The sequence below is a fragment of the Enhydra lutris genome, unplaced genomic scaffold, assembly GCF_002288905.1.
Source record: "Enhydra lutris kenyoni isolate GAN:26980312 unplaced genomic scaffold, ASM228890v2 scaffoldscaffold51, whole genome shotgun sequence".
NCBI classification, from domain to species: Eukaryota; Metazoa; Chordata; class Mammalia; order Carnivora; family Mustelidae; genus Enhydra; species Enhydra lutris.
The window spans coordinates 13,002,498-13,142,458 of record NW_019154135.1 but is presented as its reverse complement, the minus strand read 5'-3'; the positions used below and the strand labels follow the sequence as shown (position 1 = coordinate 13,142,458).

At 58.1% G+C, this 139,961-nt stretch overlaps 1 protein-coding gene across 1 annotated transcript; it reads left to right on the top strand.

The window, feature by feature from the left end:
- Positions 1-42,509: 42,509 nt before the first annotated feature.
- LOC111157054 (adenylate cyclase 1) lies at positions 42,510-126,305 on the top strand. Its single transcript, XM_022518267.1, has 20 exons — positions 42,510-43,166; positions 57,852-58,001; positions 76,326-76,444; positions 80,399-80,510; positions 89,922-90,049; positions 93,973-94,131; positions 96,126-96,267; positions 97,267-97,422; positions 106,930-107,124; positions 107,253-107,350; positions 108,130-108,214; positions 108,987-109,076; positions 109,585-109,841; positions 110,100-110,226; positions 115,950-116,066; positions 116,546-116,692; positions 117,195-117,293; positions 122,446-122,560; positions 123,761-123,885; positions 125,967-126,305. The coding sequence occupies exons 1-20, from the start codon at positions 42,510-42,512 to the stop codon at positions 126,303-126,305; spliced, it is 3,417 nt and encodes a 1,138-aa protein (XP_022373975.1).
- The last annotated feature ends 13,656 nt before the right edge of the window (positions 126,306-139,961 follow it).

Genomic DNA, 139,961 nt, shown 5'->3' with positions numbered 1-139,961 from the left:
CGTTCTAGAATCTTCTTCCACATCATGGCAGGAAAGTCTGGCTGCTGGAGGCAGGGGGAGCCCAAGGCGGTCCTCGTTAAGTCCCTCACCCGCCCACCCAGCTGCAGAGGGGTTCCAGGGTCAACCCCCTCCCCAGGGCACTGTTTGGTCTCCTTGCAGGGTGCTTGAGTGCTGTCCCCTGGCGCTGTCCGTCCTCCAGCCGACCTCCATCCCTCCTGCCGTCCCCCACGCTGCTCCTTCCACGACAGATCCTAGTGTGGTCACCCAGGCAGAATGCAGTCAGCCGCCAGCGTTCTCCCCGCACCCGCCGCGCCTCTGCTCCCCACCCCGACCTCGCTGTGTGGGCGGACATCTGGGCAGCCCCAGTGTGTGTGGTTGGTGATGGCCGCTGCCCAAGACGCCGTGAGTTATTTCCCTGCCATGGCTTCCCGGAAATTTACCTGCAGAGCTCCAAGAGTTTGATCTGCCTTTTCTCGATTGGTAGTAAATACAGAACTTCCTTATGTTGGGGTCCGTTATCAAAGGAGCGAGACTGATACAAATTGAAAGTAAGGCATTTATTTTTATGCGAGGCATCAGAAGTCAGACTGACTGGCCTGGGCCGCCTCCGAAGAGGGCGACCCCGTCCCATCTCACAGGCTGGTTTTATAGGGCATAACCGCAGACCCAAGGTACGTGGCTTCTGTTGTTAAGGCGTTTACTCCCGGAATCAACACCCGGAACTACGGGCGTGTTTATTCCCGGAATGAAGTCCGTGGATGTAAACAATATGGCTACCTAGGCAATATGGAGTCGCTCTGGCTAAGCAGGCCCTCATAGTTAAACAGGTTTTAACATTAAATTGGCCCTAACACTTAAATCAAATCAGACTGTGTGAACATGTATGGACCTTCATTAACATCCCAGAGACCTTCTAGGATGGTGGGAGCTGCCAAGGTAAATAAGACGTGGTTACTGGGGCTCCTGGGTGGCTCAGTGGGTTAAGCCTCTGCCTTCGGCTCAGGTCATGATCCCAGGGTCCTGGGATGGAGCCCCGCACGGGGCTCTCTGCTCAGTGGGGAGCCTGCTTCCTCCTCTCTCTGCCTGCCTCTCTGCCTACTTGTGATCTCTGTCTGTCAAATAAATAAATAAATAAAATCTTAAAAAAAAAAAAAAAAGACACGGTTACTGACCTCAGGAGAGCAGCCATCAGGCTGCCTGCTGGTGACCCAGTGACTGGTAAGTGTAAGTCCTAAGCCAAAGGCATCAGGGACAGGCAGTGCCCGGGGCCAGGGTGACTGGAACATGTCCACATGCAGGAGATGAGGACAGCGGGCTCTGCGCCAACGGACCTCCTGAGGTTCTCGGGGGTTCCCAGGACATCTTGGGACTAGGTCTGGATGAGCCACGGGACAGAAGGTACATTCGGAAAATGCACATATCCTTCCAGTTTTAAGAATAGAAAATAAAGGGAAAAAGTCTAAGGAATAACATTTAAATTGTCCATAATACTTCTACCGAGAGATAACCACAGTTACCAGTGTTGTGTGTTTCCTGCTTTTTAAAATTTTATGTCAGGTGCAGAATTCTCGCATATTAGAGCCTGCTCTAAAGCAGAACTTTATTGACTGCGCGGTATGTGTGGCTGGTGTGCCTCCGTGCCTTTGCACACCTGTCTGTTGTTGGGCATTGACACTGTTGAGTTTTATCATTACAACCCACACTTGTGAGAACTTCCTCCTGCAGGAGAGTTTCCCTGCACTTTCGCTGTCTCCCCGGCTAGACTCCCCCAGGTGGGGTCACCCCTCAAAGCTTACAGTCCTGGCAAAGCTCTTTTCCATACGGCACCGGCTGCCTGCAAGGGAAGTTCCAAGTTCCTCCTCCAAACAGGCGAGGAGGACTCTTCTCAGTGTCACCGCCATGTTGAACATCGGCACCTGCGCGTGAGTGCGTGCACATGTGGAAGCATGTGGGCTCCTGCGTGCGAGTGTGTGTGTATGAATGTGTGTGCATGTAGGAAAGCATGTGCATGGGTGAGAGTGTGCACAAGTGTGTGCATGAGAGTGTGTGGCTGATGGTGTGACAGGCGTGGGAACACACATGTATGTGCACGCATGTGCTTGCACATGAGTAAGTGCACGAGTGTGTGCATGTGTGAGTGTGCAAGTGAGCATGCATGTGACCACATGTAGGTGTGTGCGCTGTGCATGTGAGTGTGCACGGGCAGGTGTGTGCATGCATGTGTGTGAGAGCATGCATGGATGGGTGTGTGCATGTATGTGCGTGTGAACGTGCATGGGTGGGTGTGCGCGTGCGCGTGCGAGCGTGCATGGGCGGGTGTGTGTGAGCGTGTACATGAGCCTAGGAGTGAGGAAAGATGAATTGCAGAAAAGCATGGATGACCCCGCCCTGCAGAGACCCCACTGCCGGGCTGTCCTGTGGTTCTGTCCGCCGGCTGGTCATACTGAGTCACAGGACACCAATGCCACCGACCTAAGGTTAGGACTTGGATCACTCCATCTCCTACCACTGCACTGTCCTTGCTGCTCCCGGATTTTGGTAGAAATAGCGGAGTTTAGAATCGTGCTAGTGATCCGATCTCAATGGCTAAACCTGCCCGGCGTGTGCTTTGCCTTCCTCCTCCCCCGCGTCTCTGGACTCAGCTCTGCTCTTCTGTCCCCTTCGCAGGGTGTCGGTTGGTAACGTGACAGCCTTTTCTGTGATGAGTTGAGTGCCGCGTGCATTATTTCTAATAGGTCATGACATTTAAAAGCCAGGAAGCAAGTCCTTGTAGATCAACGTGGTCAAGCAGATGTGCACTTTAAAATGCTCTCTGTTCCCGTGGCAGAGAAAAGCAGGACCTGGAAGGCGAGAGTAAGAAGAACCGAAACACAGCACGTCGTATCTCTGTCGACAAGAAGAGAGGACGGTGGGGCTTCTAGTGGCTGCTGAATCCACGGGTCCCTGGGGTCCAGTCTGGCAGGAGCCGCGCTGGCTGGGGCTCAGCCTCCCTCTGATCGTGGGTAAGAAGGGGCTGCGCCAAGCTCCCAGGGCCTGTGTCGGGGGCGTGGCACCGCCTGTCCACTGGGGCCATGTTGTTACCAGAAGTCGTGGCCCGTGGGGACGGAGGGACCGGCTGGAGGCCAGAACCACTAGATCCCCACTTGGGCTGGTGGAGGGGCCGAGGGCAGAAGGAGAGACAGAGAACAACACCCACCCTCGCCACCTATGCCTGAAAACCCAAATTCCAAACCATGTGAAGGGACCAGGCGTCACAAGTGGCACCAAGAGCTTTAAAATACAGGCCTCGCGGGTGTCTGGTGGCCAGGTGGGCTCCCGCTCCTCGCCCTCCACTGGGTTGTGCAAAATCAGGCCAGGCTGCAGGCCTCGCTGTGTACTCCGTTCTTTCCAGTGGCGACACTCAGGAACATGTTAGGGCTCAACTGTGCCCCCCAGGACTCGTATGTGGAAGCCCCAGGCCCCTGGACCTCAGAGTGTGACTGTGTTTGGAAATGGGGTCAGTGACTGAGATAAAATGAGGTCACTGGGGTGGGCTGTCCTCCCACAGGACGGGTGTCCTCACGGGGACATCAGGACACAGACCTGCACAGAGGACAGCCACGTGAGGACACAGGAGGAGATGGGGCTGGAAGAGGCCTTGGGAGAGCAGCCCTGTCTGGTCTGGACCTCGGGTGTCCACCTCTAGGAGTGAGGAGTGAAGGTCTGGGATCGAGCTCAAGTCTGGGGCTGTTGCTGCGGCCTCGATGACTGCTGTGGTCCGGACGTCACCCCTGGAGACTTGGCTGGTGTTGGAAGCAGAGCGGTGTGCTTCCTGCACTTGCCATGCACACATCCCAAGAGCCTGCCTGCCCCACCCGCCCCAGGAACCGGGGGAGGGAGCCTAGGACGCGTGGGGACACCGCCAGGGACAGCCCAGAACCTTGGGTTCTTGCTTTCTCTTCTTGGCTTTTCTTCTGTTGCTGCAGCATATTTTCAAGTAACTTCCAAGAAAGGTGCAAACCCAGATGCTTCTGGAAGCTTCTGTGTGTCTGGCAGGCCCTCGGCGTGGCTCCTGCCTGGGTGCAGAGCTCAGGCTGGGCCAGCCTGGGAGTCTGGAATTTCCGGCGACCCCTCGGACCCTGCTGGGTTCTGTTCCCTCTGAGGGCGACCTGCTGGTTTTCCGTGAAAGCTCCTAGAATCCTGCCTTTATCCTCGGCATCCTCCCAGTCTAACAAGGGGCCGGCTTGGTGGGCCCATTGCCATCAGTGCCGTCACCTCCTGGTGGCCTCCGGGACTGCAGCTTCTCCGTGTTACTTCAGGGGCGGACCCAAAACCCCTTCCCGTCCAGCTGCCCTGTCTGGCTTCAGCCTCAACTGCTTTCTGTGCTGTGGCTCTCAGCCCCGTTTTTCCCCGAAGCGTTAATGTCATTAGTCAGTATGGTTTCTGAAAGGTCGCTCTCGCTCTCCGAGTGTCCCTTTCTTGTGGTATCTGAGTTTTGCGTTTGCTCCGTCTTCTTCAATAGCTCTGAAAATCCAAACTCAGAGACTCAGGAAAGAGCCTTCTGTGCAGAGCCGTCGACATTCTTCCGAGGTGGGCGTGGGTGGGCTCTCTCGGCTTTGCCCTCGTGCTCTGGGCTCCCCCCGGGTTGCCTCCTGGGCTCAGAGTGGCCTCTTTCGGGCCCTGATGGTGTGGGCCCACCTCCCAGAAGCCCTGGAGCTCCTGCCAGTCCACTGTTTGGGGTGGAGCCCTCTGGGTTCTGCCTCTTGGTGAGTGGCTTGTGCAGGCCCATCCTGCCAGAGTGACCGGGTGACAGGAAGGGGAGACGTTGAGGGGCCTGACTGCACACCAGAGGTGGCACTGGGGCTGGTGCTGGGTTTCTGCCACCCCACACCCGGTCTCACTATTTGTGCTGACCTTGAGCTCAGTCTGCCAACTTTGACCTTAGTGCACTGACCTTGACCTCAGTGCACCAAACTTGTCCTCGCACACTGATCTTGACCTTAGTTCATGTACCTTGAGCTCAGCGCACTGGCCTTGAGCTCAGCACCCTTGGGCGGACCTCCAGGGTCTCCTGCCTGTGACTTCCCTCGCTTTGTTCCCACGTCCACACACATCTGACTCCCTGCCTCTGGTCACCCACTCGCCTGGGCACACATTTTCTTCCTTCTGTGCGCTGTGCGTGTGTTCTTTTCTGTGCTTTTAAGGGGCCATTCAGCGTGGTCTCTGCAGGGGTGAAGCGAAGACAAGATCAGCTTTTACTGCCTCAAGCTTAGGTGACAAGAAGATGTCTTGTCGGGGTCTTAATTTTCATTTCTTGGCTGGCTTTTCCTCCGAGATGTCCTAGTCACTTGTCTTCTCTTGGGACATGACTCTCTGCATCCTTGACAATAATCTGGCCTTCGTGTTTTTTTGACTTATCCGAGCTCTTTGTAGACAAGAAGTTGCTCACTGCTATTATATCTGCCCACAGAGCGCCTCGGGAATGTGAAGGAGAGGAAAGCCACAGCGAAAACTGCATCCTGACCAGTTCCCGCCTTATTTGTGCCTCACCTGGGATCCCAAAGCCGTTCACGGCTCCCCTTGAACTTAACCCAAACGTCTCCCGCACACCATTTCGAGCCCCCCCAACGCCGCCGCCTCCTCTGCAGAGTAGGAGGGAAGCCGGTGGATCCCGGGGAGTCTGGGTTGCCAAGGGACAACGTCACATGCTCCCCGTAATTACCTGTGACTTGAGAACTTGTTTTTACATTTCTCAGAACCTGGTGGTACCAATCTGGCTCAAGAAAAAGCCACTTGACAGCATTCCGTCTGAGTGCATACGGCCTAATCAAAGAAATAAGCTATTTGTGCTCCAAACTGAGGTTTGAAAGCTGTTCTGAGTCCTTCACCGGCTCCCTACGAGCCCGCAGAGTCACGCCCAGGAAGCCAAACGGCTGAAAATACGCAGAGGTCACCACGCCGCGATGGTCGGCTGTCTGCCCTAGGAGTCCACTCCGTGTTGCCGTCCCGTCAAGCGGGTTTGTCCCACCCCCTCCCCGAGTTCCCAGGCGGCTCCAGAGAGGTGCCCCTGCCAGCTTGGGCGTCCACGACAAAGCCCCACGCATGCGCGGCTTAAACAACGCACAATCACTCCCCAGCCCTGGAGGCTGGACGTCCCCAATCCACGCGCGGCAGGGTCGGTCCCCCCCCAAGCCTCTCCAGGGCGTGCAGACGGCGTCTCCTCCCCGGGTCCTCACAGGGTCGACCCTGCATGTGTGTCTATGTCCTTATGTCCTTTTCTGAAGAGGACCCCAGTCACACTGGAGTAAAGCCCACCGTAGGGACCACGCTTCATCTCAATCACCTCTTTAAGACCCTTCTCCAAGTACAGAGCTGTTCTGCGGTCCTGGGGTTTGGGAGTGGACACAGTCCAGCCCACAGGGACTTGTGTGCTACATGTACGCCCTATAAGTCTACAGATATTTGGAAAGAGTCCCTAAAGGAGTGATGTAAAGGACATAGGAGATCCGAGTCCCTGGCCAAGAGCTAGTGGTCACCAGGGCAAGGGCTGCAGCTGGGGTCAGCTCATGGTCCAGGAGCCAGGCCTGTGGCATCTGGGAACAAGGTCCCCCCGCCCCCCGTAGTGCTTGGCATCACTCTTTCCCAATGATAAATGGTCATGGTGGCAGCAGTGCCCTTTGAACCAGATTTCCCCAGTCTCCCCTAAAACAGCAGCAAGCTGGTGACCACAGAGGACGATGCCATTGACCCATGAAATTTTATAACTGGACGGTCTGGAGAGGGCTCAGGACTTAAAGCCAGCTTGAGGTAGGAGGTGACCCGAAGCGTTGGTCCACACGCTTACACGGAGCAGGCCCTCCCGTGTACCCCGCTCACCCCTCCGGCTCCCCGAAGCCTCACACGTCTGGTCTGTCTGCATCGTGGGGAACTCTTACTGCCTTGGCCACAGTGAGCCTCAGAACATGACCGCGCTCAGGAAGGAATTCTGGCCTCGACTCCCCGTCATCTTGCTGTGTGACCTCGGGGGAGTCCCCTCCAGCGTCAGACCTGGTGTTCCCATCTGGAAAATGGGATGTTGGGCTCGGAGAGCTTTTGGGTTTCCTGTGTCAGGAGAGAGGTGTTTGCACCAGCCTCTGTGTCCTCCGTCTGTCCTTCCCACCCACATCCCTGCCCCTCCCCAGCACACAGAAGCAGGGCTAGGGGTGATGCTGGGCCTCGCCACAGGGAGTTCCTGTGGGTCCCCTTCCTTCAGGAGGTTGGCACTTGCCTCAAGGGCCAAAACTTGGAAATCACTGAGCAAACTCCTCTGGAATGAATGGCTTGACTTCCTTTCCAATGTCAATTAGTGGGAAGGGAATACTTTTCTTATGCATCTAAAACTTGGTTTAGAAGGGTCTGTCTACTCAACCTGCAAACAGGAAACCCTGATTTCTCCTAGCAAAGCAGTGCTCTGTACCTCACAGGACGAGAGCGGGATCGCTGGGTCATGTGACTGTTCCACTGCTGACTTTTGGAGGACCCTCCATACTGTTTCCCACGGTGGCTGCACCAGCTTGCATTCCCACCGAGAGGACACGAGGCGTCCCCTTTCTCCACATTTTTGCCAGCACGAGTCTTGTGACTTCTTAGAGACTAGCCGCTCTGACAGGTGTGAGGAGACGTTGGATTGCAGGTTTTGACTGGCATTTCCCTGATGTCGAGCGTCTTTTCATGAGTCTGTTGGCTGTCTGGATGTCTTCTTTGGAAGAAATGTCTTTTTAGGTACTTTGCGCATTTTTAGGTGGGTTTTTGGTTTGTTTGTTTGCTATTGAATTATATAATTTCCTTATATATTCTGGATATTGTCCCCTTATTAGATGTACAGTTTGCACATATTCTCTCGCTTCCGCAGGCTGCCTGTACGTTCTGTCCCCTCCGCTGTGCGGCAGCTTTTCCGCGTGATGTCGTCCCACTTCTTTATTTTTGCTTTCGCTGCCTTTGCTTTTGGTGTCGGAGCCAAGAAATCATGGCTGAGACTGATGGCGAGCAGTTTTTCCTGATACGTCCTTCTAGGAGTTTTTTGGTTTCAGGTTTCACAGTCAAGTCTCTAATCCATTTTGAACTGATTTTGTGTGTAATGCACCCCCGTGTCTGTTGTAGCGTCCTCCACAATTGCCAAGTTAGGGAAACAGCCCGAGTGTCCGTGGACGGATGGCTGGGTAAGGAAATGTGATCTGCAGAGTAAATGTGGTAGAAGATACACGTATGATGGGATGTATTTGTCCGTAAAAAGAAGGAACTAGTGCCATTCGCATCATCGTGGATGAACCTGGGGGCATTATGCTGAGTGCAATAACCAGACAGAGAAGGGTAAACCCTGCATGGTGTCACTCAGGTGAACTCTAAGCACAATGGCGGAGCGCACAGAAGCAGAGTGTAACTGTGGTTGCCTGGGCATGGGGACGGTGGGGCTGGGAGGGCGCCGGCCAAGGAAACTGACCTCCAGGCACAAGGTAAGCGTAGGGAGCGACGCTGCTGCCCGGCGGCCACGGCTAGCCACACTCGCCACATACTGGAAGTGGCGGACAGAATCCATCCGAGACGTTTGCACGGAAAGAAAAGAAAAGGTAACTATGAGAGGTGATGTGTTAATTATTTCTGTGTGTGCGTCTATTAAATCGTCACGGTGCACACTTTACATACATGACAATTTTGTCAAAAGCACCTCAATAAAGCTGGGAAAAAACAGCAAAGTCAACAGACACTCAGACTTCGTTACTTCTAGTTATTTAGGTACGTCTTCCTGTCTTCTCAGGGTTACTTCTGCGTCGATTGCCTCTCTGTGGTGGACAGACTCTGTAAGGGCACATGACGTGCATTCCTTTATTACTGTATTTTTTCCCGAGAGGTGATTGTTAAGCTTTTGTGAGCACACGACTGATTATGCTCTTAAAACACCTTAGGTCACTTTCTTGCTTGGGAATTGTCCTCGGCCTTTCCCTGCTAAGACGGGTGACTTTAATCTTGGTGGGTCATCCAGGAATTGGTCTCCATTGGCCCTAACTTCTTGCCCTCTGCTACCATCCTTGTTTTCTTCTCCAGGTATACATTCATTCCAGCCCCATGAAGCTCTGACTGATGATAACATCCAGCCTTGACCCCCCACTCAAGGGCTAATTGCCCAAGTACAGTCTAAGTTGAATATTAAGGAGATGTTTACGAGTGTCACATGGCGAGGGGTACCTTTATGTCAGAGGGCTAGGCTATGATGCCCAGTTTTTTTGTCAAACGAATGTTGCTATGAAGGTATGTTTTAGAGGTGGTTTTAACACATACATCATGCACTCTGACCTTGAGTAAAGCAACTAACCATCTGCACTGTGGGTGGGCCTTGTCTGGTCAGGTGAAGGTGCTCAGAGTACAGACTGAGGTTCCCGCAGAAGAAGTCCTGCCTGAGGTTCCAGCTTGCTGACCTGCTCTGCAGACTCTGGTGGCCCCACCATCGCCTGAGCCAGTTCCTTAAAATCTCTCTCTTGCTGCCAACATCCTGTTAGTTCAGCTTCTCTGGAGAACCCTGACAGATACATCAGGGGGAGATCAACTGAGCTGAAACACAGAGAAAAAGATGAAGGAAGGAAGAGGCAGAACTGTTGGACAGCGTCAGATGTGTGATGTGTGTGGACCTGGAATATCAAGAACAAAGAATTCCATAGCTAGAAGGAGAAGTAAGTGATTTCTAAGACACAGCTGAGGGAACACATGGCCAGCAGCCATGTCACAGCGGAACGTTATGTTAGGAGGGACGCTCCAGGTAGAAGGGAAGTCACGTAGATCAGACACCTCCTCGTGGTGACGGGACAGCTGCTGGACAGGGTGCGTCCGAAGGAGGGACACAGCTTTTGTTGGTCTTGCCCTTAGTTTATCTAAGCATAATTGTTTTCCAAATGAATAGCAACAAAGTATAGGGTGACTAAGTGAAGGAAATGATAGCAAGGCGAAGGGACAATTTGGGGACAGACAGCACCTCTGTGCGCATGGAGTGGTAAGGTATCACTTCGAAGGTGAACTAGGATTAGTTAAAACTATACAGTGTAATCTCTAAGGCGACAACTAATATTCTAAAAAGAAGTATATGTGCTAAGAAAATATAATACCCAGTCATATAAAACGCTCAATCAAAACCACAAAAACCACCAAAAGAGGGGGAAAAAAAGCAAATAAGCAAATAATATAAATAGAAGACTGCCGCAAAGATAGTAGCCGTCCATGCAACCATATCACTAATCACTTTGACTGAGATAATTAAAAGACCAATTCACAGAGCGAACTGCCAGAGCCCAGCTGTATGTTGTCTTCAAGAAACCCGTATTAAATGTAGATATTTAGGTAGATTTTAAGAAAGGCACGGAGAAAGAACTGCCATGCTGCTTATCAGAGACTAATCAAAAGAAAGCTAGAGGAACTGTATTAATTTCAGGCAATATTGACTTCAGAACATGAAGGAGGTTCAGGGATGAAAAGCACCATGAGGATAAAAGGGCTGATTCTCCCAGGAGCCAAGGTAGCACTAAACACATAGGCACCTGTGAAAAGTACACCAAAACACAGAAGGCAAATAGAACTGCGTGGAGAGGCGCACACACCTACACCTGCAGTTGGAGACTCAATTCCCTTTGTCAGTAGGTGATGCGGCAGGTAGAGCAAGGTGCGTTCAGGGCAGACGACCTGTAGAACAGTAGTGATCACCTGGGTCCGAGGGACACCGTGGAGCTCTCCCCGCAGCAGCAGAACTTGCCGTGCATTCCCCGCCGCAGACCATGTTCTGGGCCACGCAACACGCCTCAGCTGATTTAAGAGAATAGAAATCGTACAGAGGATGTGCTCAGACGATGGGGGAATTAAACTTGGCGTGAATAGCAGGACGATGGATGGAAAATCCCCAAATATATGTAGAGTTAGGAACACACTTCTAAATAATCCATAAGTCAAAGAAGACTCCAGAGAAACTGCAGAATATTTCAAACCAAATGAAAACGAAAATTATGAAAATTTGCTGGGAGCAGCACGAACATTGCTTCCTACGACATTTTTCATACAGAAGAGAAGCCTTAAATGAATAATCTGGGCTACGAGAACCAAACTCAAGAACCTACGAAAGACAAAATAAACTGAGAGCAAGCAGACGGAAGGAGGTGGAAAAGACAAGAACAGAAAATCAGTGAAATTAAAACTACAAAGCAACAGGAAGACACCCCTCACACACACACTCACACTTGCACACCCCCATGTACACTTCACAACCACATACACACGTGCACACCCACGTGCACACCCACACCCACACATGCACATGTCCCACAACCACATACACACTTGCACACCCACGCACACACCCACAGCCACACACCCTGCACTAACACACGCACCCACACCCATAACTATATACACTCACGCACACACACATGCACACACCCTCAGCCACATGCATGCACGTGTATACCCCACAACCACATACACACTTGTACACCCACACACACACCCACACACACATGTGCACGCATATGCACCCCCACAACCACATGCACACATGCGTGCACACACGTGCACAACCACACCCACACACGCGCACGTGTACACACCCATACCGCACTACACCGACATGCATATACCCACACCCTGCACCGCTCCCCACACAGGTGCACACAACCCACACCACTCCGCACGCCGCCCTCCCACTGCTTCCCCCGGGCGTCCCTGCCTCAGTGCCCCTGGCTGAGCCTTGCCTGGGTCAGGTGCTCACCAGGGGACGGGCAGGCGAGCTTCTTGGCAGCCGCCTGTGGTTATGGTCCGGCCGCATTCTGAAGGGAAGGGTTTTTTGTCTGCTGGGCAGGTGGGGTGGGGGCTTCATTGTTCTGGCTGAGCCGTGGCTTCCAGAGGAAGGAGTGGGTGTAACTCTTGTTTCCAACAGAGACAAATTAGGGCCGCTTTCGTTCTCTTCTCCCTCTCGGAGAGTTATTATGGACTCATGGATTTTTTTTACAGACGGCACGTGTCTGAGTCAACCAGTCATTTTTCTTGCTGTCTCCTGGTCTTCCCCACTCGGCTCGGTGGGAGCCCCGCAAAGCTTACTTCTGCATCCTTACTCCTCACTTGGGGTTGGTCACGTCCCACACTTTTGGGGAGCAAATCTCAAGGCTGCGTTTATTCCAATTAGACGTGATCCATGTTCAAGGCTGTTATGGTAGCATTTTCGGCCCAGGTTCAGCCCAGGGCTGACCATTTATTCCAACCTGGAGGTTCATCATTTCCCATGATGTGCTAAAATATGTCCCCTCGCTTCAGCAGGCGGCGAGCGAAAGCACGCACAGCGGCACCGCGCTGGCTTGTCTAGCGAGCATCCGGCCTGCTCCTCATAGCCTCAGGGGGGACACTTTGGCTCCAGCCATCACGTCACCTTCCAGGCAGGAATGCATGGCTGACTTCTGCTCGCCTCTCAGTGCTCTTCAGGGAGGGGGGGAGTTTAGAAAAAGGCAGTGAACCATTTGATTTTTAATTGTTTTGGAAAAAATTATATATATACGTCATATTATATATATATAATTTTCAAAACCCTTCTGAAATATTCTGAAGGAAAAAATAGAGAAGGGAAAAGCTCTGCACATACATCTCAGGGAACCGTATGACTGTCAAATCTTTTATTCATTTTTCCTAAATTGGAGACCTCAAGAATAATTTATGACGTTTGTCAACAGGTCCTGCTTAAGGAAAGATTTAACTACTGTTTTATGTCCCTCTCAGGGACATCCTGCCTCTAGGGCATACGTGGTCAGCTGAGAAGTAGAATCAGGGAGCACAAGCTCTGGACAGTCGTTACCCCGGGGCCCCTGACAATCAGGAACCAGGAAGGAAGTTTTGGAAGGTTCCGGCACTCCTGCACACATCCTAGGGCTTTAGTGAAACCAGGGCTTATGGAGAATGTGCAGATCTCAGAAAAGACATGACCACTTTTTTGAGTAAAATCTGGGAAAAAGTAACAGACCATAAAGATTTTACCTAATAGCGGCCGTGTCTACACGGAGCATTAGAGCCACGGTCACCGCGGGCCAGGTGCGTCTGTAAGGACAGGAAGCTCGGCTCCCCACCCACAAACTAGGAAATATGCTCCGTGCACGGTGGATTGTATCCGCAGAAGGACGGGGTTTCCGGACCCGGAGGGCATGGCGCTCACGAGATGAGCTGTCACCAAAGGACAGATCCCGCATGGTTCCACTCCGCGAGGCCCCTGCTTTCAAACCCATAGACACAGAGAGTAGGGTTGAGTGAGGCGAGCGAGCTGCTGGGCTCTGCTGCACACGGCCATGCCCGCGGTCAGCACTACGTCGGTTGAGAGGCACGTGGAGTGCTCTTATCACCATAAAAATGAAAATCGGAAACGAGAGAAAGACGAAAGTCCTTCCAGGCCTGATTCCAAGGCTGGGGTGCTCCGCCCGTCCTGTCGCTTGGGGGGTGGAGGGGGCCCTGCCTGTGTGTCTACCCGGGTGCCTGTGCCCCTGAGATCAAAGAACACTGCCAGGGATGTACCTAGACTCAAATTATTTGTGGCTTATCTGACACGAATTGCAAATGTCTGTTTCGTTCCTTCTCAATTACATCTCCACGATGACTCGCTCTCCTTGTCAGTGCTTTGAGGTTGTGGAACTCCTTTCAGCTACATCGCGCCTTCCACGCCCGGGGTCGTGCACCTGCAGCAGGGCAACAAGCTCCTGGCTTCCTTCCCGCGCCCTTGCACTGACGAGAAAACATGCTCAGCATCATCACTGGGAGTGGGTCTCCCGCCCGCGTCCTGGCCTCACGCGGGCAGGGGTTGCCCCAGGATGGGTTCCTGCGGGTGCACACCCCCCCCTCCACGGAGTAACTCCCTTCCCCGTTTTTCAGGATTACATTGCATCTCCTGTTCCATAATGTTTATTTTTTATTATTTTTTAAGATTTTACTTACTTATTTGAGAAAGAGAACACGAGTGAGCGAGCCCATGAGTGGCGGGGGAGGGGCAGAGAGAGAAGCAGACTCCCCACTGAGCTGGGAGACCGATGCGGGGCTCCATCCCAGGACCCTGAGACCACGACCTGAACCGAAGGCAGATGCTTAACCACCGAGCCACCCAGGCGCCCCTCAATGACTTCTTAACGTGCTGCTCATGGAAACGCACAGAGAGTGAGCCCTACAGTCATTTTTACCTCCTTCCCTTCAGCCCTGCGCTGATGCTCCAAGCGTCCCGGGTGGGAGGGGTGTTTAGTGACATTCACGCACAAGGAAAGAATCATCAAAGGGGTGAGATCCATTTCAAACGGATTCAAATTCAATAATGATCCATTTCAAGTCAGAATTTCCTTTTCTGCTCATAATTAATGTTGTTTCTTCAAAGAGCAGCCTTGACACTTAGAGGAATAAATATTTCTTCCATTATTTCTCTAATGTATTCAGCGCGTTCCTTTAAGCGGCGGAGCGTTTCAGTAGCGCTCTTGGTGTTTCTGTCGATTTGCATAATCCCGTTGCCAACGGGATATTGAAAATGGCGCTAGAAATAAGTAGGCCTCACTCAGTAAATTATTTATAAAATCTACATGAATTTTGGGGCCTTTCTCCAAATGAAAGTATGATCTCGGGGCCTCAAATAAAGGGAACGTGTTTTCGACGGCACCGAGAGAACCCGCCATTTCGAATGTGAGACGGGAACATGACGTGCCTACAAAGGTCACCAAGGTCCCTTCGTCGCTTGGTCGGAAGAGCACCATGGAGTGACGATGACTTGGATGTCAGCGGGAATCCCCACAGATGCCCTCCGAGCAGGATCCCACGGAATCCAGGAGGCAGGGCTGCCACGTCCCTCCAGCAGCCATCCATGCGCAGACACCTGTCTTTCGCACCTTTATGCGAATTCCCACCAAACTTCTATCGGTATTGTCTTCACTGAAAGCAGGACATTTTCCCCCATTCACTCCCAGCTCAACGAAACAATCTGCAGAAACTCACGGTGATGACTCGGGTCCCCTCTGGGAAAGAGTTTACTCACAACAGCCTTTTAAGCAAGGCTTTTTTGGGAGAAAAGTCTTGCACGAGCAAAGGGGAGCTATTTCCTCATCGTGCTTGTGTCCGTGGCTGGTGTGAACAGCGAGCCGGGGCGACCGGCGGCGCTCTCTGTGATGGTTCATGGAGCGTCATGCTTTCGCCATTGCTGGAGCTTTTGTCTCAGTGCCTGAGACTCTGCCTCGAGGTGGGACTCGGAAGACACTCGGGCAGCGGCGGCCGGGCCGGGCGGTCACCGGGGCAGGAAGACCAACGGCGCCACCCAGCGGAAGGCAGTTCAATGTCTGCTCTGGACGTTTGGTCTTCATGTGAATTTCTGTTAAGAAAAAACCCAAAAGTTACTTTCTGACTTTAGTTGCTACTGGTGGAGGAGCTCGTACACGTCTTGACTTAGATGCCGGCCAACGGCGGCTTAGGTCTGGCTCGTCACCGTTTCCACATGGGGTGGGCCACTGTGTCCTGAACGGAGAGGCTTCCAAGGACTTTTTTCCTGCTTAGTAAGTGTCCGCTGCTCGACAGTCTTGTCACGGTACTTACACTGGCATTCTGGAGCCTGGGGCTCTAATACACATGCTCAATACGGACAACAGCACACGAGAATGGAAAAGACCGCGTGGGTCATCGCACACTGCCTGGGACCGGGGTCCAGAGCAGCCCCAGGTTTGGGACTGGCTCCAGGACAGGGCCGGTGAGGATGGCCAGGGCAGGAGCCTCCAGCAGCAGCGACCTGCTTGCTTCCAGATGTGGGTCCTGGGGGTGCGGGGCAGCTCAGAGCGTGTGGGCTGCTCTGAAGTTGGCTCTCGTGGGAGGCCGTCACATGTTTGTGGCTTGGGACTTGGGCCGTACCACAGCCTTCCTCCTGGAGGCTCTAATTGCAGAGTACCCGTCGTGGGTTGAGAGAATGGACTATGGGACAATTCGGGTGTCCTGAGAAAGACAGTACGGGGGGTGGGGTGGGACGTAGCCACGGCATAAGGGCTGTATCTTCTATCCACACCCCAAGTTGGGGTTCTCTGGCATAAGTGGGTTATGACACTTCCCCTCACTATTGTGAGATAAACATGAAGTTTAACAGCGAGGTGGGCCGTGCTTCAGATCCCTGGTCTTGTCAGACACGATGGACGGCTCAGTGTCCCAGGTTGGAAGGAGGACCTTCCCGGGCCTGCAGTGGCTGAGGCCACAGAGCCGGACTTGGGGTCTCCTTTCCCGGACTACACACCCTTGAGGGCTGCTGTGTTCGTAGTTGGGCCACCAGGACTCCTCTGGACCGTCTGTGCCCAGGGCGCTCTGCCGCTCCATCCAAGGACGCCGTGTGGCAGGTGCACGCCACAGTTCCAGCAAAACGATCAGACCGCAGACGGGAAGGGCGGAAACAACAGCTTCGCGGCAAATCTGTAAATGAGAAGTTTTGCTTCCCCAGGAACACCCGTCAGAGAGCGGTGAGGAAAGGCATCCAGTGGGGTAGATTAACAAGATTAATGAGAGCTGTCCTGGCCCCCGCCGCCTCCCAGAACACGTCGGAGGAGACAGAGCCCAGGGCAGGTTCCCCAACAAGCAGGTAGAATATTGCTGTTGTGATGGCTCGCTCCAAACTAATCTGCGTCTTTAAGGCATAGCCAACTTTTTCAATGTCTTTAAAGGATTTGGGAATGAATGAAGCTCTTGAGAGAAAAGCCTGAAGACCCAGGGAAGACAGACATGGGGGCTATCAAAGCTTCTGAAAGGAATCAGGATCAGGAGCTCCCGTCCTGGAAGACGGTGCCACCAGATTAAACTTACAGAAGAAGGCGTCAGCACAGGTGTAGGCTCGCCGAGCAGAGGAAGACCCAGGAAACAGGCCTGGTCGGAGACTCCGAGATCCAGTTTCCAAGGAAGGACTCGTTAATGAGCGTTCTCAGAAAAAGTGGGTAGCAGCCTTGAGAGGGAGCATCCTGGATCCGCACCTTCTATCACCGAAATTAGATTCCGCTAAATTTAGAATAAAGAAGTACATGGAAAAGTATGATTTTAAAAACTAGCAGAAAGCATAAAATTATATCATTGTGGAAGATGGTTTCCTCAGCACCAAAGCAGTGGGAGAAATCATGGAGGACAAGTTACATTTTTAACGTGAAAATGTTAAACTCTCATTATCATTAGAAAGATCTGAAGTCAGATGGAGGAAAGCTGATTGTGGGTCTCTGCAGGGTGAGATAATCATCATCATTTGCGGGGTCTGGGGGGCTGTGAACACGGTGATGGACAGAAAGCTCTAGGTGTAGACACTAGCAGAGCTCCTGGTCACGGCCACGTTCGGGCTCTGTGGCCCGTGGAGCCGTCCCCAACTTGTTTGTGGGAAACACCGTGACTCTGTAAAAGAACAGGGCAAGGACTTGAAGGGAAGAAATTGTCCTTTCCCGGGTAATCCTTCTGTTTGAATTCTTTGGTCCCGTAAGAGGGAAGTACACACAGTAAACAGCCGTCTGATAAATGGGTCCCCTGCTTTAGGGTTTCTTAATGGACAAATGAGAGCTTCTTTGAATCTTTCAAGCCGGTTCGAGCATCCCATAGAGGTGGGGGAAGGACACAGGTGGTGCTCAATGCTGGCCTGATGCCAGGGCACCGCCGGACTGCTGTCCGTTCCTGCAAACCAGCGGAAACAAAGGGCGGAGGGCTGCAGCCCAGGGAGCCCCGGGAGCAGGGACTGTCATCCCCACCCTGGAGGACGCTGTCTGGTGGGCACCGCAACCAAGAACTAACTGAATTCTTTGGAGGAGAATTCATCCTCCCCATAAAAACCAGGGAGAGACGCCCGCCTCCCAATCCCCAGAGCTTCTACTTCACAAAACTTGCAACTGTAGTTCTTTCTCTGCCCTTAGAAATGCGTGGAAATCCGTTCGCCAGCACAATCAGCTTCTTGACAACGTCACAAACCAGGGGTGTCCTTCTCAAGGACCCGGTGCAACCTCTGTGGGATGGAAACACCCAAGAGAGACCGCACCCCCACTGCCCCACAGTGTCCGCGCCGTGCGATCTCCGTGTTGCTCTCTCCGTCCGGTCATGACAACAGGAGGCGTTTACTCTTCTCCTTCTAAGACCAGCCAGTGCAGGGGCCCCCACCGGAGCACGGTTCTGTGTGTCTTGAGGACGCACGTGGAATGGGGGACATCTGCAGACCTCTCAGGGGTGGACTTTCTTTCCGGCTCCTCGATCCCTAGCGGGCTCCTGGGGTGCACATCACATTCTTGTTACTGATTCTTCAAAAATAAAGCATTTTCCTTACTGCCTCTGAGAGCAGGTTTTCTGTGCTGGGAGAAGCTTTGGTGTCCCTGAGCCATGAGCTGTGTGGGCGGCGGGCACCACGAGCCTTCGCCAGGGACCAAACCCTCCCCAAATGAAGCGCCTACCACCCTTCTGTTGGGCTGTCATGCAAATTAAATATAGTGTGCAAAATCCAGGAGTTCCGACTGCCTTGTGCTCCCGTCCCCCCACCAGGCGGGGAAAGGAGGAGGCTCCAGGTGGATGTGGGGCCCAGTCCTGCAGCGATGGAGGGAAAACCTCCCATCCACCCACCACCAGAGGCTTGCCAGCAGGGAAGAGACTCCATCCCCTTTTCTGTTTTCGGGAACATCTGCTGGGAAAAGTGGCCATGGAGTGCAGGCATGGTGCGCTCAGGGTGGGGAGAGGTGTGGGTAGACAGGTGATAGCTCCTTGGGCACGTACTTTCAGGGGTTAGCCCAGGGGGTCCTGTGCCTCTCTCTGCATCCTTACATCAGTGTGAGGCTGGTCCACCCTCATTGGTCCAGAGGGGCCTGCAGGACATGCGCCGTATTTAAGAGAAGTGAGAGTATATGTAAGTCAGGTGTCTGCAAGACGCCAGGCTGGGAGGGAGAGGGAGTGTCCTGCTGACAGCGCTTGGTTCCTTCTCTTGTGGGGGGGTAGGGAGGCGTCCCTTCGCCTGGCAGACCCACCTCCTCCGGGAAGACCTCCACCCTTGGGATAGAGGGGCTGAAGCGACCCGTCTCCTGGGGTCTCCCCAAGGAGAGGCCTCCAAGGGGTTGGGCCCCTTCCCCCTCCCACAGCCTCACAGAGCCCCCTGCTCGCAGGAGGAACACAACACTTTTCATCAAATTGGGTTGAGCCCAGCAGAGTTTTAACTCGTTCCCCAGGAACCGCGTTCTGCCTCTTGGGTCCCGGAGAGATCTATTTTTAGTGACTATTTTAGTTTTGTTTTCTAAGGTGAATGAATGTGGCAAAGGCCCACTGGGGTCTCTCCAATCACAATGCTCCTGCAGTCAGAACTGGCCCTGCTGTCTGGGGGGGCTGGCAGCTCCTTCTGCTGCGGCCCCCCTCCCTCCGCCGGGGGAAGCGGATGCCTGGCAGACAGGATTCTCCGACCGCAGAGGGGGTCCCGCATTTCTGGTTCGACCTGACATGACCTCCCCGAGTTGGCACAGACCCCACAGGTTAGGGGCGAGGCCCCTAGGCCGGATGGCAGCCAGCCATGGGGGCCCCACCTTTGCCCGCTGGCTATGAATTCAGGGCTCCCACAACCCCTGCCCAGGCTTGGTGATTTGCTGAAACAACTCACAGAACTTGGAAGACACCATACTTGTGATCGCAGCTTTGCCACGAAGGCCACGGAGGGGCAGCGGGAGGGTGGGGAGCCCACACAGCGATGTCGGGGAGGGTCCCGCGAATGGGAGCCACTGTCGGGGACATGTGTGTCCTCACCAAGCCCCGAGCTCCCAGCCTCTTCCGTGTGGGTGGTCTGAGGCTCAAAGCGCTGTCCTTGGTGCCCTCTGGCCAGGGCCTGGCCCTTCCCACCAGCAGTGCCATCCATGGGGCACCTCATTCCTGTGACAAAGGAAATTCCCGGGGTGCCTGAAGCTCGGGGTGCCTGAAGCTCGGTGCGCCCCCACCCCGGGACAGAGACCAGGGGCAGCCTTCACTTACTTTACAGGCTGGAGAGAGAGGCGAGGTATAAACGAATCCCACACGTACTTGATTCCCTCCCCTGACCCCCCTTCCCTCCCGCTTCCTTGCTCCGCGGGGCTCTTGGGCGGCCACTGGTTTAATTCAGCATCAGAGGAAACCGAACGAGTTCAATGGCCCGGATGTGAGAGAAGTTTCCAGCAGTGTGAGAGAGGTACGCCATCTGCTCCGTGCCCACACATGAGGCGATAGTGGCCTGCCTCAGTGGTATGGGCTGGACTGTGCACCCCTAGTCCACGTGGTGAGGCCCTGACCCCAGGATCTCGGCCGGGCCTGTATCTGGACACTGGATTCTCACTGAGAGGTGATCAAGGTCAAGGAGGCCACCAGGATGGACCCTGCTGTTCTCTGGCTGCGGTCCTATAAGAAGAGGGACCAGGAAGGACACAGACACACATGGAGGGACGACCCCGTGAGGCCCGGCGAGGAGACGGCCGTTTGCATGACCAGGAGGGGCCTTGGGGGGACCGGCCCTGCCGCACCTGTATCGGGGGCATCCAGCCTCCAGACCGGGGACAGTGGAGGTGTGTTGTCCCCCAGCTGTGGGACTCCTTCAGGGCAGCCTGGGGGACAACAGAGTGCCAGGCTGCTGGGTGCTGGCATGGGGCCTCTGCCTCCAGGGGGCCGTGGTGCGCGGTCGTCAGCTGGGGCAGCCACGGACCGGGCTTTCTTGTGGCTCTGGAGGCTGGACGTCCCAGACCAGCTGCTGGCTGGTCGGCTGCCTGGCAATGGCCTCTTTGTGGCCCACCATGGGGGCCCCACTTTCATGACCTCTTCTAACGCAGACCAGCTCCCACACCATCTCCTGGGGGTTAGGGTTAACTGCATGAATGACCACAAGGACCCTGTGTGAGCCCGAATCTGGTGTTCGCGGGGCCCAGCGTGGCTGACCCCTGCTTCAGGCGGCATGTCCGGTACCGGCCGAGCCCTGAGCACCGGAGGAGCCTCAGTCCTTGCTACGCACCAGCTGCTGGTCTAAGTGCTGGTCTCTGTCCCCTGCAGGCCCCCTATCCGCCCGCGATGTGGCCGTGGGGGCTGAGCTGTGCTTGGCAGGATGTTAGGTCAAATCCAGACCCGGGAGCAACTGATTTGGAGTCCATGGTGGGACAGGCACAGTTCTCCTTCCTGGGGCTGCCAGGACCAAGGAAAACAGATTTGGAAGCAATAGACGTGTGTCCCCTCGCTGTCTGGGGGGCCACAGATCCAGGTGTCCCTGTGTCCTCATAAGGACGCCCGTCTGGACTGGGGACTTTCCTAAGTGCAGGACGGCCTTGTCTCCAGGTCCTGAAGGAAGTACGCCTGTTTCGGGGTACGGCCCCGCTCTGAGGTTTGAGCGGGACATGAGTGTGCGGCGACGCCGGCCGACGGATGCGCGGGACGCCTTTCCTTCCGCCATTGTCCTTGGGCTCCCCCGCCGTTTACCTCCACACTGAAGGGGCTCTGAGTTCGGTTCTTGCCTTTACGATCCGGTTTTTGCGAGCGTCCCTCTCTTCCCTCCAAGGGACCTTCCTGTTCTTTTCCTCGTCTGTCCTTCTGTCTCCTAGCCTAACTCCTCCAGGAGCCCTGCCCCGGTGCTCGGGGCGGTGAGATTCCTGGGAAGGGCGAGCAGAGGACCGCAGGCCCCGGGAGGGCGGGTCTGCAAGGCCAGCCTGGCCTGGTGAAGCCACGTCTGGGAAGAGTCCAGGCGGCCACGGCCAGGAAACGGGAGGTGCTGGTGAAGGAGTTACAGGAGCAGACCACAGCGTGTGGCTCCCATGTCCCACCCAGAACAGCAGGGGGCCTGTGCCGGCTGCTGCACCGGGTACGAGGCCTGTCCCCCGGCCCTGGTGGGTGGCCCCCAGCTGCGACCCTCCCCAGCTGAGACACCTACAGGCTCAGCTGCCCTGCTGCCCTCTCTGTGCGCACAAATCCCGGCCCCAGAGTCCACTCTGGGCCTCCCAGCCTACGGCAGGGTCTGGCCACGATAGTGTCTTGGGAGGGGGTTGCCGTGAGGATCAAAGCCGGGCATTGCCAGATATGAACCCCCCGCCCCGCAGGTTGTCTCCCAGGGCAGCTCGAGGGGAGGCAGGTAGATTTTGAGTGGGGGGCCAGGGAGTGAGGCGAGATCCCCCCTCATTAGCTGAGGCGGGCTGGGGGTCCCCCGATCAGCTCCGCGTGGGAAGGAAGCCCGCCTCTACTTCCTCTGTGTGCCGCGGCTTTGCAGTTCCGAGGCGGGTCGTGGCCGGAATCAGACCCCATGCGGGCAGGTGGTCTCGGAGCAGGAGCCCCGCGGGAAGTGGGTGCTGGTACCGGGTGGCGACGTGAAAAACCACACACTTAATTGCTCCAGAAAGTGCTGCGATCGTCAGATCTATATTTGGATTGGAAGGGCTTATTGGCAAAATATTGGAGCAGATGCCGGAGGGAGCGGCTTAACGGGGGGGAAGGCGCCCGCTCAGTCTCCAGACTTTCTGAGTTCAGCACAATTTAATTTTTATGAAATATAACATCTCTTAAAAGGTCGAGAGCTACAATATAAGCCATTTGTAGTTGTTAGAACGGTGTTTTTCTTTTCAAGATAATTTAAAGTGATCTGTAAGGACTGGAGAGGATGGCAGTTTCAGGGAGCCTCGGGAAGGACGCGCTGCCACCGCCATGTCCGCCCCATGATTTAATTTGCCCTTCACACTAAGCCCCCCCAAATTGAATAATGGTCTTGCTCCTTTCAAAATAAACCAGGCATCACAGAGAGCCAGTGAAGAAAATTGATTCTATCATGTCTAATGAGGACAAAGCATTGCACTTGAAATCCATAGGATTCTCAAGGCCCATTTGCAAACATCTTCCCAGGATGTGCAGTGAATGTCAGCAGGCCAGCCTGCCTTCTTCTCCAGGAGCCGTCTCAGGGCTGGCCCCTTCGCTTCCTGATACCCAGCCGGCTGCCGTCGGACACAGAGGGACTCCTGACAGACTGAAATCTGGTTTCTCTGCTGGGCGGAGCGAGGATAGGCAAGGAGAAGCCACGCAGCCCGTCAGCGAGCTTGCAGAGGGACGTGTTTGCTCTGGGCTGATGGGTCCTGCCCGGCCCTGCATCACGTGAGAAGCAGAGAGCCTGGATCAGAGGCCCCAGACGTCACAGAGCCGCCTGGACGGCGTGTGGCTGGGCCCAGCTCCACGTGTCTGAATCAGCCGGTCTGGGAGCGGTGTTTCTGGTAGGTTCCCCGATGATGCTGATGCTGCTGGCCTGGGAACCACGTCGGAGAGCCACAGCTCTCGATAAACACGATGACGCTTCCCGTTCAAATACAGCAACACGCACGATGAGCCCAGAGATGCAGTCTGGAGCTGGGACACTCCGGGAGGGCGGAGAGAAGAAAGTCATTGCTCTCTCCTGACACCACGGTCCTGACACAGAACGGGGCCAGGACCCGTGACCCTGTGAGAACGAGCTGCCCTCAGCGGGCAGAGCTGCCCGCTCTGCCGCTCAAAGGTTGATGAAACAAGCCAAGATGAGGTTTCCAACTTCAAAGAAACCCCAACATAAACACACATGCTTTTCTTAGTGTACCGACTTCTTCAAAGATTTCATTTATTTATTTGAGAGAGACCGGGAGTGTGTACAGCGAGAGAAGTAGCAGGAGGACCAGAGCTGAGCCTGGAGCCCGAGGTGGGGCTCAATCCCACGAGCCTGGGACCATAACCTGAGCTGAGGTCCAGTAGGACACTTAACCGACTGAGCCACCCACATGTCCCTTTAGTGACTTTCCATGCTGGTCTCGCATCCCGTGACCTTACTGAACCCAGTCCCTGGTTCTAGGAATTCTTCCCATAGATTCCTTGGGTTTTCCACGTAGTCTTGTCGTCTGCAGAGAAGGACACCCTCATCCCTGCGTTCGATGTCTGTGCTGTCTCCTTCCTCTCTCACCATATGGCCCCAGAGCAGCATTGCCTCGTAGAGAGCGAGCGGGGGGACTCGGGTCTCCAGCTTGCTTCCAGCTCAGGGGAAAGCGCTCCTGGTTCCCCTGTGAACTACAGTTTAGGTTTTTGTAAGTCCTGGTTATCAAGTCGAGAACTTTTCCTGCTATTCCTAGTTTTTTGAGTTTTTTATTTTTTTACTTTTTTTTTTCAGTTTTGAGTTTCTTGAGAGTTTTTTTCTTTTTTTAACGATTTTATTTATTTATTTGGCAGAGAGAGAGAGAGAGAGATCACAATTAGGCAGAGAGGCAGGCAGAGAGAGAGGAGGAAGCAGGCTCCCCACTGAGCAGAGAGCCTGATGTGGGACTCGATCCCAGGACCCTGAGATCATGACCTGAGCCGAAGGCTGAGGCTTAACCCACTGAGCCACCCAGGCACCCGAGACTTGTTTCTGAATTTTGAAAGTTGTTACTTTCAACCACTTTCAAAGTGGTTACCTCGGCTGCTCCTTTGAGTACGACCCGCCCCCGGAAGCCGGACTGAGCCCCACTCGGTCAGGGTGTGCACCTTTAAGAACAGAAAAAACACTCACTGCTCTTGGGGACTTGTGTCTGCTTCTGGTTTGTCATAGGTTTTGCATCTACGCCCATGACGAGAGCTGGTTTATGTCCTTGTCTCTGGGTGAGTGCTCGTCTGACCGTTATCAGGGAGGTTCTGGCTGTGCGGAGGAACCGGGCAGAGCGCGCTCTACTCGCTCTTCAAAGCCCACACCCATTGTCGTGTCCTCGGGCTCCCAACCGTCACGTCCTCGCAAGCAGTGGTTCCCCATAAGGATGCCCCCCCTTTCGACGCTGAGCCCTTCCCCCAGCACAGACCTAGCCCCAAGACTTCGAGGCAAGTAGACAAGATTTGGACCATATAGGACAGCAAATACGCGCTCCATCACAGCCTGGAAAGCGGCTGGGCCCGGACTGGAACCCGAACACGACACTGGGCCCTGTGTCCGGTCCAGGGAAGGCAGAGAGGCCATGCTGGGGGCCGAGGGCTTGGTCATCAGGTCACCCTGAGCGGGGATGGGTGAAGTGGACCTTCCCAGCAGAGAAGGTACCCGACACTCACCCGCTGAGGCCGGGCTGGACTCGCTCGTTGTCAGGGGTCCCAGGGAGTGGGGCTGTCACAGGTGCAGGGGACCCTCTCCACCCCTGCGGCTCCGGCCCTAGAAGGGGGCTGCGGGGGCCGCTGGGCCAAGCGCAGGAGGACGCCGGCCGGCTCTCGGGGTGCTGCCTTCTGGGTTCTTCCGGGAACCTCGACAGGACTGCAGAAGCTGTTTGGGGCCCGCTCTAGGGACAGCAGCCCTCTTGGTTGAAGCCTCCAGGGACAGTTCCCGAGCAGACTCGTGCGGGGCCACATACTGTGCCCTGAGTGGTTTTCCCTTTGTGGTGGGAACAATGTAACTTCTGCACAAGGTCCTGCCTCAGTCAGGCGGGCGTCACTATTCCTGTGTTTGGCGGCCGTGAGAGAGGAGCAGAGGGTCTGGATGACGGACCCAGTCGGGGCGTCGGAGCCGGAAGGTCGGAACCGCAACTCTCGTCTGGGTCGTAACCAAGAGGTTCAGACCGGCACCAGCTCTGGCGCTCCCGGACCGCTGGCTCTAAGTGACAATTCCCGACGTCCAAGCTTCTCCGGGATTCCTTGGTGCAGCCTGGGGTGAGAGCCCGCGGGGCTATGTGGTGCAGAGGTTAGTGCGTCACCCCTGAGGCCCCCATCACTGCCCTTCCTCAGTCTCTGTGGTGTGTGGGACACAGCCCGGAGCCTCAGCTAGGGCAACAGCGAGGTGAACACAGTGGAACCCTTTACCGTGACCTCATATGTCGCCCCCTCGAGGGGCCCGGAGGGGTGGTCAACACAGTTCTTGCTCTCGGGGACGTGGACGCTGCTCCAGCCTGCGAACAACTTCCTAACACACGAGAGGGGGAGGGGCGGGGGTGGCACAGTGGTTTGAGCAACTCTTGGTTTCATCTCAGGTCACGATTCGGGGTCCTGGGATCGAGTCCCATGCCGGGCTCGCGCTCAGCTGGGGGTCTGCTTGACAGTCTCCCGCTGCCTCTGCGCCTCCCCACCTGCACTCGCTGTCTCTCTTTCTCTCTCTCAAATAAATAAATAAATAAATAAATATTAAAAAATGTGAATTTCATGGTACGTGAACCATATCTCAAAAGAGGAAACACAACGTAAAATGAAAAGGAAACTAGCCAGAAATTATTTGCCACGTTGACCACAGAGTCCTTGTCCTCAGTATCCATGAAGGACTATTGACATCCGTTTTTTTAAACAACGTGGAAACCTCAACAAAGGACACGAGGAGACAGCCTCACGTGAGGTGAAGCAGAAATTTCAAAGGTAGGATGGAGATGGAGAGATTCTGTTTCCCCAGAAAAGGAAAAGGAGATACACATCATTGATTCGTTCTCATAGTTCCCTGTATTTTTTATTTTTTACATCTTCTGCTGTGTGAGTTAGTTTGCTATTTTAGAATGTGGAAAATGAATCTTTTAAGATGTGCCGTGCCATTAACTCTGGCCTTGGGGGCCGAGGCGGGAGCCGGCCGAAGCGGCAGCTGCAGGGGGAGGGGCGTGCGACCGCCCGCTTCTGGAGGACACCTGCTTGCCAGGTGCTCTCTGCAGGTGGCTGCGTGGTCACCCTCATGCCCGGGGGGCTCGGTGGGGGAAGCTGAGGCCCCACGCTCACAGACGTGACTCACCTTGGCCACGCGGCCACGTCTGTGTGGGAGAGTGGATCACTATTCCTGTCCGCCCAGACATGGAGACTCCTGTCGTCTGCTACCCCCTGAATTGGCCGTCCCAGGGGCCTCGGGGCTTTGGGGAGGGGCAGGTGCCCGGGCAGGTGCAGGACTGCGTCAGGCAGAGGGAACCTGCCCTTCACGGCGGGGGAGAACGTGCAGTCCCTCACAGGAGCGAAGGCAAGGACAGATCAGACATCGCATCATGGGGAGGCAGTGGCCATGGGTCCAGGAGAGCCCAGGCAGCCCCGGGGATCGGTTCCCCTCACAACTGGGTGGGGGTGCTGAGCCACAGAGAGGTGACCGCTGGAACACCCAATTCCAGGTCGGGGCTGGGACAGAACCGTGGCAATCATCCGAGTCCCAGCAAGGACTGGATTATTAAGGGGCTGTGTGGCGGGGTGGGGGGGCGCTCTGGGGAATGAGGGCACAAGAGGGGGGTATGGCTTCTGGAGCGTCCTGCTCCTGACGCTGGCCGGGCCCCTGTGTGTGCACGCGTGTGCATGTGCATTTGTGCTTGGGTGTGCATGCATTACGGGGCATCCTTGGGTGTGTATGGGTACTTGTGTGAACACGCGTGTCTCCGCACCTGTGAGTGCACGTGTGCGCGAGTGAGTGTGCACATGCCTGTGCGTGCACGTGTGTGTACAGTCGCACGTACTTGAGGATGTGTGTATCCCTGGGCTGGTGTGTGTGCCTGCCAGAGATGCACCTGGGCTGGGGTGTCCCTGCAGGTGTGCACACATGAACCCGTCATAATGGGAGTGCCTGCTGCGCGCGTTGCCGCCGATACTCGCTGGGAGCCCGGGTCTCTCCCTGTGCACGTACCGGGTTCTCCCCCTGTGCCGGCTTCTGCCCAGTTCCCTAAATCAGGAAGGGGCCCCGATTGCTGCTGTGGGACCGCGGGCAAACCCCCCAACCTCGTGTCCTCTCCTGTCCTCACTCGGGGATCGCGGGGAGGACGGCACGAGGTGGGGCTCGGAATCCATCCACCGTTCTACGTTCACCGTAGAAAGCGTGACTCTGTGTGTTTGTGTGTGTGTGTGCGTGTGCGCCCGTGCGTGCAGGGAGCTGTATCCTTCGTACAGGGAATGTAGCTGCATGCCCAGAGTCGCCCCGAAGGCACACTTCTGACCTTTACTTTCCCCACTGAGCACGAGTTCACGAGAGCCCGTCGGGCCATTAACAGCTGCCCGGCCGTGCGTGTACGGAGAGCCTCCTGTTCCTGTTGTAGGAAGGTCTGACCTAGAAACTGGGAGGCCGTGCGCCTCCTCCCGCGCCTCCTCCAGAAGCCCTCCAGGCGAGGAAGCGGGTATGGGCAACACGGAGATCCTTGCTCTGGCTCCCGCCCCGCTGTGCCGGGTGCCGTGGGGTCAGCTGGGTTCGCTGTGCCCTGGCGGCCACGCTGCGTGCGGGTCAGTGGACAGGAAGTGCGCGACCCTGCGAGACCGCGAGGCTTCTGTCGCCGTGTGGTTAAATGTAGAACACACCGTGCCTGGCAGGCGCGATGCTTTTTTTAAAAAAAATTTTTAAAAAGATTTTATTTATTTATTTGACAGACAGAGATCACAAGTCGGCACAGAGGCAGGCAGAGAGAGGAGGAAGCAGACTCCCTGCTGAGCAGAGAGCCCGATGCGGGGCTCGATCCAGACACTGAGATCATGACCTGAGCAAAGGCAGAGGCTTTAACCCACTGAACACCCCAGGCGCCCCGGCATGCACGATGCTTAATGTCTGCTCCTGTCCAGACCATAGCAAATGCATATTTTAAGGATGGAAAATAGTTTTCCAACGGTGTACAGTTCCATCCTTTCATTTCATAGGCTGGTTGAGGAGGGAGAGAAGCCCAGGGTCCTCGGGCAGAAAGACACATTTGCAGGCAACTCTGGGAAATTTGTTAAAAGTGCTGTCTCGAGCCCCAGCCCAGACCTACTAAACCAGAAAGTGGGCTGGCGGGGGGCAGCCCTCCAGGGCACGCGGTGTAGGCCGGGTTTCTCAGCCACTGGACGACAGCTCGGGAGTGGGGGTGAAACTCCCGCTTGTCCCCATTCGGCAACGTGCACACACACACACACAAGCACATACACGTGCGCACACGTACTTGAAGGCTCTCTGTATGACCTCAGATAACGGCACTGAGCAGGTCATCTGTGAATGAGGGATAGCTTGAACTTTGCTGCCCCTTGGTCCCGCCACCCCCAAAACTTGTAAAATAGATTTGTTTTGTCTGTTTCTCACGGAGCAGGGAGCCCGATATGGGGCTCGATCCCAGGACCCTGGCATCAGGACCTGAGCCGAAGGCAGACGCTTCACGGACTGAGCCCCCCAGGCGCCCCATGATTTTCTCGCTGCTTTGTAGTGGGCTGCTGGGTCCTGAGCTACCTTTCCTGGGGCTGGGTGTTGGGGTCGTTTCCAGGGTCCTGTCATGGCCTTCTGCACCTGGCTTTTGGTGTGCCCGTGCAAGACCCCGTAGGCTTGCAAACCCCAGAGAGTGAGTTCCAGGCGACCCAGCACACGGACATTTACATTGACAAGGTGACATCAAATCGTTTCCCTGAGAGGCTTGGCTCCGTGGACCCTCCTGCTTGGGTGCCGCTCCGCAGCGCTCAGGTTTTTCCCACCCGCGGAGGTGCATGGGCTTTTCGCCACGACCTCCATGGGCGTCTCCCTTGGGACTAAGGAGCTGGAGTGTCTTTTCCTTTACGTTTATTTGCCAATTACAGTTCCTCGCCCTTTGAACATTTGCCCGTCTGCTCCCCATTTTCAGAGTATGGGTCGTTGGTCTTTCCAAGAGTCGAGAGTCCTGTGGGTAAGTTGGCGAGAATTCAGTCTGAGATGTGTAGGTGGTGCACGCCTTTCCCCGGCTCGTGGCTTGATGAGCAGAAACTTTGCATTGTAATGCCATCAGATTCACTCAGCCAGCATCTTGCTGAGTCCTTGCTGAAACCATCCTTTCCGGCCCCAAAGTCAAAATGCCTCTCATCGATGTTCTTTATTTTTTTTTAAGATTTTATTTATTTATTTGAGACAGAGAGAGACAGCAAGAGAGGCAGAGGGAGAGGGGGAAGCAGACTCCCTGCTGAGCAGAGAGCCTATGCGGGGCTCGATCCCAGGACCCCGGGACCATGACCTGAGCCGAAGGCAGAGGCTTCACCAACTGAGCCCCCAGGTGCCCTCATCAGCTCTTTATAAAGGTCTAAGCATTGCGTCTCGTGTTCATTTTTGTTCTAAGGAGACTGAGATTTGGGGTGCCATAGACAGCCCCAGAACCTATTTTTCATGTCCTAGCTACTGAATATCTGAGTTATTAATACAGAATGTGTTAGTTACTGAATATCTACCATTTTCCTAGGGGTCCGTCACCTGCCTTTGTCGCATGACCGGCCTCCATAGTCACATGGGTGTGTTTCTAGGTCGCCCTGTTCTGTCCCATGCCTATTGCCCCTTCTTCAGCAGCAGCATCCTAGCTCCCCGCCGTGCTCTGCCCTCACACGAGTTTAGAATCAGCTCGCCGATTTATTTTTAAAAACTCTTTGGGGCTTTCGATGCCATTGTGATAGGTTTATAGGCTAATTTGGGGAGAATGGACACTGGGTATTGGGTTTTCTCAGCCATGCACGTAGAATCTCTCTTTCCATTCTTTGGGTTCTCAGAAATTCCCCTAAAGTTTCAAAATGTTTCCTCACGTGACTCATGCCTCTTTTGTTAGACTTCTTCCTTTTTGATTTTTGCTTCTATTGTAAATGGGATCATTTGGAAACTTCCGTCTCTCTGTTTCAGAGACGAGTAAATACACTGTTACATTTTTAGGTTGACCATTTACCCAGTTGTATTGTTTGTTACAGGCTGATCACTTCCAATAATTTAGGTCTAGAAATTACCGCATTTTCTTTGCGGAGTATCATGTACCACTCAAAGAAGGACAGTCTGGTCCCTTACAATTTTCCTGTGCTCTAACTCTTTGTTTTTCAGAATTGTTTTTCTATTCATTACCCTTTGCAAGAACCTCCAGTAAATCCTGAATATAAGCTATGAGATAGCATTCCCGATTTTCTTTATCTTCCCCCACCCCCAAGATTCTCTCCATTTTTTCATTAGATACAGGGAGAGAGAGAGAGAGAGAGAGAGAGAGGCAGAGGGAGAAGGAGGCTCCCCGCTGAGCAGGGAGTCCAAGGAGGGACTCGATCCCAGAACCCTGGGATCACGATCTGAGCCGAAGGCAAACAGCCAACCATCTGAGCCACCCAGGGGCCCAGCATTCCTGATTTTCAAAGAAAGTGTTTCTAAGATTTTATCCTAAGGAATAACGGTTTCTGAACATTTTTGCTAGGCACACACTACCGGGTTAGGACGTTTCCTCCCATTTGTGTTTAATTAGGTTGATCATGAATGTGGGATGAATTTTATCCAAGGCTTTTGCTGTTTCAATGAAGATGATCATACGGTTTTCCCCTTATTAATCTGTTTATTTGGAGAATGATATTTGCAGATTTTGCTCACGCTGGCAGGCAGAAGAGCCCACAAAAGAAACTGGTGTGTCCTCATTGTGGTCTGGAAGCCTGTGTGAGTCGGAGGTGGGGGGCGCTCACCGCCATGTCCGTGGCCTCCTGTCCCCCCAGCTACCGACCCAGCCCTTCCAGTGGCTCTAACGTGACCGAAGCTTCTGTTTCCTGGGGAGACATCTGTAGGTCACATCTTTCCAGGACCGGTTTGGTGTGCTTTCGAATCTATTGGCACAGGTTTACTCCTGGTGACGTCTTCATTTTCTCTGAGCTGAGGTTTCTCTGAGTAAGGCCTTTTCTACATTCCCGAAGCCCCCCTTGAAGGCCGTGTGTCTCTGCAGAGGACTCCCCACGTTTAGCGGTCTTTTCAAAGAACCCACTTGGCTTTGTTGAGGTCTCAAGATCGAATACTTGTTTTCTAATTCATTTTAGACTTTATTTTTTACTAACCCCGTCCTCGTGTTAATATAGAACAAATATTTGAATTTGTTCTATAGTTCTTTATTAAAAAAAAAAAAAGATTTCTTTATCTTGGGTGGGGGAGGGTAGGGAGAGAGAGAATCCAAAGCCGACTCCACGTTGAGCACAGAGCCTGACGCAGGGATCGATCTTGTGACCCGGGATCAAGACCTGAGCTGAACTGAGATCGGAGGCTTGACCACCTGAGCCCCAGGTACCCTATGCTTTCATTCTGTATCCAGACTCTCAAGTGTGGTTCTCAGCTTTTTATTTTCAACCTCAGTTTTCCATTAAATGCCGCACCCACTGTACCTCTGAGGGGTCGATAGGCAGTAGTTTTTATTATTTATGTATTTATTTTTATTGTTTTTAAAGATTTTTTATTTATTTGACAGACAAAGTGACAGCGAGAAAGGGAACACAAGAAGGGGCAGACGGAAAGGGAGAAGCAGGCTCCCTGCTGAGCAGAGAGCCCGATGCGGGGCTCGATCCGGGACCCTGAGATCATGACCTGAGCCGAAGGCAGACGCTTAACGGCTGAGCCGCCCAGGTGCCCCTGTATTTATTGTTATTTTAAGTATTTTAGTTGTTTCTGTTATTTCGTTTTGAGTCGTGAGATACTCAGACATACGGGGATCTTAACAACATTCTTCTATTTACGTCTGTTCTCATTTTCCTGGGGCCGGACGACCGGTCTGGGATTGTTGAGGTTTCTTCCGTGTTGGACTTTTGCCGACGCTGCATGTGTGCCCAGAAGCACGTGTAAGGGATCAAACTGGCAGGTTCACGGTGTTGTTCAACTCTCCTTTGTCTTTGCAGACTGCCCTTCCGTGTCATCGCTTCTAGTGGAAACAGGTGCATTACATCACCCGCCCTGACGATCTGCTTCTCAATTTCTCCTGGCAGTTCCGTCAACTCCTAACTCAGATTCCTACCCCCTTTCTGTGGGTAAGTTTAGGGGGATTTTATCGTGTGGACTGAATGCTCGTATCCCTGCCCCAAACATCTGCAGCAAGCCGGAGTCAGGAGGTGGGGCCCCCTCGGTGGGTCAGTGCCCTGGCAGGAGGAGCCCCTGAGAGCCTGTGTCACCTGCTGCCCCCAGGGAGGGGATGGCAGCATGGAAGGGGTCCTCAACAGACCCCATATCTGCTGGCACCCTGCTCGGGGGCTGCGGCGTGCGGGTCGGCGAGGATCAGCTTCTGCCTTCTCGATGGGGGTCCGAGCTGAGCCCGCCCGGACCCGGATCTCCCCAGGGAGTCGAAGCGGCCGTCCCCGTGTGTGGGCATGTCCAGCCTTTGTGGGGCTTGTCCTATTGAAGGTCGTATCCGTGGGGCTTCTCGGCATCGTCCTCCGACAGGTCTGCTCCCGGTCCCCCTCTGTCCGCTGTCGGGGGCCCATGCTTGTGTCCGGTCCCCCTAAGATTCAAGAGCTCGGCTGCTTGTGAACTCTGTCACTTTGTGGCGACACCTCCGCGTCCTCGTAAAACGATGCGCAGCCGGCTAGTGCTCCGTGTGCGATCCTCACGGAGTCTCAGGTCCTCAGGCCCCAAGTCCATGCTTGTGTCTCCTGCTGCGTCGGACTCAGTCGTGGGCTTCCTTCTGTCATTCGTGAGGACGCAGGCCGGCTTGGGTCCCTCTGAGGACACCCAGGGCCGCCCGAGAAGCTAGCCCCCCAGGAGCCTCCCTCCCGTGTCCCTTCCCGACTGCCAGCGTCAAACATGCAGAAAAGCGGAGGGAGGTCTTCCCTGATGGAAGCCATTCAGGGAAAGCCGCAGGCGCCACGTTCCAAGCACGTGGCATCCACAGCCCGGGATCGGGACACGCCTTTACCGTGTCACCCTCCGTGAGGAAGGGCAGGCCGGCGGGCACTTACTAAGGGCCCGGTGTCATCGGAGGCCAGCTGTCCCCATAGCCACCCCTCGCAGTGCCCTCGGGATCTCCCGCGGACTGTGAACATCGAGGACCCAGCAGGGCTTCTGTGTCGCAATTGATCCTGGTGCCTGTTATTCCGGAACAATCCCCAAGCCTTCCCGTACAAAAGAAGGGCTTTATTTCCCCTCACACAGAATTTCCCCGAAGGGGGTGGCCCAGGGCTGGCTCCAGCGCCCGCATGGAGCCCCCCCCACCCCGGGAGTCCTGGCTGGACGTCCTCTCTCTTCCAGCCGCAGGAGGGAAGCCGGGGACATGGAGGACGGCTCTCAGGGCCGGCCATAGCAGTCGGGTGCCTGTCTTCACAGCGGGGAGCGGTCAGCAGGGACATCTCCTTTTTTCAGATGATCCTGTCGAGGCCAGATGTAAGGCGGTGGCAGAGCACTCCCCTGCGCAGGGGGAGGGCTTGCTCTGGAAAGGTCCACGGCAGAACCGAACCCATGCGTTGTACCAGGCCAGACCCTGAGCTCTGTGGGCTTTTGCCGTGTGAACTGTGCCCCTGCCCTGGGAACCGCTACCCAAATCAAGGTGTGCCGGGCGGCACGGCACACTTCCGGCGCAGGTGCTCATGCCAGGGGCTGGGGACGGCATGCCGTTACCCTTGTTGCCCCCAGAGCCATGTTCGGGAGATGTGATGCACACCTGTGCCCGCATCCTGATGTGACCCCCCCCCCACCCTGGGGACAGTGGTGTCTCCTTGGGGCTTTGATCCCCACCCATGATGACTTCTTGGCATCCCAAGTCCCTCCTTGGGGACTTCAGTTCAAGCCTGGTGGCGAAGTGGTTATTCCTGCTCGCGGAGGCACAAGGAGTGAAGCCGGTGGGAGATCACATGACCGTCGGGGGGAGAAGGAAGGCTCACCTGCGTCTCGTCCGACAACCTCTCACCCGATGAAAGGTGCATCGACCAGAACCACCCCCCCCACTCTCCAGGAGCAGCGCTCTATAACGTGTACCTGGAAACGCCAGCACTGGGCTGCTTTCCTCTCTGTTTGCAGCTCGTCTTGACCTCAAAATAATATTCTTACAGTCATACGTGTGTTTGCCTACGCTTTGCCGGAGCCAGGGTCCCTCCCTGCACGTTGATTTTTTCACTGGTCTCACGACAAACCTGCAGCGTTCTAGACTTCGATTGGATCTCCTCGTATTAAACTACATTTTTCTGATTATAAAAATTTGTCGTAGTGCTTTTGTAAACCAGGTACTCGAAGAGAAGGAGGGAAAACATCCACGTTCTCTCTCACCAGAGGCACATGGCTTCACACGCTGTTGCCGTCCGGGGAGCCTTGCCGCACCGTTCCTGGGTCTGCAGCATGTTGGCGAGGGCGGGTCTCCTTGTTGGGCGCCAAGGACCCGGCTGATTCAGTGACCCGCCCTGACTCAGTGGCCCTGCACCCTCGAAACACTGGACCCTTAACGTTGTGAGACTCGATGCACCTTAATCTGTGAGCATCTGCCCGGTCCCGGTGCTTGGAGGTGAGCCCTGGGGCCCCAGGAGTGGGACTTGTATAATGTGAGTAAGAAACGGTCTCTGTGCTCAGGAGCTCACAAGGGAGGGACATGGATGAAGCCAAGGAATTGTCCCTCGAGACCCTACCAGTGTCCTGGGCTGCTGTGGAAAAGTGTGGCTGTTCAACAACGCAAGTCCCTTCTCCCACCACCTGGCGGCCAGAGGTCCCGGTCCCTCCCCACCCTGGCCTCTTTTGAGCTGCTGGTGGCCCCAGGTTTGTGGCAGGGTAGCTGCAGCCTCTGTCCCCTCCCCTCAGAGCTGCTTCCCTTTGCGTCCTCTGCTCCTCCTCCAAGGACCCCGGTCCCGACTTGGGGCCCGCCCTGAATGCAGGATGCCGGCATCTCGGGCCCTTAACTACTTTCACCTACAAAGACCTTATTTCAAGTAATTACGTTCTGGGGCTCCAGGCAAACATGAGTTCTGGGAGATCCCACTCACCCACACTGCAAAGATGGACATTTCTGCAACACCCCTTTACCTCAGGGTGGACGCAGGGTCTCGGGTTGGGGCTCCGGGTACAGTGACTGCCCCAGGGTGAGCGCGCAGCCCTGGCAGGGCCGGAAGGCTCTTGGCCGAGACCCCAAGTGCATGTGCGGAGGGCACCTTCCCATTCAGGTGTTGACCCCGAGCAGGAGGCTGGAGCCGCTGGGCTGTCTTCTCGGGCACGTGGACAGAGCTGACCTGGAATGACCCAGGGCATGGGGGGCACTTCCCCCTGCTGTGTCGCTCCGGCTGCAACACAAAACACAACTTGGGCCAGCACCTGTCACAGACGTGGGTGAAGGAGCCCCGTGGCTCTGGTTTCCAACCCTCCGGCTGCTGCAAAGGGCAGAACTCTGGGAGACAGGGGAGGTTTGATTCCTGGCCATGCAGGGATGTCCAGGAACAGTTAAAAAATCACCAGGAGGGCTGGGGGCAGCAGGCAGGGGTGCAGGGCAAGGGTACTGGGCAAGTGTGCTGGGCAGGGGTGCTGGGTGGAGGTGCAGGACGGGGGTGCAGGGCAGGGGTGCTGGCCTGCCCAGCCTTGCCTAGAGTGCCCTCATGCTAACCGGTGCCAGCAGGTGTCCTGGTCAAGTCACTGCCAGGCTGTGTGAAACCGAGGTCAGTGGGGTCTTGCCCAGGGCATCTCCCGAGTGGGTGGGACACAGCAGCTTTCCTGAAAGTTCTCCCGAGGACGCCTCTGCTGTGGAAACAGGCTCGGGAAAGCTCCGAGGCAGAAGGAAGCCCCTTTCTTTTTAGAGCGAGGAATGGATAAGACCCTCCCTTCCTCTACGTTTTAGGGAAATGGAGCAGGCGACTGGGTGGCGGGAGGGAGGGCCGTCCCCCGTCCTAGCAGGAAACCGCGGGCCTGGATGGAGGACTGCCTGCACCAGTGCCGGGGCGGGAGGAGGCTCTGTGCCGGGGTCCTTGCGCCCGGAAGCGCCCTGGCCCGGGGCGATGGAGGGTACCGGGCAGCGGGGGTAATGGGGAGCGGCTGACCCCCGCCCCAGGGCGGCTCTGCCCCCCGCCCCGGCCCCGCCCCCGCCCTGCGCGCCCGCCGGCCGCTGTCGGTGTTGGTGCCCAGCACCCTCCCCGCGCGGGAGCCGCAGAGCGCACCGCACCCCTGCGTCGGTTTTGGTTTTCCACCCCTGCGTCGGTTTTGGTTTTCCTGCGAATCCCAGATGGCCTTCTCAGCCTCTGGCTCCTATATTTAACCTATTTAATGAGATTTCTTTTCCAGTAATTCCTGAAACTGGTAATCTCTAATTGGGTCAAATTCTCTACCCACAAGCCAGCGATGCTATTTTTAGCGCAAATCCTCCTGCTGAAGCTTCCCTGCCTTTCGGCCGCAGCTGTCAGAGCCGACTCTGCACTGGGCTCCCCTAGCAGGCCTTATTCTCAGTGTCTGCTGAGGAGCCTGGCCGCCTGCCTCCGGCCTCCCCACCTTCAGCCCGGACCCCCACCCCCCCAAGACCACGTACACAAGTCCACTTAAGGCTCTCGCCTGGTCTTGTGCCACTATAAATAGCCCAGTCTGGAGGCTTTGGGCAAGGCCAAGGCTCCCCGTTCCCTGGCCTTTTGTTCCTGCCTGGCACGGTCCCCCAGGAGAGCGAGCACTATGGCATTGTTTCGTGAACCGCAAGCACCCTGAATGTCCCCAGGGACCACGTTAACCGGCATTAAATGGAATTCATAGAGAATCCTGTCCTTGTCCTCATTCAGCCAGGGGACCCCACTCCGTTCAGGGGCACGCCACCCTGTCTCCAGGGTTAGGCCCTCGTCCTCGCTGACTGCCCCGTCCCCTCTAGGCTTTGGTCCAGGAACAGAGCGGGCTTTCCAGTCCAGTCCCCCGGCCCACTGGGCGCTAGTAGGACCACAGCGTTCTTCTTGAGAGAGCAGCAGGGACGCGGTTCTACGCCAGCCAGCAGGCGGCCTCGGGTGATGCTCAGGGCTGGACCGACTCCCCGACTCCACCTGCCCAGCACCTTCCAGCACTCTTGCTCCAACAGCCAAGGCTCGCTGTCCCTCGAAGCCATACTCAGACGTCAAGGCACACGTGGCAAATATTGGCACCCTTTGCGGAGTCCTTTGTCATGCTCAGGATAACCAGGGACAAGCGAAAACCCATCCGGGCCCCGGAGCCTGGCAAGGACAGAGCCACTGCCTGACGAGGGCACATGTCCCCGCACGTCCCCCATCCGGCAGAGGGTCCTCTCCTTCTCGGAAAATGCCTGCCTGGAATGCCCCGTCTTTTGGATTTAGTAGAAAGCCGTCATGGTTTAGAAGAACCACTGGGGATAAGCTACTTTTGGCCTCTTGAGGGAGGTATGGTTACACCCGGAGGAAGACTCTTCCTTAGAAGCCCCCGAGTGCAGCGGGTGGGCTCGGATGAGGGGTGTGGCCACCTGAGAGCAGTCATGGTCACGCTGGCCTTGCTCTGGGGGTTGTTAGACCCCTCCACTGCGCCCATGGAGAGTGGCCACTGTCCTTGGGGTCACCAAGAACCTTCCACCTGCCCCTGCTGACCTCCACCACAGCCTTGCCCTGGGCTCCTTGGTCTCTCCTGCCCGGCCATGGCCAGCATCTGCTCCTTTGAGGCTACTCTCCCAGTGGCGGGGGAGGGAGGAGGACACAGACCTTGCAGGACCCCGAGCTCTGGGGAGAAGAGCTCAGGACCTGCGGCTCTGTGTCTGGGTCTCCAGAGCTCAGGGTTCCATTTCTGCCCACTGCCTCCAAGAGGACACCTTTCTGGGGGCTTGGGTGCCCCTCTGTGCCCCCTCAGAGGGCGCGCCTTTCTGTGGGAGCACTGGGCACGGTTTTGAACACATATTTATCGGTGGGATTCCTGGGCTGGCCCCAGCCTGGAGGCCGGCCCCTCCCACTGCCCAGGGGTCCTGCTCCTCTCGGGCCGAATCCTGGTGACAACGAGCTTGCCAGCGCGCCCATCGTGCAAACCTCCTCCTGCCAGCCAGGTGTCCCCGCAGACCAGGTATGCGGTCCGGTGTTACCCGGAGCTTGTTGCTCTGGGCTGGCCTGAGACCTTGGCACTGAGGCGAGGATGCCAAGTCTCTGGGGACCCCGAGCCCGGGGCCAGGCGCAGGAAGGTGGCAGAGCTGGCGTGAAGCCCCAGTTGGTCTTCCTGGCCATCAAGGTGTGGGATAGCAAGGTGTGAAGGATCAGATGTGTGGGCCCTGTCCTGCCGCTTCGGCTGTGTGGCTCAGGGATCACCACCCACCCATCCAGCTCCGGCCCCTGGTTTGACACACTCACCCTCTGTTTTGGCCACCTGGGCCATGCGCCCCAGCGGCCTCAGCCAGACTGGTCAGTGTCCCGCTGTAGGGGGAGGGTGTGACCACTTATTGCCCAGTGTGGCCCTCAGTCAGCCATCCCAGCCTCCAGCGAGGTAAGCAGACGTGGCCTCCAACTTTTGGGTTAAGGGAGCTGAGCTGGAGTCCTGTCCCATTCTCGCCGGAGGAATCCTGAACCGACCCCTGCGGCCGTTTCCACTACTTGTCTACACTGCACATCCCCTTGCCCCCAACAACCAGCCCAGCAGGACGTATCCAAGAGAGGCATTTGTGGGGCAAATGCTGCACCTAGCCATCCAGCCGCCAGGGGAGAGGAGGAGGCTGAGCCCCCCACAGGGGTTCTCCTCACGCCCTTTGATTCCTGGAGACAGCTTGCATTTCCACAGGGTTTCCAACAGACCCACAGGGGAAATTCCATCCCAAACACAAAGTGGGCGCCAGTGAGGAATACTCGTCTGGAAGCTGTGTCTCTGGCAGAAGTCCCAGGAGCTCGGTGAGTGTCCCCAGGCGGAACCTGGATTACGGCGACTTCCCCAGCTGTTGTGGCCTGCTGTGTCCAGAGGGCCTGACTCACCCAGCTCACCGGGTTAGCGTGACGCTTGCCTGGTCCTGTGTGCACAGAACATGCACAGCAGCGGTTGTCCTTGTGCCTACGGTAACCTTGTGGGCCGGGAGCCATGACAGCCCCTGTTTGTGGAGGAGACGAGGCCCAGAGAGGGTGAGCAGCCTGCCCCAAGTCACACAGCCGGGAGGGGTGGCATGCGTCTGCGCTCTTAGCTGGGACACTGCGCGACGCTGGACTGTGCTCCACGCTGGGCCCCCGCCACACCGTGCCACACCCCCAATCCAGGGCATTTCATGTTCTTGGAAGGACAAGGCTTCAGCAGCTGGGAGCCTCGAATACAGAGACGGAGATTTGCGACCCACAAAAAGTCCAAAAAGTCCGAGGGAGGCCTGGCGCTGTTACTACTTAAGGAGGCCTGCACTCCTGTCTCAGACGAGGTGCCTGCGATTCTTGGTGGTGTCCTCCCGGGCCAGCAGGACACACAGTGACCATGATGTTCCCCTCCCTCTGTTCACCTCCCACTTGGAGGGGCTGCTTCCAGGAAGGGCAGAATTTCCCATCTGGGTCTGCGCTCTGCGTGGCGCCTTTGCTCCTGATCAATATTGACGTTCCATAACAGGCAATGTTCTTCAGGGTGGACCCTAGGCCCGAGCGCTAGCTGGCCAGGGCCCCCTCCCGAGGCGCCGGAGCCCCAGCGTGGACAACACATACATTCTCATAGCTGTGGAGGCCGGAAGGCTAGGATCGTGGGGTCACAGGGCTGAGATCCCTGGGCAGGGGGGCGCTGGGGGAGGAGCCTCCTGCCTTCCTATAACTCCGTGGCTCACGGGCTGACCCGTCTTCAGGCTTGCTCTCCTCCCAATGTCCCCTTTGTATAAGGACACTGGTTATACTGCATTAGGGCCCACTCTAGTCTAGGGTGCTCAGCTTAATGATGTCCGTGTGACCTTAGTCCCACAGCTGGTCACATTCCGAGGTACTGGGGGTCAGGATTGCAGCATATGAATTTTGGGGGGACATGGTTTAAGATGACACTCACGAGACCATGGGGCATGTGCACGGTTTCTCAGACGGCTTGCCCGTTATCCTTGGATGCAACCCCCTGCTAGTGGCCTTGTCCTTTCAACCCAGCAGACGGGGGCAGAGAAGGTGAAGGAGACAGCAGCCCCCCACTCTGCCCCACGGCGGTGCAGTGGGAAGCTCTGGCGCCTCCCATCTCGGTGAGAGAGGTGGGTGCTGATCCCTCCCAGTGAATGTGCTAGTGGGCTGGGAGGGTGCTGTCGCCTAGTGACCTTGACCCCAGGGTACTTTTTCATCCCTTCATTCCCAGGTGGCTTGCCCGATTTTTGGACAGTACTCAGCTTTCCTTTCTTAGTACCACTAGGACATAAAAATACCTATTTAACAAGAGAGTCTACACGTGGTCCTTGATGCTTGAAGGATCATGCAGACTTGCTACCACTGGGGACAGGTGGGGGACAAGGTGAGGGAGATGGGACCTCGGGGATGTCAGTCAAAAACAGAGGTGGGGCAGGTAACTTCCAGTTCCCCCTTGGCCCAAGGGGCTGTCAGTTCTAAGAGGGGATGGGAACAAGTTACCAGGTGACCAGACAGAGCGCCAGGTCCTGGGGGCACTGGGAACTGGTGGTCAGGAAGCCAGGAAGCCTTCACAGAGGAGGTGCCCTGCATGGGGAGGCCTGTCCAGGAGGGGGGACCAGGTGGCCACCAAGAGTGCGCTGATGTGAGCTGTTGGGGATGGAACAGTGAGAGCTCCTGGCCAGGGTGGCCGTGAGGTGCCACTTCTGATGGGTGACACGTCGTGTCTTGTACAAAAATGACCACTTCCTGTGGCCTAATACCCAGTTCCCCATCTTCTAGACCTTGAGCCCATATAACAGCACATGGCCAATGGCTCTCACCTGGGAGCCTAGTTGAAAACCCCACAGTGCCTGAAAAACAGATCCATGCCTGCCACACCAACTAAATCCTGGTGTCTGGAGGCCACCTGGAAAGGACCTCCTGCAGAGGGGCTAGGCTCCTGGTCTCTGCTGTCTGTGATTTTGTGGGAGCCCCAGGTCCCGCTCCCTGTGTATGGAGGGGTGAGCAAGAAGCGGCGTGGGCTCCGGGAGGAGTCGGCGGTTTTGCCCAGAGTCCTTACCTCTCTGTAAGCCTCCCAGGGCGAGCTGTTTACCTCTCCTGGTGTGTCTGGGGGGACAGAGGCACGCCCCCAGGGTCCCCTGTGAGCGCCAAAGAAGGCAATGCGGTTGAAGTGAGGCTCAAAGCCCCTTCCCGAGCACAAGCCGCGGGATAGGAGGCGCTGGGTGGGGCCCAGGCACGCGTGGACACCACCGCACATATAGTTGTCCCCTGCCAGAAGCATACAGCCCGCTCTCACTTGGGTTTCCAGTCCCCCCCAGGGCAAACTGCAGTGTCCCTTCTCTCTGTGCTTCCCACCCCATCCCTGCACCCAGAGCCGCGCCCCCTGGCAGGACTCTGGCCTGACTCTGTGTCTGTACCGCCGGGAGGCGCGGTACCACGCCACGCGCCCCCGTGTTCGCTCGCGGGGTAGCAGGACCAGGGCGCTGGGTCCCCCGCGGCGGCGCCGGGGGGTGGGAGGGCGAGCTGCAGGCCCCGGGGTCCCACCGCGGGCTCCTCTAGAGTCGAGGGGTGTCACCCGCTCGGCAGAATGGAGCCCCCCGCCCCACCCCAGGGCATAGCTCAGGATTCGTGCGTTTCCCACGCCCCGAGAGACGGCTCCGCGGGCCGCGCCGCGCACCGGCGGGGAAACTGAGGCTCGGGGCGCGGAGGGCGCCGGGGTCACGCGGCCCCTCGGCTCGGCGCTCGGCGGGGCCGGCGCAGCTGGGCCGCGGGAGGACCGCGGCCGGGCGGGCGAGCGGCGCACTGCGCAGGCGCGGCGGCGGGAGGGGACGCGCTCGGGGCGCGCGCGCGGGGCAGCCGGCGCCCCGAGTCTGCCCGCCGCGCCCCGCGCCTCCCGCCCGCGCCCGCCCGCCCCGGCGCCCCGGCCGCCGCCGCATGGCGCTGAGATGGCGGGGGCGCCGCGCGGCCGAGGCGGAGGCGGCGGCGGAGGCGGAGGCGGCGGCGGCGCGGGCGAGCCCGGGGGCGCCGAGCGGGCGGCGGGGCCGGGCGGCCGGCGCGGGCTGCGGCCGTGCGGCGAGGAGTTCGCGTGCCCCGAGCTGGAGGCGCTGTTCCGCGGCTACACGCTGCGGCTGGAGCAGGCGGCCACGCTGAAGGCGCTGGCCGTGCTCAGCGGGCTGGCGGGCGCGCTGGCGCTGGCGGAGCTGCTGGGCGCGCCGGGGCCCGCGGCCGGCCTGGCCAGGGGCTCGCACCCCGCGCACTGCGTGCTCTTCCTGGCGCTGCTCGTGGTCACCAACGTGCGCTCGCTGCAGGCGTCGCAGCTGCAGCAGGTCGGCCAGCTGGCGCTGCTGTTCAGCCTCACCTTCGCGCTGCTCTGCTGCCCCTTCGCGCTCGGCGGGCCCGCGGGCACCCACGCCGGCGCGGCTTCGGGGACGGCGGCCGCCGACCACGGCGTCTGGCAGCTCCTTTTGGTCACCTTCGTGTCCTATGCCCTGCTGCCCGTGCGCAGCCTGCTGGCCGTCGGCTTCGGGCTCGTGGTGGCCGCCTCGCATTTGCTGGTTACGGCCACCTTGGTGCCCGCCAAGCGCCCGCGTCTCTGGAGGACGGTAAGTGCCGCTGCGCGCCCTCCGTCGGGTCTGGGATACACACCTGCCCGAGAGGGACCGGGAACACCAGGGGAGCGGGGCGCGCATATACGGATTGGGCGGGTGGGGAAACTGAGGCCGCGAGTGTCGGGGGCGTTCAAGGTCACTCGGGAGTCGAGGACGCGGTGGGGGCTACTAGGGCTGGGCTCTTTTCCGAGTCGCCATCCACAAAGCTCCCCTGGGTGTGGGCCGTGGAGAGGGGAGCGTGGAGAGGGCAAGGATTGGCCCAAGGTCAGGCAGCTGGTGAGCGGCCAAGCCCGGCCAGAGCCCTGGCTGGCGCTCTTTGGCTGCACACATCCCAGAAGAGGGACGGAAAGTGGGCGCGGGATGGGCCCCTGGCGGGCAGGGCTCCTGCTGGCTGTGCACGGCTCTGGGCTCCTCTCCAGTGTGCCTGGACCTCGTGCGGGGCTGGCAGAGTCTCTCTCCCAGCCTGCGGCACCCTGGGGAGGTTGGGAGGGGACGGGGACTTGGGTTTCCTCCAGTCTCCCTGGCGCCCGTTGTGGGCCCGTTTCTGGTCTAGAAAGACAGGTTTGCCAAGGTCGAACAGGGCTCCAGTCCTTGCCACCGCCGCCCTGCCGGGGTCTGAGCAAGGCTGGGAGCGTCGGAACTTTGCCACTGCCTTCCAGGAGGGCCAGCGAGACGGTAGCGGGGGACAAGGACGTTGCCTGCTCCCCACGGGCTCCTCCCCAGCCGGAGACCCAGGAGACTGGAGGCAGGCGTCCTTGCTGTGCGGGGCTCTCCCAGCCTGACCCAGCAGTGAAACCCACCCCACAGAGCAGGGCTTGGAAGGCCCTGAAGGAGGGTTTTGTTTCCGCCTCTGGCAGCATTTTGGCAGGAGGAGGGGGAATCCGATGTGGTGGGCGAGCCCATCTAGGGAGAGAATGTGGCAGATGGAGGAGGTGGGGGAGATGGGGGAGATGGGGTGAGCAGGGGGGGCTGCACGGAACAGGCTCTGGGAAGAAGAAGGGGGTGCGGGGAATCCGACTGTGGCCTGGGGGGACCGAGGGCCCCCCCACGAGGACCCAGGGAGGTGCTCTCAGACGGAGATGTCAGGGATGCCCATGGTCAGAGGGATCATGGATGCACAGGGTAGACACTGGAAGTGTATTTTGGGGTCCAGAGAGGCCAGCACATGCTGGGGGCTAAGAGGGGAGGAGGAAGGAATGGGGGAAGGGGCCTGGAGGTGGGGAGAAGAGAGGGACACCGCCAGAAACAGAGGTGAGGCGGAGAAAAAGGAGGAGGGTAGAGGGCTCCCTGCACCCAGGGAGGGGAGGGGGGGGCTCCGTTCTGGGTGGTTCCCAGCAGGCCCCTGGCTTGTGGCCTTGCCTGCCGTCTGTCCTTAGGAGGTGCTGTTTGACCCTCCCCCTACAACCTTCCCTTCTGTTATGTGTTTGGCCCCCATGGTGTGGGGTCCCCCAGCCGGACCACCTCCCCACCAGACCAGAGGGAGGCCCTGCGGCCAGGTCAGCTCCGGGTGGGGAGGGGAGGTCTGAGATCTGGCGTATGAGGGGTTCGGCTGGTTCAACGAAAGGCAGTGCTATTGTCTTTTTCCGAAACAATTTTGTGTAGTTTCTGGTCATCCCTTCTAGAGAACTGAGGGAGAGGAAATGGTCTGTAAAGGTCTTGGGCCCAGGGAGCTCTGCTCCAGGATAAGATGAGCCCCTGTACTCCCGGGGGGCAGGGAGCCCGTCCTGTAAGCCTGGATTCTTAGGAAGCAGGCGTCTGGCGTTTGCTGCTGTTGGCTCCCTGCGCGACACACACCCTTCCCACCCAGGGCCTCAGTTTCTCTACTGCAGAGCTGGCATGCAGGTGGAAAGCCTGTGGGAAAAGCCCTTATTCAGTGTCCTGTCACCTCCAAGTTGCTTTGGCTTCCAGAACGTTCCTGTTCAGATCCACACGTTGCTACTGGTGGCGGCAATGTGGACAGACGGATGGGGTGGGTGCTGACAAACACGGTGAGGGGCCTGTGTGCTGCCCTGGGGCCAGAGTCCACCATGGGCCTGGAGGCCGGTGGGGAAGGTGGGAGGCTCACGTACCCAGCGGGGCCTCCGCTGCCCGCTGCCCCACGGCCTCCGGCTGCCCTGCAGTGCGGTCACGTGCCTAGAGCCCCATGTTACTTGGGAGTTTGTTTGGGGCAGGACGAGAGGTGGAGGCCCGGAAGGACAGGGCGACGGATGATTGGAGCAGTCTGTGCAGGGCGGTTGCCTTTGCTGGACCTTCTGGGCGGAGTGTCTGTGCCGTGGGAGGGAGAGAGCTGCTCTTGCTCGGGGCACTGAGGCCGGGGGGGGTCACCCGGGGTCGGGGGTGTCTCAGAGCCTCTGCCCCTCCACAGGGAGGCTCTGGGAGGTTCCCGCAGCCATCCTGCCCCGCCCTGGTAGGCCGCGTGCTTTGGGGACCCTGTGGCACCAGGCTGGCCCAGGCCAGCAGGCTGAGAGCACCCAGGAGGTTGGTGGCCACACGGCTGGGATTTAGATGCTGCTCGGCTGCCCTTCCCCGGGAGGCGGCGGGACCTGCTGGCTCACGCCGGGCCCGTGCTGCTGCTCTCAGCCAGGGCACAAGGAGTTTGGGGAGACAGTCTCATTGCCCCCCAGCCCAGTGCCCAGGAGGAGCTGCGTAAATATTGACCAGGCTGGGACCTTCTTCCCGCCCGCTCCCTCCTGCCCACGGTTGTATGTCCATGCAAAGCACAGAAACTCGTTCTTATTTAACTGAACAATACGTCAGAACCAAAGACATCATGTTGGGGAACCCTTGAAGTCTGGTCAGGGACAGTGGGGCGGCAAGCCAGGCTGGGCTGGGCTGGAGACCTGGGGTGGGGTAGGGGGACATGGGGGCAGTGAGGAGGAGGAAAGGGGGGAGATGCCATATGTGTGACCCCTGCTCCCCAGTGGTGGCACTGGGGGACTTGAAGAGCATGGCTTGAGGAGGGAGTGACTGTGCTTGGGGACCTGGGACAGAGGGGGGTTGCTGGCAGTGGTAGCGGACAGAGTTGTGCATGCCAAGGTCATGGCCTTGGAGTGGTGGTGGGGGCAGCGGGGTATGTCTGGAGAGGAGCAGCGGGCTCAGGTGCCCCCAGAGGAGACCCCCGCGGCCCTGCCCCTCACAGCAGTGGGTGTGCACATCCGCCAGCTCCAGCTTCCTTCCTCCTGGGTGCCCCCCCCCCCAACGGCCCCAAATGCCCACTTCTTGGCCAGGGTGGGGCAAGATTGCTGTATCTTCCCGGGCTCATCCAGGGCCACTGCTGTGGGCAGAATGGCTGCCTGTCAATGGAAGGGGCATATATTTCCAACACACCCCCCCCCCCACTTCTAAGCCCCAGGCAGGGAAACAGAAAGCACCATCGGGCAAGTGGGTGTCGCAGGAGTCCCCTGTGCCCCTCCGGGTCGTCTGAGCTCTGGGGAGAGCTCGAGTGCTGCTGGCAGGTGGAGCGATGTCACCGCCCTCAGAGCCCAGGTACACAGGCAGCCAGGCCGCTCACAGCGCGGCGCCCCCGGGTGTGGGTTGTCTGCTTCCCACCTGGGTTGTGCCCACTCCCGGCGCTCGGGCTCCTCCTCCTCAGAGTCGCCAGCCAGACCTAAGCCCCGCCCCTCCGGCCCCGCCCCCGCCCCACCCAGCACACCCCCCCGCTGGCTCCTCCCCCTGGCTCCTCTAAGTCCCCCAGCACCGCCTCCCCTGACTCTTCCCCCCACAGGCCGCGCCCCTGCTCCCCTTTCTTCCTGACGGGACCCTTACCCAGCAGGACCCCTCCTTCAGCTGGACTCCGCCCCTGCTGGACCCCTTCTCGGGGGCCTCCTGCCCTTCCTGCCCTCCACCAGGCGGCCAGGCCCTTTACCCAGGCTGGACGCTCTTCCCCGCTGGTACCTCCCACCTCCTCCCCCATCTTGGCTGGGTCCTGTGGCTTTGTTTGCTCACCTGCTGGTGCATCCACCTGCCTCAGATGACCCTGGTGCTGCTAGGTGGAGGCTGGAAAGGGGAGGGAGACAGGTGGGACCTCCTGGCTCACCCTGGGGCCCTGTGAAGGCGAGGAGGGGGTTTCTCTGCCTTGGTTGGCAGTGACCCCAAAGACAGCCTCCGTGGCCTAGGCTGGACCCCCCTTCCCCAGGCCTCTGGTCGATGGGCAGGGCTCAGTTCTTTCCACCTCAGGCTTTCTGTTCCTCTGCTACTCCCTGAGCAGCAGGTGGTGGTGGGTGTCCCTTCCAGGCCTCCAGGTCTGTGTCCAGTGGGCACTCTGCTGGGACACCCGATTCCCACCCCTACATCTGCCCGGTCGGTCCCTCGGTTCCCTCCCCATAACCTGGTCTGTTTCCCTGGAGAGTCGGGTTAGCCTCCCTCCGAGCAGCTGGCCCTAACTTGAGGAAGTCCCTGGAATGGGTCAGGACAGGGCAGAGGAATTGGGCTGATGGGAAATGGGGTCTGGACACGGGGACACGTCCCGGCTTCAGGTGAGGGCTGGCACCTGCTCAGGGCAGAGTCCTGGGGACTGTTGTCTGGTGCCCCCCAAGACCCAGGGACTGCGTGTGGGCTGGAGTCTGGCCCCACTGGTGGACCTGGTGGGGGCGTCTTCTCTGGACAACGCTGTGATCCACACTTGGAGGTTAGGCCCCGGGCTAGGGGTTGGGCGCCTGGTGGAAATGAGACCCCCTGCACTCCAGGAATTTACTGTCTGTGGGGGACACTGGTGGACACCTGGGACTGCAGTCTGTGCCGGGCCGGGGGGAGTCCGTGTGACCTCCGGAGGCGTGTGAAGGGGATAGAGCAGATGGAGGACTCCGGGTGGCTTCCTGAGGCCGGTGTGCTCCTGCCAAGACCCTGGACAGAGGAGGCCTGGGGCTCAGCCAGGGAGGTGGGCGTGCAGGAAAGGGTAGGTGTGGGGCACATGGAGTGTTTCTGTTTCTTTGGAAAACAGCGCCGGGCCCTGTAAGCCTTGTCAGCAGATGGTCTGCTCAGGTTTCTGTTTGGGGGCCCCCTGGGATGCAGTGGGGAGCAGGGGTCCATGAGTGGACGTGGGTGCTGCTGCCTGGCTCAGACTGGAGTGGTGTCCTTGGGGAGGTGTCTGTTTGCCACGGTCCCTCCCGCTGTGAGAGCTGTCCACCTGCCCTTCCCGGGAGCCAAGGCTTCTTGGGCGATGTCCTTCCTTTTCCTGTGCCCTCTCTGAGGTCGGGAGGGCCAGGGTCAGCTCCCGGGTGGACGGACAATCTGGGCTGTGTTTCTGCAGTCTCAGAGCCCGGAAATGTCCTCATCGCGTCTCCAGACTCCGGTGGGGTGGTGGGCTCGTGTGGAGGGTCGGTGGAGCCCCTGACTGTGGGACCTTGGGTGGGGTACTTGCCCCATGCCTGTGTTTCTTCTGGGGGCTCTGTGGCTTTGTGGGAGCAGGTACCTTTTCAGGCGCCATCCTGTCCCTTGGGCATGGGGCCAGTGCTTGGCATGAGCCTTTGGTGACCCATGAGTTTTGTGACTCCCTGAACCTGTATTTGGTATTTGGTCTTGGTCGGAGGTTGGAAGAGACGGCCGGGACGCGGGTGGCGGGCATCCTGTCTGGATGGAGACAGACCCTGTGTCTCCCGGCTACAGGTGCCTGGGTCCCACTCAGTAGTGCAGGTCACGGGCGGCCCCTCGTACGGCGCGTGTACACGCGTGTGCACATGGTCAGACACGCGAACCGCCATGTGCACCTACAAACACAGTCATGCACACAGGCTTCATGCACATATCCTTACGCCCGTCCACTTTGACACACAAACGCGCCCACTTGCACACCCACAGGCCGTGCTGGTGCACACCGCACGTCACCCCTGTGTGTTAGCATTACCACGTTCTCATGTGATGAGTATGTGCGTGGGGCCCTCCTGTCCATGACCTTGGGTGGCATCAGAGACCACCCAGGTAGTGAGTGAGGCTCGGCTTCCCCAGGTGGGGGGGTCGGGCAAGTGGTCTAGAACATGGAGAGAGTGACAGGGCCAGGCCCCCTGGCCAGCCTGGGTCCCTGCCCCAGAGGCTCCCGTCCTGGGCCCCCCAACCCCCCGATGCATGGGGCAAGGGCTGGGGCAGGCTGTCCCTTATTGCCATGCCTGGGTCCTCCCTGGACCCACCCCTTTTCCCTAGACCCTGGACCCTCTGCTTCTGGGCTGGGGGCATCAGGGTCTGCTTTGATCTTTGTGGTGCTGGGGTCCAGGCTGCCTCCAGACCTCCTGGGAGGAAGGCACCCAGCCGATGAGGGGGGCTTCCTGCTTCCCAGCTCAGTCGGCGCGGGCCCTCTGTGTGTGCACACGCGGTGTGTGTACGTGTGTGTACGTGTGTGTATGATCAAGCACGTGTAATGCGCATGCACCTTGGTGGCACGTGTATGTGTTCACACACACGTGTGCATGTGCATGTGTGGTAGTGTTCTGAGACCTGCAGGGTCGGGATATGTGGGTTTGAGGCTGCTTACTCTCCCCGCTGCATCCGGGACCCACCTTGCCCCAGCTCAGCTTTGTGGCGGGTCTGTGGGCCTAGAGCTTGGGAGCAGGGACAGCAGCAGGGCCGTTGGCAGTCTAGGTGTGGAGTTAGGGGGCCTCCCCTTGGTGGGGGATAGGGCTGGGAGGGGAGCCTCACCAGGTAGGAGCGGCCCACGGTGACCATGTGAGCGATGTGGCTGTGACAGGCCCACGGGGTCCTCATCAAGCTGCTGAGGAATCCCAGGGAAGTGACCTGGGTGGGGGGACAGGACGCCCAGGGAGGGACCCAGGTGCGGGCGGATGGACGCTGATGTGGGGGACCCGGGTGTGGCAGGATGGGACGCCCACGGGAGGACCCCGGCACTCCCGGCACTCCTCTGCCACCCGGTGCTGACCTGTCCTCGGGAGGCGCTCCCCGTGCGCAGGCTTCCTGGCCCCTCTGCCCGTGTGAATGTGCGCTCTTCGGGGCGGGGGCCTTGTGCTGTGCTGGCATCTGGGTGAGGGCGTCCGCTCTGGAAGGTTCTGCAGCCCTGGCCACGGAGACCCCGCTCCATGGCCTTCTGCGGGGCTGTCAGTGTGTGCTTCTCCAGGGGTCTTTGCCTGGTTTTCCGTGGGAGGGAAGCACTCCCGTGAACGCCTTGCCTTCAGGAGGCGGAGGGATCTGGAATCCTCGCTCGCAGACCCGAGCCCAGCTGCACAAAGGACCAGATGTGGAGCGCGTTCCGGGATCATCCATTTGGCCTGAGGGCTTCAAAATATCTCCAATTCTTATGTTGCCGCAGATCTCCACTTAACAGACATCAGTGCGTCCTCCGTGATCCGACGGTGCCCTGGGGGGCCATGGGCGGGGCTCATTTCCACAGTCCAGCGTGTTCAAGCCTCAGACCTGGGCCGTGGCAGGAGAGCCCCTCTGTGGCTAGAGCAAGTGGGCGTCCAAAGGTACAGGAGGATGTCAGAGCATCCCAGGGCTGTGGCCAGGAGGTTGGGGACACAGAGGCCCAGCAGTACCGTGGTGTGGATGGGCTGTGTCTGAGCAGGCGGTGAGCCGGGGCTGGGGTGCCGGAAGGCCCTCACGCCAGGAGCCGTGCTGGTAAAGCCATCAGGGGTCACAGAGGAGATGCCACTGTGATCTTGCTGTGGCCCCCGGGAATCTGCGGCAGCCACAGCCCAGACGGTCCTCAGCTTCAGGGGGTGGGACCCAGGCAGGACCTCACAAGAGCCCATCAGAATTGTTTTTTTACAAAAAGAGGCGGTTCTTTTTTTTTTTTTTTTAAAGATTTTATTTATTTATTTGACAGAGAGAGACAGCAAGAGAGGGAACACAAGCAGGGCAGTGGGAGAGGGAGAAGCAGGCTCCCCGCTGAGCAGAGAGCCCATTGTGGGGCTCGATCCCGGGACCTGGGATCACGACCTGAGCTAAAGGCAGAGGCTTTAACTCACTGAGCCACCCAGGTTGCCCCTTGTTTTGTTTTTATTATGGAAACTTCCAACACACGCCCCAGTAGAGTAGCGAGGTTAACAGAGTGCTTTCCTGGGGGTGGGCAGCAGCGTGGACACCTGTCCGTGTCCTTCCCCTCCTCCTGAGGATGCGAATCTCAGGACACTTTCATTAGTTGGGCCACAGAGACACTCCCAAGCAATGATGTGAGCTTAGAAACACACTCTGAGCGATGTGGGAGAGCCGGCTGGGAGCGCGGGGAGGCAGGACCCCATCGAGCCCCTCCGCGTGCAGAGGGGTGAGAGGGACCCCACCGACCAGACGCACGAGACCTTGCGTGGCAGGGGGCCGTGTGTTGATTTAATAAATGGGATGCTCTGTGTGGGGTGGGGGCCCTGCGGTGCGGGCAGAGCTCCCCACTCTTTGTCCTGGGGACGAGCTGCCCCGAGTGAGGTTGAGCCCACCCGCCTGCCTGTGCCGCCCGCAGGAGAGGCTGTCACCCTGTGCTGGGCAGTGGTGGGCGGCAGCTTGAAACTGGAGTGAGTTCAGGGGAGAGGTTTGAGCGCTAACTAGGGGGGATCTTGGGGCACAGAGAGGAAGGCACCTGTCCCTGCACAGCTCCAGGCTGCTGGACAAGACATGGCTCCTGCATGAGCTCAGAGAGCCTGGGCTGGGGGGCCGGGGAGGTCTCGCGGGGACGCCGGACGATGAAGTGCAGGCCAGTATTCAGAATTCCTCGTGTGCATCACGTGCTCACGTGACTGGGGCTCCCAGCCCTGCCAGAGAACTTGGCCAGGAGCTGGCATCTGACCCCGGCTCTGGCGTGGGGGCGGCGGGTGAGGCCTCCGGAGGGCAGCTCTGTGCGCTCCTGAGTGATGGCGGAGGCTCTGCTCTGCTGGCCGACTGTGGGGGTGTGAAGGACAGGGTCGGGGGTGCACCTGCCAGGATCGCTGCCCCACACCCTGAGAGCGACGAAGCAGCGCAAATGCTAGGAGTGCCACGGAAAGATCGCGGGTGCAGGGCACACTGTGGGCTGCCGTGTCCTGCGGCGATCGAAGCCATGCTTCTGGTGCCATCCCTGACCGGCAGCGCAGGTGCCCGGGAAGCCCCAGCCGGGCTGCTCGGGGCAGGAACCCCAGACACAAGGCAAGGTGGTCTCCTGCTTTCCCACCTTGGTTTTCGGGTGGTGGCCCTCAACCTCTTGGCTGGGTCTAGCTCTGGGGTCATGGCAGGAGTGGAATCATTTCCATGTGCCAGACCCAGTCCTGTTCAGTTTTCATCCCCCTCAGGCTCCACTCAGAGCTCATGTCCCCTGACATGGTCATTGTCTGCATGGGAGGGGTCTGCCTGCCATGGTGGACGTCGGGAGAGTTCATGCTGGTCGATGACTGGGGTCCCAGGCACACGTTGGCTTCTCCCGTCTCTGCACCGGCCCTCCCGATCATTTGAGGGACCCGGGTGCCCACTGCGGGGTGGGGCTGGGCTGCTCACCTGGGGGCAGAGGGCTGATGAGCCTGTTTGGCCGTGCACACCTGTCTCCAGGTGAGCCCGTCCTCCCCTGCGCAGTGCCTGTCTCCCTGGCAGTCTGCCCAGGTCCACAAGGCAGGGGTCTACTTTGACTCATTCCTGCCCCTCCTGGCAACACAGGAGGGACCCTGAGCAGCTACCCCCGCTGCATGTGCCTCCTGCAGCCCATGTGCCCCGCTGATGATCCAAGGCTGTGCCTCTTGGTCAGCGTGCAGTGGAGCTGACGGGAGCAGGACTTCCTGCTGAGGCAGTGGAAGACCATGCTTTCCGGTCCCATGGTCCCCGTGCTCTGCAGTCAGGTGGGAGGAGGACAAAAGACACTGAAATGCTGTGGGTTGCTTTTCTGCCACAAGCAGGCACCCGGGTTGACAGCTTCTAGAGGCTTGGTCATTCACAGTGATGTTGGTTCCCTGACCAGAGTCGCTTGCCCATGAGCCACGGCCATTACTGCTTCAGACATGTCCTGGGTAGTTCCCAGAGGGGTCAATGTGATGCCTGTAGAGCAAGCTGGCCTGAACAGCCAGGAGCTTACAGAGGCCCAAAGCCCAGCTCATGTTGTGTTTGAGTGGATGGATGAATGGGTGTATGTACGTATCGATGGATGGATAGATGGGTGCATGGGTGGATGGGGGGGGTGGATGCATGGGTGGATGGGGGGGTGGGTAGGTGGATGCACGGATGATAGATAGATGGATGCATGGATGGATGGATGGATGGATGATGGTTGGATGGATGGATGGGGGGTGGGTAGATGGATGCATGGATGGATAGATTGGTGCACGGATGGATGGATGGATGGATGGGTGCGTGGGAATGGGATTTGGATAGATGGATGGATGGATGGACGGACAGATAGATGGATGCATGGATGGATGCATGAATAGATGGATGATAGAATGGATGGATGGATGATGGGTGCATGGATGGATGGATGGATAGGTGGGTGGGTGGATGGATGGATGACTTGGATAGATGGGTGGTTAGATCAGTTGTTGGAAGTCTAGATGGATGATATGGATGGATGGATAGTTGCATGGATGGGTGCATGAAAGATGGATGGATGGAAGGAAGGATGATGTGGATAGGTGGGTGCATGGATGGATGGATGGGTGGGTGGGTGGGAGGAGGATGGATGGGTGGGTGGGTGGGTGGATGCTTTGGTGTGTGGAGTTCTTCCTGGGGTGTCCTTCACAGCCCATCTAGGAAGGGTGGGGTGCAGGCAAAATTGAGAGTCTCCTCTGTTGTGTAGGCCTGCAGGGGGGCTGAGAGGGAGGGCCTGGGAAGGACAAGGACCTGCCCCCTCCCCCAGTGCTGATTACTGATCGCAGGGCAGTGAGATCTGGTCCACACATGCACGTGTCTGCGTGCCATGTCCTCATGCCACCGGTGGCTCCCCCTAGGCTCAGCCTGCTCAAGAAGGCATGTCATTTCCCATGTCAGGCTGCATCGAGGACTTGCCTCTGTGTGCCTCTGAGGGTCATGGGAAAGCTGGGGTCACTGCCCACCCATCTGACCCCAGATGTGGGGACTGGAAAACGTCTCGCAGGGTCCCATCCAGACAGCCCGGAGCAGGTGGCAGTGCAGATCTCCCCTTGTCAGCAGCATGGCCAGGCCCGGCCTCTCGCTACCCGTGTGCCCTTAGTTATTCACTCAACAAACATCAGGGTGCCGGGTTCACGAGAGGCTCCATCCTAGGCTTGGGGGACCGTCGGCAGGCCCGACAGGCCAAGACCCTCTCAAGGGGCAGACAGGGGGCCGGGAAGGTGGTAGGTGAGTGAACCCTCGTGTGTTGGAAGCTGGTAACAGCTGTTGCAAACAACAGCAGGAAGGAATACAGAACTGGCTCCTGGGAATCTCTGTGATGCACAAGGGCTCAGAGTCTGCTGCTCTGAGGTCATGTCTGAGCTGAGCCCCTGCAGGCTGGGCATGAACCAGCATGGTGGGAAGAGGGCCCCTGCCCAGGGAGAGGCTCTGAGCAAGGCAGACCAGGCCAGGAGCACATGAGGAGGACAGGAGGGCTAGGGCCCACGGTGCTAGAGGCCGGGTGTGTGGGGCAGGTACATGGGGGCCAGGTGCGTGGGGTGGGTACGTGGAGGCCAAGTCTGTGGGATAGGTGCATGGAGGCCAGGTGTATGGGGCTGCAGCGTGTGCACTGGCCCCTTCAGCCTGGGGCTGGCCCCACTTAAGCACTGGTGTGTCTGTGGAGTGGATGCTGGTGGGAGTGGCAAGGACCAGTTCTTGGCCCAAAGCCATGGGGTCATGCGGCTACATGCCATGGACTCTGGAGGTGTTGGCTGGGGCCTTGCTTCCCGGAACCTCCCTCCTCTCCTCCCACACTCCTCCCCAGAGGAGTGCTGAGCAACCAAGACAGGAGCGCAGTGCGTAAAGGACAAAGAGGGGCCTGGCGTTCCCGGGGGGCAGCATTCCAGGGTGTGACCTGGTGTCCTGAGTCAGGTGTGGGGTCAGGAGCAGTGCGGGTCATAGCCCTCACGTGGCCAGGGAGCAATGAGGAGGGGCTGGGCCTGGCAGCCCTGAGACCCCCAGAGTTAACAGCTGGAACAGGTGGGGGCCGGGGTGGGCTAGCTTTCCTCAGAGAGGAGGGAGTCTGGCATGGGACGAGGGGTGTCTTAGGGCACGCACCTCCAAAGGCCGAGCTTGGGGCCCCAGTTTCCCTGGGTGGATCATCATGGTGGGAGGAAAGGGAAGAAGTGATATGGGTGTGTGTAGAGAAGTGACCCGGTCTGCCCTCACTCTCCTGGCCACTTCTCCCTTGACCACACGGTCTGCCCGGTGGCCTGTGTCCTATCTCTGCCCCACCTCCCTGGGGACTCCACATTTCCGCAGTCGCACTCCTGGCTGGCTGAGGACTTCCTCTCTGGAAAAGGGGTGTTTGCTGGCTGGGGAGGCAGGGCTGGTGGCCTCTGGCCCCGTGTGGCGCTGTCCGCGGTGCTGACCCCTCCGCCTGGAGGCTGGGTGCGCCTGGTCTGGAGGGCGTCCCAGGACGGTTGGTGCCGGGTCCCAGGGGGTGTCCTGTGTCTCTCTGGTTTCCTTGCCTTCCAAAGGTTCCTTCGAGGCCAGGCGGGGGCACGCAGAGCCAGACCAATCACGTGTTGACCGGGAAGAGCCGTGTGCTCTGTGCGGCGATGCAGGACTGTTTGGATGTTTGGAAAAGTGCCTGTGATGGTGCTTGTGGGCGTCTTAACCACGTGCAGTGTGCGTTTAAATATTGACTCTGCAGAGCTGCCGTCCATCCTTCCATGCGCTCTGGGCATCCTGCTGCCTGCGACGAGCGGCTTCGTGAACAGTGTGCACCGATGACCCGTCCGCAGACAGAGCCGATGGCCTGAGGGGACACTGCCTTGGTCACTGGGACACGGCATGGGCCCCGGGACGGCCACGCCGACCCCTGCCCCCACCACCCTGGGCCTGCTGAGGGGCTGGTACGGGCACCGCAGAAGCAGGTCCCCCCAGTCCGGCACCTGCTTCAGGCGAGGAGTGCTCCCACGAGGGTGGAACAGCGGGTTTAGAGGGACACAGGAGGATGGCTGGGTCACACGGAGACGGTCAGGTCACAGGAAGGGGAGCTGGTCACATGGGGGAGACGGGCTCACTATGGTTATAGGACTCGGGCAACTCCTGGAGCCTCACAGGGGCAGCAGTTTTCCGACTGTGCGGTGTGGGCCGGACGCTGTCCTGGTGGTACGTTCCTGCGTCCTTTGAGACATGAGCTCAGCAGGCATACGTGAGCCTGGGGTCCCCGGCGTGCTGGCAGACTCTCCTGTGTTTTGGGGGAGGACAGTTCTGTGCGAGGCCCTGGGGATTCGTGTCCCTGGCTTTCTCCTGTCCTTGTCACCTTTTTGAACAGCTCTGCTGTTTGCAGCCGCGTGGCCCTGTGTGTCCCTCCTGCGGGACATGTCACCGAGGCTGTCACACTCCCCATTCCTCTGTGCCAGTCTGCCTGCTGAGTCTGTGTCCCCCGCCTGCTCCCGGCTCCAGCCTCTGGCCTCACCAGGTGCTGAGGTTTCTGCATCCATGTGGCCTGGTGGTCTGCCCTCCTTTGTCCTGCTGCTTGTCCCAGGCGGGTCCCTCTGGCCAGAGACCGCTGCCCACCTGTTTCTGTGTTTGTTTCATCCCACGTAATCGTGTGCAAGTGACAGTACCTGGTGGAGAGCAGCGGGGACACCCGGACCCCGCAGGAAGTGTGTGCGTCCTATCAGATGTCGAAATCTGTGTTCTTTGTGGAGACTGAGGGCAGTGGCTGGTGCGATGCTCATACACACGGCAGCCCCTTGGGGAAGTGGGTGCGGAGCCTGGGTCGGTGCCATGGCCCTACTGGTCCTGGGCCCAAGACTGGTGGGACAGACCAGCAGAGGAGGCTGGGTGGGGATGTGGGGTCTGATCCTCCCTGGGTCTGCCACGACCTGCGGCGTGGCCGTCGTGGGCTTCCGGGTGGTCCGCACTGGCCGAGAGGTAAAGTTGCTGAAAGCCGACATCCTGCCGGGCCCCCTTCCTGGTCCAGCAGGTGCGAGCCTCCGAGTCTGGGCTGTGGCCGGTGCCCCAGGTGGGTCTTGCTCGCTGCCCCTTCCTTGACTCTCATCCTTGGAAGGGAGCGGGCGTCCAGGGGTGTGGGCCGAGCAGGGGGCTCCGGATGCTGGGTTCCCTGGGTGGTCCCTCATCCTGATGGCTCCCTTCGTGCTCCCGTGTGATGTGGTCCTTTCTTTTGCTTCTGATCTGCTTCCCTACACTTCCCCATTTGCGAGCATCAGATCTCTCCTGGCGTCATGTTTTCTCGGGTGCTGTCCCGGGACGGCTGTCACGTGCAGCCCAGCCCAGCGGCGTGAGTGGCAGACGTCTGTCCCTCTCAGGCCTGGAGCCTGGACGTGTGGAATCCCAGAGTGTCCTCTCTGGGTCCTCCCAGGCTCGCTCCTGTGTACACGGCTGTGTCCTGGTCCCTTCGTGTTAGGAGGACACCAGTCACACGGGCCTCCCCAGTGACCTTGTTTTAACATAATGACCCCTTGGAAGACCTTATGTCCAAATGCAGCCACGCTCTGGGGTGCTGGGGGGACGCTCCCCACATGCTGTTCCACTCTGGGACCGCAGGAAGCGGCCATGCACCGTGGGTCCTGCCAGCACACCCGCCACCCTAGGCTGCATGGTCGTCACACGGGAGGCTCGGTGGAGGGTGTGGGAGCCGCTGCCTAGCTAGCGCCCCACGTGCACGGTGCCCTTGTTCTCTTTCAGCTCGGTGCCAATGCCCTACTCTTCCTCAGTGTGAACATGTACGGGGTGTTTGTGCGGGTCCTGGCCGAACGCTCCCAAAGGAAAGCCTTCCTGCAAGCCCGGAACTGCATTGAGGACCGGCTCAGGCTGGAGGATGAGAACGAGAAGCAGGTCAGTGCGGTGGGGCTGTGGGCTGCAGGGACGCTGGGCGTGGGGGCGTGGGGTGGGGAGCGTGGGGAGGGGAGCAGGGATGGGGGAGGGAGCACGGGGGGAGCATGGGTTGGGGGGAGGTGCATGGGGGGTGAGCAGGGGGGAGGGAGAACAGGGGGAGCACAGGTCAGGGAGGAGGGGAGTGGGGAGCACGGGGTGGGAAGCACAGGGTGGGGAGAGGGGCACGGACCTGGGGGCACGGGGCTGGGTGGGGGGCGTGGAGGGTAGTGCGGGCGTGGGGTGCGGGGTAGGGAGCACAAGGTGGGAGCACAGAACACAGGGTGAGGATGGTTGGGGCTTCAGGCCCAGGCTGGCCCCTTGGCAAGTCTGGGGAGACCAGGCAGCTACAGTGGGGCCCTTAGATGTGGAGATGGAGGGTCTGCCACCCTGTGAGGCCCCCCAGCCTCAGTTTCCCCACGGGTGAGACAAGTGTGCTCCAGTGACGCTGTAGGGCTGGGAGGTCAGGGAGCATTGCAGAGCTTGCCGTGGGGGGTTGTTGCCCCAGAGGGGGAGGAGCTGTTTGAGAGTAGGGACTGGGGGGGTGTTCTGCTTGTGGGGCGGGTGTTGGGGTGGAATTCTGGTGGAATCAGCTTCTGCAGAGCTGGGAGGTGGGGGCGATGAGGCAGGTCCTGGCTGGCCCTGGCGCAGGTGTGCCGAGCCCTGACCTGCTGGCCAGAGTGACCCACCAGGAGGCAAAGCCTGCAGTGACCCTGAGGGTGTCCCTGTGCTTGTGGTCGTCGTGGCAACCCTGCAGCAGCAGCTGGGTCGTTAAGCTGGGGCACACCTGCCCGGCTCCTACCACAGCCTTGCTGGGGCAGCAGGACCACCCCCAGTGGAAAGGATGAGCGGGACCACCCCCTACCTCCCAGAGCGACTGTCAGCCGTGTGTCCCCGGACTTGTCCATGTCAGCATTGTCTCCTGGTCTGCTGCTGTCCTGGGCCCCCAGGATGGTCTGGGAACTCCAGTCAAGGCCCATGACCGGGGGAGGGGGTTTCTAGGTTCTGCTTTATCGGAGTGTCGGTGGCCGAGCCTGGTGTCCGTGGGGGCGGCAGATGGGCTTGCTGGGTACGCACAAGCCCGCTGGGCTGCAGGTGCCGGGCGTGGAGTATGGGCTGCACGTTTAAACGCACACACGTGTGTTTATTTATAGACACCGTAACAATACCTAGTGTTGACAGCGAGGGTGTGTGATGGTGTAGAAGCACACGGTGTGTGTTCAGAGCGTGTGTGTGTCAGTGGATGGACTTGACTGTGGGAGTTACGTATCTGTGTGTACATGTATGTGCACACGTGTGATGTTCACGCGTGTGCATGTATTGGAGGCACACATGCGGATCGGTGTGCATTTGTATATGCCTGTACATATGTGTGTATGTGTGTGGCATGGGTGCAAATGTACGTGTCTGTGTGTTCGCATCCACACGTGTGGGTTTGCGTTCGTGTGGACTCTGGTTGCCGAGGCGTCTGTACGTGTGTGTGTGTGTGTGTGTGTGTGCGTGCGGACGTGGGAATCTGTATGTATGCATGTGTGGGTGTGCATATGTGTGCACATGTGTGCAAATATGTGCAAGGCATAGACTCTTGTGTACTATGTGGGTGTTGGTGTAAGCGTGTGCACGTGTGTACATACACGTGTGCAGGTGTGTGTAGACGTGTGCGTATAAACATGTGGACATGTGCGTGTGTGGGTGTGTGCTCATAACTGTGTATAAGTGTGTGGAAGTGTGCACGCACGTGTGTTGCTGTGTCTAAGCTTGTACGTGTGCATGCACGCACACGTGTGTGTGACTGTGAGTCCTTGGGGGCTGTGCCCCGAGCATTTCTGCTGGGGCATCACTCCCACCGATGGAGAGGCTCTTTACCGGTTCTGAGACGCTCGAGCGTGGTGTTGTCATCACCCCTTTAGCGCCTCCCCGACGTCCTGGAAGAAGCCCAATTTGGGGCCACCCCCGTGTGTTTCTGAATCTCCCTTTGCTGTCCCTCCTGGCTCTTGTCTCCTGTGCGCTTCCTTTCCAGTGTCCTTCCTTGCTGGGTGTGTGTCTGTTTTCATCTCTTCTCTTACGTGGACGACCTGTCCCCCAGACTGCGTAAGGTTCCGGCCCTAACGCGTCTCCCGGGGCTGCGTGCGCCTCCAGACCCGGGCTTGGCCGCATCTGACGCTCTGGCGATGGCTGCAGTGTGGACCACGCCTGCGTGCACGGACTCCCAGCCTGTGTCCTGCACGCACCCTGGCCCCGGGAGCCAGTGGTCACGCGCGCTCCTGCCATCACGGGGCAGCGGTACGGGCCCAGCACGCGTGCTCTGCGTGTGCCGTTGCACGTGGGTTCCGAGCAGCTCCACCCAGCAGGGCGCCCGGACGCGCAGCAGCTCTGGGCTGCGGTTCTTAAGCAGGAAGTCTGCTCCGCGGTGAGCGTCCCCCAGTCCTGCCAGCCTGGGCAGTGCTCCGTGTCCTCCAAGTTTGGTCTTTGAGCATCTTTTCCCACGTCGTCGTCATGCTGGCGTCTGGATAATGGTATTTTCGGCCTTTTCCACCGACGGGCCCACCGGTGCTTCAGCTGTAGCTCGAGGCGGCTGCTCTGTCTTCCGTGCGTGCGTGCGTGTGACTGTGCTCTCGGCCGTGACATTTAGCCCCACGTGTTAGAAACGTTATCTGCACGAGCATCGTGGCTCACGGAGGCTGGGTGTACCCTCGGTTATGTTGCTGAGGGAGCAAATAGGACGTTGCTTCTCTCCCTGGGCCTGGGGTGTATTTTCCAAATCACACCTGCTCTGTTTTATCTCTTTGTTACCCCCCATGGCGCCCGCCAGTCCATGGGTGGGGAGCGGACACGGGCCCTGTGGTCGGGTTCTGGGGCGCGGACTGGCGATGCCCGCCCCGCACTGCTAGGACCGTGCCTCCCGGCCGCTGGGTCATGCGGACGGCCGCTTGTCCGCGTGCTTTTGTGCTTCTCCGTGGCGCGTGCGTTTGTATCCCTCCCGGTCCGTGCTCTCGCTGTCCCCGTGGCTGCGAACGAGCCGCTCACTGTGGAGAGGCTGGGCTTCTTCAGGAGGGATCCCCGTGTCCCCAGCTCTGTTTCTGTGGCCTCGCTTTGCTGTGTGTAAGAACGTACTTGTTCCTAGTTCCAGACCTACCTGTTATTGCTTTTGGTGGTTTCATCTGGTGCTTCAGGAACAGGAGGGTGAGTGCTGACGGGTCCCTTCCGTGTGTCCCTGGCCATCTCAAGACTGGGTGAGTCAGGACCGTGACCTGCATGCCTTTCCTGTTGGAGCCTGGGGCTTGGGTCTGTCACACGGCGGCGGCCCTCTGGGCAGCTCCGTCCCCTCTCCTTGGGGTCGCTCCCGGCCCCTGGCTGGCCCGGCTGATTTCAGCTCCCAAAGCCCAGTCTCTGGGACGGTCCAGCAAGCAGGCCCAGGGCAGCAGGAGGCGGCCACGGCGGCTTGGGTTACAGGTGAGAGACATGCGACCGTACAGCCTGCTCAGAGTCGGTGCGTGTTTTCACGTTGTGACTCAGTTAGCGAAGAACCCAATTTCATAGCTGCTTTTAGGGCCTTTTCTAGACCCTGGGCCGGAAAGAGGGCACACCTGATGTGTGAGGGGATATTAGCAGATGTACCCCGATTCCAGGAGGGGGTGCTGGGGCCACACCCCGATTCTGAGGACGGGTTCGGAGGATATGCCCCAGTTCTGGGGGGGAGTCCCGGGGGGACGCACCCTGATTCTGGGACAGGGTCCTGGGGGACAGGCTTTGGTTCTGGGAAGGGGTGTCGGCTGGGATGTCCAGCTCTGGAATGACCACTGTGTGGGGGCAGGTGAGCCCACTGGCTTCTGCAGGTGGCAGCAGACGCTGGGGCGGGGGGCGTCTAGGAACGGGGTCTCGGGTGACGTGAGCCAGGGGAGGAGCGTAAGCAGAAGCTGACGCTGGTGTGCGTGGTACGTGGTGGTCACGGGGGGCCTTCATGTGTGGCCTCAGCTGTGAGGACCCGGGAGACAAGGGAAGGGGCAGGGAGGTGTGTGCACACGGCCGCATGTGGGAGCTCCGATGGGTCCTCGCAGGAAGGAAAAGGGCTCAGGCCGAGGTGAGAACTTGGAGGCAGGGGCGGGCGCCGTGAGCGTGCACCGAGCAGGGCCGGGGAGGCTTCCCGGAGCAGGACACGCGGCACGTCAGAGCACAACCAGGTGCTCCCTCCTCCCCAGGGCTGTGTCTGCAGGACTGACCTGGCTTGGGTGACAGCGGGCTTGCAGGAGGGGAGAGAGGGAGGAGAGAGCAGGGCCCGCGCTGAGGTGCAAACCCCTGGTGTTAGAACCTGTCTGTCCCAGCGGCGGGTCCGGACACCGTGGGATGCACGGCTCTGCTCCAGAATCGGGCTGGACGGCTCTCATCTATGATTTGCAGATCTGATGCCAACAGGTTCTCCACGTTGGTCTGTTCTGCTTTGGGGCGGGTCGTAGGGTGTTCGGTGCCACCTGGGAGGAGCTGCTAGTCGCTCCCCTCTCCCCACATTGTCATTTAGAACTGACAGCCTAGTGTCTGCGGAGACAGATCTAGAGGACGGTACAGCTGGTTTGCTTGCAGGACCTGAGTGAGTTTTCCTGCCGTGACGGCAGAGCCGCGGGGTCTGGGCGAGGGTGGGCAGGGCTGTCTGCGCACCGGACGCCTACTCTACTTCTAGAAGCGTCTCTGCCGTACGTTGAGAAGCTCCCTGAGTTGCCAGTGTCCCCAAGGCTGACTTCTCTGGGAGGGACTTGGTGTGTGGAGACCACTCCTCCCACAAATCAGTGTGGACACGGGCCGCTACGGCCCCTGCGCAGGGTCGTGGCCGAGCACAGGGGGGTGTGTGATCCACAATGTTCTTCCCGCCCGAGTTCACACCCTGATGCTTCTGTGTTGTGGTCTGGTCTGTAAGGAGTTTATTCCACTTTCCAATCTGGGGCTGGCTTAGAGTTTCTGACTCGGGAGTGACAGAGTAGCCCATGGCAGCGTAGGCACAGTAGAGGCCCAGGGCTCCCAGACCAGCCATGGCCCCCCTTCTCAGCCCCGGGTGTCCTGAGCAACTCTAGGCTTGGCTTACGGATGCCTGAGGTCAAATCCTCCGAGAGGACCTGGAGGGTCTTTTCACAGGGGTCTTTCACTTTGAGAACAAAAATGTCCAACGTTGGGTCTTTGAAACAGAAAAGCCTTAGAGCAACCGATTGGGAAGAAAGAACAGGCACCCAGAGGTCTCGGGGATGGGCAACGTGGCTGTAGACCGAGCTGGGCTAAAAACAGATACGAGGGAAACACTCAGGAGGCGTTGGCAGCAGAATATTTGAGAACTTAGACGAGAGGCGCCCATTCCCACAAGGTGTCCACTCCTGAAACTGATCCGAGAAGCAAACGAAGGGTTTGGAAAGCCGTGACCGCTAACTTGTCGCCTTGGTGCTCACAGTCACCTCCGGGTCGGGGGTTCCCCCGTGAGCCACGTGGGCATCCAGGGAGGACGCCCTCCCCACCCCCATTGTCCTGGGGATGCGTGTGCAGGGTAATCCTCCAGAGTCGCCAACATGCACACACGGGCAGTGGCCCCTGCTCCCAGGGCCGTGTTTGTGGGTGCCCTTTGCCTCCTGGTGCCGAGCGGGGAGCGGGTTTTGTCTGGACCCCTTGGCACACTGAGACGCCGTGTTTGGAGCTCTACGAGGGCCGCAATGACCGGGTTGTCGTCCCCACAGTTCCCGGACTCCACGGAAGCAGATCAGCCACAGGCCACAGGCCACAGCGATCAGCCCCACACCCCAGCAGCACCCTGGGCTCAGGCCGGCACTGGCCCTTCTGACTTGTGCTGTGGGGCGCGGCCGGCACGGGACACCCTCCGTCCCTCCTCCCGCACAGAGCCAGCTCTGGAGAGCAGGGCCTGCCCAGCATCCCTTCGACCGTGCGTGCGGGGTGCTTGCGGTGGGTGGTCCCTCGGGAACAGGGGGTCCTCCCTCCTTCCCCCCGGACACTTCATTTTTGCCTGCATATGAGGTAGGTGCCTCCCGCTGGGTTCTTAAAGCCCGTTGCGTGGCCTTTTCTCTGGGCTCGGGCGCAGAGACACATGTTGCTTTCTCTTCCTCTCAGGACGCTAGTCCTGTCAGACTAGGATCCCACCCTTTGGCCTCTTTAAACCTTAGTTGCCTCCCGAAAGCCCCTTCTGCAAATACAGTCATGTTGGGGATTAGGACTTCAACCCAGGAATGCTGAGGGGACACCCTTCAGTCCGTGGCACCTGCCAAGTTCACGCAGAAGCCAGGTACATGGTGGGAAGGTGAGGAGAGGCTGGCCTTACGAACTGGCTGGGTCATGGTCAAGAGGCCCCCTGGTGCCCAGGGCTGGGTGGGCCCCTGGCCTTGGGACTCCCTACGTGGCCTCTTTCCTGGGTGCCACGGGAAATAGAACCGAGCAGTTGGAGGCGGAGAAGCAGGCCCAGGCCGATGGAGGAGGCCTCCGCATCTGGGCTTGTGGGGTTATAAGTTCGAGAGCTGAAGCAGTTATGGGATTCCCCTGTGGGCTGACATCCACAGCTCCACACATCTGAATGCATGGCCCATGGCAGGCTCTGGAGACACTGGGCTGCTGGAAGGCTGGTGCCAGCCTTCACTTGGCAAGACTTGATGTAACTGTGCGTGGGACACAGGTCCTGCCAGTCTCTGCAGGGTGAGCCACGGGGAGGATGGGGGGGCATCCATGGGATGTATAGTGTGGAGAAGGAGCAGGGCATCATTTGGCTGGGGCACTGAAGGATGTGTAGGAGTTTTCCAGGTAGAGGCTGGGAAGTGGGTGTTCAGGCAGCCAGATGGGGGGGGGTCACCAGTGTTGTATATGACACAGGGCAGCAGGTGGTGACTGCAGCTCTGTGTTCCTTTGGCTTGGAGGGGGTCATGATGGGGCTGGAATGGCTGCTCTGTTGAGACCACTTGGGGGTCTCAGCATGTTCCTGGCTCCGCACTGGGGTCTAACCTTGAGCTCCAAGGCTGTCACAGCTGGAGAGCATGGGGATGGGGTGAGAGGCCTCTGAAGGTCACCCCGGAGCTCCTCGGTGACCTCCTCCCCTGACACTCCCCACCCCAGCCAGGACGCCTGTCTGACAGGACCCCGACACGAGCTCAGCCTCATGCCCCGAGCACAGGGGCCTCCACTCCCCGGGCCCTCCTGTTCTTCAGACACCGATCAGTCGTGATTCCAGAACACGGTCTGGCTGTTTACAAAGTCCATTCCCGCTTTGTCATCGTAACAAGGAAAATGGGCGTGTTTGATTGCCCCCTGTGTGAGGACACATGTCAGGGATCTGGGATGGGTTTTCCAGGGGGTCTGTCAATTCCTGGAGCCCCCAAGAAATACAGTTGTTACTTATTTTTTAAATTAAGAAGAAATAAGCGTTATTGATCTATAGTTTACACACTGTCAATTCAGTTTAAAGGCCGAAAGTACCGCACGAGTTTCTCATATTTACGGTCATCCTCACAATGATCTAACTGTGGAATGTTTTCGTCGTCTGGGAAGAAACTCGTGCCATTTGGCAGTGACTCCCCGCTGCCCTCCCAGACTGGGCCACACCCTGGTCGTGTTGTGTCTCCGTGGACTTTCTTGTTCCGGGCTCTCTGTAGGAACGGGGTCATGTGGTCCACGTGTGGCCTCTGGCCTGTGGCTTCCCTCCCTGAGCACAGGGTCTGGGGACGTGTCCACATTGCAGCCTGTGAGCCAGAGCTGCGTGGATGTCCGGTCATCCCCACTCGGTGCCTGTCCCTGACAGAGCTCCCGAGAACACTCCCGTGTGAGTGTCGGATGACAGCGGTTTTCGTTTCCCTCGGGTGGATGGCCTGGAGTGGAGTCACGGGCCACGTGGGGACTGGCGAGCATTTTGCACCAGCAAGGTATGAGGGTTTCCATTCCCACCAGCAAGGTATGAGGGTTTTCTCCACACCTAGATTCGTCGTTTTCCCTCGATGGAGCCTCTTAGTTGGCGCTCATTACAGGTGCACGTGGGGCTGTGAGCCACAACACGGAGGCATCCCGTGTCCCCTCCATCTCGCTTCCCCAGCAGCAGGGGACTGAGCAGGGGCGGCCAAGACACAGAGCACGCCAGCACCGCATGGACCCCCACGCCTCCGCCCCGCTGCCAGCTTGGAGCCATTGTTCGTGTCCGTAAATGTGTCATCTCGGAAGTGGACCCGCGTGGAGTCTTGCGGCGTGCAGACTCTCGGGGTTGGCGTCTTCCACAGTCTGCCGAGGGTCGATCAGGTTCTTGCTGTCCGCGGCTCACCCCCTTTGCTTGCCAGCCGTGCTCCATGGTGTGGATGGGCCTCCGTTGGCCTGACCGCTCACCTGTTGGAGGACATCTCGGTGGTTTCCAGTTTGCGGCGATCGTGAGCAAAGTTGCTGTGAATCTTCCCGCAGTTTTTTCTGTGAATGCAAGTCTTCAGTGCTCCGGTGTGAACGTCTGGGGGTACAGTTGCTGGGCCGGGTGGTGGTCACGTGTTCAGTTCACTGAGAAATCGTGAAGCTGCTTTCCAAAACATTTGGATGAGGCTTCACTCCCAACAGCAAAGCATGAGGGATCCCGTTTCTTGCACCCTCACCCGTGGGGGCTGGTGTCACCAGTGGCTGTTGTAACACTTCTGATAGGTGTGCACCGAAGCATCAGGGCGACTTGAATTTGCATTTCCATGGTGGCTGTGTCACTGAACATCTTTTCATGGGGTTATTTGCTGTCTCTGTGTCTTCTTTGGAGAAATGTCTGTTGATGTCTTTTGGCCATTTTCTAACGGGATCGATCTATGTATCGTCTGACTGTCTATGATCTACCTGTTTGTCTTCCTATTATCAATATGTCTGTCTGTCTATCATATGTATCACCTGTCTTTCTACAATCATCATCATGTAGCTCTCATTATGGAGCGGTGAGGGTTCTTTATGTATTATAGATACTAGTTCTTTGGCATGTATGTGGTTTGCAAACGTTTCCTCCCGGTCAGTAGCTTGTGGTTTCATCCTCTTAACGAGGTTTTTTGCAGAGCAAATGGTTTTGATTTTGATGAAGTCGGATTTGTCAATTTGCCCTCTTATGAATCCTGCTTTTGGTGTCAAGTCTAAAACTCTGTGGCCCTAGATCCCAAAGATTTCTCTTACGTGTTTTCTAAAAGTTTTATAGTTTATGTTGAAATATATACTCTGAGTTGATGTTCACATCATGTGTGAAGTTTAGATCCAGGCTCTTTTTGTTTTTTTTTTTTTTTGGTCTTTGGGTGTCCATTTGCTCCAATGCCATCTGTTGAAAATGCTATATGTCCTCCATTGCCAGTTTTATTGAGATGTAACGGACATAAAACATCATCTAGGTTTAAAGCACGCCACATGATGATTTGGTATATGTATGTGTTGGGAGGTGATCGCCACAATAAGCTTAGCTAGCCTCCTTCAGCTCACATTTATACCCTGCCCCCCTGATGGGACCATTTAAGATTTACTCTTCCAGGTTTTCAGTATGGTTAGCTACAATCACATGCTGTACATCACATCTCCAGAACTGACTTATTTTATAATTGGAAGTTCAGACCTTTTGATCCCCGCCACGTCCATTTTGCCTCCCACACCCTGAACCTCCGGCAACCACCAATCTCTTCTTTGTATCTGTGAGTTCAGTTTTTAAAGATTCTGCATGTAAGGGAGACTCTACTGTATTTGTCTTTCTCTGTCTTACTTCGCTTTGTGTAATACCCCATAGGTCCATCCATGTTGTCACAAACGACAGAATTGCCTTCTTTTTTACGACTGAATACTAGTCCATTGTATGTATGTCCCGTACTTGTTTTCATCCATCCGGGGACACTTGGGTTGTTTCCACGTCTGGGCTGTTGCAGGTCAATGCTGGGTTGTATCATAGTTCTGTCTGCCTCCACTGAATTGCTTTTGTACCTTTGTCAAAAATCCATCAGGTGCCTTTGTGTGAGTCTTTCCAAGGCCTCTGCTCTGTCCCCTTGCTTTGTGTGTTTCTCCTTCCACACAGTCTTGGTGATTTTGGCGATATAATCTCAAAATCTAGTAGAGTGATTCCTCCCACTTTGTTGTTCTGTTTCAAAATGATTTTAGTTATGATTGTTTCTTTGCTTTTCTGTATAAGTTTTAGAATAATCTGGCCTTTGTCTACTAAAATCTTTGCAGGGATTTTGATAGGATTTGTGATAAGCCTGTTCTATCAATTTGGCGAATCTTGACATCTTTACCATTTTGAGTCTCCCAGTCCATGGACATAGTATGCCTCCCCATTTATTTGGATCTTCTTTAGGTTCTTTAACCATTGTTTTGTAGTTCTCAGCATGCAAGTTCTATACATGTTTTGATATATTTACCCCTATCAATTCCATTTTTTGAGTAATTGCCAATGATAAATTGTATTTTTGGTATCAGTGTCCGTGTGGTCATTCTTAGTGTATGGAAATACAACTGACTTTTGTATGTTGATCTTATATCCTGCAACCTTCTGAGCTTTTGTTTCTGTTTTTGTTTTTCAATATTGTTTTGTTTTGGCATGGTTGTGCAGAGTCCTTCATATTTCTTACGTGGATCATCATATTATCTGCAAATATTTAGAGTATTATTTCTTTCTTTCCAGTATGTGTGCCTTTCATTTCCTTTTTTTACCTTATTTCACTGACTGTACTTTCCAGTGCTATATGTTGAATAAAGGTGGGAAAAGCAGACATCCTTGGGTTACTCCTGGTTAAAAAAAAAAAAAAAAAGTTTAGTGTTTCAACATTAAGTGTGATATAATTTGTAGGCTTTTTCTTGATGTTCTTTATTAAGATGAGGAAGTTACCCCCTCTTTCTATTTTTCTGAGAATTTCATTAGGAATTGATGTTAAATTTTGTCAAGTTCTTTTTCTGAATCAATTGTTGTGTGATTAAAAAAACCTTTTTATTTAAATATATGTTATACTTGCAGTGTAATTACAACGTGCAACGATGTTACATTAGCTTCAGGTGTAGAACATCGTGACTTGACAAGTTTCTAGTTATGCTAGCTATGCTCACCACAAGTGTAGATATGTGTTTTTTATTCTCTATCCTGTTGATATGGTGTAACATTGATTGATATTTCCATATTGAACTCACATTGTATCCCCTGATTAAACTTGGGTCAGGTGTTATTATGTATTGCTGATATGCTAATATTGTGTTAAGGGTGTTTTCATCTGTATTATTCAGGGATATTGGTCTGTAGTTTTCTTTTTATTTTAATCCAATTTTAGTGTTAGATAATATTAACTTTATATAATGAATTGGGTTGTGTTCTCTTGGCGTAATGTGGTATCATAGTCAGTAAAACCATCTGGATCTAGAGATTTTTTAATCTGATTTTTTAAATTAAGAATTCAGTTTACTTAATAGATTACAGAGCTATTCAAATATTTTATTTATAGTATTTATTTCTTATTGGATGAGTGGTAGTGGGTTATGCTTTTTGAGAAGTTTGTCCATTTCTTTGAAATTGTCAGATTTATATGTGAAGAGTTGCTGCTATTCCGTTTATCCTTTTGGTGTCTGTAGGGTCTGTAGTGATAGAATTTTTTCCTGATTTTGTGTATTTGTGTCACGTCTGCTCTCTCTCTTTCTCTCTCACTGGTTTTGTTAGAGGTTTGTATATTTTATTGATATATTTAAAATATCACATTTTTGTTTCATTGATTTTTTTTCCTGTTTTCAGTTTCACTGATTTCTTCTTGTGTTTACTATGCTATTCCTTCCTCTAATTTTCATTTATTTTGTTCTTCTTTTCCTGTTTTCTTTAGATGGAAACTTAGATTATTTATTTGATAATTTTCTCTTTTTAAATGCGAGCCTATAGTCTCCAAAATTTCCCATTCAGAGCTGCATGCCACAGATACTGGTGTGTTGTATTTTCACTTTCATTCAGTTCTGTGTATTTTTAAAAATTTGCTTTGGGATATCCTTTCGGCTCCTGGATTGCTTAGAATTATTTTGTTTAATTTCTCAATATTTGGGTTTTTTAAAATATGCTAAAGTTTGTGTCATGATCCAGGCAGGATATGGCTTGTCTTGGTGTGTGTTCTGGGGGTGCTTGAAAAGAATGTGTATTCTGCACTTCTTGGGTGAGGTGTTTTATAACTGTTGATTATATACTGTTGTATGATGGTCCTCCTGAGTGCTTTTGTATTATTGGTGGTCTCTGTCCAGCTTTTATATCGCTTTATTTCCCTCAGAAGCCCTCAGCTAACATTGCAGATTTGTCTCTTTCTTCTTTCAGTCCTATCAGGTTTTGGTTCCCGTATTTCACAGCTATGCTGTTTAGTGCATGCATATTTAGGATTGCTGTGTTTGGGTGGACTGACTTTTATCATGTGTAATGTCCCTATCTGACTTCCAGTATTTTTCCTTGAAGTCTAGTTTATCTGATAATAATACAGACACTTCTTTTATCTTCTGATTAATGTTTGTGTGATATTTTTTTTCCATCCTTTTCCGTTGAGCCCGACTATTTTATATGTGAGTTTCCTGGCAACTCTGTAAAGTTGGGTCGTGCTTTCTTAATCTGGTCTGCCAGTGTCTGTCTTCTGTGTGTTTAGAACATTTATTTTTCACGTGATTATTATGTTAGAGCAGAAGTGTTCCATTTTATGTTTTGTTTTCTGTTTTCTTCTCTGTTTCTTTTCCCTGCTTTCCTGTGAGTTACTTGAATATTTTTTTTAGAACTCAGTTTTGATTTATCATCGTGTCCTTGAGCGTGTGTCTTCCTCAATGCGGCTCGAGGTTTTCCACTATGCGCATAAGATCACATTCTACTGTCGTTGCCATCTTACCAGATAAAGCACAGAAAGTCCACCTTCCCGTCCTTCAACCTCATCTGTGGGAAACCATCTTAAGTCTTTCTTCTGCACACATTTAGAGCCACATCAGGCAGTGGTGTAATCCTTCCTTCAACCAGCACATAAAGGAGAAGGGAAATATATTGTACTCATGCATATTTTTGCTCGTACCCTGTTATTTCTTCCTCCCTGATTCCCAGAGATGCTTCCTGTTCTCCTTTTCTTTCTGTTTGAAGGACTTCCTTCAGCCATTCTTTTGGGGCAGGTCTGCTGGTGACAAATCCTCATAGCTTCCCTTGTCTGAGTTCGTCTTGATTTCTTTCATTCCTGAAGGGCTCTGGGTGGACCGTTCTTTTCTCTCAGCACTGGAAAAACATGCCACTTTCTCATGGCCTCCATGATTTCTGATGAGAAATCTGCTTTAATTCAAACTACCTTTCCTCTGAGGGAGAGGCATTGTTACTCTCTCATTGCTATGAAGGCTACTCTGTTGTCTTTCTTTTTCTTTTTCTTTCCTTTTTTTTTTTAAACATTTATTTATTTGACAGACAGATCACAAGTAGGCAGAGAGGGAGGGAGAGAGAGAGAGAGAGAGAGAGAGGAGGAGGCAGGCTCCCTGCTGAGCAGAGAGCCCAATGTGGGGCTCAATCCCAGGACCCTGGGATCATGACCTGAGCCGAAGGCAGAGGCTTTAACCCACTAAGCCACCCAAGTGCCCCTGGTGTCTTATTTTTCTGATGTTTGGTTATGTTGTGTCCTGGTATGGACTTCTTTGGTTTGTCTCTGTTGGGGTCTTCCCAGTTTCCCAAGTGTGGACATTTATGTCTTTGGTCAAATTTGTGGACTTTTCATCCATTATTTCTCTGAATATTTTTACAGCCATTTTCTTTCTCATCTTCGGTGATTCCGTTGACATGAATGTTGGATCTTCTCTTAGAGTCCCATGGGTCGCTGTGTTTTTGGGATTTTTTCTCCCAGGCTTTCCTCTATTCTCTGCCACCTGTCGAGCTTTTTATTTCATTATTTTTTTCGGTTCTAAAATTTCCATTTGATTCTCTTTTGTATCTTCCATCTCTTTGCTGGAGTTTCTTTTTTTCCCCCTCTTTTTCAAGTGTGTTTGTGGCTGCTCATCGAGTTACTCTTGCAATAGCCGCTTTAAAGTCTTGTTAGTGACTCTGATTATTGTGTTCGTCCCGGTGTCACTGCCTGTTGATTATCTTTATTCATTTGCTGAGACCATTCTGGTTCTGAGACGCCGAGGGGTTTTCGATAGGAACCAGGACTTTTGGGGTATAATGAGGGAGACTCTGGGTCCTGTCTGGACCTCCTGTTTTGGGCTGGTTTTCTGTGACTCCTTCACTTGGCACGGGAAGGGGGCACCACCTGCAGGTGTGGTGGAGAGTCTGGGCTCCACACCGGGCCTCTGCTGGGGCTCGTGGTGGTTCCTCCTTACTGCCACGCTGGAGGGGTCTGGCTCCTGCCTGGGAGGGAAGAGCAGGAGAGCCCTTGTTCTCCCCTGGCTGGAGCAGCCAGGCTGTGTGTGCTACTATCCAGAAAGGCCAGGCTGCTGGTGCCCTGGTGTGCGTGTTGGCTCCTCCCAGCGGAGGAGTGTGGTGGTGTGCAGGAGTGTCAGTGGCTTGTCTGGAGTGGGACATTATCTAGAGTATTCCTCTCAGGAGGCTGCCCCTCTCCTGGCCTTTCGGCCAGAGAGAGCTGGGTTTGAGGGGAGGCACCAGCTTGGTGCCTGCTGGTGTTTCTGGGTATTTCTGGGCTGCCCTGTCTCCAGCTCCCAATCTGGGGGACAAGGCAAACAGATTGCTTAGGGTCTCACCTCTGGGCTGCTCCTCCGTCCCCACGTCTGCGCCTCCTCCCCTCTGCCTTCCAGAGTCTTCTTGTGACTTTCACATGTAACACCTTGGACTTGAGTGCACATAGCGGGAGGAGGAAGGCAACGTCTCCCAGAAGCAGAGTCCTCCCAGCTATGACTCAAATATAGAATTTTTTTTAGGAATCATACATTTATTTTAAGCTCCGTTTTGATAGTCAAGTGTCGTCAGGTTCCCAGGATGCTGGGGTGCTTTGTATGATCGACGGATACTTTGTAGGTCCATCTTCATAAACCTGCCCTTTGGATTTCTGGCTTTGTGTTTTATTGTGCCGGTTAGAAGGCATCCGTGTTGTGCCCCCTGATGGTGTGCCCGCAGTGCTCATTCCTGCCTGGGGCTTTAGGGCTAGGTTCGAGATTGGGTGTGGATGGCAGGTAACGTCTTTATGATGTCAGAGAATGACTCTGCCCCAGGTTTCGCTGTTTTTCATCGAGGATGGGCGCTTGATCTTGCCAGATGGCGCTTTGCTCCCAATGGGAACGTGGCGTGCCTTTACTCCCGGTTGTGCGTGCCGGCTTTAGGCACCGTCCCTAATCTTGTGCACGGAGCTGATGCTGAGCCTCTGGCCAGAAGGACAGCCTGCCCTTAGGGGTTTCATATGACAAAGGCTTATGCAGGCAAGAGCGCTCTTTCCCCCTCATATACAGGTTCCCGGGAGTCCCTTTATGGTTGATGTGGCAGAGATGATCTGTGTGACCCCGACAGCCCAGTCTCCATCTGTGAATTGGTCTGCCGTTGTCAGCTCGCGCCCCTCATCCTCGGGAATCAAGATGGTAGGTAGAGAGCCGGACATCGTGACTGTCCCAGCAACAGAGGGAGAAAAGAAAGAACAGGCTCTCTTTAAGGAGCATTCCAGTAGCTCTCACGTGACCTTTCTCACATGGTCCATCTCATGGGCCACCTCTAGCTATGAGGGGAGCCTGGACCATGAAGTGTTTATTTTAGGTCACCAAGCCCCAGATGAGAGGAAGGGGATAGATGGTCGTGCTAGAGGTGGAGAAGGGATCTGAGGACAGTGGCCAGCTCTGCCTTCGCCTCTCTCCCAGCCCCTGATGCCACTGCCCAGCACGTTGCCCTCCCTTCTGCCCACTCTGCCTTTTCAGGCCCTCCTTCCCTCCTGGCACAGCCCTTGGTCTGTAGCTGTCTCTGTTTCCCTGTTCTAACTCCAGATCGTGCAGGACAGCTGAGGTGCTGGACAGACCAGGTCCCAGAGCTGTGTCCTCAGCCGGGATCCCCGGAGAGAGAGCGGTTCCAGAGCGTTAGGAGAATGGGGTGTGTGTGTGATAGACGCGGGGGAAGCAGCCTCCCTTGTTAGATCTGATACACCATTTTTATAGAAGCTGATGAGGGATTTCAGTGCCAAACCCTGGACAGCGGGACTCGGAGGTTTGGCAGGCACGATGGGGAGTGGGGCCCCGCAGTGCCGTGACCCCTTCTCAGACAACACCTGCCTGTCTCCCCGTCTCATGGGTTGGATTTCAGATAGCGCTGGACTGACCCAAAAAGGCAGAGCTGGGATGCGAGGCCAGGCCGCCGTCCTTTTCCCCAGGGACCCTCCATGCAGGGCACTCCCTCAGGGGTAGGTGCCACCCCCCAAGCCCCTAAACGTGGCTCGGTGGCCTAGGTTGCCCGGGGTGTGGGGCTCCAAGATACCGGTCCTTCCCAGGAAAGAGTGTGAAGCTGTGTGTTCTTTGGGCCCTTCGTGGGTGGCCTTCTGTAAGGTCCAGCTCTACCTGTGTCCCCACCTTGTGCCTCACAGCATTTCCAGAAGCTTCCAAGTGTGTGCGCATTGCTGATGCTGCTCTGGGCCTCTCCACGTGGCAGCGTGTGTGAGCCCTGCCCGAGCTCCCTCCACCTCTGGGCACGGCCAGCCACCCGCAGGCTGTCTCAGTCTCGGCCCCCAGACCCCCCGGCTAAGGAGGGGCTTGGCGTCCACCTGCCAGACCCCAGTCACCCACCAGCTCCCACACCCTCTGTAGAGGCTTTTTAGCCCCCGGGGCTGTCCTCACATGCTCAGCCTGGACACGTCCACGTCTGGAGTCTGTGTGCTCGGCCAGGACCTGAGGCCTCTCCCTACAGCTGACCTGATGTCCAGAGTGGCCATAGGCCATTGCACTATTGTGAGGTCCCTCCTCTGCATCGGAGTCTATCCCTTTGGCAGCCGTGTGGGTGGACCTCAGGGTGCAGCAAGGCCTTGCTCCGGGCACAGGCTCTGGGCCCGAGACCAGGGCCGGCCTCCCCTGACCCACGCTTGGCTCCAGCCACATCTTGCGGTGCTGGGCCCGGCCTTCCCCCTCAGCAGCTTAGGTGGAAACACGGTCCCTGCGGAAGCTTCTCAAGTGTGTGGGGTATGTTGTCGCAGGCCCATCAAGGGCTCTGTGGAATCCGGAGCCCGCACACCCCGTCCCAGGCCTCTGTGGCCATTTCCCAGAGGACTGCTGGGCTCTGGGTGACTACTGTCGCTGCCGCCACTCCCACCGTCCTCCTGAGGTCGTCGCAGGGGATTGTGGCTGTTCCGGGCTGAGACGTGGCCTCACGGAAAGGATCTGTGGTCCCGCAGGGTCACTGGCTGCGTGCTCTGGGCTGGGAGATGCCAGGTGCCTGAGGGCTCTGCTGGAGTTCCTCTGGGAACGGAACCGGCTGCCGCTGAGGGCCTGGGGCCAGAGCAGAGCTGAGCTGCAGGGATGAAGCGAGGGAAGGAGGGAGGGGCTTCTCTTGCCCTGTCTCTGCCTGTGTTTGCTGTTCTAAGCTGGCTGTCCTCCCTAATTCTACAGGGGATCGCAATGCCGATTTTTCTCCCTTTGTTTTCTGAAGCAGGGTGGGAAGGGGTGTGAGAGGGACCGAGGGAGGGGCCTTTGATGCAGGTGCGGCCGGCTGGTCAAGGGCTGGGGGGTTGAGGTCAGGCAAGGATCCCTGGGAGGAAGAGAGGCAGAGTCTGCATGAGGAAACCGGGTCCTCAGAAGAACGATGGAGTCTCCGGGGCAGCCGCGCTCCTCTGGAAAAGCCTAGATGTTTATTCCACTCTCTGCGGGGGAAGAAAATCTGACCCCCATAGAGAACGAAGAAACGAGAAGACAAGACCAGGGGGAAATGCAGTGTTGTCTGTCTGTCTCTGTGAGATCATGGGAGCCTGTCGGTCCTGGGGAATGGTTTTTTGCAGCCCATCTTGACGTCCATCTCAGCGCTGTGTTGGGCAGTGGGGTGGCGAGTGAGGCCGGGCCATCCTGTGTTTCCTGTCAGCCCTGCACAGGGCAGCTGGGGCACATGGGTCGGGGGCAATGGAGGAGGGTTGCCACAGTGGCCTGGGTGCTCCGGTGGAGATGCGGGCCCCTTCCCAGTGCTCTGGGAGCGAGTCACCTGGGTAATGACAGGCCAGACCTGGGCACAACCCGCCGGGGCTTGGGGACCAGGCAGGATCTGCAGGACCAGACTGCGCGCTGGCGCACGGGGGGAGGTGCCCGGGCCCTCATGCAGGCAGCTCCCCGGCGCCGACCTCGGGGTGATTGAGGACTGGCGGGGAGGACCCCGCTGTGTCACACGGGCCTGTCTCTCCTGTCCAGGAGCGGCTGCTTATGAGTCTTCTGCCCCGGAATGTTGCCATGGAGATGAAGGAGGACTTCCTGAAGCCCCCCGAGAGGATTTTCCACAAGATCTACATCCAGCGGCACGACAATGTGAGGTAGGGCTGACGCCGGCCACAGTGGTGGGCCTCGGGGAGCTCCAGTGAGGGCGGTGTGGGAGGAGGAGGAGGAGGAGGCGATTGCAGGGACGGGCGTTGATGGAGAGGGTGAGGGCGAGGGGATGGTGGGAAGCGAGGGAAGCGGAGGTGATGGATACGGGCTGCTGAGGGAGGTAGAGAAGGTGACGGAGACAGGAGGCGATGGTGGGGGTGGGGTGGGGGAAGGAGGTGAGGGGTAAGCGTGGGGGTGCGGGTGATGGCAGAGGTGGGAGGCCGTGGGCCGATAGGGGTGGAGGGTCCCCCGTTTGAGGGGAGGAGGGGCCGGGTGTGGGTCGGGAGGCCCAGGTGAGCACCTGCCGGCCGGGAAGCAGGTCCCACGGAGGGCCAGGAGAACACTGGCTGGCAGTCTCACAGCCGCTCTGCCCCCTACTCCTCACCTCCTGTTTCCTGCATGGGCTCGAGGGTGGAGAGGGTTGGCACTCTGGCCCTGAGCTGGTTTGGGTGGCGGAATTTGGGCTGGGACTTGGCCCACATCGGGGTGACAGCTGAGCGTTCTGCTCGGCGCCGGGGCCTGGGGTAGGCCTCCTCTTGCCCACGCTCTGCCTCTCCTGGCAGCCCCGGGAGGTAGGGATTGTTCCCATTTTACAGGTGAGGAAACGGCCTTGCCCCAGACACACTGTGGTGTTTGTGTGCTTGTCTTTAGAGACCCAACTAAAAATAACTGTGCTCCATTCCATCGTGCCTTCCCTGGAAGAGCACTTCCACTAGCTAAGTGTGGCACTTTACATAGGTGTCACTCAGGCAGGCGCTGGTGGCTGCCACGCGGCTCTGCAGACACCACAGAGTAAAACCCTCCTGGTTGTGTTGAGTGCTGTGGACTGAGTCCCCAAAGGCGCTGACATTCACCTAGACTTCCCCTTCATCCCCTTTCTCTCCATGGTGGGTAAGGACAGGGCACAGTGACCCAGCCCCCTGCTGAGACCAGACCACCAGAACAATCCAGGGAGGGCCTGAGGGAGGGGCGTAGAGCATCTGCACACAGCAGGGAAGGCATAAGACCTCAAGGACCTCCTGCGGCGGCAGGTAGGGGGGTGAGTCTGGTGCTCAGTGCCCATGTGCCTTTCTCTCCCTCTTTTCTGGCCTACGACAACAAACCCCCTTGTGCAAAGTCACCATTTCCCTCCACCCACATCCCCTGGGGGGTGCCACGTTCCCAGCAGGTGTACGTGTGTGACAGCTCTGAGATAAGAGAGGAAGCCGAGACTGGGTCCCTGTCCTTGACGGCACGAGCCCCAGCCTGGCTCCCCTGGCCACGCTCGCACAGGGTGAGAGGTGCCTTCCTCCAGCCCAGATGTGGACATCTCACTGTCCTCCTCACCATCCTTGTTAGAGTCCCTCACTGGTTCCCCACCCCATCAGGATTAAAGTCCCAAGTCAGTACTCCACTCACGACTAATAGGCTGATGCCTTCAGGAACAGTGGAGTAAGAACATCTGCAAATCCTCTCCTCCGTAGATGCCTTGACAGTACTGACAAAAACTGTCAGAGTCCACGTTGTCAGAGCACCGGACATGAGCCAAAGCCTGAGGAATCCAGGAATGGGTATTTAAGAGAAACAGCTAAATCTTGGCAAAAACAGCGAGCTTTGTAGCGTTCTCACTCACCCTGTTCACTGATTTTAGCTCTGCGATGGCTTTGAAAATCGCCCGCTGCAATCCACTGAGAACCTGCCCACTGACAGCCACCTGAGGGGACAGAATGGGGTTAGGGCTTTGACACATTCTCAGAGAACTGTCCTTATTTGACTGTCTGGGAATTCCCTGGAAAACCTTGCTCAAGGCTTGTCTTTATTTGACCTGACTCAACACTCAGTGTGAACAGCTTTTGCCCTGGGACATTTGTTAAAAACAATCAGTGACAATTGTTTTAACATCATAGCTGTCACAGGCAGTGATAGCAGCCGAGGCCAGCAGCAGGGCACTAAAATCTTAAAACTGGGGAACAAGATGTCTGTCAGGGGCTTTGAAAGGCTCTGTGAATGTTTCTGGGAATCAGAAGATCACACCCAAGGGTAGGGCCGTGTGCCTGCTTAGGAAGGACCACGAGGACTCTGGGCTGTCCTTGAGGTCTTGAGGCTGACCTTGAGGCTGTGTGCAACCAGGAAGAGCAGAGTCAGGCAGAGCTGGAATCTGCGTGGCTACGTGCCTGTCATCAAGGACTGAGAGACTTACTGGCTGCAGGCATGTGAGGAAGTTTCTGGCTAGCCATTAACGGGCCATTAGGCTAATCGACCAGAGATTTTAATGGTCTCACATGAGAATTTGTTAGAAAAGTCACTGAACAACAGCAACAAAAAGTCACTGAACAGATAACAGCATAAATAGCAACAAGAACAACCCCAATCCTGAGGGTGGGGGTGTTCTCATTTTCAGACTTGCCACATTATACTATTTAGTTTTCCATAAGAACATGTGTGATATGCAAAAACACAAACAGTGTGGCTCACACAGGGATGAAAACAGCAGTCCGTAGAAGCTGTCCTGAGGAAGCCCACACATTGGACTTCTAGACAGAACTAATCCCCCATTTTTTAAAAAGTTTTTATTTGAGAGAGAGAGCATGAGTGGGGGAGGGGCAAAAGGAGAGGGAGAAGCTGACTCCCCGCTGAGCAGGGAGCCGGACACGGGGCTCCATCCCAGGACCCTGAGACTACGACCAGAGCTGAAGGCAGATGTTTAATTGACTGAGTCACCCACGGGACCCTAAATCACCTGTTTTACATACATTCAAAGAACAAACTGTGTCCAAATAAAGGAGAACATGAGAAAGACTTCCAGAAATTCTGACTTTGAAAAATACAATACTTAGAACGAGAAGGTCACTGCGGGGTGGGGGAGGGGGTTCCACATTGAGCAGATGTGAGCAGGTTGAAGAAAGAATTGGTGAACTTGAAGACAGACAGTTGCAATTGTGGAACCTGATGAATGGAATGAACAAAGGGTGATGGAGAGAGAACAGAGGCTCAGAGACTCCGGGGACACAGTCCAGTCCAACAGCACACCCATGAGGAGTCCCAGGGGAGGGGAAAGGGGCAGAAAGAATATTTGAAAAAGAATATGGCTCAAAATATCTCAGGTTCGATGGAAGGCTCTCACCTACACATTGAAGAAGCTCGGTTAGGGCACACACAGTGAAAACACCACTAGACATGTTGTAATCGAGCCCTAAGGGCCAGACACTAGGAGCAAAGCGGGAGAGAAGGCATGTCACAGGCAGGTGACCGCCCACAAGACCAATGTGTAATTTTTCACAGGGAGGGCTGGAAGCAGGGGTTGGGGTGGCATGTTCAAGGGCGGAATTCTGTACCGGGCAGAATCACAGTGAGGGCACCGCTGTGCTGCGTGAGGCAGAGGGAGACTGTGTGGTGGGGGGTAGGGGGTGGGCCCCGTTGTTTTGACCCACCCCACTCTGTAGGAAACGGATGCCCACACACCAGGCTTCCATCCCGCAAGGTGAGGCCCTGTCCCGGTGCGCATCCCAGCCGGGGCTGCACAGTGGGGCTCAGACAATACCGGGGCTCTGTCGCCTTGTCAGCCGGCAGGAGGGAAAATGGCGAGAAGGCCCACTCGCGTCCTACAGGCACGTGCCTTGTGCTCACCGGCTGCTGGTCACTGGCCTTCTTGGGCTGGGGGCAGGTCTGGTGGCTGTGGAGTGTGCCCCGCCCGTGTCCTGGGGGGTCAGCGGGAGCCCTGTGGGGTCAGCGGGAGCCCTGTGGCCGCTCGGGCATTCCCGCTTCCCCCAGCCGTGTCTATAACGGGAGCACGGACACTTCCCTTCCAGCCTGCCCTGAGGAGTAAGCAGGTTCATGTTGGGGGCTTGTGAAGGCAGCCCTCTGCGCGGCTCTGGGCCCCCGCGTGCCTGTCGGGGAGGCAGCCTGGTGCCTTTTCCTTGCAGCATCCTCTTCGCGGACATCGTGGGCTTCACAGGCCTGGCGTCGCAGTGCACAGCCCAGGAGCTGGTGAAACTCCTGAACGAGCTCTTCGGCAAGTTTGACGAACTGGCCACGGTAAGCACCGCCCCTGTAAACGCAGCCCCCGTAAGGACCACCGTAAGCGCGGGTCCCTGGAGCGGCCGGGGGGGCCCCAGCTGGCTGTGCCTGGTGGGCTCCAGGGTACCACAGCTCCCGCCCGGCCACCCGAAATTCCTTTGCACAAAAGAAGGTGCTCGCCCTCATGTACCCCGAGTGCCTCTGTCTGGGTCCGAGCTGGAAGATGCTGGCTGGGTCGTGAGGCCCTGTGCAGGCTGCCCTGCCTTGAAGGTCACGTCTGGGGTCAGCTGGTGATGTGTGACAATGATAGACCGCCCCGCCTGTGGCAGGAGAGTGCTGGCGTGCTGAGACCTTCCTGGGACGGGTCACGTTCAGCCCCGCAGAGGTCGAGCCCAGACCTTGCTAACCAGCCCAGCCTGGGCTTTGGTGTGGAGGCAGCTGCCCGCCTGTGTTCCTTGGACCTTGACCCCTTCCCTGTCCTGTAAGGACCTGGGGGGACCCAGGGACGTAGAGCCACGCCCATCTGCCCAGCCAGCCTCCCTGGAGGTAGATGCAGAGGGTTCCTGAGCAGGTGGTTGTAGGGGAGGGGAAACTCTGCTCAGGGTCAGGACTCTTCTCAGGGAAGGTCACCGTTAAAGGGCTTGCTAGAAAGAGTGGACAACATCATCATGCTGGCCACAGTCTCGGCACTGAGCACAGGCGGGAGAATGCTCGGTGTCGGAGGCGAACGGCCGGCTGGACCTGGACGCCGGCCCTGCCTCCTCCCTGCCGTTTCCTTGAGGGGCGGCAGGAATCAGAGACGTCCAGCTGTCATGTCCAGATGGGTCACGCTAGAACCCTTCCTCCTGGGGCACGCCGGTGAGGTCCCGGGCCCGTGTCCCGTGGGACCCCGTTGGTCGGAGGCTGCTTCCTCTTTCCCGAGGATGAAGGTAGGAGGCAGCTCGGCACCGCGGGCGGGCGCTGCTTTTGGCCAAGAGGTCGTACCACGGGGCGTGGAGCTGCCTGTCCCCGGAGGCCCAGCGGCCTGTGCTCAGGGGTCGGGACGCTGGGCTCGTGCCCTGGGAGCTGCTGGGGCTCTGCCCACACGAAAGGTCACCGGCGCCTTCTCCCTACCTGACACCTGTGGTTTTGGGGAAGTACACGGAGGAGTGAGGAGTGTGAGTGTGTCCCGTGTGGCGTGGGCGGCTCAGCACCTCCTGTGTGTGGGTCGGAACATGTGTTTCGTCCAGTGCCCGGGCGCCTGGTGGCCCGGGGCTCTCTTGCTGCTGCTCTGAGCTTTCCTGGGCCGTACCTGCCTCCTGCCCTCCCGAGGAAGCTTCTGGATGAGGCTTCTGTGGCCACCGGGCTGTAGGAGCACCTGCCGCTGGTGGAAGGCTGTGCCCTACCCCCACTGTCCCCGTCCATTTTTCCAGCGACCAGAGGTCCGCATCCTGGCCGCAGTGGGGACGTGTTTGCTTGGTGACTCGGTGATGAGCAGTGCCACCCGCCCGGCTGCCCCCTCGCCCCCTGCTGTCCCCAGGGGACTGTCACCACCCCACTCTGGTCTTCACAACGGCACCTGCCCCTGCCCCCAGGACAATGGGGTCTGTAGACTCTCCCCGTGTCCTTTGGCTCGTGTTCTCACTCTGCGTCTCTACTCACGTCCCGGCTGCTCGTTTTCTCAGGTACCGAGCAAGGGCTCTGCTCTGTCTGCGTCCCCTTCCGTCCTGCCCGCTTTGCCGCCTGTGTACTCAAGCTCTGCTGTTCGATTCCTAAACATTTAGGGTTCTTAGGTCCTCTTGATGGATTAACTCTGTCTTTTTTGGGGGGGGAAGGGGCAGAGGGAGAGAGAGACAGACAGACTCCCGCTGCGCCTGGAGCTGGATGAGGGGCTGGATCCCAGGACCCTGAGATCACGGCCCGAGCTGAAAGCTAATGTTGGGCACTCAGCCGACTGTGCCACCCAGGCGCCCCTAATTAGTTCTTTTTTAAGAAATGACCGTCTAGGGGCGCCTGGGTGGCTCAGTGGGTTAAGCCGCTGCCTTCAGCTCAGGTCATGATCTCAGAGTCCTGGGATCGAGCCCCGCATCGGGCTCTCTACTCTCTAGGGGAGCCTGCTTCCTCCTCTCTCTCTCTGCCTGCCTCTCTGCCTGCTTGTGATCTCTCTGTCAAATAAAAAAATAAAATCTTTAAAAAAAAAAAAAAAAAAGAAATGACCGTCTGGGGACCCCTGGGGAGCTCAGTTGGTGAAGCGTCTGCCTTTGGCTCAGGTCACGATCTCAGGATCCTGGGATCGAGCCCCACATCGGGCTTGGGCTCAGGGAAGAGTCTGTTCTTCCTGGTGCCCCCCCCACCCCCACTTGTGCGCTCACACTCATGCTCGCTCTCAAATAAATGAGATCTTGAAAAGAAATGTTCCTCTTTACCTGGAACCTAATTTTGTCCTGTGTTAGTATGTCTGTTCCAGCTTCCCTTTGATTATTGTCAGGAAGCGTGTCTTTTTCATCTTTTTCCACATCCTCCCCCACCGCCATCGGTTTGTGTCTTTTTAAAGGGCTGGGTTTGCCTTTTCTACCTGGAATCCGACAGTCCGTGTTTGCCGGGCTGTGCAGCCCACCGTGGTTCATCTCCTGTGTTCCTTGTCGTTGTTTTACTTTTCCTGCGGGTCTGTGTGTTCTGTGATGCGGCCCTTGGGCCCGTGGCGGCCGACGCGTTGGCACTGTAACTGTGGGGACTGCCTGGGGGTCTGCGGCAGAGCCCTTGACTCCGTCTGCGAGGCTTGCGGGACACGTCCGCCTGCTTGGCCGTTGTGACGTTGTGCACGTTGTACGTTTTGTCATAAACCCCGTTCTGCGTTGTTACCATTTTTGCTTGTTCCCCTTTGATGCGAGGAGGCACAAGGGCGAGGTCGTGGGGGTTCGCTCCGCTGCTCTCAGCCGCGTGGGATCGGTGGCCGCGTCTCCACGCGGTTCCGCTGCCAAAAACAGGGCGCGCGGGCTGGCCACGAGTCCTCTGGGTGTCCGTGTTTCTGAGAAAACTCTTTGTTTTGTCCTCATGTGTGGAATTTCTTGTCACTGGTGCAGAATGTGGCTGACAGGCGTTTGCTGTGCTCCTGCCGAGGACGGCGCTCTGGTCCTCCGGACGAAACATGTGGAGGATGCCTTTTTTCTCTGACCGTTTGCAAGATTTTCCCTTCACCGGTGGCTTTAAGCGATTTGATTTGGACGTGCTTCCACGTGGTTTCCTTCCCGGTGTTTGGGGTCCCACTTTGGTCGGTTCACAGTCCCATCATCTTGGGAGGAAGCTCTTGGGTTTTCCTGATGGGCCGTGCTCTTGACTGTTGTGACCTGCGTCAGTGAGGGTGTTAGTTATCTCGGTTTCTCCGAGTGTTCCCGTGGAAACCAGTCCGAGGGTGGAGCTCGCCGGGGTGTGTGTTCACGTCCGTCCTTCCCTTGGGCTTGAGCCAGAGGCCGGGACCCGCAGGGACCCTTGCGTCTCATGCCTTGGCTTCCTGGCCCAAGAAACGTGAGAGGCCCGATGGCCCGCCGTCCCTCCCTGCCCCGCCGTCCTTGTCCTGGGAGCCGCTCTGAGCTGTCGGTGCGGTGCCGCGTGCCTGGAGTGTGCCCGCCCGCGGGCTGGGGTCACGGCTGGGTGGTGCTCTTTCCGCAGACGTGCTGTGCACGTGCCATCGGGCTTGCATGCGGCAGACCGACGAGGGAGCGAGGGGCTCTGGCTGGAATGTCCAGCGCAGGGGGGAGGCTGGCGGGGCCGAGCACGGTCAGGACTGGGACCAGCTGGGAGGAGGACGCGGTGCGCGTGTCGTCCACGCTCCGCTCGGGCTGACCCCAGGGCGGATGTGAAGTGGTCGGCGTGTGTGCAGGATGGCCCAAGGGGCGCGACCCCCGCTTCCAGAACGCGGGTGCACACATGGGTGCGTGCCGTTGGGGGAGGCTGGAGGGACGGTCCCAGAAGGACTGTGGTTCCCGCAGAGTCGTGCACCCTGAGTTTTACTTTTCAGAGCTTCCTGAATTGCTTGGGATGCGCCTTCCCTTGTTTCTTAACGAGCAGGAAATCAACATCATTTCCTGAAAAACCAGTAGGTGTCTGGATTTCCGAGGAACTTGTCGTTTCTGGGAGGCCGCCCGCAGAAACTCGCCCTCACCCTGCCTGCCGGCGGCCGCCCCAGTGTTCCTGCGAGGTCCCTGGGAGGCGGGAGCGGCAGCGGGAGTCGGGGCGTCCTGCTCCCGGTGCTGTTTCCTTGGGCAGACACTGCCTTTGCCGCTGGAGGGTGGGCTGCACGCCCATGGGCCGCGCGGGGTTGCGGTGGCCCAGGGACCACCAAGGGAGCATGTCCCTTGGGTCCCCTGAAGGTGGAGTCCCAAGCAGACAGCTCGAACCACGTTGGCATGTCCTTTCTGGGAGAAGGTTCCGTGGCCCTGGAGTATGACCGTTACTGCCTAGACCATGGGTGTTGGCAGGGGGCTTGGGGACCTTCTCTCCAGTGTCACTCACCCGGTCCTTCCTGCTCTGCCTGCTTCTGGCGGTAGAGATGTAGCCTGGGGCTGTGCCTCAGGGGTCCCTCAGGGAGGGGACCTCCACTCCGCATCCACGACGGCTCAGAGCTGTGGCATGGCTCCTCCTAGGAAGGTGTGGGGAGCCCGGCTCATGCATGGCTCCTGGGCACATGGTCAGGGAAGGTGCAGGGAGAGGCATGGTGGCCTGGGCGGGTGGCCTTGCCTGCCATGCAGGGGAGGAACGCAGTCGGTCCCCCGTGTGACACGGAGGAGGCAGGGCTCACGGCGCTGTGCCTACGGTGAACAGTCTAGCCTAGACCACGGGAGCAGCCTGCACAGGTCAGACCCGGCCCTGCCCTCAGGGGCTTCAGAACTCGTGTATGGAAATTTCTCTCCTGCGTGGAGGCAGGGGCCATGGCAGCCTCTGCCGGACACCCGTTCCCTCCTGTTGACACTGGCTGACGTTGTCCTGTCTTGCTTGCTCACGCCTATCCTCCCGGTCCTAGACGTCGCCACACCTTGTGCCCACAGCCTTGGCCCCCGCCCTTCTCTTGAGCATGAGTGGCCACAGCGATCCTGTCATCCGCCCAGTGGACTGATTCCCTCTGGGCCCTGTCACCTGCTTGTCACATCAGGTGTCCTCCCCTCAGCAACCTTGTTCCAGGCGGGGTACGTGTCTGGGTGTAATTTGTGGAGGGCACTGACCGCCAGCACAGAGCCGGTGCCATGTGTCACAGCCCTTCAGTCCCAGAGGACGGGCACGGCAGGGTGTGCGGGAGGCTGAGGGGCTGGGGGACCGTGGCCGGGCATTGCTCAGGGTTTCCATGGAGGAAGAGGTGAGGCAGATGAGGGGACGCGGACCCTGGGCTCCGGGTGTCCCCTGTCCTGGCAATCTGGCCTGGGGGACGGAGCGGGTTTGCGGCTGGGTGTGGGGGTGCAGAGAGGACGTGGGGCTGTGGGCTCCGGACCCCTGGGGTTGGTGGAGTTGGAACAAGAGGACCTAAGTCAGCAAGTTCCCCCGATGCCCGTCAGGACACAGACAGAAAACGGGAACACGCACATTGGACCCTTGGGGGTGGCCCCCCCGTCACCTCCCCTGAGCCCGCAGGCCACCAGCACTGGGGCTCAGGTCCCCGGGTTTTTCCTGTGTGTTGGGGAACCTCCCAGAAGCTCCAGCGGTCTCCCCATTCCTCCCCTGGCGTGCCCATCGCCAGCTCCCGGCCAGGTGCAGCGTGGCTCGTGGTTCCTGTGGCTCCCACGTGTGTGACCCCCCTACCACCTGCTTCCCGTCGCGTCACACCCAGGTGCTGGGGCAGGTGTCCCGAAGGCGGGCTGCTTGGTCATTCACTGGGGTGTGTGTTTCCTGTCATTTCCCCGCTCTTGTTAGCTCGTGATTCTCTAAATAGAAGAATGTCCTTACGTCTGCTGATGGGTAATCCTCCAAAACCATACATGCTTGGCCTGTGGCATGGGTCCGTTTTCCAGATGAGGAATCTGTGCCCTAGAACCCGCCAGGGGCGAGCGGGGAGGTTCTTCCTCCTGGTCCTCCGTTCCGGGTGTTACTGGGGTCTGTGGACTGGCTGTGCGTGGACACCTTCCGTCCGTTCCCGCTGCTCACGCTCACGCCTCCCACCCGTGGGCGCCCGTCCTGGCGCCTCCGGTCACCCTTGGACAGGACTGTTCCCCCCCCCCCCATGTGCAGGGACAGTGCCACACAGACACGCCTTCTCCGGGAGCCCGGCTTCCTCCCAGTGTGGGTAGGTGGCCCGCTGGTCCTCGGCATCTCAGGGCACGGGCATGGGCATATTTTTTTTGAAAAATAACACCAAATTCTGAGTTTGTGTGGGTGTTTCCAACTCACCAAATAACTTCACTCCTTCGATTTTGATCCCATGTCTCCGCTCCCTCGAGGCTGGAAGCCTGCAATGGTGAGGTCGTCGGCGTGTTTCGTGGGTTTGTATACCATCAGGTCAGAAGAAGGTCGTCAGTGCCAACCCCACAACAGGGCCGCCACGTGCGGTTTCGGCCTCCGCCGGCTGTTTCTTTGTTTTGTCCTTGGCCGGCATCGCACTGGACACGCTGTCGCGTCCCCTGGAATAATGACCCGCGCGGCCGCATTCGGACGCGGTCCCCTTAGGCTTGTTTCATTTTGGTTTCTGGGCGTCGCCGTTTGCAACTCAATTTTTTTTACAAGGAGATTTATTTAGGTATTTGAGAGAGATGCAGAGGGAGAGAGAGCTCCCAGCAGACCCCCCAGGAAGCACAGAGCCCAGTGTGGGGCTTGAACTCACGGCCCTGAGACCGCGACCAGAGCTGAAATCGGGAGTCAGACGCTCAAGCGATTGAGCCCCCCAGGTGCTCCTCAATGTCATTTTTAAAAGTGTGTAAACTATTTGCATGGCTCGGTTCCTCAGTGCAGACCAGAGACCAGGGGTGTGAGGGAGGACCGCCCTGCCCGCGTGGTCAGACATCGTGCTGTACGCGGGGCTGTCCTTCGGGCGCTCTCTCCGCCTCAGGCACCCGGAGCAGGTGCGCATGAGTGACCGTCTGCTGTAGGGAGGTGCCCGTGATGGGCCCATCTGAGGCTATGAGACGGCCGCACAGCAGGACAGACATCTGCTCCTGGACGGTCCCTCCTGGCGGGTGGAGGATCTGGGACAGCAGGCCCCCAATTCACCCAGGGTCCCGCGCAGACGAACAGAGCAGATGCCGTAAGTGGAACGGAAGTGGAAGTAAATGGTGACGTGTGCCCCTCCCAGCGATTGCCACTGCTTACGTCACAGGGACCCTGCCCTCCGAGGCCCCCCAGCTGCCTGCGTGGCAAGGCCGACCTGTCAGAGCTCGTCTGTGAGCCTGCAGTCCCCACCCGGCGGGCTCAGCGTGAGGCCTTCCCACCTGGATCCCCCTAGAGCCACCTGGGTTCCGTTGGCCACTCCGTCCCCCAGCCTGGGGGGAGGGACAGTCTGGATGCAGAGGACAGGGGTCTCGGGAACAGCTGTGCTGTCGTCGTAAAGGTCTGGGCTCAGCTCCAGAAACCATGGGGAAGATTTTAAATCAAAACACACCAAGGTCAATGAAAACACCTCTTTGGTCTCTCAAGCTGGCCAGCGACAGCCAGGACATCGGACAAGAGAAGGACAAGACGAAATGTTAGCCACTTACTGCCCCCGTCTGCTGGGGGCTGCATCCTGCCCCGGCCCTGCAGTGGCCGGCGAGGAGGAGCCGAGGCTTTGTGCTGGGGGACGGTCACCAAGGTCACGTCTGCAGCTGACAGGCTGCAATGAAGAGGCCGCGGCCCCTGGACGCTCCCTGCTAAGTGGCTTTGCCCCGGCCCTCACGTGGGGATCGGCTGCGCAGAGCAGTAACAGTCACATTCGGGGCTCCCTGCGGGCACCTCCCCACCTTCACGCAGCTCACACGCACCTGCCCGTCCAGACACAGGACACAAAGAGAAAGGCAGGAGGCCGCGGGGGCACAGGGACGCCCCATGCAGGGGCTGATGGCCACATGTCACTCTTGAGGTACCAGCTCTGGCGACAGGTGCTCCTCCCGAAATCGTCAGCAAGAATAGTGCCGTCCCCTCCGTGGGCTCTTCGGTGGGGGGGCGCCTGGAACCCCAGACTGATCACTAGGAGGACGTCCCGACAGCCAGGAACCGGCTGAGGCCCTGCAGCGGTTCATGGTGTCATGCCTGGGCCCTGGGCTGGGGGCCAGGGAGGATGGGAGAGGAGCTCCCTGTCGCTGCCTGCTTTGACGGTTGGGGACAGGGATGATGGGGACAGTGGGTTCCAGTGTCCAGTTCCAGTGTTGCCCGCTGGCCTGGAGGCTTGGGGAGCGTGGCCAGAGAAGCCTGGGGGTCTGACTCCCAGGGCCCAGGCCTCGGCTGTGCAGTGGGGATATCTGCCGCCGGCCATCTGCCTCTGGGCTCCCTGACATCGTCAATGGGACAGGTCGCCCTCAGCTTTGCCTTCCTGTGGGACGCCGGGACGTGCTCTCAGAGCAGGAGCTGTGGGGCTCTGGGCGTGCAGGACATCTCGGGACCTGTGAGGTTCTCCTCACCCGGGACGTGCTGGAGAGACCAGCCCCTTGCAGACGCCCACGGGCCCAGGGCCCATGGGACCCCTGCAACGTGGAGAGAAGCCATGCTTCTCAATGCCTGTTTGTTCTGGGAAACGTCCTGTGTTTTCATGAAATTTGATGTGTGGACGGCAGCGGATTTGCTGTCACTTTTCCACGCGTTAGTGCGTTTCGTAGAGCATCTCTGCTGTATGTCGTGGTGGACATCCACGGACAGGACCCGCTCATGGGAAGGAGTTTTGTGAGGCCGTCCGTTATTTTAGGGATGTGAGTACGAGCTTTCCGGGGGCGTCCGAGATGTGACACGGCTGAGACCGATGGGCTGGCTCACGGCAGGTGCCAGAAAGCCCCTCCCCAGCAGGACCAAGGTGGGCGCGACGCTCTTAGTGTTGGATAAATGCTGTGGGGGACGTTCTGGGTGTCCCTGTGGGTGGCGAGGTCAGGGTGCAGACCCTGGTGGTCCCCTTGGGGCTCGGGGCCCTGGCAGGTGATTCTTTGGTGACAGCTGCCCACATACCCCTTGGACCTGCATCTCAGGGACACTCGGGGGCGTGCACCTGCCGGACGGCGGCTGGTGTGTGTGTGTGTGAGGGGTCTGATGTGACTCACAGGGTCCATCACGAGGCCGTCGGAGCTGGAGGCCAGGAGGGTCACTGTGCTGGGCACCCGGGGCAGAGAACGTCCCCGGGAAAGCCGCTGGCTCTGACTTGGGGCAGCTTCTGACCTTGAACGGGGCACGGGTTTGGCCAGGTGGGTGAGGGACGGGCAGGGGGGTCCCCCGTGTGGGAACAGGCCTGTGTGCCGTCATGCCCAGGCCCCAGGCGCGTCACTAACGTGCGCTCTGTCCTCTCGACCCCAGGAGAACCACTGCCGCCGCATCAAGATCCTCGGGGACTGCTACTACTGTGTGTCGGGCCTCACCCAGCCCAAGACCGACCACGCCCACTGCTGCGTGGAGATGGGGCTGGACATGATCGACACCATCACGTGAGTACGAGCGGGGACCCGTCCCCCTTGCACCCCCATGGGCCCCGCGGGCCTGCGCTGTGCCGGCCGGTCTGTCCCAAGGGGCCGGCGGTCCCCCGGCCGCAGAGAGCCAGGCTACACGGTGAGGTGGGGTGGGGGAGCTCCCGCCCGAGCGGGGTGCCCCGAGACCTCCCGTCTGCAGTTTGCTGGGATGTGTCCTCGTCCGTGGCCATCCAGGGCGTGGTCCGGGATGCATCAGGGGTGCAGGAAGGTACCAGCTTCACCACTTAGCCGGACAGGGAGTCAGCGGGGAGGTCTGGTTCCAGTCCAGCCATGTCCCAGTGAATGGGGCTGCACGTGCTCGTCTTCACGCTCAGGGCCGTGCGGGGGCTCTCTGCCAAGGGGGCTCTGAAGGAGCAGGGGCGCCTCCTGGGAGCACTGTGGGCCGGCCGGACCTTTCAAGCCAGCCCCGTCCTGTCGGAGCGGGATGAAGAATGAGGGACCCTCTATCGTCCAGGGAAGGCATGGGGCTGGGGGGCTGAGCTGGCGGACGGGCACCCATCTGAGCAGCGTGGAGCAGTGGGTGCGGTCCGGGGGGGGATGAGGTTAATGGGGACCAGTGTAAGCGTCCACACTCGGAGCCAGAAAGTGCTGGCCGCACGGTTGTACAGGAAACAGGGAAGAACAGAGAGAGAAACGCAAAACAGGAGGCTTGGCGGGGCTGACCTTGCAGACGGGCCCTGCAGGGCAGGTGTGGGGGCATCCACGAGCGTCCAGGAGGGGGTCCCCGTGCCAGTGGCGGCAGATCTGTGGTGGAGAGACAGACGCCTAGTGCTGGGGTCGGGGGTGGAAGATGGCCCGGGGACGCCAGTGGTCTGCTGCAGCTGAGGGGTCCTCTGGGTGGACGGGGGCTCTAGAGCAGGGGGATGGTTGGGGCCAGTTCATGCAGACCTCCTGTGCAGTTCCGGGGAGCTCAGGATCAGGGACGCTGCTTGTTCCGGCCTGGGGTGACGCTCACCAGCCGCACATCCAGTAGGGTTGCTCACTGTACAAACGTGACAGTCCTCCCGCATGTGCGCTCAGGACGGGCTTGCGAGGGGCGGGCGTCTCCTGCCGCTGGACGGGGCAGTGCCGAGGATGGTAACAGGGAGGGGAGGGATCTCCTGGAGGGCAGGTGCGTTCAGGCCCCGCCCCCTGACTGGGTGCTGGGCGCTCCAGAGGCTGGAGAGGGGTCGAGCCCGTGTTCCCGGTCCCGCGGGTATTGGGAAGGTTTCAGTTTCTGAGTTGAGGACCAGGCTCTGGTGCGCAAGTGAAGGCCCAGGGCTCCCAGCCAGGTGGCGGGGGCAGCTTGCAGGGCCGGGGCTCTCCCAGCGGGCGCCCAGCCTCCGGCGCGCCGATGCCCGCACTCCCTGGAAGAGCGTGGCAGCTCCTCTGCATGGACCCTCCTGCTACAAAGTGTCAGACCTGCGCATCGGGCCACGTGCAGGGCGAGGCCGGGTGTCTTGGTTTGCGGCGCTGGATCAGGGGCGTCGGCTCTGCCCTCCAGGACCCACCTTGAGCTGGCGCGGCCGCCATGGCCGCTGGCAGACCCCGGCGCGGCCGACCGGAGCAGGGGTGGCCCAGGGTGGGAGGCGCCTCTGTGGCTCTGGAGGCCCCTCTCCTGTCTCCTGTGTTCGCGGCACACGTGTCTCGATGAGACCGTCCCCGACGCACGGTTTACTGCGACGTGAGCGTCTGGGTAACTGTGTCTTCTGGCACAGGATCCAGACGTGAGGCAGAACCTTCTGGAAGAGGTGAGGGTGTGCAGGCGGCAGGATTGGGTTACCGTGCCCTTCGCCCCTTCCTGGCTGCCGTGGCGGAAATGCTGTGAAACGAGCGGAAACACCATTTCCTGGTTTCTTGCTCACATTTCTCTGTGGTCCTTTCCTTCGCAAATTTCAAAAAAAAAAAAAAAAATTCCAAGACTTTAACCCCGTTGTGTTTGTTTCCGCACCTCTCACTAGAGGTTGACCGATGACTGAGAAAAGTTAAAATTGAGAGAAAATGCATTTCATATGCACGAAGTTCAGTAGGCGTCAAGGACACGTCCACCGTCAGACCCCCGAGTAAACGTTGCTGTAAACCCCCGCTCGTGGACTTCCGGATGACACACACCGGGGACCCTGGACCCGACGGGAAGTGCTCGGTCGCTGCTCCTCGCGGACCGACTCCCAGTGTTTCTGACCTGGGTCTGCCGGAGCGGGTTAGCGGCTTGTGGGCTGTGGCCTTGGTCCTGGAGGCGCCAGGGTAGCTGGGCGGCTGTCGGAGCCCATCAGTGCTCTTTTCCCACCTTGGATCACACACAGGGGAACAGAGACCGGGAGAGGGCAGGGGTTGGCTGGGCCGATGGGATGTCCCTAGAAATCAGGGGCCACCCTGCTCACGTGTGCTCCCCGCGTGGAGCGGCCACCTTTGCCCATTTGAGGTTCTGAGAGCCAAAGCCTCTGGATGGCCTCCTCGCCAGGCATTGTGTCTATGTCCTGTCTGTGTGTTCCAGACAGAAGACCCCATGGTCTTTATTTCACCATTGAAGCCCCTTGTCTTCTTGTAGTGTTTCTAATTAAGATGTTTTAAGGGACCCGGGCACCCCTGAGTCTCTGGTCATTTGGGCCGCCAGCCTGCCTGGTGGCGAGGGTGTGGCCAGGAGCAGTCTCTGATGGACCCTGTTGAACCCTCACCAGTGATGGGGCCTCAGGGATGGGGGTGAGGATCTGGGAGGGCTTCCTGGAGGCCGCATCTTGGCTGGGCCACATCGTATTAGGAACAAGGCAGGTGAACGCACATCAGTGCCAGGTCTTGGAATAGGAGGGAGATTGGTCATTGAGCTCCTGGGCTTCCTGCTCTCCTGGGTGGGGTGGGGTTGGGCTCCTGCACGTGGCGGGGCCGCAGGGCATCTTATGCTGGGAGGGGCCAGAGGGCAGGCTGTCCGGTGGGCCATCCCTGTGTGTCTGATGTTTCCTGGTCTCTCTTCTCCCTCATGACAAGCCTCCTCACCGTGGGGCCCCCATGTCCCAGGTCACGGCTTGGCCTCCTGGCCCTTTCTGGTTGGGCTTTGCCATGGACGGGGGAGGCCCGTTGGACAGACCTGCCATGGGGCCCCCTGTGGACAGGCCACCGTCCCATGGCTCAGCGCTCCCTCCCACGAGGCCTCGTTGCACTCCTGTCCCTTGGAGCCCACCGAGAGCCCGCTGCTTCCTCAACGGCATGCTTTAGTGTCTTCTGTAGTAATGTAACTTCTGCCCGCTGGGGGAGAGTGGAAAGCACAGCTGCCGCATGTCCCCTTTGTTCAGACTTGTGCATTGTGTGCCTCTGACCGTGGCAGCGAGTCCTAGAGCTGGGGAAGGTGTGCCTGGTACCCCTCGGACACCCCACATGACCGCTCGCACAGAGCTGCCCGCAGCAGGCAGTGTCCCCGGAGGCTGCAAGGACTCACGCTGTCCCGTGTTCCCCAGCTGGGGGGTGAGCTCCCCGCCTGGGCCTGCCGCCTGATTTCGACATCCACACACTTCTAATCCCATAAAGTCTACTCAAGGGTCAGGTCTGGAGCTTGGGGTCAGACTCTGGCCATTCCCAGGATGCTGCTGGCGGTCGTCACAGTGGCCTCTGGCCAGGGAGCAGGCACGAGCTCCTGACCGGGTCAGGGGGATACAGAGCAGATTGGAGGTCCCAGTTCATGTCCCATGGGGGCTGCTCTGGGTGGGGAGGGACAAGGGTTGGCATGGACACACCGTGAGATGCCCGGGGGCCGGGGAGCTGGGGGTCCTGGCCTGGAGCAGCCCTGCCCAGCTGGGGCCATGCTCGGGAATTGTGGTCCCGTGCTCCCGCCTCTCCAGGCTCCCCTGCATGGGCGAGCTCATGGGTGTGGACGAGGGCCCAGCCCCACACCCACAACGTGTTTGTTGCAGGTCGGTGGCCGAGGCCACGGAGGTGGATCTGAACATGCGTGTGGGGCTGCACACTGGCCGGGTCCTCTGCGGGGTCCTCGGCCTGCGCAAGTGGCAGTATGACGTGTGGTCCAATGACGTGACACTGGCCAATGTCATGGAGGCCGCCGGCCTACCCGGGTGAGTCGGGGCGAGGTCGTGCACTCTGGGCTGGAGGGGCCTGTACGGGGCCCCTGGGATCCCTGGGCTCCACGGGAAGCCGGCGGCGGACGGAGAGGAGGCCCGGTGGTCGGACCACCCTGTGCTGTCGCTCCTCTCTGCCTTGTGCTCCCCCGGGGAAGGCTGGGTGCATTTCCACACGGTCCGTGCCATGCTCCTCTGTCCTCGTCCTCCTTCAGACAGTCCCCAGAGCCAAGGCCAGGTGCTCCCAGGTGGCCGGGAGTGGAATGGGGCCGCAGGAGGGCTCCAGATGCTCAGCACCGAGCGTCAGCGGCACTCGCCCCCATGGCGACCTGCGTGGTGCGTCTCTTATGTGTGCGCCTGCGGGGACGCCCCTGGCTCTGCCCCTTCCGCCCCCCCACTGCCTGCCCCAGAGGCCGGGTGTCCCTGGGATGCTTCCTTCCCCTTCCCTCCTGGATGGCCCGTGGGGACGCGGCTGAAACAGGCACCATGTGTCCTGACACTGACGCCTTTCAAGGTGGGCTCAGAGGTAGTGCCCCTGTCCTCTGTGGGCCGGCCGTCTCTGGGCACTGACCCCTGGACACTTACAGCCACCCACAGACCTGTCCCTCCCACATGCCGTCTATTATTCTCCACCCGTCCGTTCTGCAAACACGCACCGTCTGCCACTGGGCATCCAGAGAACGTGGCCAGATGGGTGGATGGACGGATGGACAGATGGAAGGACGGAATTCACCGTGTGACTCCCCAATCCCAGTTTCATGTTGGGACCCCTGCAGCTAGGTTTCTGGGCTCCTCCTCGAGGCTCTAGTCCTGAGCAGTCTGCCTGGAGGGACCAAGGCCAGGCTGGGGCACAATGGAAGGTCTCACACACCCCGCCATGTGGCCTCGTACTGCCACGACTTCCCCAAGCTCGTGTGCTGGTGTGCTGGGCGCACGGGCCAGGCTGCCACAAAGCAGAGGACCTGGGTCCTAAGCAAACACTGCCTGCTCCAGGGGTCCCGGGGGAGCCACGGCGGGTGTCACCTCCAGCCCCACCACCCCAGCTCCAGACTTGCGTCCCCTTCCCCTGCCAGCTGGGACTGTCACACGCATAACTGGGCCTCCAGTCCCACAGGACTGACAGGCAGTGGACGCCGGGCCTCTCCTCCCCATCTGTGTCCAGGGAAGGTGCTCCCGGGGCTGACTGTCCGGGCTGGCCAGGCTGTGCCTCGGCTGGAACCCCCAGTGGCGTCCGCTCCCACCGTGTGCTTACACCCGAGACCCCTGCTCCGTCCCCGAGCCACAGTTCTGCGACTCTGCGGCTGGGCGTGCCTCCCGTGCCCGTTGCGGGTGGAGGACGCTGAACGCAGGAGCAGACGCCCGTGCACCTCCTTGCAGACAGCCTCGGTGCTGGGTGTCCCTTTGCGGTTCAGGGCCAGGCTGGCGGTGACCGTGCCCCAGAGCCCGGAGGCTGGTGGCAGGGGCTCTTGTGCTCCAGTGCCCGGTTTTCCTGCAGGAAATGGAGGGGCACAGTGGGGTGGGGACTCTGGGCTCACAGGTGCTTTGCTCACTGTGGGCGGTGGCTTTGGGTCCCGAGGCCCCGTGCTCAGGTGTCTGGGAGGAGCCAGAGCTGCGGGGTCCCAGGGGCCACTGTGGCTCCCGGGCTTGTGGCTGTGCTCAGGAGATGCGGGCTGAGGGTTTCTCCTTCCGTCACCCGGAAACACACTGGGGTGAGCATGAGGGCCGTCCCACCTCTTGCGGGGGAGGAGCAGCATGGTGTTCTTTCCCCTCCCCCCACTGCCTCCCTTCTGCCTCCTGCTCCTGCTGATGCTACGCCCCGCCCCCGTACAGGCTCCGAGCCCCCCCCACCCCCACAACCCCCCTTGCTGGGCTCCCTCCCCCTCTTCTTCCCAGGTGACCTATGCTGCCCGGCGACCTGGGGAGTGCCCCTCCCGATCCTTGTGTTCGTCGCCGCCGCAGGCCCCGGGCACGGCTGTGCTGCTGTTTTGCAGGAAGGTCCACATCACCAAGACGACCCTGGCTTGCTTGAATGGGGACTACGAGGTGGAGCCGGGGCATGGGCACGAGAGGAACAGTTTCCTGAAGGCTCACAACATTGAGACCTTCTTCATCGTGCCGTCACACCGGCGGAAGGTGGGCTCCGGGACCCGCTCGCCTGGGCCTGGGCCAGGCCTTTGGGTGGGCGAGCTCCTGGACCCCCAGTCGGGGCCCGGGGTCTGCTCAGGCACTCAACCATCCTGCATCCCCCCCCCATCTCCCCGGGCCTTTACCCTGCTCTTGCAAAACAGGTCGGGGATGGGGGTGCACTGAGCAGAGGGGTGCTGGGCACACAGGGGGCCTGTGACCGTCGTGTGGGGCACTCGAGGTCACTGTGTGTGAGGAAACTGACCTGGACGTGCTCGGGAGGGCTAGTCCCTCCAGAGTTCAGGGTAGTGATGGAGGGCACAGGGGAGGGGCTCAGAGATCAACTGGGGGGTACAGGGTATAGGTGAGGGTCTCAGGGCACAGATGGCCCCACTACTCCTTCAGGACATAAGCAGGTGGGATAGGAGGGAGATCTTCAAGCTTTGCTGTCCTGTGTCCATGGATCAGGGCTGTGCTATCCCTTGTGCCCTGGGGGCCATGCCTGTGGGGGGCTCCGGGCCAGGACAGGCTGGGCTCCGTAGCTCACTCCGGAAGAAGGGGAAGGAGGCTATGGCAGGTGTTGGTGGTGTGGAGGAGGGCCAGGTGAGGCATTGGTGCTGGACTCCAGGATAGCAGGAGTCACCCATGTGGGTGTGGAGGGTGGGTCTGAGGGGCAGGGAACCCGGAGGTAAGTGGGTAGTGGTCCACAGCCAGCTGCTGGCCCAGCCCCTGACGTCCAGGCTCCAGGGTCCCCCCGTGGCCTGGCCCCAAACCTTCCCACAGCTCCACTGGAGGACTGAGGCCTCACTCTGGTTTTCAGAGGCCCTGGGTGTAGCTGAGAGCCGTGTGCTGTGGGCCTGGCTTGCTGGTTCTGTCCACCTCTGTCTGTCCTTGAGCACACGGTCCCCGTGACCTCCCTGTCCCCGTCAGGTTCCCGCTCCCTGCCCGGGGGCTCAGGGCGCAGCGTGGGTCTGCTGACCAGTGTGTGCGTGCCGGCTGCTGGCACAGATATTTCCAGGGCTGATCCTGTCCGACATCAAGCCCGCCAAGAGGATGAAGTTCAAGACGGTTTGTTACCTGCTGGTGCAGCTCATGCACTGCCGGAGGATGTTCAGGGCGGAGATCCCCTTCTCCAACGTCATGACCTGCGAGGACGACGACAAGGTAGGGGCCTCCCGCCCCTGTGGGGACCTCCCTGCCCAGGGCCGCCTGGCCCAGTGTGCTTTCCAAAGTGTAAATGCTGTTCAAAGCCAGGCTGCTTGTGTTTTCCTGGAAAAATCTTTCTGTCATCTTGCCCTTTTTCCAATTTGGCTTCCATGTGTTTGTGGGTAAATGCGTGCGTGGACCCCAACAGCAGTCCCTGAGGTTATCCATGCTGATCAGATGCTCTGCCGTGAGGTCTGGAGCCTTGGAGATGGCCCATGAGCCCAGGCGCCATTGGGTAGGCTTGTCTCCGGCTGCCCCCACCACCGGGTCTTCCGCTGTGCACTGCTTGCCTTTCTTTGTGTTCAAAGCTGTCCAGTCCATGGAAGGTGGCTTCCCCTGGGGGTGCCAGCCTCGTGGCCTGGCTGCCAGGATTTTCCCCCTTTTCTCTCGGGTTGGTCATAACTGTCTCTGGGTGTTCTGGTCTTCTGCTGGGTTTGGGGGGGCAGTGCTGCTCCGTGGTGGTCCCAGAGTCCACTTCAACCATGTTGGTCTTGTGTCTCAAGGGGCAGAGACCCTGGTCATCTGGGGCAGGGGTTGCATCCCAGGAGCCTGGGATAAGCCTGGAGTGCCGCCCCTTTCTCTTCTGTGTCCTCGTGTCCTGGGCCCCCCAGCCCAGTGTGGCTCCGTCCGTGACCCATGTCCATTTCCCGAGAACGCGCTGCTATCCACCTGCTCCTGTTTTCCCTGCTGTCCAGGATATTGTGCGGTGACGCGGAACTCCATCCCTGCAGTTCTGGGGTTTTTCAGGAAGAAGCAGGGTTCTGCCTCTGGCACTCCTGTGGGTTCTTGCTGCATAGGTTTTTGTGGTTTTGACTGTGAGCTCACATTTGTGAGAATTTTGCTGGAAATTCTTGAAGAGCTGCGCTGACGTGGGTTCTATCAAGACTGGCCTTCCCCTCGGCCAGTGTGCTCGGTGGATTTTGGAAGTTCCAGGCAGGCAGATGTGTGCAAATGTGTCCCCTTGGTGCAGACCCGGGTCTAAGACTGTCCCCCATGCCAGGGCTCCCCTCACTGGTGTTTGTGACGGGGCCACTGGAGGCAGGCCGTCTTAGGACTTTGACCTCACTGCCTGCCCTGCTCTCGCCCCGTGTCGCTGTAGCTGGCTCGTGAGGGATGACGGGCTCTCCAAGCTCCCTGGGTCTCAGACGGCAGCGGTACATCAGCCACCTGCCCAGCCTGGGTTCCCACATCTGGATGTCCTCTAGTGACTTTCTTACCAGCTTCATGTGCATTTGAAAGTGTGTGTGCGTGCACGTGTATGAGTGTGTGTATTTGGGTGTATGCACGTGCACACACATGTGTGCGTGCACCACTGTGTGCACACAAGGGTGCATGCACGCACATGTATATGAGTTGTGCACACGCATGCACGTGGGAGTGTGCATGAATATGTCCGTGCAAGTGTGCTGTTGTGGACACTGATGCATGCATGAGTATGCACATATGAGTGCGTGCACATACACAGGTGTGTCCATATGCATGTATGAGTGTGCACATGCGGACACATGTGAGTGTGTGCTCACATGTGCATGCGTGTGTCCGTGTGCACACACGAGTGCATGCACACATGTGAGTGTGCGTGGAATTGTCCACAGGAGTGTGTGCATGTATGAGTGCACGCACACATACACGTGTGCCGGCACGTATGGGTGTGTGCATGCACACACGTGTGCCTGTGTGACGAGTGTGTGAATGCATGTGTGTACATGTATGAGTGCGTGTACAATGTGCATGCATGCACCAGTGTGTGTACACGAGTGTGACACAAACACGTGAGTGTGCATGCACGAGTTTGTGAGTGCAAATGTCCACATGAATGTATGAGTGCGTGCACACGTGTGCCTGAGTGTATGGGTATGTGCGTGCATGTACGCGTGTGCATGTATGAATGCACACATGTGTGCGTGCACATGCATGCCTGAGTGTACTGGGGTGTGTGCATGCATGCACATGTGTGTGTGGCCCTTCCCTCCCTGTTGTCTGTAGTCTCTGGATCCCTCGCCCCCCGTCCTGCTCCTCCTTCCCCTCCTGGGAGCACAGAGCCATGCTGGTTTCCTCCCGTCTCCCGCATCCTGATCCTAGCCCAGCCCTGACACCCTGAATCTCTGAGTGCGGGGGGCCTCCCAGGTCAGGCTCTACCCACCTCGAGACTCTGCTCCTTCATCTCCGTGTGCTCCAGCCTCCCTCTTTGGGGGACACCTGCTGCCTCACACTCTACCGGGTGCCTAATGCACCGTGCAGGTGTGCACTCCTGCTGTTGTCCCTGTCACCATGCCCGGTGCCCCAGTGTCCAAGGTCGAGCCCCCCAACTGTCCTGTGGTTTCAGGGCTCTCCATCTGCACACAGCTCCCCGAGCTGAGAGGGTCTCTGAACCCCAGGCTTCACCCCATGTCTGGTCCCTCCCCACCAGCCAGCACTCCCAGCCTCCATGGCCTGGGCGGTTCCCCTGCCGAGACAGAGGCACAGGCATGTAGTGGGTTGGGGGCCCGCGGCTTCCCCTCATCGCCACCTCCTCATGAGGACTGAAAATAAGCCCCACCGGGCAGGATGGCAGTGTCTACACCGTGGGAGGCCTCCCAATGGTTGGGACAGGGCAGTGACAAGGCTGGTGGTCTGGACAGGGTAGAGAGGTGCAGAGGCGGGGCCGGCCCCCTAGTGAGGGCACCTGGGGAGGTGACCGTCCAGTGACCTGAGGGACAGGCTTTTCTGCCTGCAGACACTGTCCCCACAGCCCCCAGAGCCTGTGTCCCCTTCGGGACAAGGTCTCTCACTGGCCCTGCGTCCCAATCCTCTGCGTCCAGGCCTTACTTCCATGCAGGCGCCCTCGCGTGTGGTCAGGGTGGGCGTGCTGGCCAGACAGCGCTGAGCTGGTCCGTCCCACTGCATACCGCGGGTCACACGTATGAATTTAACGAAAGTCGGCGGGATGACCTACGTGTGGTTTGGTCACCTGTTTTGTTACCTGCCAGGACGGCATCACAAACGTTTCTCATATTAATAAAAGTTCCTCCGAAATACGATGTTTATGTCACTGTGGGGGTCTCCAAACTGAGGACAGATCCTGTATTGATTCTACGTCCATTGACGTTTAGGTCATTTATGATTCTTTTGTTTCCCGGGTGGCGTGAATAACTCACAGCGTTTTTCTCACGGAGCTCGTGGACGTCTGCAATCACCTTGGGACACGCACGTCTGTGGGTCCCGGGTCGGCGAGAGCGGCGTATGGTCCGTGTCCACACAGCTCCCTGCGCCCTGCCCAGCGCTGCGGGTCCGCACACCTGCTCCCGTATCTGTGTCTCCATCCTGGCCAGCAACTTTGCAAACATCGTTTCTACCATTTCGGATGTGAATTTAACAGAGAGAACTTTCAGCTCATCCGATACTCATCCTGCTACCTTCCTCCCCCGCTCTTGAGTGTTCTCGACGCACAGTCGAAGCGTGACTGACTCCTTCTCCATCTCGTACATACTGTTTCCAGTGGGAGAGGCACGCTTTCCTCCCGGCTTTGCAGACTGTCACTGTGACGCTTTTGGTCAGAAGCAACCACCCACGTGAGCAAGTGTTGGCACTTCTGCATATGAGTGGATGTGGAATTTCAGAAACCGTTCAGTAGCTACTGGGATGACCCGTCCGGTGATTTTCTCCCTGACTTGCACAGTGATGGGGCACAGGACCCTCCGGCATCTCCGGGACGCTGAGTAGCTGCTCTAGCTGTCTGAGCCGCGTAGTCAGGAAGCCCGAGCTGTACACCCAGCCTGTGCTTATCTGCTCTCTGCCTGGGACAGTGCCGGCTCCCCTCTCTGCCGACATAGTCACGCGTGGGCCCTTCTCGTGTGGCTTCCAGTTGTTGCTGGAGTGGATGCAGTGAGCCCTGCGGCTGCCAGCAGCCCTGGGCAGGTCTGTGTCCATCAGTTCCAGATGGGTCAGCCCAGGGCACAGTGGCTGTTAGCCGCTCACCACCTGGCACCCTGACTTAGGCAGGTGCTCCCTGACTGTGGTTGGGTCTCAGGCCAGGTCTGCCATCTGGTGACAGTGTGCACGGTACTGGGAAAGCCAGGCCGAGTGTGGCACTCTTCCCTCTCAGACCTCAGCAAGGACTGTTCGAGCATGGGCATGGGGTTGCTCAGTGCCCTCCGTGCCCCTCCTTCCTGTGTGTCCGGCCTGTTCCAACAAGAGGTTCTGCTCCTCTCACTGAGGGAACTTTGCAGCTGCTTCACCAAGACCTTGGGCGCCCAGGCCTGGCTCCACCCCTGTTGTGCCTCGTCCTGGCTGGGGAAGCCCGCCCGTTCCCAGGGTGACCGTCATTTCTAGAAAGTCACCTGTGAAGTGGTGATACCTTCAGGTCAGGGCCTGGAGTCCGGGGGCATTTCTGCAGCATGAGGGTCGACCACACCGGGGAGAACAGGGAGGGAGGGAGACGAGGGTACAGGATGGGAGGGAGCAGCCGCCTGCTGACCGCACCCCAGAGTGGCCGGTGTCAGGCAGGGCCGTGCATCGCCGTGTGCCATCCCCAGCTTGTGCATCATGGGTGGGAGATGCTTTCGCTTGTCTCTGCTGCTCTGCTGCCTCAGGGAGCAGCGTGTCTAAGCCGAGCCCCAGGGAGTGCCCTCCTGCCCAGCCCCACCCAGACGAGACCACCACTGGGCGCTGCAGGAGGTGCCGTCCTTCCTGTCCGCCAGTTCACCACCCGTGTCTCCCAGCACCCGCATCCCATGGTGGGGTGGGGCAACTGGGAGTGGGGGGCAGATGGGCACCGGCCCCCAAGGACGCCACCTCACACATGGTGTGCTCAGAAGTCCTGCTAGCCAGCAGTGGGTTCCGTGGCATCAAAGAAAACCCCAATCATGGCGGCTTGAAGGAAAGAGAGATTAGCTTTCTTAGGTTAAAATATCCCTGGAGAGTAGGCAAGATGAGGCTAACGTGGTGGCTTCACAATCATCTTGCGCTAGAGCTCTTCTGTGATACTCTTCTGGCTTGCCTGCTGTCACCTCATGGCCCAAAACAGATGCTGGGGCTCCAGTCATTGCATCCCTGTTCCAGCTGGCAGAAAGGAAGGGGGGCAGGTGAGTACATTTCAGCCGCTAAGCCAGCTTTCCTAGCCTGCCCAGGCCTGCTCCTCCATGTCCCCACAAGCCCTGCCTGTGACCAGAGCTGGTCACGTCTCCTGCCTTGGGTCAGTGAGCTGAGCGGTGGCTGTCAGCCTCCCAGGAGCCCACCCCGCAGCCTGGCCCTTCTTCCTGGCTTCCCAGGAGGAACTTATAGTTCCCGGTGTGTCTGCCTTGTCTGGGTCTCCATGTGGACGGGGCCTTCAACCTGCCTGCTGTCGCCACTGAGAATACGGAGAGCCAGCTCGAGGACGCGGTCTGGGCCAGCGTGTTTCCAGCTCCTCCGAAGCATGAATGTCTCAGGTCCTGTGAGAACACCCCTCGGGGGCCACCTTTGTTCTCACGTGTCAGACCAGGAGGTTGGAGCACGGAGAGGTTAAGCAGCTCAGTCACAGTGCACAGCGCCTGGCGTTCAGGTCTGCACTGAAGCCGCCAGCCTTCCCTTTCGCAGGTGCAGAAAGACTCGGGCAGCCAAGTTCCACAGCAAAATGAGCAACAGTTTTCTCTTAACCTTGATTTTGAATCGTCTTCCAAGGAAATGTTTGTTGTGGAATGTTGAGAAAAATATGGAAAAGGGGGAGACCGTGATCCCGCCCACAGGAGGTGGCCACAGCTCCTGTCCTGTCCCATCAAAGAGGCCGCACGCAGGTCAGGGTGCGGCAGGTCTTCCTGTCTCGCTGCCCAGACTTCCCTGCGTGCCCTGGACGGTGCGGGCCCCCAGAAATCAGCCCTGTCCTCGTTGGCCTCTGCAGACTCGGGGCTGGCAGGCGCACACTTGCTCCTCCCGGAATAACTAGCACCGTCGTGCAGATCCAGGGGCCGTGGTGCCCGCTGGCCTTTCCCTGCACGCCGGGTGCTCATGGGACCCGACCTGCTGTCATGGGAGGTGGCGGGGTGCGGCATTTTTATCGTGTGGAAATGCGTTAGGTCCGGGGGAGGGGGGGGGCGCATTCACAGGAGCCCACCAGGGGTTTGCTGGCTCTGCAGGCCCCGAGCACAGGCGGGATTTCCTGTGCTTGTTCTCGGGCCCCAGGGAGCCCGGGGCGGAGGAATGGGAAGGAGCACGTCCACAGGCTGGTGTTTGCGTGGGAGCAACACGCACGCTGCCCACAGAACGTGGGTGGCTTGCTTCCAAGCAGGGACTGCGGGACGAGCCTCAAGGTCCATACCTGTTCAGCATTTCCGCAGCTTTCTGGGGGTAGGGGTGACCCACCACCCTGACCACACGCGCGCCAGGCAGCGTGCCCAGAGAGGCCTGGGGCCCCGGCGGCCTCCCGCGGGGTCGCAGCTCACCCAGCGTCTGCACGGACCCAAAAGACGGCATGGGCTTTGCTGACTGGTGTGTGTGGCTCTGGCCCGCGTCATCTTGGCGGCCACACCCCAGATCCGGGACATTTCCTTCACGGCCACGGTCCCCCTTGTGCTGGGGTCACACCACCGCCCTCCCCAAAGCTCTCCGTCCCGTGACGCACACTTGAGAGTGTCACATACACCCTGTGACCTTGGCTCTTTCTTCAGACTCAGCACAAAGCCCGGGGGTCCGTCCAGGCTGTTCCCACCTCAGCAGCTGCCTCTGGCCGTGGCCGGACGTGTTCCACGGTGGGGAGGGACCGCCGCTGGCCTGGCCTGTTGAAGGACCTTTTGGTTGTTTCCCACTTGGACTGTTGCAAATAAAGCAGCAGTAACCGTTTGCCTTCAGAGTTTCATGCCCACATAACTGCCTATTTGCTGGGGAGATGCCCAGCTGTGCCGCCGCTGGGTCTTCGTTATTTGTTTTATTTTTTTTAAGAAACTGCCAAACGGTTGGTGGCGTGATTGCCCCATTTCACGTTCCCAGCAGCCACGTGTGAGCGATCCGGCTTCTCTCGCCAGCCCGTGGCGCCGGCACTGTTTCCAGAACGTTTTGGCCGTCCCAGTAGGTGTGTAGTGACGCCTCAGGATTTTACTTGGCGTGTCCCTGGTGGTTAATCATGCCGACTGTCGCTTCCAAGTCCTTATTTTCTGTCCGCATAGTTTTCTCTTCTGTTTTTGGGAAAATGTCTGCCTTGCTTTCTAATTCGAGTGATTTCTTGGTGCTGTGGAATTCTGAGAGTTCTTGATAAATTCTCGATTCTTCCATCGCACGTGTGGTTTGTACGTGTCTCCACCCAGCCTGTGGTTTGTCTTTCACAGGACGGACGTTTTAAATTGTGAGGATGTCCAGTGCACCGACGTTTTTCCTTGTGAACAGAGTTTGTGTCTGGTGTCGTACGAGCTTTCTACGTAGCCCAGACCCCGAGTTGCCACGTTTCTTCCAAGAGTTGATACTGATCTGTTTTATATTTAAACCTATGGTGCATATTGAGTTCATCTTTTATAAGGTGCAAGGTTTGGGTCAAGATTTACTTCTTTGCCTGTGGACATCCATTTGGTTCAAAGTCATTTGTGGAAAAGACTACCCCTTCTGCCATTGAACTGCTGTTGCGTTTTTGTCCAGAATCATTGCCCATACCTGTGTGAGGCTGTTTCTGGGCTGTCTCGTGTGTTCTGTTCCTCTGCCAGCAGCAAACTCTCCTGATCAGAGCAGCTGTGCAGTAAGTCTAACATTGGGTTGAGTGATTTTAAGAAAAATGTCTTCTAATCCATGAGCACATGTGTCCCTCCGTGCACTGAGATCTTTGATTTCTTTCATGAGTGTCACTGATACTGATGAGAGTATGTGATCGAAAATGATGGAGATGATGAGAAAACTGATCACGCTTTCAGCATACAAGTTGTGTATGTGTTTTGTTAGAATCATATCTAGTCCTTCATTTTCCCCTGTGATTATAAACGGTGCTGGATTTTAACTTTGGTCGTCATGTGCTGATTGTTAGTTTAACAAATATCTTTGTTTATTTACTTGTCTATCTTTAGAGAGAGAGAGAGCGTGTGTGGGACCAGGGGGAGGGGCCGAGGGAGGGAGAGAATCTCAAGGTGACACCCCACTGAGCGTGGAGTCTGATGTGGAGCTCGATCCTGCGACCCTGAGATCACCACCTGAGCAAAAACCAAGAGTCAGATGCCCAACTGAATGAGCCACCCCGGTGCCCCAATAAATAGCCTTTCTATGTTTATCTTGCATCCGATGACCTTGTGGAATTCATTTGTCCTGGGACTTTTCCTCCCCTTGGAATTTTCTATGTAGACCATCATGTCATCTGCAAACAGGGCCAGTTTTGGTTCTTTCTTTCTAGTATTTGCCTTGTATTTCCTGTTCTTGCCCTATTGCAGTGGCTGGGTCTCTAGTGCCTCTGAAAGTCAGGGGGAAAGCGTTCCACCTTTCACCAGCGCGTAGGACGTTACTGTTGGAACTGCATAGGTCTGCATCCAGTTGGGGAATTTCCCTCTTTCCCTAGTTGTCTGATTGTGTTTATCAAGAATGAGTACTGGATTTTGTCAAGTGCTTTTTCTATATCGATTGACGCACCATGGGACTTTTTATCTGGTGGTTAATAGGGTGTTACCATGGTGTAGGCTTCGGTGTACGAATGTGTAAGCAGACTTGTGTCTCTAGGAATGGTCGTGGCATGTGCTGCTGTTCATACACTACTGAATTCTGTTTGCCCACATTTTGCTGACAATATTGAAAGACATGGCCCGTACTCTTCCTTTTTTTGTACTGTCTCTGTCTGATGTTGGTATCAGGATCACACTGAATTTATAAAGTACGTTGGAAGGTGTTACCTTTTCTATTTTCACGAAGAGATTGTATAGAATTGATGTTAATTCTTATTTAAATGTCTGGTAGAATTCTCCAGTGAAACCCTCTGGGCCTGGAGATTGAGTGTTCAGGAGTTTTCTGGTTAGGAATTGAATTTCTTTAGTAATTACAGGACTAACCTTGTACTCTTCCGTGTCGGGTGAGGTGTGGTCGTGTGTTTCGAGTAGCTCATTGATCCGAGTTGTCAATCAGCGCATCACTGTTCACAGTGATTCCTCCTTGCCTTTCCGACGTCCACGTGGCCTATAGTGGAATCAGATGTCATTCCTGCGTTTGTGAGCGCCGTACTCTTTCCTTCTTTGTCACGCCTGCGAGACATGTGTCCATCTTATTGACATTTTTGAAGGACCAACCTCTGTTTCCTTGCTCTGCTGGGTCCCGTCTCCATGTACACGGGGTGCCACGTGAGCGCCGCATGTCCCCATTTGCAGACGCGGGGGTCCTGGCGGGGAGGACAGGCTCGGTGGCCTGGATCTCAGCGCTAGCAGGTGGGGGAGCCCAGACCGCGTCCGAGCCCCGAGCCCGGCCCCCCAGCCTGCAGCGGGCGAGCCCACGGGCGGGAGGGCGCTTTCTCCGCAGCAGGTGGGGTGATGCTCTTTCCTTCCTCCGTGGCCACAGCGGAGGGCGTTGAGAACCGCGTCGGAGAAACTCAGAAACCGCTCGTCCTTCTCTGCCAACGTCGTGCACACCGCGCCGGGCACGCGGGTCAACAGGTACATCGGCCGCCTCCTGGAGGCGCGCCAGATGGAGCTGGAGATGGCGGACCTGGACTTCTTCACCCTGAAGTACAAGCAGGCGGAGCGCGAGCGCAAGGTAGGCGCCGGCCGGGGTGTGTGCGGGGGGCCGGGCCCTGGCTGTGGCCCCCGCGCTTGTCCTGCTGACTCGGGGCGGCCCCTGCATGGCTTGGGCCGCCGCTGACGGCCGGACGCGGTGTCTCCTAGTACCACCAGCTGCAGGACGACTACTTCACCTGTGCCGTGGTGCTCGCGCTCGTCCTGGCCGCCGTGTTCGGCCTTGTCTACCTGCTCATCATCCCGCAGTAAGTGCGGCGGGCCCCGCGGTGAGGGGAGTCGGGCCGGGAGCCCCCTCTGTGTCCGCCACTGGCTCCCCCGTGGTCCCCACTCGCGGGGACGGCGCCGGCCAGCTGCCCCGCCGCCCGTGTGTGTGGGGCGCTCGCTCCTGGCTTGTCCCTTGTCAGGCGAACAATCCTAAGACACCTGCCGTTCTCGGTGTTTCCATCCGCACCACATGTACCCTCGACTCCAGGACCGATGTCGAGGGAGAAAAGGCACATGGGTTTCTGGGTGTGCATCCATTTCGGACACGTGAAAAAGAGAAAAAGTGGTTTCTGGAAAAGGAGGAAAGTGTAGGAATTTAATGACATGCGGTTATCTGGAGTCAAAGTGAGCTTGGTGGGCAGTGCTTGTTTTCGGTGGGAAGACCCACTCTCCTTCTGGACAAACCACTTTCTTGACAAGACCTCCCTAGGGGAGTCGTTCCCCTTTGTGTTTCCAGAGTTTCCAGAAAGCACAGGAAGCTGCCCTGTGCCCAGACCCTGGGAACACAGCGGCCACCTGCTGTCCCTGTGTGGGGACCAGCTTTTTCTAGAAAAGCTGCTCCCAGATGACATTCAAAGGGAGGGCTGTGCCCAGTGGCCCGTTCTTTGGGAGGGAGGACCTCACGGTGCACCCAGGCGGAGGGAAGTCAGGGTGGAGACAGGAAGGGGCTTGGCGGAGAGCTCAGGGGTTGGAATCACAGGCTCTCCTTGGCACGCCATGCTCAGCCCTGCCCGTAGTGACCCTGTGGCTTCTGTCCTAGGAGCGTGGTCGTCCTGCTGCTGCTGGTGTTCTGCATCTGCTTCCTGGTGGCCTGTGTCCTGTACCTGCACATCACCCGGGTCCAGGTGCGTGTGTGCGTTTGTATGTTCCTGTGCGCTTGAGTCCTGTCCCAGCGTGTCACCCAGTTCACTGCGTGAGCCCCATGGAACAAGGGAGGCTGGCTGGCAGGGCCGCGTCTGCTCACCTGCAGACTGGGGACAGCGGGGTCCTCACTGTCCTGCGGGAGGACTGGGATGGGGGGTAGCCCCACGGTGCCCTGGGCACCCTGGTTGGCTGCGGGTCTCGTGAGCGCCCTGTGCAAACTCCCTGCCATTGTTACTTGAGTTTTTGTTTCAAATTTCACGAGTGTGACTCTGAAAAGAACTTGGCTCTTTTACCCATGAAGTCACCTATTGAATATTGCAAAATGTACCTAAATGGGTTAAATAAAATTTCTCGTAACAAAAATGACTGCGAAGCCTCTGTGAAGAAAACGATAGAATGTACTTGAAGCCGATAAAAGAAGACCTAAATAAGTGTAACTTCTGGTTATTTCTGGGATGGAAGGATTTCCTAGGACAAAAATGTCACACTGGCCGGTTCTGTTCCTTTCAGCGCCAGAGTCACAGCGCGGGGTACGTGGTGGCGGGTGGAGTTCTTTTTAATTAAAGACTTTTGTTTTTGTTTCTTTTAATGTGGGCAGTTTGTTGACCTGGGAGGGGAAGCGGGAGCTCAGCCCAGGATTAGGGTTAGGGGGAGCCGCGCCGGGGTCCCGGCCACTCGCAGGGCCCTCTGCACCGTCTGCCTCGTGCCTGTTCGTAAACACCTGTTTTTACAGTAACGTGTTGTGTGGTTCAGTGTTTTCCAGGATGCCTAACTATCCAGATTCGCACCGTCTTGTGTATTTTCATCGTGGTCCTAATCTACTCCGTGGCCCAAGGCTGTGTGGTGAGCATTGCCGGAGGCAGCAGGGTGAGAGGAGTGAGATATGGAGGCCGGTCGAGGGGGCGGCTGTCTCCTGGTGAAGGGACACCGAGCTCCTTTAACACGTGCAGATGACAGAAGCTCTCGGGCAGAGAAGCAGGACAGACTGGGGCAGGAGTGCCGGGAGGGAGGTGGGGGAGGGAGTACCAGGGGTAGACGGAGCCACAGTAACAACAGGGGAGGAGCTGGGGCACCCAGAGGAGGCCGGCAGGTGTCTCCAGCCCTGGCCCCACCCACCCCGCTGTGAGGAGCTTGGAAGGCAGAGTAGGAGGGAGGGTTCTAGGCCCTCTTGAGGCCCTGGGGTGGGGGTAGGGGGGGGGGGGTACTTGGGGGGGGGGCAGGTCACTAGGGGGCAGGTCCCCTGGGGGGGTCACCTGGGGGCGCCTGTCCCGAGCCAGGGCCCGTAGCGGGCTGGGGATGGTGGGCAGGCTGGTCCTGAGCAGGTGTCTCCCCGCCCCTCTGCCCCCTCCAGGTGGGCTGCCTGCCCTGGGCCTGGAGCTCCAGCCCCAACGGGTCCCTGGTGGTCCTGGCGCCCGGCGGCCGGAACGCCCTGCTGCCTGCCGCGCCCTGCGAGTCGGCCCCCCATGCCCTGCTGTGCGGCCTCGTGGGCACCCTCCCGCTGGCCGTCTTCCTGCGGGTGTCCTCGCTGCCCAAGATGATCTTGCTGTTTGTGCTCACGGCGTCCTACATCCTGGTCCTGGAGCTCAGCGGGTACACCCGGGCCTCGGGGTAGGTGCGCTCCCCCAGCGGGACACGCCTGGGTGGGGTCGTGTGCGCCCACTCGGGCGCTGCCTGCTCCGGCCCGCAGGTCAGGAAGCACCTGGGCTGTGCGGCTTCTCCGTGTGTCCGTCTGGGCCCTGGTCTCCGGGCGAGAGTGGTTCTGGCCTGGGTCCATGGCAGGTGCTGGCGAGCGTGGTGTCCTGGGCCTCACAGGGCCAGGTCTGGGGCTCTCCGTGCTGACGAGCTTCCCTTTCTCATGCCCTGCAGGGGTGGCGCGGTGTCTGGGCGCAGCTTCGAGCCGATCGTGGCCGTCCTGCTGTTCTCCTGCACGCTGGCCCTGCACGCGCGGCAGGTGGACGTCAAGCTGCGGCTGGATTACCTGTGGGCGGCACAGGCAAGACGCGCCCTCTCTGCCCCGTGGGGGGGTGGGTGGCTTGGGCAAGACGTGCCTTCTCTGCCCCGTGGGGGGCTGTGCGACAGAGGGGCCCCTCAGGAGGGGGATAGAGCTCGTGTGGGTGGAGGAGGCAGGGCTGGGGCCCGGGAGGAGGACGAGGCCGGGGGAAGGCAGCGCTGGGCAGCTGGTGACCGTGTAATGGGCCCTGCCTGATGGGCGCACGAGTGTGGCGGTGTTTCAAGCAGTGAGCTGCCCATCCCCAGAGGCATTCGGGCCCGTGGGGCTGCGGTGCAGAGCGGCTCTGCCTTCCCTGGGCTGCCTGTGACAGTGGGTCTCCTCAGGGTCATGGGAGACTCTGGAAAACACCGGCGCCTGCACCGTGCGCCCCAGATTGAGTGGGTCTGTGGGTGGGGGAGGGTGGGAACCTCCATCATTTCCAAGCGTGCTGGCAAATTCTGGCGCCAGAGTCCTCCAGGGGGCTGAGGAGTGCAGGTGCGGGAGCTGTCCCTGGGCCCCTAGCCCCGGGGAGGGAGGCGACGACCACCGGAGCCTCGCTCTGTCCACCTGCCTAGTGACCAGCGCCCGGGGCACTTCTGGGCCGTTCCTAGGACGCGCGGGGCTGGTGTCTCCGGGACCCGCTCGTCACCTGCTGCGTCCTCAGCCTTTGGACCGGGAGGCCGTCTGGCTTTCAGGATCGAGTTCAGACTCTGTCTGTGCCACATGCAGACTTCTTGACGCTGGGCAGGTGCTTCTGCTCGGCTCCCCCGTCTCGGTGTGGGCAGGAGGCGTGCGGCAGGATGGAGGCTGGGACTGTTAGCCCTCCAGGGTTTTCTTCTTCTGATGCATCAAGAAGCAGCTTTCCAGTGTCGGGGCATGGAATTGTGTTTGTTCTCACGGGGGTGGGGCCTGCAGGTGGGGAGCGGAGCACAGATGCACAGGGCCCGCACCCAGGCGGCTGGGACACGGCTGAGCTGGGATGACCAGGGGTCCGAGTGGGGTCCGGGGCAGCTGGGAGCCTCCTCACCCCGGGAGCCCCGTGTGCAGCCAGGGACCTCACGGGGGGCCAGGGCACTGGGACACCTGCGGCCTGACACTGAACAGGCCTCCCTCCCTGACTGCGGCCGTTTGCCAGAGTCTCGCTGGGTCACAGAGAATGGCCCCTTTTGTGGGCTCTGCCGAGGGACCTGGTCTTGTCTGGCTCCGGCCGGCTGTCCAGGGTGGCCGGGCTGGCTGTTGTGTGGGGGTGCCCGCCCCGCGGTCAGCGGGCCCCTCGGGCTTCTGGTCTGGGTTGTGACTCGCTGCCCGGAGCTGGGAGGACAGACTCAGGAGGAGCCGGGGACGGGGACAGGCTAGGGACCTGCAAGTCTGGCCTCCAGCTTGTTCACCAGGCGCCTGCTCCGCGGCTGCCCTCCCGGACCCAGGCCGGGGCGACGTGTGCTCTCATCTGGTCCCGCAAGCGCGTTTCTGGGCATCGGCATCCCTTGAAATGTCGGTAAGCCTGGCGCTTGACCCTGCCCTGGGGTCCTCCAGAGCCGGCACACCGTGCCACACCTGGCCCCCGCCTCCAAGTGAGCTTTCCAGAGACTTCCCATGTCACCGGGAAGGGTCGCCTACACGCAGCCCGTGGACATGTTTTTCCAAGGATGCTTAACGAGAAATGCCACCTCACCTTCCTGTGAACCCAGCAAAACAAGGCCATTTCTACACTTCGCCTGTCTGCCCTCTGGGTACCTAAGCCTGTCTTGCAGGCATCACGGTGTCTCACACTGATGTGAAATGGCCAGGCCAGAGCCGAGGGGTTAATGAATGACTGAGCCTGGGCTGCCCATAAAAACCTGCGTGCTCGGGCTTGCCTCTCTCTGTGTGGCCGTCATGGTGCTTTTGTTCCAGAACATGTTTTCTTTAGACTCCCCAGAAATTTTGATGGTAATAAGGCCGCGGATGTCTGTACCAGAGAATGCTTGACTCGGGAGGGTGGTTCCTATTGGTCCTGGTGCCATATTGGTGGTGCTCAGTGGAGGGCAGCCCCGCGGGGGCTTGCGTGTGACGTAGGAATGGTTCTACGTATTGTTGGATTCACTTGGCCAAAATTCGGTAAGAATATTTTCATCCCCGTTCGTGAGTGTTGTTGTTCTGTAGTCTTGGAGGGAAGACAGGGCTTTGAGGTCCGAATGAAGCAGGCCTCATGAGTGGGAACGTGTGGCTTCTTTTTGGGTTTCCGGAAGAGTCCCTAGAGTTGGTACCATTTTTTCCTCAGATATTTGGGGCTGTGAAGCCCGTGGGCTTGGATTTGTTTGTATGTATCCAGGGTGGGAAGGTTTTAACCAAAATCAGTGTTTCTAAAGGTAAAGGGCTATCAGGTTTTCCATTTCTTTCCGAGGCATCTTTGGAAATTTATATTGTTCCCTGAACGCTGTTCATTCTGTTGTCACAAAATTATTTTTACCCTTCCGTCCTTACCCGCTTGCCATCTATAGGATTTGTGGTGATGTCCTCTCTCCTGCTGAGGTAGAATCGTGTAGACTCTTTTTTTTTGATCAGTGTGACCAGAAGTTCATACGTTTTACTGATCTTCTCAAGAAATAGCATTCGGGGGGGTGCGCCTGGGTGGCTCAGTGGGTTAAGCCGCTGCCTTTGGCTCAGGTCATGATCCCAGGTCCTGGGTTCAAGCCCCACATCGGGCTTTCTGCTCAGCGGGGAGCCTGCTTCCTCCTCTCTCTCTGCCTGCCTCTCTGCCTACTTGTGATTTCTCTCTGTCAAACAAATAAATAAAATCTTAAAAAAAAAAAAAAAGAAATAGCATTCGGTTTTATCGATTTTCCTGTTATTTTTGAGTTTCCCGTTTCGGTGGATTCCACTTTCATCTTTATGTTCTTCTGAGGACTCTGGGTTTACTCGGCTCTTATCTTCTACTTTCTTCTCTGATTCCGGGGTTTTGTTATCCATTTCCTCCAAGAGCTGCTTTAATCGCACCAATTTTGACATTGTATGTCATTGCATTTTCCTTTGACTCAAGGACTTTCTGGTTTTGTGTGTGCGTGTGCGTGTGTGTGTTTAAGGTCTTCTTTCGACCAAAAGTTACGAAGAAATACATTCTTCTTTCTAAGGTTTCCCAGCGATCTTCTTGTTTTTTACTTTCTACTTAGTTATATTGTGATCAGACCTTATGCCTTGTAGCCTTGAATTCTTTAAACGTCCTGAGAATTCTATGCTCCGTGCTCCGTTCTGTCGCTATTGGGTGGTGGGTTTTTAAGTATCAGGCTGGCCGAGAGCGTTCCTCAGTCCCCCAGGCCCTCACAGACTTTCTGCCCATCCTGCCGGTTTTTGAGAGAATCATGTTGAAACCTCCCACTGTGCCTGTGCACGGAAGGCAAGTGCCTTTTGAAACGAGCTGCACTGCAGAGGGGACAGCTTGAAAACAGCGTGTTGCTTGTGTCTCTCACGCGGTGACAGGGACAGTGCGTGCCGCCCACATTAGCTCTTTCTCACCTGTACTTTGGGTTTCCGGGTTGGTAGGAAAATCTCACAAAAAGAGAACTTCAGTGAGTTTTCTCGTATTGGTTAAAAACACAGTAACACAACTTTTTCTGCTTAATTTGTAAGAAGATGGACACTTATCCAACACATGTCATGTAAACCTTTGCATGTGGAGATGTATTAAAAAACAGTAATTTTTTTGCTCTTCTGCTGGAAATAAATGTCAGTGAATTCTAGGTCATTTGAAAGACACTGACCTTAGAACCAAAGCTTTTGATCACAAAGCGATAAACCAAGATTCTTTATTTTGCAAAGTCCGAGTGCCTTCACTTGCGTTGTTTTCTGTAAGGAATCTTAGCACTAACGATATTTGGGGAAGAGCAAAATTTTTAGCGCCGTCAACAAATAAAACCGCTCCCTTAAAAATACGGACTTCCTCTTCATCTCACCCTGCAGAAAGCTGCTCTTGCGTCTGTTGGTGCGCGTGTGTTGAGAGGTAATGACCTGCACGTGTCCTGGGAGAGGTTCCGGCTTCCTTCTGGCACCTCCCTCTCTCCCACGGCCGCAGCCTCCCTCCTGCAGAGGCCTGCTCGTCTCCACCCAGTCTTGTAGCTTCTGGGCTCCCTCTCCTGTGCCCCCTGCTGCCCAATGGTACGCTGCGAGGGGGGACAGGGCCCATCCTGTTGCCTTCCCCAGCACAGCGCCCAGAGGAGGCCCAGGGCTGCTGGCCGCGCCCCTCATCCTGGCCGCGCTGTCCCCTGTGCTCCAGGCGTCCTTGTCCTTGTGCCTGGCTTCTGTAGCTCTGCTGCTGGGAGTCGCCACTTCCTGCCTTAACTGGTGGAAGTTGCACTGAGGTAACAGTAGCGGACAGTTCCAGGCTTAGTAGGTAGTACACGCTCCGTAACGTTTGATAAGTAAGAGTGCGACCCTGAAACGGAGCATTTTCCCTCCATTTTATGATGAGGAAGCTGGAGCCTGTCACGTGGCCATGAAGCGGGACTGGAACTGGGAAGGGTTGCCTCCAAGCCCAACAGGCATCCCTGTATCACTGTTGCCACCATCAGAGGCCAGTGTCCCCAAGCCTGAGGCAGCCCGAGAAATGTTCTCCAAACTGCTCCTTTCATAGGTTGGGCGGCTGCCAGGTTTGGGAGCTTGGGTGAGTGACCAACGGCCATCTGGTGGTTTTGGTGTCTGAGGGCTGGCGTGGCTGCTGCAGCAGGGCGGGAGTCATTGCTGCCAGCTTCATTAGTCTGTGCAAAGGCCCTGTGGTCCAGAGGTTCTCCCATCTGCCCAGCAGCATACCCTGGGAGAGCCTTGTTGGGCCGCACCACCTGCTCTGGAGAGTTTGCGCTTGCCTGAGTCCCGTTGATGCTGTATCTGTCCCAACCCCAGATCCCTGCAGGTCTCCCTGTCTCAGGGCCCAGGATGTCAGTGGTGCTGGCAGTGCGGCGATTCTAGAGGAAATGGGATTGGCTGCCTGGCTTTGGGCGTCTCGAGTGACTGACACAGCTGGCACATGCCTGTGAATGTTCTGGGGCACATCGGAGGCTGCCTGGGGGGAGCCTCAGGTGCTGCAGGGGTCAGGGTCCCAGAAGGCGGTGGGGAGTGTACCCTGGAAATGGGGTGAACCCCCCACTGTCTGTCCTTTGAAAGTCACAACGGATCGGGGTGGGGACTTACCCAGAAATTCGTGGCTCCTCTGGACCCCCGGGATGTCGATGCAACGGCTCTGCCTGGGGCGGGGTGTGGAGACGAGCCTGTGTAGACTATGGGCCAGCGCCCTTGGGGTCTCGTTCGGATGATTGCAAAGAGCTGGGTGCTGTAGGAAAGCTGACCCGTGACGGGTGTGGGACAGATGTCATTTAAAGCCATCGGCACAGGTGCGGCACAGGCAAGTGGGGGCTTGTTGTCAAGGAGCAGGTAGGGGTCGGCAGACAGAAAATCGCCAAGGGGAAATGTCAGGGGTGTGGGGTCTGAGGGTCTGACCTAAGGGGCTTCTGGCTGGGGGCAGCGCACGGTGTCGGGTGTGCCCCGGGAGTGAGGGGCTGGGGAACCCCGTCTGACATCCCCGGGGGGGTCGGGCTGGACTCCTGGTTCTGCTGAGACCGTGACGCCGAGGCCCTCAGACGCCCACGCGGTGCCCGGCTCGAGGGTCGGGGTCGGGGTCCGCCTGGTCTGGGGCAGTCTGTCACGGGGGTGCCGGCAAGGGGAGGAAGCCGCGTGGGTAACGGAGGCTCTGCCCGCAGGCGGAGGAGGAGAGGGACGACATGGAGAGGGTGAAGCTGGACAACAAGCGGATCCTCTTCAACCTCCTGCCGGCCCACGTCGCTCAGCACTTCCTCATGTCCAACCCCCGGAACATGGTGAGCGGGCACGGCCTCCCGCTCCACCGGCGGGGCTGCCTGCGGCCGGGGCCCACCCGGGGGCCCCTCCCATCACGTCTCTGCTTGGAATTGGCTGAGCGGGGCCCCCTGCGTCCACTCGCCCGGGCACCAGGAGGCGCTCTCGGTCCCGGGACAGAGCAGAGCACCCGCCACCCCGCATGGAGGGAGAATGGGCCTCAGGAACCCGCGTTCAGGGCAGCCGGGGGGCCGAGCTTGCTGCGAGGGAGACTGGAACCACCCGCAGAGCAGGGCTCCCACACGCCAACTCAGACACAGAGAGGCTTGGTCAGCCTTTTTGATCCTAAAGGCACAGGGCCCAGGGCTCAGCCTGACCGGCTTTACCCTGAAGCTCCCAGGGCTCCCGGGGCAGCTCAGAGCCCACGCGTCCTTACCCGCCGCCCCCTCCCCTGCCCACGCCTGCTGCCCGGCGCCGCGGCTGACCTCACCTCTGCCCCCAGGACCTGTACTACCAGTCCTACTCGCAGGTGGGCGTCATGTTCGCCTCCATCCCCAACTTTGACGACTTCTACATCGAGCTGGACGGCAACAACATGGGTGTGGAGTGCCTGCGCCTCCTGAACGAGATCATCGCCGACTTTGATGAGGTGACTGAGCCGTGGCCCCCAGCGTGGCACGTCCCCCGCCCATGGACCTGAGAGGAGGCACGCATGTTCTGTCCCCTGGGGGGTCCAAACTGACCCTGACCATGCAGGAGGGGCCTCTGCCGCCCGCAGGCACTGAGTTCCGGTGGGGGGCGCTGGCTCCTGTCCCCTATTTAGTAAGGCTGGGCTTGGCGGGTGGCCTCACCTCCCAGACGGGGAGGAGGGGCAGGCAGGAGCCTGGGGTCTGCTCCCTGCCCCAGGGCGTCCCTCAGGCTGAGTCTCAGGCCGCTGCTGCAGGGTGGGTGCTCTGCTTGGTCCCTCCTGGGCTCCTCTTTCCCATGCCCTTGCCGGAGCCCCTCAGGTCGGCCCAGACCTTGTCCAGTGCCCACGACATAAGAGACACGCTGCTTCCCAAGACAGGCTCGCCGTCTGCCCTGGGGTTGCACCCACAGTGTTTTCTCTTGGCTGTTACGTAATGTTTGACAGTTTTGTGTTTTATACCAAGCTCATGGACAAAGACTTTTACAAGGACCTGGAGAAGATTAAGACCATCGGGAGCACCTACATGGCTGCCGTGGGGCTGGTGCCCACGGCCGGGTCCAAGGTGGGTGCTGGCTGGGGCTTTGCTTCTCAGGGACTGGGTCCCAGCTCTGCCCCAGACTTCTCTGGGACTCTGTGCGTGTTCCCTGATCTGAGTGCCAGTCTGCCCTAGCATCGGGTCAGGACAGTGGCCTGTGGGCTGTCCATTCAGGGGCCAGCTCTCTCCAGACTGTGTCGCATGGAAAGTCAGCCCCAAGGCCAGTCTCAGGGGGCTTGCTCTGGCCCTGCCCTGCCCCACTGACCCTTCCTCAGCAGCCCTGCCTCGTCCTCACTGGCCCTCTCCTCCCTACCAGCCACACCCCAGCCCTGCCAGTGCAGCACCATGGAGTGTTCCCCTTTCCCAAAGCAGAATTGTGAATAAAGCCCTCAGGTTTCCCTTTAAAAAAAGGCAAGAAAAGAAAGGTAGATGTAAAACAAAAATGCAATGAATGGAAAACGGTTATAAATATGGGAGATACTAATTCAGCCCTATCAATGATCACTTTAAATGTGAAAGGAAATATGCCAATTAAAAGAGACTGACAGAGTGGCCAAAAACACAAGACCTGACTAGCTTTGCCACAAGAAACACACTTTGACTATAAAGACACAGATACCTTAAGAATATAGGATGTAGAGGGAGGTCGCATTCTAGCACTCATAAAATAAAATTTAGGTGGCACTCTTAAGACAAAACAAACTTCAGATCAAGGAAAATGATCAGATAAAGAGGGAGACTGCAAGATGGTGAAGGAGTCAGTGCCCTAGGAGGACGTCACGGTCTTTAACGTGTACACGCCTAATAACAACACGGCAAAATACACAAGGCAAAGCACAGACGGGACCATGAGGAGCGACAGACGGACCCGCTGTCGTAGTCGCAGACGTCAGCACCCTCCCAGTCACGGGCAGATCCAGCCGGCTGCGCACCGCGAAGGTGGTTAAAGGGAACAGCATCACGAAGCGCCTGCGTAAAATCCGCACCTACCGGTGACTCCATGCGATAGCAGTGGAACACACATTCTTCCCGCGCTCAGGTGGGACATTCACCAAGACAGAGCACATCCAGGGCCGCAGAACGCACCTTAACAAGTTTAAAACCATTGAAATCCTACAAAGTGTGTTCTCAGACCAGAATGGAAGTGAACTAGAAGTTGATTGGTGGAGAGATACTTGGAAAATTCCTAAATGTTTGGAGGCTAAGCAACACTTGTCCAAACGACACGAGCCAAAGAAGGAATCTCAGGAGAGGTTTAAAAATGTTTTGAACTAAATAAAAAGGAAAATGCAATTTATCGAGGTCTGTGGGATGCAGCAAAAGCAGCCCTTAGAAAGAAATTTATGTCACCAAAGTACTATCTTAGAAGACAAGAGCAATCCAAAACCAGTCATCTGTGCTTACGCTGTAGGAAACTAGAGAAAGAACAATAGAAACCTCCAGTAAGAATGGGGAGGGAAAAAGAGCACAAATCAATGAAATTGAAAACAGGTAGGCACTAAAGAAAATCAATGATGGGGTGCCTGGGTGCCTCCATCAGTGAAGCGTCCAACTCCTGATTTTGGCTCAGGTCATGATGTCAGGGCTGTGAGGTCTAGCTCTGCGTTGGGCTCCCTGCTCAGCGTGCAGTCTTCTTGAGATTCTCTCTCTCTCTCTCTCTCTCTCTCTCCTGCCCCTCCCCTTGCTCGTGCTAAAAATATACAAACAAACAAACAAATAAATAAAATATCTTTTAAAAAGAAAATCAATGAAACTAAAACCTGGGCTTTTGAAAAATCAATAAAGTTGATAACCTCTGGCCATGCTAACCGAGAAAGGAAGAAAACACAATTACTAGTATCAGAAATGAAAGATGGGCCACTCGTACTGAACTGAAACATGAAAAAGTATGTTATGAGCAACTTTGTGCCCACCATTGTCATAATTTCGATCAAATGGACCACTTCCCTAAAAGCCAAAATCCCAACAAGGGGAAATTTAAAATTCCCTAAAAGCCAAAACTCAAACAAGGGGAAATTAAAAATTTTAACAGGCCCATGTCTATTAAAGAAATTGAATCAATAATTAGTAACCTTCCAAAAGAGGAGTAGACCCAGATGGGTTCACTGAACATTTAAGGAAGAAATTATACCAGTTCTCTAAAATCTCTTCCAGAAAGTGGAACTTTGTAACTCATTTCTTTCTAACTCATTTTATGAGTCCAGTATTATAATAATAAGAAAGTCAGATAAAGAAATTACAAGGAAGGAAGACCACAGGTCAGTATTTCTCATGAGTAGAGATGTGTGCGTCCTTAATAAACGTTAGCAGGTTGAACCCAACATTGTATGAAAACCATGGAGCACAAGGAAGTTGGAGTTGGATGTCCAGATACCAAAGCTGGAGCAACGTTTCCAAGTGAGTTCATGAAATTTACTATAGCAACTGGATAAAGAAGAGACATCACAGGTGACCATGTCATTTAATTCCTGCAGAACAGTCACTTGACAACATCCAGCACCCCTTCCTGATTTTAAAAAACAACTGTGAGCAAACTCTATGAATAGGAACCTTGTCAACTTGGCAAGGAACATCCACAAAATGCCGGTAGTTTTCCATCACACCTGATGAGAAACAAAGCTTCCCCCTCAGATTGGGAGCACGGTAAGAACGCCCCTTGTCATCACACCTATGTGACCTTGGTATTGGAAGTCTTAGCTAGTGCAATAAGACAAGAAGAGGAAATAAATGTACGTAGACCGGGGAGGAAGAAATAAAACACTTTTCACAGATGACATGATTATGTAGAAAATGAAAAAGAATCCACAAAATGTCTGTGATAAGTAACCCTACGGCGGTAGTAGAAAAAAAGATGAACAGATCAGTCAGTTCCCTACACAACGGCAATAAGTAGGTGGAATTTGAAATTAAAAACACAGCGCCATTGATCGTAGCACCCCCCCCCAATTAAATACTAGGTCATGTTTAACAAAGTAGCTCCAACGCGATCTCTGGGAGGAAAACAATCTTCGATGCAATAAATCAAAGAAGATCTAAGTACGTGAAGACGTAATGTTCCTCTGAGTGTTGGAAGACCCATGGTCTAGAGGTCAGTTGTGGCCGTCGATCTTACGGATTTACACAGTCCCACTCCAAAGTCCAACAGGTTGTTCTGTGATGTTGACCAACTGCTCCGGAGTTTACATGGAGGTCAAAGCCCCAGAGTAAGTTAACGCAGTACAGTAGAACAGAACGGGGTTGGAAGACTGACATTCCTGACTTCCAAGGTCAACCAGAAAGGGTGCCGTGATCAAAACAGTGTGATGCTGGGGGAGAACAAACAGCTAGATCGATGGAACAGAATAGAGCCAGACAGACCCATCAGGAGAGTCAACAGATCCCCGACGAGAGGGCAGATGGAGCAGAGGTAGCCAGCAACACACAGTGCTGGGACAGCAGCACGTCTGTCTGTGTAGCCGGACGTTAAAGCAAGATGTGCTAAACTAACTCATAATGGATCCTGGGTCTCCGTGTAAAAGGCAGACGTGTTAGACCTAGAAGAGAGAGTAAGAGAAGACCTAGGTGACCTTGGGTTTGGTGATGAGTTTTTAGATACAACACTGAAAGCATGATCCGCAGAAGAAAGCATCATTCTGCTGGATGTAATTAAGAATTTAAAATTCCATGTGGGAGATACTATAATGAAAAGACAATCCACAGACTGAGGGAAAATCTTTGCAAACCACTATCTGATAAAGGACTTGGATCTAAAATATACAAAGAACCCCCTGGGGCACCTGGGTGGCTCAGTGGGTCAAATGTCCGACTCCTGATCTCAGCTCAGGTTTTGATCTGAGGGTTGTGAGTTCAAGGCCTGCTTTGGGCCCCAAAATAGATACCAAGAACTCTTGACACTCAGCAGTAAGAAAACAAAGAAGCTGATTCAAGAGTGGACAAAAGATCTGAACAGATCTCTTCCCGAAGAAGGCACCCATGACAGGTAAGTGTAGGGAGATGCTCTGTGTCACATGTCATCAAGGAAATGTAAATCAAGACCGCGAGACCCCACTACACACTGATCAGAATGGCCAACATCCAGAACCCTGGGACACCCAGCGCTGGCGAGGACCCGGAGTGACAGGAACGCGCCCCCATGGCTGGTGGGGATGAAGAGGGGCACGGTGTGTCTAGAAGACAGTCTGGCTGTTTCTTACAAAACGAAACATACTCTTAACCCTGCGATCCAGCAATCACAGTCTTTGGCATTTACCCGAAGGAGCGGACAGTGTGTGTCCACACAATATGTGACCTGGGTGCTCACTGCGGCTGTACTCAGGACTGCCGAAGTTTGCAAGCCACGAGTGTCCTTCATTGGGTGAAGGGATAACGCACCGCGGTCCATCCAGACAAGGAGACGCTATTCAGCGCTGAAAAGGAACGACGTGTCACACGATGGCAACACGTGGAGGAAACTTGGATGCGTTTTCCGGAGGCAAGAAGCCAATCCGGAGATGCTGATGCTAGAGGATCCCAGTTATGGAATGTTCTGGAAGAGGCACAACTGTGGAGATGGTGGAAGGATTGGGAGTTGCCAGGGGCTGAGGGAGGGGGATGAACACACAGGCATGGGGGACGGGGTGGGGGACAGTGACGCTGCTCTGTTATGGTATAGTTGTGGGTGCATGAAATTCTACGTTTGTGGAAACCCACAGGATGTACACACGTACCTCCAAGCCCAGTGTGACCTGTAGTTAGTAACCATCGTGGGTCACTGTGGGCGCTTCGGTGGTAAGGAAGGTCCTAATGCAGGAGGTGACCGGGAGGGGTACCGTGTGAGGGAGGCGGCTGACAGGACTCTTACCAAAGGAAGACAATGGACCGTTGTCATTGTTTGGCACGAGAGAGGTCGCGTAGCAGCACAAAGAAGTGGGAGCCACGGGCTCTGCGTGAGGGGAGACCACCCTGCTTCCCTGTGCACCTCGGGCCGTGGCACCCCTGCCCCTGCCTGCAGGGGTGTGCAGCCCGTCGAGGGGCTGACCCTAAGCCAGCACCCAGCCTGCAGGCGGTGGACGCAGTTGTGCCTGTGTGATCCGGTCCCTGATCCCCCCGCGGGGATGGCAGGGCGCCTCCCAAGCATCCCCGGCTGTCAGCCTTGCCCTCACTCCCCCAAACGTGGTAACCCCCGTCTGCTCACGCACAGGCAAAGAAGTGCATCTCCTCACACCTCAGCACGCTGGCCGACTTCGCCATCGAGATGTTTGACGTCCTGGACGAAATCAACTACCAGTCTTACAACGACTTTGTGCTCCGCGTCGGTACGTGGCTGCGGGCGGCTGCCGCTCCGGCCAGCGCGCTGCGCTCACCCCACCCGGGGCTGGGGGCCTGCTCGCCCCCACCTACGCCAGGGCCCCAGGAGGGAGAGTGGGGTCACCCAGGGGCGGGCCTGGGGACACAGGGACCCTCTACCCCAAGGGGCACCGTCCAGCTCTCGAAACACCTCTGCGTCCACATGCAGCTGGAGGAAAATGCCCCCAGAGGTGGTTCTAGAATTCAGACGTCTAGTGTCCAGAGAAATATCTAAGAGCCGGAATGGCGTGAGGGCGGCAGCACAGCCACCAGAGCTGGAGGCATTCTGAGGCTCCGAGCACAGCTCTGTTTGAGGCCTGGTGCCCTCCCTGGTGCCCATCCTGGTGCCTGCCCGGCCTGCGAGCTGCGTTCCGGCTTTGTCCTCGGGCCGGAGCTCCACCATCCATGCAGTGATGCGCCGGGAACAGACACTTCCTGCCCCCGGGGACCTGGTGGGGTGCGAGCCCAGACCCTTTCGCCCAGCAGGTGGCTCTGTCTGGCCCACGCCCCCGCAGCCACTGGGTGAGGGGGGGTGCGGGGGGGGAGCAGCCGCTCAGGCCCCTGTCGGGTCCCCAGCTCAGCCCCAGGGCCATCCCACTGCTGGGCCTGAGGCACGGATGAGGTCAGTGGCCCCCGACATCATTACCACATGTGCCTAACCCGGAAAAGTCTGTGCGTGGGTGCAGAACAAGGGGACATGTGACATGGTGTCAGCAGAGCCAGGAAGCCCCGTTGTGGGATGGCTGCAGGAGTGACTGGCGCTCTTCCGGCAAGTCGGGGGCCTCTGCTCCCTACTTCAGAGATCCCGGAAGACGGAACAGCTGTGGGCCCCACACCCTGAACGCCCTGCAGGGTGGCAGCCCGGGAAACCGTCAGGAGCGACTGTGCCTCCTGGAAGGGGACCACGGGGGGACACACTGCCGTTCTGCAGTCTGAAACGCTTCCTGGCATTGGGGTTGCTGGTCCAGGAAACGGGACTCTCTCTGCTCCCCGGGGCTCATGTGTAAGCAGACACTGGGACTGGGGACCACCTCTTCCCAATGAGGTGGGTCCCTACTTTGGGAAGGGGCCCTGGGCTAGGTGACCCCAGGAATCCATGGCCCTGAGAGGGGCAGCTCCTTCCCCCAAAGCCTTGCCGGTGCTGATGGCACTCCGTGGCTGTCTTCCAGGCATCAACGTTGGCCCCGTGGTGGCCGGGGTGATCGGGGCTCGAAGGCCACAGTATGACATTTGGGGAAACACGGTCAACGTGGCCAGTCGGATGGACAGCACCGGTGTCCAGGGCAGAATCCAGGTCAGTCCGCTAGAGTTGCCCAGGGCGTGGGTGCCGTCCTGCAGGTGTAAGGCAGGTGTGGGGGGGGGTGGGGGGAGCAGCTCAGTGTCCCTCCCCCGCCTGCCTCTTCCGGGCAGGGACACAAAGCCGTAGCCGCCCGGCGCAGCGTGTCTGTGCCCTGTAAGGCAGGACCCGAGACCCGGGGTGGTCTTGGTTTGGTTTGTCTTATGGCCCTGGGGGTCGGCTCCCTTGTGGCCACGTGCCGAGTCAGGGGCACGGTGAGTGCTGGCGTCCCAGCGAGCCCGTCAGCATCCAGGACTCTGCCCACCTGCCCAGCTGCCTTACACGGAGGGGCTTCCTTGGGTTTCAGGGGTGGGTGCTGTGGGGCTGCCTGGCTGGGAGGCTGTGGGCAGCTCTGACACTCTGCAGCAGCCCCCGCCCCCGCCCCCCGAAAGGTTCTGGGCCGGTGCCTGCCCTTCCCAGGCACGCACAGGTCTGAGCGGCTCTCAGGACCCCCTTCCAACCGTGCAAACCCAGGTCTGCCGGGGCCCGCACTGCAACCCCCGGGGGCCTCGGGGGAGGAGGAGCCTGTCCCCTAGTGTGGCCGCGGCTGGCCTCTGGGCTCCCGCTGGGCACTCTGAGCGACACTGGGTCCAGCGCTGGCCTCTCTCTCTGGCTTGATCCCTGAGGAGGTCCTCCGAGACCGGCGTGTACCCAGGCGCCGGCCCCGCTCTCCCAGGGCCGCGTGTTCAGTCCCCCGCCCGGTTGCTGGAGGGCGCTGCCTCCCTGTCGGGTGCCTGGTGGGCCCTTGGGGTCTTGGTTAAAGTTTAACCTTCAGGAGGCTCTGCTCACAGCAGCCCCAGCTGTAGTCTTTCCTTTGAATTTCTTGTATTATTGTGAAACACACACGACATTTTTACCAAGTTCAGCATGTGTGAGCATGCTGCTTGGAGGTGCTGTCACGCCGCCGTCCCACAGCCTGTCCCGGGACACCGGGTCCAGGGCCATTCTCCATGATATGGCTGCCGCTCAAGGCCTGGCCTCTCCTGGCTGCCAGGCTGCGGGCGATGTGCCTCTCTGGTCTGTGTCCCCTGTGCCTCTCTGGCCTGTGTCCTCTGTGCCTCTCTGGTCTGTGTCCCCTGTGCCTCTCTGGTCTGTGTCCCCAGCTGCACACGGGGCGCCCCCTGCCACGGCCCCGTCCCCTGCCTGCTTGTGGGTCCCCGTGTGGATTAAGAGCGAGGGCAGATCCATGGGGGTACCTTGGATGATCGCAGCCCCATGTGCCCCTGTTCTGACCCAGGCACCTGCCACACGGGGTCCCGGGGGTCCGACAAGCCCTGTGACCCCCCAAGTGGCCACTCTGCGTGCTGGGGTGGTCTTCCCATGCCCCCCACTGCTGCCACCCTGCGTGTCTGTGTCTGGACTCCCCGAGGCACAGAGCACTCAGCTGCCCCTTTAACGCCCCGTGCCCCAGAGGCCCTGTGATAGGGGAGCTCTGTGCAGACGGGGCCCCTCCCCTCCATCAGGCCCGGTGTCAGTGTCCGGGGTGAGTGCGCCAGGGTGGGACCGGTGTCAGCGCGGGGAAGACGCGGTCTGTCCGTCGGGGCCGCCGGTGCTGCCTACACCCTCTCTGCCCAAGGCACCACTCCCGCCCGTGGCCCCGTACACGTGCCTCCTCCTGCGTTGACAAGGAGCACGCCCCACCCCCTTTCTCATTTTAGGAGTCCTACCTTCACTTCTGGTCCTTTCCTTGAAGTGCGCGCGCGGGACGCCCTTGTTAGCGGTCTAGCTTTGCTTGTCCCGCTCCTCCGTGTCCGGGCCGCTGGCATGTGCCTGGGGTGCCCTGGGGCTCACAGCCCGGACAGGTGCTGCGTCTCTGCGTCCCGTCCAGCCTGCCGCGCACCCTGGGCCCTCCCGCCCCCAGAGCGCTGCTTTCCAGAGCCTGCCCAGGGCTAGTGGGCGGCTGAGCCCCTCGCGTCCGCTGGCGCTCTCTGATGCTGGGGACAGGTCGCAGGGGTGGAGGAGGGGCACTCTGGCAGCCCTGCCCCCGGGATCCTCCCCTGCTGACCCCGGGGACGCTCACCTGCTTTTCTCTGCTGCAGGTGACCGAGGAGGTTCACCGGCTGCTGCGAAAGGGCACCTACCGCTTCGTGTGCCGTGGGAAGGTCAGCGTCAAGGGCAAGGGTGAGATGCTGACGTACTTCCTGGAAGGCCGAACCGATAGAAATGGCTCCCAGGCCAGGTCCCTGAACGCAGAGCGGAAAATGTGTGCTTACGGGCGACCTGGCCTCCAGACCAAACTGGGCACAGGCCCGCCCCCCATGGCCCCCATGGCTGGCCCCCCAGTCAGAGCCGGGCTAGGGGCTCTGCAGGGCTCGGGGCTCCCACCGGGCCCTCACGGCCAGCACCCGCCCCCCGGAGCAGCTGGGAAGGAGGCTTAGTGGAGCCCACGCTGGCTGCTGGGGGCCCCAGCAGGGACCAGCCCGGCCCACAGAGCAGGGCCTGCAGCCGGAGGTTGGGCCGCAGAAGGGGTGCCGTCCCGGCATGACCCGAAGCAGCTGGGCAGTGATGGGCCGGGCGAGCCCTGCCCACCTGGATGCTGAGGCTTTAGGGGAACAGCCCCCTCAGTCCTCTCCTCGGTGGCTGAGGAGCGGCTGCCTGGGGTTGGCCAGCTCAGCGTCCAGCGTCGGGACCTTGGGAACGTCTGCCACGGCCCCAGGCTTCGGTTCAGCTGGAGCCGTGGAGCTGTGGCCGGCAGAGTGGGAGCACGCTCTGAGAAGGCCTGCAGCAGCCTGGGCTGGGAGCCAGGCCGCGCGCGTGTGTCAGGGCCAGAAAGCCCGGCCCCCGGGCCCAGATGGGCTGGGCCGGCAGCGCGCGGTTCGGGGAGAAGCCGCACAGCACAGAGAGGGCTGCTGGCTTCCTTTGGGAGCCCTTTCTCGAGGGCCAGAGGCAGGTCTTCTGGAATTCTTGGGGCCCCGAGCCACGTCTCTGTGTCGCGACCAGCATCATCCCTGCTCTGCCTGCCAGTCCCGAGATGTCCCTCAGCCCCCGGATGGCCTCGGCCCTACAAACCCTGGCCTCACTTGTCAGGGAAGGAACCGAGATCGGGGCCGCTGGGCCCTTGCTGCGCCCGTGTCTGGGGCTCCCGCTCTCCTCACAACAGCACAAACCTGCATGGATTTTGAAACAAGCGAACCATACCTCGCCACAGAGAAAGCTCCCCGCGGAGAAGGCTGTACCCCGGACGTGGGATTTCGGAGTGAGTTTGGGTGACACCTGCAGGGAGGGGGCTGCAGGGGACTCTGGGGAGGCCTGGGGGTCTCCCACGCGCACAGGTGCAGACCAAGGACGTGTGGGATGTGTTGCTGGGGCGCTGGGTGGCAGCTCCGACCGCAGGAGGAAGGCAGGTTGGCACCGGTGGGCAGGGGCTGGGCTTACTCTGGCTGAGCCCCTGTGCATGTCCCGGGCTGTTCCTGTGGTGGGCCCACGAGGCGTGGTGTCCTCCGTGGGCCTCAGCCCTGCCCGGCCGTGGGGCAGCAGGTCGGCTGCCGGGCTGTGTGTGGATAGGCCGACGATGTGGGACTCAGGACGGAGATGGGTGGGTGGACAGCCTCCCTCCTGAGAACCAGCTCTGCGCGGGGCCACCGAAGGCCATTGCTACCATCGCTACTGAGAAGGACTCTGTGGCCCAGCCATCCCCGCTCAGCCTTTAGAGAGACGTGGCATGATCCCTTCAGGGGAAACCGAGTCATCTTGGGAGTCCCATGAGCATGTGGCCTGTGTGGTGTGCCCATCTGTGCCAGGCTGCAGGACTGAGGACCTGGCCAGGGTCCTGGAGCCCGCCTGCTGGTGGCCACCAGGCTTCCACCAGGGCAGTCCAGGGGGCAGCGGACCACACTGAGGTCCTGACCCCGTGCTCTATTGCGTGGCAAAGGGACTTCACAGACAGAATGGAAGGTTGGGCCTTAGGCCAGGGGCAGGATCCTGAGCTCTCTGGGTGGGCCGCCTGCCTCCTCGAAGTGGACACAGAGGCGGGGTGGTCAGGATGGCCCAAGGATGAGGTTGCTGTTTAAAGATGCGGGGACCCAACCATCAGCCATTGGGGAGAGGAGCTGGCTGCCCCTGCAGAGACACGCCATGGACTCCTTGTCCACCCGAGTGACCTGGGGGCAGGTGGACGCCAAAGAGAGTCTCCGTGGCCCCCAGCCCTGCCGGTCCCGGACCGGGGGTCCACAGGACCAGAGCTCTGGAGCCCTGCCTTGTGCGTGGCCGTGGCGGGAGGGCCCATGGGGGACCACCCACGGCACCGAGGCCCAGCTCCCAGGAGCACGCGACACGTCGGTCATCAGCAGTCCAGACCCTACCGTTCCCGAGGGCGCGGGAGCCACTGCAGCGACCCTCGGAGGCGGGTGCACGATGTCTTCCTCTTTATTTGTGATGAGACTGTATGATCTTGCCTTATTTATTTTTAATCTCGTACAGTATTTACAGGCAAACGTTAGCCTTTCGAGTAGGGTTCTGTCTAAATTATTTAAGATGCTCTGTAAATAGTGCACTGTTTCAGGGGACACCTGTTCACTCCCACCAAAAATGAGAACAGTCCCCCAACCCCCGTGCGCATGGCACTCTTTATCCAGATGTGTGACGTTCCTAAGGCACCACGCCCCTGCTTGGGGGCACCTCGGCACTATAGGGGGACCCGCGTGTCCCTCGTGCACCACTTACTCCCAACCTCAGTAGTGCAGAAGGCAGCACCAAACTTCCAGGCGCTTCCACGGACCACTGGGCCTGGGGGGTCCGCTGCACGGTGCGTGTAAGCTACAGTGTGGAGCCCCCCCCCACCACACCAGGCCCTCCCAGGCTGCACATTAGTCAGACCCCAGAGCCACAGCGCTTCCAGACACTTCCTGTCTCCAGAGGCAATAACTAACCTGCGGAGACAAGGCCAGTCCAAAGCCAACGGTGATTCCAGCATAAGCCATGCACACGAGTTTGCCCACGTTCAACCACGCCATGGGAGGGGGCGACACCCTGGTGGCCGCCCAGCCCCCCCTGCAGACCCAGCTCAGGCCCCGAGTTCTGTGGGGTTTGTCGTCGGTGTCCCAGGCACAGGGAGCGGAGGGCCAGCCTCAGCCCTGTCAGTGAAGTCACCCTCGGGGCGAGAGCAGGTCTGCGCACACCTGCGACCCTCTAACCCGTCTCAGCGCGCGCACGGGGTACAGTGAGCCTCCGGGCCGGGACACTCGTCCTGCCCGATGAACCTGCTCTGTGTGTTGGATCCAGATGATACGAATGCCTGCTCTCGTCCCATCAGCACCCAGAAGTAGTGTGAACCCCTCCTTTGTCCTGCTTCTGAAGAAGGAAGGGTCCTGTGGGCCTCACGCTTGTGTGCCCCGGACAGGTGGACCTGGCTTCATTCCAGCATGTGTTTCCGGGATTCCCCAAGTCTGGGGTCCTGCGGGCCCCTCCCTGTGTGCCAGGCTCCACCCATGACATGCATGCGCAGCCCACGAGGCAGGGGCTCCCTAAGTGTGCACCTGCCGCTGCATGGGAGCCGGGCGTGGGGGATGGGGGGCTCCCAGCCCTGTGGGAGCCAGGTCTCCGAGATGGTGGGCGCCCTGCAACGTGGGAGTCGGGTCTCGGGGATTGGGGGGCGCCCCGCTGCGCACCAAGCAGTTCTCTGACTCAGCGGGTCACAGAGCACTGCCAACACTTGTAATTCTGAAGCATACGGGCCTGTTGGGTCCATAGAAAGTCGCCCCTGGAAACCGACTTGAGCTGATTTTGTAGCGGCTTCAGTTTTAAAAACAACAAAACTTAAAAAGCAACAAATCAAACTCCTTAGAGGAAGTTGGTTTCGAAGTGTTTGGTTTGGGGGATGACTAAGGGGCAGGGAGTGGCTGACTGGAAGCCGGAGGGCACAACCGCGCCCCTGCATTGTCGTCATGTCCCAGCCGCAGTGTGCTTTGAAAGCTGGGTGGGGAGTTGAGGCCCCAGCACTCTCCGAGGGGATGCAGACACCACGTGGGGACGCGACCTCTTCTCACAGTATCTGGGGTTGCATTTCCGCCCATGAGTCTTAGACTGGGCTGGGTTGAAGTCTGGTTCAGGGATTGGGTTGCTAGGGGTGGCCTGAGGACCCCCCTCCTGGAGGGCGGGGTGGGGATGAGGTAGACGGCCAGGAAGGCTGTTTGGCTCAGCCTGAGGAATAAACTCCAGCTGTGAATTTTGTCAAGATGGACTTGGGAGGTGGGGGTTGGTGCTGACAGGCAAGCCCCCGGGACGTGAGACAGGATCCCTGATTCTGGGTGGTGGGTGGCGAGGAGCCAAAGGCAGTCCCTGTGCCCGGAGAGGGTGTGGGCCCCACAGCTGTGAATGTAGGGGTGCAGGGGTGGGTGTGCAGGGGCGCCAGAGTGGGAGGGACGGCCTGCTGTGGCCAAGAGCATGAGGCAGGGCCCCTTAGCTCCTCCCTATGCCCAGGGCCAGACTCCACACCCTCAGGGCGCTCCCGGGGACACCCCGGCTCCGGACACCAGCTCCTGTGTGTACACACTGGAGGCCGGTCCTGGGATGCTGGGGCGCGTGGGTCACCTCCATGTCCAGTTCAGCGAAGTAAGCCTGATTTCAGAGGCCGCGTTTCGGGACTAGGCCTCCCTAAACAACCTCATGGTAATGACTCATACATTTGCATTTCTTAAATTTCCCTGAAAATTGTCATCTATCTACTCCCCATCAGATCTGCTCATGGAGAGAAACAGTAACTCTTCCGCTGGAGCCATGCTGCGATCACATCTGTGTGTGTGTGTGTACACGTGTGTACTGTGCACGCATGTTTGTGAGCGTGTGATTGTACACGTGCATGTGTGTGCGCACGTGTGTACGCGTGCATGCGTGTGAGTGATTGTACAGTGCGTGTACGTGTGCACGCATGTTTGCGAGCATGATTGTACACGTGCGTGTGCGCGCGCGTGCATGGTTGTGTTATGTGTGTGCACGTGTGGGTGTGTGCATGCGTGAGTGTATGCCACACCTGGCAGGGGAGGGTGTTCTAGACACAACTCTTTCTCCCTTTATGAAATCCGTGCATTCCTTCCTACACCGATTGTGTACGTTCCGTGCTGAAGCTGCAGGAGAGGCCAGTAGCCATTGGCACGTGTAGTGAAAATCTCTCTCTTCTGGAATTCTCCATGTAGCCACAAACTAAGGGAACCACCATGACCAAGACCCACATCTCTTGGCAGCCCCAGAGCACCTTCTCCACCTGTCACCCGTTGGTTGCTTACGGCCCCCACAGTGTCATGAGGAATCTGGGGCTCAGAGAGGTTATTGACTTGAGCAAAGTCACACAGTACGAGTGGCAGGACCGAGATCCATGCCAGCCTGTCCCAAGCCCTTGGTTTTCCGTCCTACTCAGTGGCTCTTTGCTGACACCATACTGGGTTTGATGGAACCCCCCCCAGCTGGTCTGCACTGAAGTGCCCCTGTGGTGGGGACCCTGGCAGGCTGGTTTGGAGTGTTGGCCCCACTACCTGCCCCCGGGTGCACCCTGGGGAGCTCAGAACACTGTCCTCAGCGGTGGACCCCCCAAGGACACTCATAGCTAGCCTGAGAAGTCCCACCTTGTGTCGCTTTCTATCCTAAATCCTAAATCTGTGTCATGCCCACAGCCTATCCTGTCTGAGAACACACAGACCCTCCTTCAGCAGGAGGGATGGTTGCCTGTGTCTTTCCGCACGGCCTCTCTGGCATCAAACGAGAAGGGGGCCCCAGAAGCTCCCAAACCACACACACCTACCCACGTGCATGAAGCCAGGTGGCCCCCACGTGCTGGTCCGCAAGATGTGAGCCCTGGGAGGCCGTGGGTCAAGCTGTCCATCTCTGCTCTGTCTCCCCTGGTGGTCGAGCACCCAGCGTCTCACGCCACAGGCACGAGGTGTGTGGTCAGCGCCCCTTTCTGCGGGTCGGATGGCCATGGGCAGGTTTCCCGGAGAATGTGTGGAAGGCAAGACTGGGGTTGCGGAGGCTGGTAGGAAACGGGGCTCCCCGGCCCCGACTGCTTCGACTCTGGGCAGCTCAGACTCTGTTCAGAAGCTCGATTTGCAAACAGCTCTCATCCCGCCCTGAGAGCTGATGTTTAAACGGAGAGGTCGTCCTAGACTAACACGCGAGAGAGCTGGGCGACTCCGGGGCTCCCTGAGCGTGTGTGGGGGTGTGTGGGGGTGTGTGCAGGAACAAACACACAGAGCACCACATCTGTGGGCTCGCGCTCCCCACGGTGCGGGCTACGGGCCCACCAGCAGCCAGAACTGTTTCTTGCCTCCCACCAGCAGCACCCCCCCAGCCCCCCGGGCCCAGAAGCACACGTCTCAGGGGACTGGCCTCCAGTTGTGGGAATCCCGAGGAAGCCTGCCACCACCTCTTGCACACATGGGGGCGCCCGCACTCCCAAGTGCCGGTCCCAGAGGGGCCCGCGGGCTTGCCTTCCCCCTGTACAAACTGGGCTCGCACGCATGTGCACCCCAAATTGCATGCCCTGAGATCCCCACGTGTGTGAGACCCACTTTGAACTCGGAAACACTCAGCATGTGCAGAGGGACGGGCCCGCCTTGGGCCATCTGCCGGCTGGCCGCAGAGCGTCCCCGCGACCCAACGCAGGCTGGGGCTCCAACCCATGTGGCAGGCGCCTGCACTGGCCACGCAGCGTCTCCCAGCCCAGAGCCCCCCGTCCCCACCCCCCCGGCTGCACGATTGCATACCATCTTGCACAAGGAAGGTGACGTATTGATCACAAACACCTTAAAGTAGCTTGATTCTCACCGAAGGTCAACCCACAGCCCATCCCTGATTTTCTTGCCTCGCCGAGAAAGGCCGTATTCGCCCCTGCACCCTTCCTGTCCAGCTGGGGGGTGGCCGCGCCGCTCGGTGGAATGCAGGGGCGGGGCGGGGGTGGCAGCGGGACACGCTCGCTGCCTGCGGAGCTTGCTCGAGAATGGTTCTGCAGACCCAGAACCCTGGGACGGGGTCAGAACGACGGCAGCTCACGGTCACCAGGTAGCTTCTGTCGATAGATTTGTATAATCAATACGGGTCTATTTTTACGCCAGCCCACACTGTACCTTCCAGTCTTTTCCAAGATTGTTCGACCGAGACAAGTCACTGAATAATGGGTCCTATTTTTATTAACAAACCAGTGAATGGACTGAAATGTTAACGTGAATGTACATTTCTTAATTGCGACTTTTCTACTGAGTGTTTGCACTATACTTTCTGGAACCTTATTTAACAAAAATAAAGGAAAAAAATTGCTTGACTAAACCCTGTGGCCGTTTTACTTGCAAACCACTGGGTCGTGTGGCCTGTGTGAAGACGTGCCTTCCTCAGGGGAGACTGTGGTGTCCTCCAGAGTCGGCGCTGTCCTCTGGGCCGGGCTCTGGCTGTGACCACGGGTTGGGGGGCGTGGGGGCTCGGCTTCTGCTCCCAACCGGAGACTCCGCAGAATATGATTCATACTCCTTGGGGTTCTCAGACTGGTCTCGGACTAACCGGTCAGGGACTGTTGTTGAAGGTGGACCGAGGGTGGATAGCAAGTGTGGGGGCGGGCCATCAGGAGGCTGAGCCAGGACGGTTCCTAAAACTGGGCTCCACAGGCCAAGGTTAGGTGAAGGTCGGGGTCTAGCAGAGAAGAGGCCACGAGGCACCAGACCAGAATGTCAGGGAGGGTTTGCCACGGGCCAGCCTCCACCAGGACGCACCTAATGCCACCATCCAGAGAAGCCCCCTCCTACCCCCAAGAGGGGGCAAGAGAAGCAGGTTTGGTGCAGGCATCACAGGGACCCGTAGCTGGTGGGGAGGGGAGGGACTGGGCCAGACTCTGGGGAACATGATAATGTGGCCCAGGCTCAGCACATCTGATAGAGCCCAAGACCCGGTCAGCAGGGGAGGGCTGGCTCAGCAGGGGAGGGCTGGTGAGGAGCGGGGTGGAGGAGCTGCCGGGCTCTGCCTCCTCTGAGGACACCCTGAGCCCCAGGGCGAATTTCCAGCCCGACTCAATGGGCATCTTCCCTTAGAGGTCTGGAAGACGCATCACAGGGAATGCACCGCCCTGAGGGGTGTGTGTCTGAGAGAGACCAACTGTAATTTCAAGGAACGGCTCCCCCAGTCACAGGGCTGCCAAGTCCAGTCTGCAGGGTGGGCGGCAGCTGGAGACACAGAGAGGAGCTGATGTTGCATCCCGAGTCTGAGGGCCACCTGGAGGAAGAATCCCCTCCTCCCCTGGGAGGACCTCAGGCGTTTTCTCTTAAGGCCTTCAACTGATTAGACGAAGCCCACCCACATTATCGAGGGCAATCTGCTTTTAATCAAAGTCTACTGCTGGAAGTGTTGATTTCATCTAAACCGTACCTTCACCCTGACAGCCAGACTGGTGTTTGACCAAACCGGCACAGCAGCCCAGCCAAGCTGACACATAAAATGAATCATCACAAACCTGTATCTTTAGGTTCAAATAAAAGCAATCCAGAGTAAGGGAATTTAAAAAACCCTTATGAAAAAAGCATAACATCGCCGGAGAAACCGGGCATGCAGGAAACAGGTGGACGCTTGTCCAACAGAATCCGTGAGACAAATGCACGGTGAGAACACGGAGGAGCCGTGTCACCTTCCCAGTTGGTATGTGTTTCATTTATTTTTTATAATTTGGTACATGTTTTAAAAGCCATCATCAAACTAGCAAATCTGAGGGCTCCCTCGGACACCGCTCACGGGCCTCTGCCCCTTGCTGGGGAACTGCACAGCACCAACACCCTTGAACCCACAAAATGACTTGTAGGAGGCTAACAAAATCAGTAGACATTTGTACAAAGCGCTCTGTGCCGAGCGGGCTCAAGTGCAGACTTGCACGAGCGGATCCCACGATCCCACACCGCCATCCCCAACCCTGTGAGTGGGGTGCGGCATAGCCCTGCTTGTAAACTCGGCGAGGTGACTGGGTGTGCTGGGGCCCGCCAGCCCTCAAGCAGGGGATCCGCAGCACGGACAGGCTGGGTCCCACCGAGGCAGCCACGCACACATGGGTGGGCCGAGGGCCCTTGTGCAGCCCGGTGGTGGCCGGCAAAGGCACGGGGCCCTGGGTCCTGCACCCCCTCATGGAGCCTGGTTCCCTCTTTCTTGCCCAGATGCACAGGATGAGCATCTGCTTGGTGTCCGCTCAGAGAGCCCAGGCGGAGGTGAGCATGGGTTGTTTTCAGGCTTTGTTTTGCAGCAGAAAATTAAAACACCAGGTGCTAAGACTTAAGTGAAAAACATTACACAAACCAGATGTCTGCAGCAAGGCCACCTGAGCCCGGGACGCCGGCAGCCCCTCAAACCAGATCTCTGACATGGTGACAAGGGCCATGAACATCAAATATAGACACCCTGGGTAAATAGCTTATTTTAGGAAGAAAATGTACCGTTTAGATAGAGATTAGATTAGAAGGGGATCCCTTCTCATTTCAGGTTAAACAGAAACCGCACAAGGAGAGGCATCTTACGGGGTCGCTGGCTGTGCTGCGGACGCAGTCCTAAAGATGACCCCTGCTCAGAGACCCCGTGGGGTCCCCGTCTGTGCAGCCCGAGCCAGCAGTGCCCACATCCTGAGTGCTGGTCTGAGGCTGCCCTCCTGCCCATGCATAGCCCGGGTCCCAGGGACACGGAGGTCATGGAGGTGGCCGGCACGGACAGGACACCCTCCCCATGCACCATGTTCCGGCTTTGGGTGGTGGACTGGCTCCTTCCTTGGGCTGCTTCCCCGCCACATCTTCGCGTGGCCAGAACACGCTCACGGTCCACGCTGTTTTACTTGTGAAATGCCCTGCAGCTAGAGGGCCTATGCCCCGTTTGCACATGTTCCTTTGCACAAATGTAAGAATCCGTTCTGCTAACACGCAACATGAACGTCTAGGAAAGTATCTTACCAACAAACCACTTCCTCTGAGCCCCTGTAATTCCCGAGCTTTCAAGGACAACCTCCCTGAAGTCCCTCCATCATGCCTTCCTCCTCCCTGGCCTCATTCTGCATCTGAATTCGTCAAGAGCTGTCAGTGAGACAGAGAAGCCACGTGATGACACGTCTGAGTCCCTTTGCATCAGACGCAGACGCTCAGGAGAACCGTGAACCTGCTTCCAGTACTATAGGTGCAAAGGGTTTGCACTGATGTATCCCCTGGTGCACAATTCCAGGCACACTTTCTGCTTTGTTGTATTTGAAAAACTAGTAAACTTATCATTTCCATAATCCGATAATAAATGTTATAATGAAGGAAGAACCAGGGCAGGACGCTTAGGACAGTGCAAGCCCACCGGACAGTAAACCTGCTCTTCCCGCACGTCCCCAACAGCGGCACGTGACGTTTGAAGTGACTCACCACATGACTGCAGCCCGTTGCCCTCCCACCCGTCCCCCCAACCCTGTGAGGACTGGCCTCCTTCCTTTCCGGAAACCTCCAGACAAATGCAGGGAGAGCCTGGTTCTTGACCTCGCCCATCCTGGGCCTCCACTGCATCCTCCTGGGTCCATCCCATCTGTGATTCCTTTTGGGGTGCCCTGAGTCTGGGGTGCCCTGCGTCTGGGGTGCCCTGTGTCCAGGCTGTCTTCTGATTCAGTCTCGTGGGAAACTTGATCTTCATGTCTGAGGGTGAGGCCGCTGCCGCCAGGCCTGGAGGCTCAGCCCCGGAGATGGCATGGCCCAGGGTAGGGCTGGGAACAAACACTCTCTTTTCGTTTTCAGAAGGGAAAAAAAAAAAGACTAAAGACAAAGCACCAAACATTTTTAAATAAAGTGGGGGATGAACACATGTGGAAGACAAAAATTCATCTCTGTGCCAATAACCGTGCGGTGTCCACGCAGTGCCCGAGCTGCCCATCTGCACCGGGAGGCTGCTGCGGGTTTCTACACCAGCTGGAGTGGCCCCCACCCCCCGCCCCACGACCCACTGCAGCCCCAGCGTGGAAGCGTGTCCAGCTTTGCGGTGTGGCCCCAGTGGCACAGGCACCGGGCGCTGGATTCCTCACCCCACCCCCACCGAAACCAGTGCCCGGAAGCTGCCAGGACCGCCTCCCACTTGGAGTCCCAGGTCTGACTCCCCTGGAATGGCATCCTGAGCCTGCTGGGTGTGCGGCCCAGCCCTGTGTGGGCGGCTGGGTCACCACGCTCCCTGGTCTCTACGTGCAAAATGTCATCCTGTTCCCTGGGTTTCTCTGGGGAAGCTGGTGGGGTGGCAGGTACACCTAGGGTAGGCATCCATGTCACCTGCTGGCTCCTGCTCCCTGTGTGTCCCATGCTCTGGTGGTGCTGCCCAAAGCCTCGTTAACTGCGCGGGGACCTGAGCAAGCCCTGGGGAGGGCTGGGGTTTGCAGAAGGCCGGACGGATGTAGGGCCGGATGAGTCAGTGAGGCCGAGGCGGGCGCTCCAGAGCCCCTCAGCCCCTGGCCCCAGCACCAAGGGGCAGTCGTCCTCCACGGTGAGCTCGTGCTGGGTGGCCTCCTCGATGTCCTGAAGCAGGCGGATTTCCCACTGCCTCTCGCGCTCCGCCTGGGGGAGGAAAGGCAACTCCGAGAGGGCCCACGTTGCAGAAACACCTGCCGCAGCTGCCCGTGGACAGCAGAGGTCCTCCCGGGCTGCACGCCCCTCCCCACCCCTGCCCTTCGTCTCTCAGGCACCCCTGCTTCTGCGGGCCGGGCACACAACTGCACCACAGAGTGGCAACGCCCCAGAGGGCCGCGTCTCTGTGGGCACTGGAGGGGTGGCTAAGGACCCAGGGAACAGAGTCTGACAAGGCAGAGAGGTGGCGGGACGGCTGGGGACAGGGACGGGGAGGGCCAGCCGGGGGCGTGCCGGGAATGTGCCCGCGGGGCGGAGCAGACAGCCGTCTTCCCAGGCTGCAGCACGAGAAGGACCCAGGCCGGGGCTGGGGACACAGAGCAGGATGAGCCCCGCTTCCGACGGAGACGAGGCCTTGGCCTCACAGAAACAGAGGTGGGGGGGGGGGAGGTAGGAGGACTGAGCCAGACCACAAGGGGCGTGTGTAGGGACAGGATCGCAGAGGACAGGGGTGGCAGTGGAAAGACTGGGGTCCTCAGCCTTTCCATGGCGGGTCCCCCGCACATTGAGATCCTCCAATAGCCTGAAAGTGTAAAGAATAGAAGCAAACCCCAGTGGGGGGAGGTGAACGAGGGCCAGGAGAAGCTGGTGTTGCCCACAGCAGGGGTGTGGGCGGCAGGGGGGAGCCGGAAGAGCAGGGCCAGGGGAGGGGCCGCCAGTGAGCACATGAGCCCCTCCCAGAGCCCAGAGCCTGCACAGCAGCTGGAAGCCCGGGGCCTGTGTGAGGGACCCCATGGCTGCAGGGGTTGCCCCACCCATGGGACTGTCTCTGAAACACGGTGAGAACCCCCGGCCCCTCCCTTCGTCAGCTCCAGAATATTCCAGCCTCGCTCACGCCTCTCCTGGCAGCAGGAGGGGCTATCAGCCGTGGGACCTGGGGCTTGGGGGCGGTCCCGCACTGGGACCCCAGCCAGGAACGCAGGCAGAGTGCTGGTGGGCTCGGCGAGGCCCGGCTTGCAGCGCGGACCGGGCACAGCCACAGAGGGCAGGCTGGGAGGGGCGTCAGGAAAGCTGCCCGCCAGAATGCCCCAGAAGCGAGTGAGGCCGAGCAGAGAGCCCTGGGAAGCCTCGAAGGGAACCAGCAGCAGAGTCGAGGCGCCCTGCGGTGACCTTGGAAAGCGCAACCCAGGGCCCCTCTGAGGGGCAGACGAGGGGTGAGAGAAGAAAGAAGAGATGGGAAGAAGCCGTCCAGGCTGCGCCACACTCGACTTCCACGGAGTCCCCGCGGGTGGAGCCGAGTCAGGGCCTCTGAGGCCACAGAGGGAGGGAACTGACAGGCCCACGGGCGCCCAGCCCACGGGCTGGGCGGTCCACCGCACACGTTCCACCTCTGGGGAGCAGACCTGGACAGCCAGGGTCAGCCGGGAGCCCACGTGAGAGGCAAGATGGAAATCCCCTAGCAGTACCCTTCTCAGAACTTTCTAGAACTACAGACTGTCACAGGAGAGGGTGAATGAGCTGAGGGGCTGGGACGCAGAGCTCAGAGCAGGAAAGGGCCTCTGGGGGCCAGGGGGACATGGAGGGAGGCCCGGGTCTGCCCTGAAAGGAAAGAGCCAACAGCTTTCTGGGCCCACCTACACACCCCTGAGAAGGCCAGGAGGGTTCACGGGAGCTTGGAGAGCAGATGGGAATGTGGGGGGGGGGCACGCACAGGAGCTCCACACAGGGTCACACGACCCTTCAGAGCAGGTGGGGCAGGACCAGGACATCAGAAAGGCCAGAGCAGTGAGGGAAGGGAAGCTGCCCTTCCTCTCAGGGGTCACCAGCCACCTCCACAGGACCCTGAGCCCCCAGATGGGGACAGGGTCAGGGACTGGTCAGGGACATAGCCCAGGACGGGGTTGAAGTTAGGGTTGGGTCAGGGACAGGGTCAGGGACAAGGTTGGGGTCAAGATTGGGTCAAGGACAGGGTCAGGGTTGGGTTGGAGGACTGGTCAGGGACAGGTCTGGGTCAGGGACACAGTCAGGGTCAAGTCAGACAGTCGTACCACAGCCTCCAGCTTCTTCAGGTCCCGTCTCCTCCTTCCAGCCATGTTGGGGATCCCGGGCAACCCTGAGGATTGAGGCCAGCTCCCTTCTCCGTGGGACTCCGCTCTCTGGTGCTGCTGCCAGGTGACCGTGGCTGGTGCAGGTGGATCTTCCTCGGGAGACGGGGGCTCTGGGTTGGGCCCTGGCTGCCCGCCGGCTGCCCCAGAGGCCGAGATGTTGGGAAGCCGCGGGGTCTGGAGAGCGGCCGTGGGGCTGAGCCCTGCCCGGGGGACCAGGCGCTTCCAGGAGAGGGGTGTGGGTGGTGGGGACTTAGCCTTGGGGTCCTCTCTCGGGTGGGAGGGAACACGGCCTGCTGGCCTCCTGCGCAGGCTTGGGGAGGCTTCCTGCGGGGTCCTGTGCTTTAGGACTTTCCTCAAAGGCTGCTGACACCTCTGTGAAGAAGGGGCCTCGTCTTCCTCAGAGGAGCTC

Coding starts and splice junctions, on each gene's coding strand:
- LOC111157054 (XM_022518267.1), top strand. CDS start 42,510: ATGGCGGGGGCGCCGCGCGGCCGAGGCGGAGGCGGCGGCGGAGGCGGA. Junction 58,002..76,325: donor AGGATGAGAACGAGAAGCAG/GTCAGTGCGGTG, acceptor TCTCCTGTCCAG/GAGCGGCTGCTTATGAGTCT. Junction 109,077..109,584: donor CCGTGGCCCAAGGCTGTGTG/GTGAGCATTGCC, acceptor TGCCCCCTCCAG/GTGGGCTGCCTGCCCTGGGC.